Source organism: Euprymna scolopes, chromosome 37 (assembly GCF_053919585.1).
Source record: "Euprymna scolopes isolate OS-2025 chromosome 37, ASM5391958v1, whole genome shotgun sequence".
NCBI classification, from domain to species: domain Eukaryota; kingdom Metazoa; phylum Mollusca; class Cephalopoda; order Sepiida; family Sepiolidae; genus Euprymna; species Euprymna scolopes.
This window is the reverse complement of record NC_136518.1, coordinates 85,666,837-85,811,015: the sequence shown is the minus strand read 5'-3', so window position 1 is coordinate 85,811,015 and position 144,179 is coordinate 85,666,837. Positions and strand designations below refer to the sequence as shown.

At 32.9% G+C, this 144,179-nt stretch overlaps 2 protein-coding genes across 5 annotated transcripts in view; both read left to right on the top strand.

The window, feature by feature from the left end:
* Positions 1-11,090, top strand: part of LOC145261274 (phospholipase A-2-activating protein-like) — a 62,237-nt gene extending 51,147 nt beyond the window's left edge. For both annotated transcript variants that reach the window (XM_080119748.1, XM_080119750.1), the window contains exons 9-12: positions 2,188-2,274; positions 7,104-7,181; positions 8,893-9,036; positions 10,473-11,090. In XM_080119748.1, coding sequence (XP_079975874.1) covers positions 2,188-2,274; positions 7,104-7,181; positions 8,893-9,036; positions 10,473-11,059 — 896 coding nt within the window. In that variant the 3' untranslated portion in view covers positions 11,060-11,090. The remainder of the gene's footprint in view (positions 1-2,187; positions 2,275-7,103; positions 7,182-8,892; positions 9,037-10,472) is intronic.
* An 18,341-nt stretch (positions 11,091-29,431) lies between these two features.
* LOC145261273 (uncharacterized) lies at positions 29,432-129,872 on the top strand. Of its 3 annotated transcripts, XM_080119746.1 has the most exons (19): positions 29,463-29,539; positions 53,035-53,119; positions 58,115-58,263; positions 60,683-60,858; positions 62,874-63,232; positions 64,951-65,054; positions 66,074-66,211; positions 70,623-70,768; positions 74,030-77,873; positions 99,376-99,586; positions 103,710-103,873; positions 107,177-107,381; positions 110,319-110,395; positions 113,074-113,238; positions 114,192-114,383; positions 115,883-116,053; positions 117,779-117,898; positions 120,222-120,314; positions 128,847-129,872. In XM_080119746.1, the coding sequence occupies exons 3-19, from the start codon at positions 58,132-58,134 to the stop codon at positions 128,952-128,954; spliced, it is 6,405 nt and encodes a 2,134-aa protein (XP_079975872.1). In that variant the 5' UTR covers positions 29,463-29,539; positions 53,035-53,119; positions 58,115-58,131; the 3' UTR covers positions 128,955-129,872. The 3 variants fall into 3 exon arrangements, with proteins under 3 accessions (XP_079975871.1, XP_079975873.1, XP_079975872.1); XM_080119745.1 differs by lacking the exon at positions 53,035-53,119 and having other exon boundaries at positions 29,432-29,539; XM_080119747.1 differs by lacking the exons at positions 53,035-53,119; positions 128,847-129,872 and adding an exon at positions 122,806-122,983 and having other exon boundaries at positions 29,432-29,539.
* The last annotated feature ends 14,307 nt before the right edge of the window (positions 129,873-144,179 follow it).

Here is a 144,179-nt window from a genome sequence, read left to right as displayed (position 1 = left end):
GTTTCAAGTGAAGGCCACATCATGTCACCTCACATCTTCAAAGTTAGCTTGAAAATCAACACCAAAGTGTACCTGGATGTGCTGAAGAGTGTGGTGATCCCCTGGTGCAATCAGCTGGCCACTAGCAGACCCTGGGTGTGGCAGCAGGACTCGACGCTGTCCCACAAGTCCAAAGAGACCCAGACTTGGCTTCAGGAGTGCTACGATTTTGTACCCTTCTCTCATTACCCCGTTCCTTGTCTCCCAACCTGAACCCGCTGGACTACTTAGTTTGGTTATATGTTGAGAACATCACCAACATGACCTCCCACACCACTAAAACTAGACTGATCATGACCAGCTGCTGAGTATTCACTGAGCTCCCGCCGCGTTTGTGGATAAGGCATGTTCGCACTTCCGGACCCATATCAAGGCGATGATTGAGGCAGAGAGCTGTTACATTGAATAGATGTCAGCTCTACTACATAATCAAGTTATCTGAATTTATTTTTTCAATAAAAGTTTTGAAATAAAGTTGTAGTGTTGTTTTCGGTAGGGTGACAACTTTTTCATTCCACCCTGTAGATTCAGTATAATCTCACAGTAAAAAAAAAACAAAAAAAAACACCCAGACTTGATGGCAGGCCTTCTATTTGTGGTTCCATTCTTCATTAGGCAAGAAAGTGCCAAGATGCAAAACAAGAAATAGATTTTGTGCATGAAGTAAACCTTGTGCTTATGAACCAACCAGCGAGTACAAATTCCAGGGACAATGTTGCTGGGACAGATTATTGGAGCACTCATTTGTTGTTCCTGTAAAGTTTGTGGCCAGACTTGGTATTAGTATTATCTTGACACTTTACCTCAAGTAGTGCAGGACAGGATAGAAACAAAAAAGAGATACATCAAGTGGTGACCACCTTGTAAAAAAAAAAAAAAAAAATCACATTTAGGTTTGGTAATGGTGATGACTTACCGTCTCTGTATCATGTCATGTGACCACACATGCTTTGTGGAAAAAGAGTTGATATCAATGTTGATGTCCTCGATTAAGATTTTCCAATGTTTCTCGATAAAAAATGAAGACGAATACAATTTTGGATTTTGCAATGACTCACTTGAAATGTTTGGAATGAAGCAAAAATTCTCTGCAACCTCTCTTTCATAGATGTAATGTTGTCAGTCTCAGTCTTTTCTATAAAAACATCATGTTATGCCATGTGTTCTTCAGAATTGTCTGATCTATTTCCTGCTTCCTTTGTTCTAGCTTGTTTGATTCTTTGGTTTAGTCGTCTTCGTCAATTTGTTGTTTTAATATTTCATTGTAATACAGCTTCATATTCCAGTAGCTTCTTTGCAAAAACTACAGATTTGTGGAACTCTGTTCCTGCTGACTGTTTTCCCTCTACTTTAAACTTTGGTCTTTTCAAAACTAAGGTCAAGTGGCATCATCTCCCATCTTTGTGATAATCATCTTTCATTCCCGTTCGCTCCTTATATTAAGTGGCTTCACGCTTTGTCTGGGGGTGATTTCATTAAAAAAAACAATTGCGGTGAATTATTTCTGGATATTATTATGAACCTTTGACCACATGTGGAAGCGATAAAAATGTTAAGAATGAATTGAAAAAAATTGAAAAAAAAGAAGAAAAAATGAAAAAAAAAAAAATTGAAAAAAATGAAAAAAAAAAATTGAAAAAAAAAAAGAAAAAAAATGAAAAAAAAAATGAAAAAAAAAAAAATGAAAGCTGCAGAGAAATTACAATTTAGTCAGCCAAGTACAGAGAAGATGCTTAATTAATTAATGAAACAGATGATGAAGAAATCTTATTAAATACGTCATTAAAAAAGCAGTGTCTGTTTGGATTTTGCTTTTCTAGTGATACCATAACACCTGGAAGGAAAAAGACAAAACTATTTCTATGCCTGAAGAAAATGTATATTGTTGAAACTAAGTTCATTTTAGATTCTTAAATAAATGCTTAAAAAAAATTTTAACTTAAAATTCAATTTACACAATATTGACATTGAGAGAAGAAAAAATCTGATTTGCTTGAATTAAAGTCTGAATTATCTCCCTTGACCTTAATATTGCCAAAAATGGTGGCTAGAAAGCTTTTACTGATAAAACGAATGTGTTTTTTTTATTATTATTATTTCGTTTTTCTCGTGTTTTTTTCTTATATATGGTCTTTCTTTACCTTCTAGGAACTTCACGTTACATACCTGGTAACGTATCAGCCAACAATGTCGCTGCTCGGAATGATTTTCCTCCAAAAGCTGCAGAACCAATTGGTATGTTGTCCAGAATATATTTTACAATCATTTTTCTTTATAAATGATTCAAGGTCTTTCTCCTACTGATCACATATTGCAATTATCTTCAAATTCTGACTTGTCACATGACTAAACCAACCAATCTAACACTCCCCTTCATATAGAGGACAATGTTTGTTGATCCCCCGACAAAGGATGGGATTGGACCTAGTAATTCACTTCTGTTCATTTGTTCGCACTTTTTTCAATAACCATTCTTGAATATTTTTTTTAATTTTGCACTAACATTAGTCATGGTGGCAGTAAATTTTTCACTTGTGGAGAGGGGGAGATTGCACATGCTCGGCTTATTCTCTAATACATCCAATATACAGACAGGGCAAATCTAGCATAAGCATAGTTTTACATATGTACTGATTGTGTAAGTTAATGGGTTTTTTTTGTTTTGTTTTTTTATCAAGGCCAAGAGGCCACTCAAGGATAAGGGTTAAAGAGTGTACAATAGAAATTGGACAATATAGTAATCATTAGTAATGAAAATTTGGTAAATTTGATAACTTATATGGAACGACTCATCAAGAACTTATTTACGCGTTAGACTTGAAGACAACCATATTGTAGTCAGCAGGAAAACGGAAGACAATTTCACAGGCGTGCAGTTCTAAGAAAGAAGCTCTGTTCATGTAATCTACGTTTAGGTTTAGGCACAGATAAAGAGTGGGGGTAATTATTGATAGTGTTTACAGCTAGACAAGTGTTTCTTGTGAAAGTTTGGCGAGGGGGGACCATAGATTGAAGCTCAGTCGAACACTTTCCATGAAAATAATGATACATAAGAGACAGACTCGCAACATCTCTTCTGTGAGATAGAGGTTGCAAGGAAGAGAAAAGGACATCTCCTACGAGGCTACAAAGTCTATTTTGAACTCTATCAAGGTAGGACAAGTCCTTTCTAGCAGCTCCTGCCCAGATGTGGCAACAGTATTCCATCCTTGGACGTACCTGGCTCTTATATAGGTAGAGAATTGCATCAGCAGTGAGATATCTACCGGATCGATAAAAAGATCCCACCATTTTTCCAGCGGCTTTGGCAACAGATTTGATGTACGTGTTCCATTTAAGATCAGGAGTAATGGTCAAGCCAAGAAGCTTGTCAAAACTTGAGGCCTCCTGAAGACGAGAGCCATTCATTTCAATTGATGCCAGATGTGGATCAGAATGTTGATGATGTAAAGAGAGAAGCTTGGTTTTAGATGCATTAAAAGTAACCAGCCACTCCTTACCCCATTGTACTACGTGCTCAAGATCAGAGGAGAGAGAATTGGAGAGAACTTGGTCGTTTACTGTCTTAGATGTGCTACCATAAATGGTAGTGTCGTCAGCATAAATGTCTACAAATGATGTAAGGATGTGATTTGGAAGATCATTAATGTAGATCAGGAAAAGAGTTGGGCCCAGGATGGACCCCTGAGGGACACCGCATTAATACTGTGAGCCTCTGATTTTTGCCCCTCAACTACTACTCTTATGAACCTATCAGAAAGAAATGATTTAATAATTGAGAAGACATTTCCAGCTATACCATAGCTAGAGATCTTATGAAGTAAACCTTTATGCCATACCCTATCAAAGGCCTTAGATATGTCAAGAGCAATTGCCCTAGAAAGGTTGCCTCCATCGAGAGATCTGCTAATCCTATGAGATATAACTGTAAGCACATCTGCTGTAGATCTAGCAGAACGGAAACCATATTGAGTGTCACTAAGAAGGTTATTTTTGTTGAGATAGTTGATTACTTCTGTATTTAACACAGATTCCAGCAACTTACTCATGGTTACTAAGTCTTTTTCTTTTTGTTCGTTCTTCTGAGATAACATGGACAGATGTCCTCTTCCTTTCTCCCTCTCTAGATGTGAATATATTTTAAGCAAGCAGTCTTTGTCTGCTCTCTATCTTTTGATAATTTTATCCCTCTGCATTATTTGAAATCGTTGAAACCATCTCTGGATTATTTATTGATTTGTTTTCAGATTCTGTATGAAATGCCCTATAATGGGTTGATAAGCCATTAACCATTTTCTCGGTGTCGGGGACAGTTTCAGACGGTTTTCAAAAAAAAAGTTTGAGTATACTTGTTTCTTGCTGAAAATGACTCGGAAATGATAAAAATCAACAAATAAATTCATTTATGGTTGTTTTCGAAATTGTTTTCAACAAAGTTTGGTGCTTCTTCGTTATTAGAGTGAACATCGAAATATTAAATTTCAAGTAAAATCAATGGTATCTACTTTATTGGCATGTCACAGTAATGAACATGTTCAAAAATTACAAAAACAATAAGATAGAAAATTAATTATTAATGAATTCAGTTTTCAGAAAATAATTACCTCTCTTGTTACCATTCAAACTTTCCGGTTTCCTTTTTTTTTTCTTTTTTTAGCAAAACCAATTTTGCTAATTTTCTTTAAAAACTATTTTCATGAATAATTAATTTTTCTACCTTATTGTTTTTCATAATTTTTGGATATGTTCATTACTGTGACGTGACAATTAAGTACATACTATTAGTTTTAGTTGAAATTCGATATTTCAATTTTTGAATTTTTGCTCTAAACCAGCAACAAAATTAGTCGACCTGTTTGTCTACAGCTGAGCATTCCCGGGTTTGTGTTGTGAAAGGCACAATCACACTTTCAACATGGACGCACTACACAACGGCAATGCACAATCTATTTTGCATATTGGTTCTACTGCAATGACTTTCTTGAATCATTATATTCGGTTTAACATCTGTTTTATGTGCTGGCATGTGTTGGACAACATTAAGAAATTGATAGCCAAACTAACCTACGTCTTGTCAGAGTTGCATTTATCCCTCTTTCTCTCAAGTCTATTTTTATCATTTTCTCTAATCTTTTTCTTGGCTTTCCTCAGTTAACTGACCCTGCTACCTCAACTGTTCTACATCTACTAGCCCAAGAACTCGCATTCATTCTTTCAACGTGACTATATCAACAGAGTCCCATGTTCTGTATATTTCTCCCTATACTCATGTTATTTGAATTATTTGGACTACTGTTCTCATCTTGAGTGTCATTTTCACGATGTTTCAGTTGATCCTTTGTATCTTGTTTAACTCGAGAATCTTTTTATCAAACTCTGAAATGAAATTTCAAACGGACCTCGTTATTTAATTCACAAGAGTAGCATTCTTTCATTTCGTCAGCCATGACTGGATAGTAATTCGCAATTGTATTTTCAATCGCCCAAACTGAAGATTGAACCTTCAACCTTCAGAAGAATATCACTTTTACAACTGAATTTTTCCAAGTATTCTAACGACTGCACCACGGATCCTACACCACATAATCTCCTTACACATGATCCAGATTTAATCGTCTGGAGTCATCCAATCTAAGCCCATCTGTAAGACTCGCATTGCACATCCATCGTATCATTCTCATATCATTTCTCTCCATGCAATGCATGTCCTCAACCCTCACTGGCCAGATTTCACTTAAATACATCCTCACACCTTGTACATAAATCTTAATAATTATAAATCTCTGTGGACTGTCCAGACATTCTTGCTTGCTTGAAATTTTGTAATAAATAATTTTACCAAGAACTTTTCATAAGTTTTGGTTTTAATTACGATTCCAGCAGACGGCATCCAAGTCATATTTTTTTTTTTTTTAGCTTTTGAAATCACTATTATATATTGGGTACAATATAATAATCAAGAGAGAACTGACACTATATTAATGAAATGTATATGAAATCTGCATAAATTACAATATTATATTTAAGCGTATTTTATGACCAGGCAAGGCCGGATGCCTCTGCTAGTAACTGATGAATCCCTTCGTCAACATTGGTAATGCTTAGCTGGTTAGCAAAAACTTATTCCATCCTAATTCTTGCAATCACATAAGCACCTGCTCCACTCTGTACCCCATCAATGTGTAAAAAAAAAAAAAAATTAAAAGGAAAAAAAAATTATTAGAATTATTTCTTCCTGATGTAGCGGTCCTGGATATGACCTAAAACTATATCCGATGGTGAGGCCCCACCTTGCGCACCTTGGGGAGTGTGGAGCCACCCTTTAATTGCCATTGCTCCCAGGTCCACTCTGACCCGGAGTGGTAGTACCTGTTAGGGTTCCAACTATGGGTTAAATAGAATCCGACTTAAAAAACAAATATACTCCATTAAAAATCATTCATCAAAATAACTAGATTCGGCATTAAATAACCTGAAAAAGGTTGATATGCCGTAAAAAAAAAACATTCAACCAACCAAGCAATCCTGATGTAGCAATTCATATCAACTCTTCTTAACTAAAACTGTAATTCTCAACATCCGTTCTGTTTCTCTCTCTCTCTCTCTCTCTCTCTCTCTCTCTCTCTCTCTCTCTCTCTCTCTCTCTCTCTCTCTCTGCTGTCCAAAACTCTATGCTTGTCCTTTCAAATTCGTCCTTTTTATAGCCGCCATTCCCCCTCATATGCAAATTAATGTCATTTGTATATAAATGAGCCATCTACAAACAAAAGTTTTTCTTACAGTTCTGAATTTTTTTAGATGAGGGCTGATAGTTTTACTTGTTTTGACCAAACTATTGTTCTCATCTTGAGTGAGGAAGGTTGAAGGTTACACCGACCAAAACATTGCACAAATAAAACTCAAAATGGGAATAGTCCGATCAAAACAACTAATAAAAACAAAAAGTTTTTTTCTTTTTCCTTCCCTGATCCCATCACCTGTCAAGATAAATTGAGGCGCTGCTGCTTATGTAAGTCATGACTTTCATTACTTTTGCTTCTTTTTTTTGTTTTTTTGTTTTGCAGTTAAAACTAAGGCTCCTAGTTACTTCCCCATGTTGACCTTCCTCACTGTAGATGCGGCTAACGAAAAACAAATCATAGGCAAGTATATTTCATTAATTAATAATCGACTTTGAAAAGGTTTTTATTTTTTTTTTACTATTACCACTTATCAAGGCCAAAAGCAACTCAAGGTTAAGCATTAATTGTGATGAAGTGATTGTCAGTTGTGAGAAAAAGGTTAGGAAAAGATCAAAAATGATTGACAGTAAACACTTTATTTGACAATTGTGAAAAATTTCAAACAAATCAGATTAATTTTATTGTAAACATTTTTTTTTTTTTTTTAATGTTTTAGTTAAATGCCTTCTTTTTTCACAGTGTTGACAACCACGGCTCTCCAAATTGCTGAGCCATGGTAATCTCGGGAAGATAAGTAAAGACGGTAGTTTCCTGTTGCTTTCCGTCTTGATTCGAGAGGAGTATCTCCTTCCGTGAGTTAAATGCATCCCCAGATACCAACCTGGAAATTTCTACAACTCGGCCTGGTACATACAGCACCTACTCTTCCTAAATGGTCACCCATCTGGTACTGGCCAGGTTCATCGTTGTTTGACTTCAGTGATCTGGTGAAAACTGGTATGTCAATGTGATTGTGCTGTATACATTTGGTTAAAATGATCTTTAAAAATTATTGAATTTTTTAGCTTTTTTTTTTTTTTTTTGTAAAGGAAAGAAAATCTTTTTATTTTACTTCTAGATTGAATAAATAAACAAGAACGATTTTTAAAAGTTGAAGTTTAATGTTTCTAAATTTACTGGAACGACACTCCTCCCCCTCCATAACGTAAAATTATTAGTCACATCTGATAACATAATTTTAAAAATATATATTTTATAAAAATGTAAACAAATGAATAAAATTAACTTAAAAACAATATAATCTCTTTCGTTCACAGAAGCAAGTTCATTAGCTCAGTGTGTAGAGAATTGGATACCAATGGTCACAGATGGTAGTTAGTGTTTGTATTTGGGTTTCAAATCTTGGGGTTGATGCTATGTTTAGTTACACTGATGAGTTATGAAATGCCCAAATCATTTTCTGCGGATGACTTTATGATTGATATATATATACATACATATATATAAAATACCAGTACAATATCTGAAGATGTATTTGTTGTGTTGTGTCACAAACTATGGGCTCCAAAACAGCTGGGTCGACTTTTTTTTTTTTTTTTTTTAATTTCACACAAATATACTTTGTCAGGTAGGCAGGCTTGAACCCGTACAGCAAAGGAGGAAAAGAATGTGAAAAAAAAAAAAAAATGACGCCTTTGCCGTTGCACCCATCGCCAAACTGAAAGTGGCAAAGGTTTAAATTAAGGCTAGTCAATTGAAAAGAGAGGATGACTTTTGAAAATGTCGACGAAAAAAGCGATTCTCTCTTTATAGAAATTTGCCCAGTTAAGGGTGAAGGAATTAATGTTTTTAGCAAATTTTTCGATATTTGTCGTCCGAAGGGGCGAGCTTCAAAACGAGACCAATCTTGTGAAAATCCGTCGCCTCTGTCGAAAGTTTTAGGCAGACATACAAACGTATATACATACAAACATACAAATATTTAGACAGACAGGTGAGATTTATATTATAGATTATATTTATATATTTTATATAATATTATAGTTTTTAAAATTTCATTTTTATTTAATTTTTTTTACATTTTTAATGACTCTTGTTTGGGGGGGGGGGTAAAGTTTATTGATTTATTAAATCAAATAAATTTTTTATTTTTATTTATTTTTTTATTTAGATAAATTAAGCGATTTCAACCAGAAAGTTGCTCCTCCTTTTCAAGTACAGAAATCCGTCTTCTCTGGATTGTCAGAATTAATTGCTGGCAAAGAAACTGCATGCAGCTTGCTGACTTTGAAGCAATTGTTGAAATGGCCAAAAGGTATTGATTTGAAAATAAATGACAATATTTTTTAGTTTTTTTTTTTTTTTTTTCTGTTGCACAATTTTTAAGCTAAGGATAATTTGGATTATTTATATAATTAGCGAAAACGATTTAATGTTCGTATGTTGCCGAAGAAAAAAGTAATTTTTAAAAATTTCATCTGATGTTGCTGTTTTTTTATAAAATATGAAACTCTAGCTAAAATACACATTCTTGGTCTAGGATCAAATTGTAGTATCTGTTGTGTCCAAAGATAGCATAATAATATCGCAGGGTCTGGGTTTGTGCCGGATGTCCATAGAATGTAGATATGTCACAGACTTTTACAAGAATACAATTGTGAAATTTTTATTGTTCTCGATAGTTGATATCATTTGTACTCACTAGGAGTTCCTGCACAGAATATCATCAGAGATTACTTTCAAAAGATAAGAAGAATAAGTGAGCACACAAATATCTTACGTAAACACATTTGCAATAAAACATTATGATAAAGTAATTTGTTTTATCTGATGTCTCTCTTGTGTTGAACGTAAAACTCAAACCGAAATACTGTGGAACTGCCAGGATTTGAACCTGGCACTGCCAAAGTCGGCAGTTCATCTTGGTATCTACTTCACTCTAGCCAACTCCTGGGCATACAATGACCACAAAAAATGGTTTAGATTGTATTTTGTTTTTAAAAATTTAATGTAGTTTGATTGAAGCATTGTCTGGTGTGTATATAATTTCGAAAAATGCAATACAGTGCAGAAGTGTAGCGGATCAACACAACTGAAATCAAATTATGACATATAATCGTGAAACTTGCTATGCAGATTCACCTTTTATCAATACAATTATTTTTTTACAAAGGAGTCCCCACTTATCAAGGCCCGGAGGCTACTCGAGGATAACGGTTTATGAGTGCACAGTGGTCAATAGGACAATATTGTCATGATCGTTAGTTGTGGAAATTTGGTAAATTGAATTACTTAACGGGACGGCTCATTAAGCACAAGTTGAACTTGAAGACGACCAAATTGTAGTCAGTTAGAAAGCAGGCAAACAAGAGAGAGTTCCGCAGGCGTGCAGTTCTAAGAAAGAAGCTTTGTTCATGGAATCTATTTTTAGGTTTAGGCACAAATAAAGAGTGGGGGAAATTATTGATAGTGGTTTCAGCTAGACGAGTGTTTTTTTGTGAAAGTTTGACAAGGGATTGAAGCTCATATGTATTTATTTATTTTTTTTTAATACTTTAAACATTGAATTGTGTTCTTACCTGTGTCAGCATGGTCTGATAAAAGTTCCACGTTGTATATTTTGGGAAAAATTCCTTCCTCAGATATGTCTTCAATTTTATTTCAAACATGCATATGAGTCTATTAGTTATTGCAATATTCAGTGATTATATATATATATATGTATATATAATTTGTTTTTTTTAATTCCAGAATATATCTTTCCTGCTTTGGATATCCTAAGAATTTCAATCAAGTACCCACAGACGAATGAATACTTCTGTTCCAATGGAAGCAGTAAGGAACTCTTGGATTTTCTCATGCAATTCATCTGTGTGCCTACCTCGGCATCCACTGCCAACAAGTTGCTCTCCCTCCGCATCCTCTGCAACATGTTTGCCCAAAAATGTAGCGAGGAAGCTTGCTTCGATGAAAAGGATGTCATCCTGCCAGCACTGACAAACGTCAGCATTGGTGCGCCCAAGAGCATCCAGGTGGCTGTTGCAACACTTCTCTTGAACTATTCTGTGGCGTTCTGCAAGAATACCGATACTGAAGGCAAATCCCAGTGCATGACCATCGCAAAGCAACTTCTTGAGCAAGGGAATCTGGATCAAGAGGCCATCTTCCGCCTTCTGGTGATGCTGGGAAATTTAGTTCATGAGGATGAGGTTGCCGTAGCAATAGGACAATCTTTATGTTTGGAAAAATATATCAAGGATTTTATGGATGACGGACAAAATATTGAAAAGGTTAGCGCTTGTGCCAGCTCTTTAATGGATGTCTTGAAGACTTCTTGAAATGCAATATATCTCTCATCTCAAAGGTTAACTTTTTTTTCTTTTTTTTTACTTTTTTTTTTTTTTACTTTTTTTTTTTTAAAATCTGTTCCGGATACAAGCTCTAAAGAAAAGAAAAAAATACAAAACAGTTTCACTCTTCATATTCCTTGCTATCAGCATATATCGAAAAGTGAAAGAATAATATTGAAGGTCCAATTCAGTTGATCGTAGTCATTTTAAAACGTCGTCTCTGGAGATGTTATCAATTTACGGTAAGGCTATTAGTAGTAAATTTTTTTAACCCTGATCAATTTCACAGTTTGTTAGAATTGAAAATCTTGTTAAAGCTTAAAAATAACAAAGAAAACCATTGATTATTGTTATAGCCCTGTTAAAGGGTTATAAGAAAATCAAAACGCCAGAATAAGGTAACATGTTAAAGGGTTATAAGAAAATCAAAACGCCAGAATAAGGTAACATGTATTACAAACAAGTGGGTAGTTTGTCTAACCGACGACCGACCTAGGGTGGTTCACCGGATATCGACTTCCACCTTACGGCTTGGTTTTCTGGTATTCGTTGAGTGTGGAATAGTCTATAACTAGGTAACACAGTTTAGTTCTGCCACAACTTTATCTTTATCTTTAGATGATGGTATTCTCGGCCAATTCCATGACGTAGGAATCTTGAGGACTATTAACCAAATAGAACCGATGCAAAGAACGGCAAATTCCTGATTCTCCAAATTAACAAGGTTTTCATAAAAAATAACATTCAATCTGTTCTCATCTTTGATTGTATTCTTACGTATCGGCTGATGTAACCTCCAGCCTTTTTCTGATGCAACTTGTTGAACTCTGGAATCCGTATGGAATTTCATATGAAACCCTTTATTTAATACATGAAAGTAGTTTGCTCTCATTCCACAAGGACCCATGATGCAATGGATAAAAGTACTCGGTAATAATCAGTTCTAACCGACAACTAACTGGAGGTTTGTATGGTCGATACTAAGAATGCAATTTTTTTTTTGTACTCGTGTTCACCCATAACAAGGTATTTCGCCACTTGGACGTAAGGGGCTACTATTTGGGACCATGCCTAGAAAAGATTAACAAGATGTTGGTTTACGTTACATTTAAACTTCTGCATATCAGTGCAAGCAGGCAGCAGGAAAAGAATTCCAAAGTCTAGCTGTTTGAGGGAAGAAACTTCCAGAGTAAAAAGCTTTCCGGCATTTAAGAATCTCAAGAGTGAAGGATATATATATATAGGCAGTTGTCTGTGTATGTATGGCTTGCTAAAACTTAAAGGCGACAAAACAAATACAAAGTTGGTATTTTCTTGATTGATGTTGCTCCGGATGAATATTGTCTAATATTTAGGGAGGAGGAGTCGTTTTTCCAAGCAGCTTATGTACTAACTAAAGGGAAGTAATTCTGTTTTTTTAATCGGAAGTTAATTCTGTTATGCTGACTCATTTCTATAATAATTTATAAAAACAAATTCTGTGTGTGTGTGTGTGTCCAGATATAGGGATTGTCAGAGAAGAAAGAGGTGGTGGTAGAAGTTTTAAGAGAAAAGTCATACTTTTGTTCCGGGCAGTGCCAGGTAACCTACTAATACATATATATAAAGTAAATTAAAAGTATGACCTAAATAGCATTTAAACTGACAAATTAAACTTAAATTCTAACTCATCAATTTTCTTTTGTGAATTTATTACCAATAACATGGAACAACAATATTCCACTACAATTTATTGACTAAATTTGGTGCAACAGATTAATATGGGGACATTCTCAAGTAAGTGCCTAAAAAGAAAAGTCAATGAAGGGAAAGAACTCTTATTCTTTCAGTAAGAGTTTGTGTTCCTTATTTGGCTTTTAGCTTAAATATTAAACTTAACAAAAAAAAAAAGAAAAAATTTACTAAATAAATTTGAGTCATTTAATAGCAAAATACAATTATTTTTTCTTTTTTTCTCTTTTTTTTTTCTTTTACTGTAGTTTGTTTTCTGTTATGAAACTATCCTCCAGGCATTATCTTCTCTTTTTTTGGGGGGGGGGGTGGATAATGTAGATAGCACTTTTGTTATGTTATCATCTGAACTGATAATTTCACTAAAATTATTTCCAGATGTAAACTTTGATTTATCGGACGGAATTTCAGGATTTTGTTTTCGGTCATCAACGATTAATTTGCATTATCATTCGATCGGCTTAAACTTTATGTGAATTGAAGGAGAAGACATTTGCTATTAATAATAATAATTAAAGACATTTGCTATTAATAATAATAATTAAAGACATTTGCTATTAATAATAATAATTAAAGAAAGGCAGCAATGAAGACGCCATTCCAAAAATGATTGCTGTTGACCAAATTGTGCCATATTAAATGTTAATATTATAATATACGTATTATAATATTATAATTGAAAAAAATTTAAATATACATTAAAGAATGTAAAAATATAAAATTAAATATTTAATAATTAAATGTTTAATTGAATCCATGGTTCAATAGATGGCGCCACAGCTTTTGTACCAATTCTTTATTGGACTTGAGAAAAATTTTCTAAAATGTGATCTTTGTCCATTATCTTCAGTTTTTTTTTTTTTTCTTTTTTCTGTTTGTTTTTTTTATTTGTTCCGGATGCAGACTTTGAAAAATAAAAATAGTTAAATTATATTTATTGCTGTTGAAATATCTTAAAGAATCCAAACACAAATGCATCTGAGTAAAATAAGTAGACCATCAATTACTCGTTCGGTCAGTGTTTGTCATGTGTTATTATTAAATATTTCTTAAGCTTGACATTGCTTGATGATCCTGTTTTTATCCGAAAGATTTGCTTGAAAGCGGATAAGGATGAATGGTAGCATTTCTTTGGCAACTTCAAAAAATTTTAAAGAAATTAAATTAAGATCATTTTGTAAAAATTTTTTTTTTTTCTTGGTAATAATCTTTTCTTTTTTTTTTTTTTTTTGCTCTCAGTCTAGAAAGATTTATTCCCAGTTGAAAGATGAGATAAGAGTAAATATAATTTCAAAACCGAAAATGCAATGTAATACATTTTTGTTTGAATAGTAAAAATGAAATTATATTAAAAAAAAAAAACGCTCTCCCTCTTCTCTCTCCCTTCTTCCCCCTCTCTCACCCCCACTCTTTTCTCCCACCCTTCTCCCCCTCCCTAGTTATATAGATTATTATTATCTATATAAATAAAGCAGTAGATGTATGTGTGTGTGAAAATATTTAACTGATAAACTCTTAAACTACTGATTACGTAACACTGAAATTGACAAAAATAATAATCATACGCCAAAGATTTTTTATGATTAGTAAAATCTTTGTTTGGATGAATAACGTGTACAAAAAAATGTCGGCAAGTTGAAACGCAAAATGTTCATTTCAACTTGCCGACATTTTTTTACTTTTGTGCATGCACAAATTCATTCATAGTTTGAAGTGGTTTGATTTTAAATCTTTCTCATCTATGTGTCGATAGCTCAAATGGTAGGGAATGCGACTAGAGCACTGAATGTTTTGGTTTTAATTTAACTGATGGCACCCAAGTCTTTTTTTTTTTTACTTTTGAAATCAGTACTATCTATATACAGGGTGACCAAAAAAAAACGGGCTCAACTCTAATTAGGCCCCATTTCTTAGTGTTTTGTCCGAATGAAATGAAACTTTGGTCATAACTAGTTTATTATATTCAAAACATCGCATCAAAACACTAGGGTCTTTGGCTTTTTTTTTTTTTCTGTTTTACAGCATATGTTCTAGATGGCCTCCATTTAGCTTTTGTTTTTGGGTCACCCTATATATATATATATATATATATATGTGTATATTTCAATAGACAATTGGCTCTGTAATAATAAATACGAAATATGCATAAATTAAAATATATTTAAGTGTATTTTACAACTGGGCAAGGCTAGTTATCTCCCCCCCCCCTCACACATCCACTAGTTAACTAATAATAACTAGTTAACTAATATAGCTTCATAACTTTGATAGCTATGGTCGCTGCTGCTACTTTCAAACAAATATACACAGCCACTGCTTTTTCCAATTACCATTCATCCTTCATAATACGATGGCCTTTTCACGTAAAAATGTGTATTTCTTTTTCTTGGTGATAATCATATCGCGATGACAAGCAAATTAGCTCTAGGGTTTCATAAGCATAATAGATGACAGCATGTAAGAAAATCAACTGAAGTCAATAGAGATGTAAACTGCTCCAGCTATAATATGAATCCCACCTGTTTAAATGCATGAATGTTTGTATGTCTTGCAAAAACTTTTGACAGAGGCGACGGATTTTCACAAGATCAGTATCATTTTGAAGCTCGGCCCTTCAGACAACAAATATAGAAAAATTGGCTAAAAACATTAATTCCTTTACTCTCAACTGGGCAATTTTCTACAGAGAGGGGTCGCTTTTTTGCAATATTTTCGATTTGTCTAGCCTTAATTTAAACTTGCGTCACTTCCGATTTGGCGATGGACGCAACAGCAAAGACGTCATATTTATTTATTTATTTTATTTATTTATTTTTTTTTTTCACATTCTTTTCCTCCTTTGCTGTACGGGTTTGAGCCTGCCTGCCTGCTACAACTTTTTTTTTTTTTTTGCTCACCACACACCTACAAACACCTGGACAACGCTGGGCACCCATGCTAGTCTTTAATTAAAAAGCTGTTCTTTGCCGACTTGTACCTGTGACAGATATCACGCAAGACAGTTTGATCTGGATCGCATCTCAAATGAGTGGCTCACCTGCCACACAGGTTTCAATGTATTTCCTGGCAATCACCAGCCACTTTCAATTCTGCTGTCAAAGACCATAGATTTGAAAGCCAATAATTGCCTCCAAGTCAACTTTCACCGTTGTAGAGTGACATTTTGATCTACCAATTTTGCCAGTGTTGAATTGGATCCACCATCACGAATCGGATGAGAAACTCGTATACCAGGAACTGAAGTAGTGTTTTCTCTATAGACTATAGACTCATCAATTAGTTTTCCAAGATTGCGGCTTTTGATAGACCTGCGAAGAAATAATGGGCGAGGATCTTGAAGCTTTATTTCTAGAATGAACACTTTGGAAAGATGCTGCTAACGAACGCATTAAACAAAATGATGATTATTTCAAAGAATTTGTATTATTCGAACCACTCTTCTCATCTTGGATGCTATTTTAACAAAGTTTTGGCTGATGAAATCTCTGACTTTCAAGTGCATCTTTATTGAATTTTTAGAATTAGGGTTGGGATGATGAATTGCAAAAATCTTAACTTTTTGGGGTATCGGAATTGGTATTGAAATCGGAAAAATTTGGGCTTTTTGTTTCCAATGCCAAAAATGATTCCTTTAATTATTTTTTTTATTTGATTTTATTTAAAATAAAACCTTCCCTTGCTGGTAGCGATAATAAATAGTTGTTGATATTAATCTATGAGTTTATAGATCATCCCTCTTGGACGTTTATTATTCCTAATATTCATAAATGACCTCCCTGATAAAATTGTCTCTGAGATGGGTATATTTGCTGATGACACCATGCTCTATAACAGGCATGAGGGGAAAACAAATGAACACATATCTAAGGAAATGGCAAAAACACTAGAGGAAGACCTCTTATCTGTAGTGGAATGGGAACATAAATGGATGGTCACATTCAATGCTGCCAAGACTAAGCTTGTTTCCACCATTCACCCATGTATAGAGTACTGTTGTCACATTTGGGCTGGTACATCTGCTACTAGTCTCTCACTTCTGGACAGGGTTCAAAGAGTCAACAACCTGATAGGTCCTGAACTGTCATCTAAGCTTCAGCCTCTGCCCCATCGACAAAATGTTGCATCCCTCTGCCTGCTCTACAAGTACTTTAATGGTGAATGCTCTGACGAACTGCAAGCACTTGTACCCCCTCAATGTAAATACTCCTGACAAATCCGACAATCAGCAAAATCCCACCCCTTCACAGTAGAGATCCATAGATGTAAGAAAGCCTTCTACTCTATTAGTTTCTTCCCCAGAACTGCTAGACTTTGGAACTCCTTTCAGGGATTCTGCTTTCCCAACTGTACTGACATGGAGAAGTTCAAGTGTAATGTGAACAAACATCTTTCTGCTCATCTCCCTTCATAATATCCCTGCAACTTATGTCCCTGTTAGTAGCCCCCGACATCACAATCATCAAAATGTTAGAAACAGTAAAATCAAATAAAAGGTGAAGTTCTTATTTGTGGAAGATTTTGAAAAAAAAAAAAAAAAATTATTCACACAAAAATGCAGATAATTGATGAAAATAAAGAGAAAATTCGAGAGGAGATTGAACATAAATTAGATTCATATTTCACATCAAAACTTAAAGAATTATTTTACAAGCCATTTATAAAGTTGTTGACAGTTGGAATAAAGTTATAGATCAGTGGTTGGTGTCGTTTTGAATAAAGATTTTCAAAAACAGTTTTTCATTTTCAAGATTAAATTTTAAATCAGCAAAAACTTTTGCACCGACCTGAAATATGAACACAGCTGAAGGAGAGCGGATAAACGAGTTTTTTTTTTTTTTTTTTTTTTTTCAAAATTACATTTAAAAAACAGTCACGAGATTTTTTTGATAGTTTTAGTTCTTCAGAGATTTATCAGCAGCAGCTTTGAATTCATGTTTTCGCAGCAGTCGAACCAGAGTATTCTCCCTTTGACTGCTTAACGATAAACTAATTTTTATTTATTCATAATTTTTATTTTCTTCATTGGATTTTTATTGCTTTTTCACCCCCAAAGCACAGTTTCACTTGGATGTAAGGGATTACTGTTTGGAGCAACATTTGCAAGGATTCTATGTAGGGAGTTGAGCAGCAAGATGTCTATTTATATTACACTTGAACTCCTGCATGTCAGTACAGTCGGAAGCAGAGGCCCAAGAGAGAATTATATAATCTTCGAACTACTAGTTCGAAGGAAGAAACTTATTTGAGTAGGTTTTCCGGCATCTAGGGATCTCTAAAGTGTAGGGGGTGGGATTTTGCTGCTTCTCAGGTTTGTTGAGGGTATTTATGTCAAGGGGGTACAAAGGCTGGGAGTTCATCGGAGCACATTTCATTAAGCATATTTATACTATAGTACTTGCTTAATACATCTTCAACCCGACAGCAGCTGGTATTCTCAAATGGTCACTCATTTAGCACTGACCAGACTCAACATTGCTTAACTTCTATGATTTTTAACATATATTAGAATCCAAATTCTGCTGTAAGAGTCCAGCAGAATTAGAGAAGAAAACTCAAGCCTCAGAAATTGGATGCGTCAAAAGACCGCTTGGCATCTCTTACAAAGATAACATAACGAATAAGGAAGTCAAAAACAGAAGGCAAGCCATTGGTCCTTATGAAGATTTTCTCACCACAATCAGGAGGCGCAAACTAAAATGGTTTGGCCATGTAACAAGATGAGAGGATTGCCAAGACAGTGCTCCAGGGAACAATCAGAGGAAGAAAGAAGAAAATATGGGAAGACAACATCACAGAATGGACAGGATTGAAGCTGAGCAAGGTGGTCGAACATGTAGAGGACAAGGAAATGGATTTATTTGCTTCCCCACTGAGCAAATTAGGCACAAGGCCGTTTTTTAATGTGGAGAGGGGGGAGGCAGCTCCCGAGAGGTGGGGAATGGGAGCTGGATAGTGAAGTCCATTTGGTATATAGGGTTGCCCCTACATTGACCAAAAGATTGGCACAAGGGCAATGGTCTTTGATTGCAGCATCTGCCGGAACAGATACTACACTTTGATCTTGGCCCGAAGGCCACAAAGGTCCTCTCGTGGTGGGGGGGGGATTGTATTTATTTGCCTCCCCACTGAGCAAATTAGGCACAAGGCTGTTTTTTAATGTGGGGAGGGGGGAGGGAAAGGGGGACCAGCTCCCGATGGGTGGGAAATGGGAGCTGGATAGTGACAATTGGTATGAAGGGTTTCCCCTATATTGACCAAGATCTGATATGTGGGGTTAGCCCCACATATGGTCTTTGCTTGCAGTATCTGCCGGAACAGATACTACACTTTGATCTTGGCCCGAAGGCCACAAAGGTTCTCCCGCCTGGGGGGGGGGCACGGAACGATGCAGAGAACTGGTTTGACAGGTCATCTGTAGCACCCCAAGGGCAACCACCATTATAATTGTAAATATAATTTTTCAAAATCAATATGCAAATATCAGGATATTTCATGAGCTATCTTGTTAGCTTGACAGGCCAAGAGCAGGCTAGAGGCATTTCCACAAATTAATTTCACATTTAATTCGGAACACTATATATCTATCTTCGTAAAGATATGCTTATGTGTTTGCATGTACAGCATTCATTCTCAAACTAATTAGCCGATCATTATGAATTTTGAAACACAGCTTCTATGCATACAGGGTGCAAGTGTGGGCTATATTTAGTTTCATATGAATGGCAGAAAGCCTTCATAAAATTCAGATATTTCTGATTTTTGTGAAATTTAAGCAATAAGTAATAGATATTCATAAATATTCGTTAAATTTCAGTTTCTTTGGATGATTTAAAAATGTTTTAAAAATGTATAATATGGCTACAACCTCTCATTTGAAACTTCAAATATTTTAGATTTTCATTAAATTTGATCATCATCACTTGATGCCAATTAAACAAGATTTTTTGAATTTCAATTTCTCAAATTTTAAATATTTTCTACAATCAAAATCATGTAATGGATTTTGATCCAAATTAGAAGAAGGATTTTTGAACATAAGCTTTATCAAAATTTATTATTTTTTTCATCAGGGGACATAAAAGTTGTTAGAAATTTTTTTTTATTTCTAACGCACCTCCCTTTTCTTGGTTCCTTGTTATCCGAACAACTTGGTTAATTTTGAGAAAGAATAACACAATAAAATTCTTGTATTTAAAATAACGTATATTTACAAGTAAAGGTTAAAGTTTCCAAAACAGTTGTTCTGGAGGAGTTTCTGTTTGTTGCAGAAAAAGAGAGTAATTTCTGAGAAGTGTTCGCTGTTAATCTTTTTTTTCTTTTTTATTGTTGCAAGCAACTCCAAGTAATAGTGGGTAATTTGCATAAGTGACTTTATGCAAATTACCTTACAAAGTTTGAGTACAAATAATTCTAACAAAGTAACACAAAACTTTTGTTAATGGTACCCATCCTGGGATGGGTATTCTTCTAGTGTGTGTGTGTTAATATATATATATATATATATATATATATATATATATAAAAATAAGAATCACAGTTAAGTTTACCAAAATGATCCAAGCACGGATCTCTGCCTTTTGAATTATTCCACAAATCTCTGCCTTTTGGATTACTTTGGATCATGTTCCAATTATGCGGTTCCCTTGGATTTTACTTGTGAAATTTAACCAACTTTCTTGGATTCTGCATCTTTGGATTTTACCATCATTGGAAATTTTACCCTTCACCAGACTGTCCATTCACGTGAACTCACTTTTTTATTCACCCTATTCCCTCTGCTTCACTTTTTGTTATCAAATAAGATCTATGACTTACTTGTAGTTTCATTTAATACTTTTGCAAGCAAAATCCGATCCCGCATTTTGCTGAATCCTACCCTCTGATGAGAAGGAAAGTATTTCTTCAAAACTCTGTGGATTTTTTTTTTTTTACATGGGTGTCACCACTTATCAAGGCCCAGAGGCCACTCGAGGATAAGGGTTAATAGGTATACATTAGTCATTGTGATTTTAGCATAGTAAACAGTGGGAATTTTGTAACTTGGATTACTTAGCGGGACGATTCAATTAGAACTTGTTCACATTGGACTTTTTCTTTTTTTTTTTTTTTTTTTTTTTTTCATAGGTATCAACACATTATCAAGGCCAAGAGGCCACTCAAGGATAAGGGTTAAAGAGTGTACAGTAGAAATTGGGACAATATAATAATCATTAGTAATGAAAATTTGTTAAATTTGATAACTTATATGGAACGGCTCATCAAGAACTTATTTACGTTAGACTTGAAGACAACCATATTGTAGTCAGCTGGAAAGCAGGAAAACGGAAGACAATTCCACAGGCGTGCAGTTCTAATAAAAAAGCTTTGTTCATGGAATCTACGTTTAGGTTTAGGCACAGATAAAGAGTGGGAGGAATTATTGATAGTGTTTACAGCTAGACGAGTGTTTCTTGTGAAAGTTTTGTGAGGGGGGACCATAGATTGAAGCTCAGTCGAACACTTTCCATGAAAATAACGATACATCAGAGACAAACTCGCAACATCTCTTCTGTGAGATAGAGGTTGCAAGGAAGAGAAAAGGACATCTCCTATGAGGCTACGAAGTCTATTTTGAACTCTATCAAGGCAGGCCAAGTCCTTTCTAGCAGCTCCTGCCCAGATGTGGCAACAGTATTCCATCCTTGGACGTACCTGGATCTTATATAGATAGAGAATTGCATCAGCAGTAAGATATCTACTGGATCGATAGAAAGATCCCACCATTTTTCCAGCGGCCTTGGCAACAGATTTGATGTACGTGTTCCATTTAAGATCAGGAGTAATGGTCAAGCCCAGAAGCTTGTCAAAACTTGAGGTCTCCTGAAGACGAGAGCCATTCATTTCAATTGATGCCAGATGTGGATCAGAATGTTGATGATGTAAGAACTATCCATTTATTTAGTATTTCCTTTTTAAAATTAAATATGTTTTTAACTCTTTTTCAAAGTGTTTTTTTAACATCTTTTATTAACTACTTGTTCTTATATATATACTGGTTGTATCGATTGGTTTCCTAGATGTAAATCCAATGGAACTCGCATGCTGGTATATAGTCTGTTCATTATACAAACATTGTTGGTTACATATGTGCATATATGTTTCAGTAGAGTCTCAATTCAGGGACAACACTTAATGTTTATATAATGAACAGACTATATATGTTCCTATTCACTACAATATCGTAGCCTTCAAGTCTAATATAAACAAATTCTTGTTGAATCATCCCCTTAAATAATCAAATACCACCCAACTTACACCATTAACGATTACTACACTACCACCTTACATTCATTAACTCTTATCCTCGAATGGCCTCTGGGTCTTGAAGTGGTGACTCTCCTGTGAAAAAAGAAAAATGTATTGATGATAAAATAAAGAACAACATATTTTGCATACGAATGTCTTTGCGTTTAATGATCGATCAAGAACCAATGATCAGCCACGTGAGGACTCTCCATCTTATCATCTGTGAGGACTCATCATCTTAATAGTATGAGAACCAACAAGCGACTAACTCTTCATTTCTTCAGGTAAGTCTTCAGATCACCCAAGCGTAACAACTATATGACAATCTGCTGATCTATCCGTTAATAATTTTTAGTTTATTAGACCTACGACTTAAAATCTGGTCGGAACGCTAATCCATCTATGCAGATTGTCCAAAAATACCATGACCTTTTGACACGACCTTTTATACTAAAGGTCACATCATTTTGCAGCTGTAAGGCATGATGGGACACTAATTGACAAATGTTGGATTTTTCAGACAGTTTTTTGAAGGAAATTAAATCAACTATATTTTTAAAAACTAGTGCTGCAATATTTTTAGTCTATTATATGGCTATGTCCCCATAAATTTGGATGATTCTACTTATAGCCATAAAAACAAGCCGATCAGATGGCAGAACAGCCTTGTAAAACAACTGCTCCTTTTTAAATTCTTTGGCACTATTTTTTCTGTATCAGAACGAGAAGACCACTACATTTGTTGATGGTAACTAAATTAAATCTTTGCCTAAGTTTCTCTAAATGGATTTATGCACCATTAAGAAAATAGTTAAAAATGAACCAACTTTAGCGTATACAAACCTATATATTTACGCATGTGTACAAGAACAATTTAAGTCAACTTATGTCTGCTGTTCTAATTTTTTTCAATTTTAATCACTTAGCTATTTTTACCGGCTAAAACCCCATAAAAGAATGGTCTGCAAAAAATGCAATTATTTGATCGATCTTGTGCCGCTTCTGCAACTTTGCATCTCAGGAGAGATGCACTTTGAAAAAAATGGAGACAAATACACAGACATGGTTTTATAAATTAGATAATAAAAATTTTATTTATCTTTCAACACATCTTTTAATCCTCAGGATTTTATGCCTGAGATCAAGCTGAGCTAACATTTTTGATAGACAACCACTTGGAATGTAATATTGTAAGACTGTTGTTTTGGAATGTGCACTAAAAAAGCAATTTCAACGTAGTACTGTTTACTTGTTAGGTTGTTGCATAAGTTCCAGCCATTTTTTTTTTTTTCAAGAAAAAGAATTTTAAGTAAGTTTGTATGGGTCCCAAGTTCCAAGTTTTTGTGCGAATCCCATCAACTGAAGGTAGCGTGAAATTGTCATAAAATCACACTTCATCTTTTCACTCAGTTCTCTACATGTCTGACGGCCAGCTTCCTTCAAAAGAACCCTGAGTTGGTCTTCGTCTATCTTGATTGGTCTTCCGGGATGAGAAGCGTCACTGAAGTCATAATTGCTGTGTTTGAATCTGGTAAACCAATCTCAAACAGTTCTCCCAGCTATAGTGTTTTCTCCATATACATCACAAATATGCTTAGTCACTTCACTTGCTTTTTGACCTTGATTAAAGGCAAACAGAAGGGTGTGTCGAAAATGTGATTTTTTATCTACTTGACAATCCATTTGACGGTTCTGAAAAACGATAAGTTATATGAGCAAAAAACGATGACCATTTTCTTGTAGAAATGAATGCGTGCTTTCTAATGATATATAACACTTTGCCAAATATGAAAACACGTTTTAAAACAAAAAGTTTTTATGAAACAGCAGGAACTTGTGTAACAACCTGATATGTTTCTATACAGTGGTAATTCGGGTCACAAACATCCCAAACCACAAGCAAATTGATCCACAAACTTTGTAAACCACTGGTTCCCAACCACCGTGCCACAAAATGATTACTGGTGTGTCTTGAATCGGTTATAAGTGGAAAACAGCTTTCACATCGCTATTATCAGAATTGTTTGTATTAATAAATAATAACCCAGATTATTACTTAGGTGATATTGATAATCAAATACCAAAAAAAGAAATAATGCATTTCTTTAAATTGTTTGATATTTTGAACAGACATTGGTAAGAATTCTATATGATATTCTACTTGTCCCTTCCTTCCTTAGTCCGTCAATATGTTTCGAAACAGGCCAAATACCATTTTTGAAGGCCAACTGCTTTTAAAAAAAATAAAAAAAGCCCAATCTGGCAATCCTAGACGAAAGTAACCTCCTTTTAATGTACCCTCATTTTAATGGTGTGAGAAAGGAACTTGTAAGTTCAACGTGCCGTGGTTCTTCACTGAAGAAAGAAGTCAGCGAAACATTATGTAAAAAAAGAGAACATTCGAAAGAAATGGAGCCCCCCTCAAAAAAAAAAAACATTATCCGCCAAGAGATGCTGGACCGAAGGAGTAAATGTGGTGAGACGACAACAACTATGGAAAGGAAGTCAGGAGATTCAGAGTTCCTATCCCATCGTGGTTACTACCTGACGAAGGCCAGAGGAATAGTTGGTCGAAACGTGAAATAACAACAACTAAAAAGATGAGGGTAATAGTTTGCAATAAAATAAATTAAGGCGTAGAAATGTTTTGATGTAAACTATGTATAAATGAATAATATATATATAAATATATAGAGAATTAGAGAAAGTCATTCATTGTTATTTATGTAAATAGAAATCCCTTGGTAAATCATGAATCACCTCAGCATCCGTATTTTGTGATAAATAATTTTTACATCTCGCGATGGCGTTAGAACAACAGATCTCGCGATGGAGTTAAGACGACAGATGTTTCTCACTAAACCGGTTTGATTTTTCCTGCATATTATATTTATAATCGAAATTTTTTTTTTTTTTTACATGGGGGTCACCACTTATCAAGGCCTGAAGGCCACTCAGGGATAAGGGTTATTGCGTGTACAGTAATCAATGAGATTGTATTGTAGTAATCATTAGTATTGGGTTTTTTTTGTAAGAGTGTCTTACTTAAGGGGGGTGGTTTGTCAGGAATTTGTTTATGTTGGACTTGGAGACATCCAAATTGTAGTCAGGTGGGAAACAGGCAAGCGGAAGAGATTCCACTGGCGTGCAGTTCTAAGAAAGAAGCTTTGCTCATGGAATCTACGTTTGGATTTAGGCACAGATAAAGAGTGGGGAAAATTATTGACAGTAGTTTCAGCAAGACGGGTGTTTCTCGTGAAAGATTGGCGAGGGGGGGGGATGAGGGATTGGAGCTCAGGCGAGCGCCTGCCGTGGAAATAATGATAAAACAAAGACAGGCTCGCAACGTCTCTTCTGTGGGAGAGAGGTTGCAGGGAAGAGAAAAGGGCATCCCCCACTAAACCACGAAGTCTATTTTATACTCTGTCAAGGCAGGATAGGCTGTTTTTAACAGCTCCTGCCCAGATGTGGCAGCAATACTCCATCCTTGGACGTACTTGGCTTTTATACAGATAGAGAATTGCATTAGTAGTGAGATATCTTCTGGAGCGGTAGAAGGATCCCACCATTTTCCCAGCGTCCCTGGAAACAGATTGCAACGTTCCTGACCTGTTTACTGTACCCATACGCGAAAAGACAAAAACTAGTCCCCATAGAATTCGCATGACTTTAGGGCAAAGTATGCAGTGAACATTCTGTCATCTTTTTGCATGGGCAAAACTGTTTTTTTTTAGATCTAGCTTCTATTTTAAAACTTGAAATAATTTCAATTGAGTTATTTCCCTTTGAACGTAGACAGCGAATGTTTGTGAAATAACGACACGCTACTGGCGTAAAGTCTATAATAGTTGCATAAGAAGTGTAATGTATAGGAGTGAGTGTTCAGCCCTTACACAGGCCTCACTTACAGGACTGCAAAGAAACGACAGGGCAATGATTAGGTTTATATGCAATGTAAATCCACGACAAATCCAGAATATTAGATCGAACACTCAAGATTTTTTTTTTTTATTGCATTTACACCCCAAACAAGGCACAGTACCACTTTGATGTAGAGGGCTACTATCTGGGATATAATTTGCAGGCATACTATTTAGGGAGTTGAGCAGCAAGATGTCTGGTTACATTAAACTTGAACTTCTGCATGTCAGTTCAGTTAGGGAAGTAGGAATCCGGAAGGGAATTCCAAAGTCTAGCAGTCCGAGGGAAGAAATTATTACATTTTCCTTACATCTGAGGATTTTTACTGTGTAGGGGCGGGATTTTGCTGCTTGTCGGGTTTGTTCAGGATATTTACATCAAGGGGGCTTGTAGTTCGTCGAAGGACCTACCATTAAAATACTTGTAAAACAAGCAGAGGAATACATTTCATCGTTGGGTTAGAGGAATGCTTTATGACAAACTTCTAGAATAAATTGTTCATTCTGAAACTTGATGACCTAATAAGGACAAACTGTCCTGGCTGATTCGAGCATGTAGAAAGAAACAAAGGATATATCAGCATTGGTAAAAACCTAAGACTGGACAGCAAACGAAAGCATCGGCACAACCATAAGAAGTGGCACATAATCAAGTGACTAAAGTCAATCGTACAATTGTGATCAGTGGAGACTTAGCCTAAGGGCAGTCAGACAATGTCAAATTTCTTGTTGAAGAGAATAGAGATGATAAACATAATCAGTGAATGTTTATTCACATTACATTTAAATATGATTAACGAATGAGTGAGAAATATGCTTGAGTTGAATAAAATAGCAGCTTTGAGGTCATACCAACCAAAACCTAACTTGTCGATCTAAGCTGAATATATCATATCATATATAGCATATATAACAACAATCAACTTAGTATTAAACACTTTCGATCATAAACCTAAACTAATCCTCTCCCTCTCTCTCTCTCTCTCTATATATATATATATATATATATATATATATATATAGTCATCCACACACAACACTGTCTCACTGTATCACAGCTCATCAGTGTGGCTAGACAGCCAAATACCTCAAGCCAGAATCAAAACCCGACCACTCAAATGACAGTCAAGATTTCTTACCAATACACTATTTGGCTGCTGCTATGTGGGTAGTGAATTAACGATGTTTTGACATCATCCAAATGCCTAAGTTCAATTTGTTTACACAAAGAGCATCGCTTAATACGCTAATGGCAGTTTGTATATCACTTCCAAATATGCTCAACCCAAGATAGGGAGCATTGAAGTGCCTTCAATAAGTTTCCAGACTTTTTTGTATAGCCATTTAAAATTGTTGAAGATTCTTGAAAATTCAGCATGTTATTGCTATACATCTTATGAGATGACTACGATTCAGATTCAAATGAAGAACAGCTACAGCAGGAATTGTAATACACACTACTAAAGCCTGATTGTCACAGCTGATTAATTTCCAAAAATGCAATCTGGACGTAAGGACACTTTAGAAAAACGATATGCAATAAAATTTTGTTTTAAACCTGGAAGAAAATGTCACAGAAACGTATGGAATGCTTCAGATTGCTTTTGGGCCATCTTGCATGAATCGAGCATCAGTTTTTGAATGGCATAAGCGATTCAAGGAAGGCAGAGAGTCTGTGAGGTGTGATGAGAGGTGTGGGAGTATTAAGGAAGTCTAACATCAGATTTGATTGGCCAAATAAAGAATTTTCATGGATAAAGACCGTTGTGTGTCTATAGAGACAATAAGTGCACAGTTTGATGTCAGTGTGGGAACTGTTGTGCACACAATAACTCGCGAGGAACTGAAGATGTGGAAGATTTGCTCACAGTTTGTCCCAAGGGTAACTGCATTGTCACAGACTATTTGATCAAAATAGACATCAAGACAGTTCCTCACCCTCCCTATAATCCAGACCTTGCTCCCAGTGACTTTTAGTTATTTTTTTAAGCTCAAGGAAAATCTTAATCTCAGTCTGTCTGTCTGGCTATTCCATTTTTTTTTTTTTTTTTTATAACTATTTGTCGATCTATTTCAGTGGCAATGACCTGTTTGGGGTAATTAGAAAAAAAAAAAAAAATTAATGGTGAATATAATCAGCATCAGATCGTCGCAACCCCCGAGATTCCACTTTCCACTGTTGAGTGTCCAAGCAAAAATAATCAAAATTATTTTATTTAAGTCGATCAACAACAACAGCATCTGACATCAGTTTTCCTTATTGATGATATTAACGGCGTCTATTTCTTTTAATCATATATATATATATATATATATATATATATATATATATATATATATATATATATATATATATATATATATATATATTTCTTTTAATCTGTCCGTTTTATTTTTTCTCAGAAACTACTACGACACATATATATCATCTTATGCTTAATAATATTTCGAATAACAAAAAATAAAACACAAAACAATATTGACGATGTGTGTGTGTGGGGGGGGGTCGTATTTGCGTCGTTCGTTCACGTCCGCCAAATAAAGAATGTCTGTTATTATTGGTTTTAAATTACTTATTGCTTTTTAATGTTTTTTTTTCTTTCCATAAAAAACAAACACCGAATAAAACAAAACAAAAAAAATGTCAATATTTAAATTACTTCCATTCTAATCTAATTTCGAGTTTTTGACTGAAATAATAATTTTTTTTCAAATTGTTTTTATTATTTATATTTAAAGTTATGAGTTGATTATCGTATTTAGTTTAAAAATTACTTTTTTTATTTGTAGTAATATACTTTTTCATGCCGTAAATAATATTAAAAGCAAATATTGATTTTTATTTTAAATCTCAATATTTAATAAATATCTTCTGAAGGTAATTCGAATCGTTGTTAAAATTATCCTTTCAAAAAAGTGTCTATTATTAAACGTTGCCATTTGGGACGAAAACAAGGAAACCTAACGGCGGAAGGATTTAGCAGCCGAACAACACTTTATTTCCTCCACCCTTAGAAAAAAAATAAGTTTTTTAAGCGCAGTTCTTTGTTCTTAAAAATCTTTTTATATCATATAAAATTGCTTTAAAAAGTTTATTTCTTGCATCTATAAAATTGAGAAAATTTTTATCAACAACATTTGCTAATAAAATATTCGAATTATTTTTTCTCGCGTACGTGAACATTGAAATCACCTATTACAACTATAAGTTCATTTAAAATATGGAGTCCTATTGTTATTAAACTATTTTTAAAATAATTATTATAATTAGTCTTTTTTTACAAAAAATAAGCGGAAAAAATATATATGCATTAAATATCAGTATACTATACAATACAAATACATTAAGTAAAAACTAGAACTGCAATAATAGGATAACTATATACAAAAAATTATTTTGCGATTGGGCTTCCGTATTATTTTTAGTGTATAGTCTGTTTTTTTGTTTTTGTACTATTTCATCTCCTATGATATTATCTTTCTCAACGTGTTTATACCGGTAGTATTGGATACCTTATTATTTAGACTGTATGTAAGTAAACACTTTTAATTTCACTCATTTTATTTCGATGAAGATATGTTCTCTCCTGCTTTATTTATTTTATGGCTTGCCTTAAAATATTTATCGGGGTTTAATGTCGCAGAAGCAAACCACTGCTTCATTTTTTCTGCGATGTTTGACGAAACGCGACGAGGGGACAACTCTTTTGATAAATATAAACATATATCACGACGCGTCCATTTTATATGCTTAGTATTTTTGAAAAATATAATTATTTCTCCGTATTTTTATATAAAATCGAGTGCTTTTTGTTTTGTTTTTTTGTTTGCAAACTTTAGATTTAATCAACGAATGCAGTGAAAAACTAAGCTGGCTTTTAGAATGTCGGCCATCTTGGAAATCCGAATCGTCGTTGTTTGACGAAATTTTTTTTAATTTTCAATTTTTATTGTGAATTCAAATATTTTTGATAATAATATAATAAAAACAAATTATTTTTTTAGTTTTAATTATTTGTTGATTATTAAATGCATATTTTTTATTTTACTTTTATTTATAAATCTGATATTTTTGACCTTCGTTCCTTGTTATGGCCTTTATGTTGATGAGATGGACACAAAATCGGTGATCATTATTATTATTTATCAACATTAAAAAAAAAAATTCATGGTGCTTATGCACTTATGTTACCACGCTATTTTTTTTTTTTTTTTTTAATTTTTTAAAAATATTTTTTAATTAAAATTCTTTATTAAATTGTTAGGTGAAAGTACATAATTACAAAGCACTCTCCTCTCCCCATGCTAAGAATGGCTTTCTAAATGTTATTTCGGCAGGGTAACATAAGTGCCAAGAAATCTGTAAAATTTTCTCGAAGGATATTTGAACACATTCAAAACAATAACATTTTATTTTATGCACACAAAAAAATAATGCGATTTGTTTGTTTGTCTGTTTCCTGACTCTGTTTCTCTTATTTTTTTTCTGCATCACTCGTTTACTCTTTTTGTAAAGTTGCATTAACACCCCGAAAAACATGGAAAGAATCATAAAAATAATTTTAAAATTTAGAGCGAGGGATTAATTTCGTATATAAATTTAACATAAACTGATACACCATTTCCGGGCCATTCTAGCGTTTTAGGATAAAATTTGGGATGTAAATTTTGTGCGTTTTTTTCTGGGGAATGTACTTTTTTAGGCGATTACGTGTGGCTTTTACGACCTTGCCACTTGGATTTAGATTTAGTGATAAAAATAACGGGTTTGTTTTACTATTAACTATTTTCGGACCATTCTTTTTTTTATTATTTTATGACTTTTTCGTTGGGGATCAGTTTTCAATTATAACGTTCTACTAACTTGAAAACCCACTTTGTGGCCATCTCTTTCACATGACCGATGAATATCCCCGTTTTTAAAAAAAGGGGTTAGGGTAAATTTTTACTTTTTTTCCAACTATGTCGACTTTTATAGGTTTTCGAGTATGGTAAAAATGAATATCACAGCACTGTCATATTTTAGCGTTGGAAAAAATTTCCGAAAATACTCAATTCTGTACTTGTATTACAATATTACAGAAAATGGAGACGCCGTTTATTTATTTTTCGGGCACCTTTCATCAGAATCAGTATTTTAAACTATGACCGAAGCATGAAATAAATAACAAAGAATTCAAACTAAATAATTATTTCCGGAAAGAACTAATTACTATGTACCCCAAGGTAGTATAAACACCCCTAATCTCCCTATGTTAAGACCAGCTTTCGAGGTTGGGGGGAGGGTTATTCCGAATTTTTTCAGGGTGTTTACATGTTTACACGTTATAACCTATAAAAAATTCTCCTCTCCCCAATAGAATCTTATTGAGGGGGAGAGGATTTAGCTGAGGATGTTTTAAATTTGAACACTGACTGCACCATTTTTTTTTAAACATATTATTTAACAAGATTGAAAACAAGTACCATTAGTGTTTATTAGGTGTTTATATAGATCATCCCCCATGGCTGCCTATAATTAGTTTAAATGCCAGTAATTAGAACATTTGAAAAGCAATCGCAGAAAAAGAAAAAAACACTAATTTACTTTTTATTTTATTGATATTTGAATTATTCAAACAACTTTTTGGGGTTTGTTTTACAAGGTACGAAAAAGTGGTCAAAGCATTAAAATATATATATGTTGGTGTTTACGCTGGGGCACGTCGTAAAAATTTACCTATCTGGAAAAGTTTTTAGTGGTTTAACTCGCTTTAAAAAGTTTAATCAGTTCGAAAATCATACATTGTTTATCGATTTATATAAAAAACAAAGACAAATGGCGGCGAGCTGACCGTTAAATACGTGAAGTTTGGAAAAATGAGTTAAATCTAAAAAGTTATACAAAACTGTTAATTTGATTCGAAAAACGAGTAATGTTGGAAGCTGCCGGCGAACAAAAGATGGCCGGGATGTCTATGAAGACTCGATTATCACTTCAAAATAAGAAAAAAAATCTGTCGCTATAGACAAATATTACACGCCATGAACAAGTAAATGTCTTAAAAAAAAAAAAAAAATGCGGTGCTTTAAATGCACTTACTGATCCGCGCTATTTTTTAAATCGTATTTCCAAGTTTAAAGTTTTATGATGTTTTTTTTTTTATTATTCAATTGTAAGGTTAAAGTACAGAATAGACAAAAAAACACTCTCCCCATGTTAAGAATAGCTTTTTAAATAACGTTTTTATTTCGGCACGGATCAATAAGTGCGTGAGTACCAAAAATGCAATTTTACCCAATTTTCCGTAAAAATATTTTTAACTATAAATAACTTTCTATTCGATGAATTTTCGTAATTTTTAGCAATATTGCTATTTTCGACATGACAATTAAGTACCTAATATTGATTTTCTTAACACGACTGTCCGAGCTCTGGCACCGGACATTTTGCAATATAGTTTTTTGACCACTTTCGTTCCTGCAAAATGGCCATTCTCCAATTTCAATTTTAACTATTTCAAACTGTTGCAACAACATATTCCCTTCCTGCAATTATTTCCGATTTAATGCAATTGAGATATTTCTTTTTCTTTAGTATCATAATGAATTGAACCATAACCGGTTTTCAGCGTCCCAATTTAAAAAAAAAAAACAAAAAAAACTTAGGATCCTTCGAATTTAATTCCCGATTCCGCTTGAACATATTTCTACACCACATATTTCTACATCTTGAATCCACGCTTTTACCGAATGCTCGGAATAGAGACCACCGCGTTTTTACTCAGGTATAAACGGGGTAATTATTATTATTTTATTTTTTTTTTTTTTTAAATCAGTTTCGATAATGTGAACGAACGGATGATGGGGTCCGAAGATCCAGCCTTGTTCTGAGTAAAGGTGTGTTACGTCATACTCTATGACCGGTGTCGAGGCAAAAAATTAACCCTTTGAATATATTTATTACTGTAAACAACATTTAATTTGTATTGTATTAAAGAAAAAAGGGTAATATTATACAAACACCGTGACAGCGAATTAACCCTAACCCTAACGCTGTCACGGTGTTTGTATAATAATACCGAAAAAAGTGAGTATCAGTGATACTCACTTTTTTCTTTAATACAATACAAATTAAGATTTTAAAATCTAAATTTAATATTTATAACTTTTATGGCATAAAAACAAACTCACATTTTGTGGCCATGTCACGTGGTTTGACTAGAAATTTGTGATTTCAACTTTATGTACGTACGTGATATAGATCACTGCTCTTATGGATACTACTACAATAATAGACGGCTATTATTGACCTATTAATTAAAAAGAACGAATGCACATTTTTTCTTAACATGTAAATAGTAACATTTTGTTTTTTTTAAACTCGTGAATTTCTTTTATGTTGGAAGTTTAATTTTTATTTTCTTTGTTGACAACGAATTGTTTTTTATTTTTTTTACCCTACTCTTGACGGGGGGGGGGGGCTCTTTTCATTTAAAATATTTATGCAATCGTTATTTTAATTGTTTAAATTTAACTAACGATATTTCAAACGAAGATATACTTAGGAGTTATGGGTCGCAAAATGATCTAAAAATATATTGTTTTTGTTAAGCAATGTCTCCCCCCCCCCCCCCCGGATAAATTAGGTCACTATGTGCTGATTAGTTTCGAGCCCAAAAGATGGCTGTCAGCAGAAGCATCAAAAAGGGACACAATTCTAGCAATTTAATCGAATCTAATTTACAAGCAAATGGAATCCTTGTTAATACGAAGTGCCAGCGACAAGTTAATAAAAACTAGAATTTATTTGGTAATAAATGGGACGAAAACATTTTTATTAATTTCAACCATAACACGAACTCAAAGTTCACGGGCGAGAATGCTGGTACGTAGTAGTTGATTGCTCTTCCCTTTCACCTCATCGACTTCGGCATATCGAAACCATCTGTCGTTCGGCATTTTTTATTACATTTATTCGTACTAGTACACTTATTGATCCGTGCTGAAATAATAACGTTATTATTTAAAAAGCCGTTCTTAACCTGAGGAGGGCAGGGTGTTTTGTAACTATTCTATACTTTAACGTTACAATTAAATAAAAAACATATCATAAAACTTTAATTAAACTTGGAAATACGATTTTAAAAATAGCGCGGATCAGTAAGTGCACTGCACTAGCACCCATTTATTTTATTAAAACGTCAGGCTAAGAAGTTTTTTCTTCATTTATTATTATAATATAAATATTAAAAACCAACGATGCTTCAAATATTTTCTGGTTTGTATTACTGTACACATAGATTCGAAAAAGTTCTCAAAAAACAAATATATAACAAATAAATATTATAAGATAAGTTACTTTTCTACCAAACAGGATACATTTTTTTGTGTTTTTATTCAATGTAACATGTTTATTCAGCTCGAAAAACATGCAGTGTTTACCGATGTATTGGAAAATTCAAAATGGCGCCCGACACTCTCTTTAACATGGTAAGTTTGGGAAAAGGTGTTATAAATAATAAACTAGACAAAATACTATTAAGAAAACACCGAATATATGTCAAGTTATGTCACGGTAACATATATTGAGCGAATTTCTAACAGTATTTCGTCTAGTTTATTATTTATAACATCTTTTCCTGAACTTACCGTGTTAAAGAGAGAGTCGGGCGCCATCTTGAATTTTCCAATACATCGGTAAACACTGTATGCTTTTCGAGCTGAATAAACATGTTACATTGAATAAAAACACGAAAATTATATCCAGTTAGGTAGAAAAGTAACTTATCTTGCCTTTGATAACATTTATTTGTTATATATTTGTTTTTTGACAACTTTTTCGAATCTGTGTACAGTAATATAAACCCATATTTTCTCCGTAAAATCCAGTAACTAGTTTACGACAGCCAAAAAGGCGACCATAGAAACCCGGAAACCAGAAACGCAGGAGCTGATTTATTTATATGGTTGCTTTATTTTTCTTTGTTATTTCTTTATTTATTTATGGTCATTATAAGATGTTATGTTTACAATTGATTTTGACACACAAAAAAAAAAAAAAAAAAAAAAAATACACGCAAACACTATGCAAATAAATCTGTTTTTCTGGATCTGGTGTTTCATTTTGTGTGGTTTTCTTTCGGCTTGTTGCAAATCGGGTTAAATCGAGGTTTAGTGAACTTCATATAACCGGATTTAACAGAAGTATTGCTGGATCTTAAAGAAACCAAGTAAAGTTTTATAGTTTATAAAAAATAAAGTATTTCACTTTTCTTCTTTTTTTTTTTTAATTAAAAGACATTGAAAGTATTTCGTTTTTATTTGTTTTAAAATAAATGTTTAAAAAAAAGGTTACTCCTTTGGCGTTGAGTTCAACAGCAGAATTATTTAATGGTCGCTTCCTTAGCCCCCCCCCCCTTTTATTAAAGGCTAACGCATGCGCACGTAACATTTTTTTTTTTTACTTACGTTGCCTTTCGCACTTTTACAAACATTATTTATTTACGTTGGCTTAACTTCATGAATAAAAAAGTAACTAAACCATTTATTGATAATTTATCACTTTTACAAACATTTATTTATTTATTTTTTTCTTTACACGGTGGTCACCACTTATCAAGGCCCGGAAGCCACTCGGGGATAAGGGTTATTGCAAGTACAGTACAGTACGTTAGTGTGGAGATTTATTGAAGTGTTTACTTGAGGTGGCGGTTCATTTCAATGCGGTTCATTAGGAATTTGTTTACGTTGGACTTGAAGACATCCAGGTTGTAGTCAGGTGGGAAGCAGGCAGACGTAAGAGTTCCACAGGCGTGCACCGCACCGGCGCACCGCGTGCAGTTCTAAGAAAGAAGCTTTGTTCATGGAATCTACGTTTTGATTTAGGCACAGATAAAGAGTGGGGAAAATTATTGACAGTGGATTCAGCCAGACGGGTGTTTTTCGTGAAAGATTGGCCGGGGGGGGGGGGACCATAGATTGGAGCTCAGACGAGCACCTGCCATGGAAATAACGATAAAACAAAGACAGACTCGCAACGTCTCTTCTGTGGGAGAGAGGTTGCAGGGAAAAGAAAAGGACATCCCCCACTAAGCCACGAAGTCTATTTTGTACTCTGTCAAGGCAGGATAGGCTGTTTTTATTTATTTGCGCTGACTTTTTTTTCATAAATAATAATAATAAAAGAACTAAACCATTTATTGATAATTTCTCACTTTTACAAACATTTTTAATTTACATGAGCGGATAACTTTTTGGTCCACCTCACCTCCACAATTTTCTTATTAAATGACGACTTTTATTGATAACTAAATCTACTTCTCTGCAACGGACACTGACCCCCTCCCTTTTTTTTTTTTAAATAGTATTTGCGAGTGGGTATGCTGACAACAAATATCAGTTAAATTTTGCAATTTTGCAAACGACTCTCTCGTTAACACGGTAAGTTTGGGGAAAGGTGCTATAAATATAAAACTAGACAAAATACTGTTAGAAACTCGCTCAATATATGTTACCTGTTTATAAAAAAATCTGTTTAAACTTCATATGGCGTAATATATTTGAATTAATATCATTTAAAACTTTTTAAAAATAATTATTTTTTAGAATTCTGTTTGTAATTCAAATAATTATATTACCGAGAAAAAAAATAAAGAAAATTTGTTTATTTTATTTTTTTTAACATAATAATATTGATTTTATGTCCAATTTTATCTATAACTTTAAGGTCAGTGAAAAAAATAATAGGATTTTATATATTAGATACGGGCAAAATGAATGCCGCTCGCTGCTCAAAATATATAAACATTTTGGCCCCTCCCTTTACTTAAAAATTCACCAAAAATCAGAAAATTAACCAATTTTAATGAAATTTTCAGTATTTATCAAATAATGATCGTGGAATATAATGAACTAATTATTTTTATTTAAATCTTAGTGAAAATGTATTATTTTGTTTTAAACAAAAAATACTTTTACTAAAGTTATGGTTTTCAGTAGTAAATAAAAAGCGCAAGAATTTAATTTTGCTTTTTTATATATAAATAAAGCATTGTAATTTGTAACAATAAAAATAAAATAAAATAATTTTTACAGGAACATTACGAAAAATGACCTTGAAGTCTGCATTAATGAATTCGATATAACTCGAAGAAAAAAATTTCTCGAACTATTAATATTATCATTGAATTAAACATTGTTTATATAATATTTTCACAAAAAAAAATTATAATCACAAAAATTATTTCTACTTTTTTTTACGCTTACATTTTTAACGTAATCTTTACATGTAAGATTCTAACATTTCCATTGCACGCAAGAACGTATAATTATCAACGTAAAATAATGTTCATATAATCTTGGAAAATAAAGTAAAAAAACATTAAATTGAAAAACAGGAGCATAGAAAAATAATTTAATTAAAAAATGGCAAAAATTATACGAACGTTCCATGTCGATAAGTACGGATGTACAGAGTTGAAAACAAAACTAGTCTGTTTTGCCCACCCTCCTCTTCTCTTCAACTACCAACCTGTTTGTGTTTATCAACTTTAAATTTCACGTAAACATTATGATAAATTTTAACGTAAGTCTGTAGTTTTTCAGTGTGTAATTTTTTCAATGATTATAATTTGTTTTCTTAACCAATTGTCATTCTGTATTAATATTAATAAATAATGGTGCTAACCTTTTTTTTTTTTTTTTTTTTCAAAGAATAAATTGTCAGTAGTATAATTAATGAATTAGCTTTTATGCATTTTTAAATGAAGGAAGGAGGGTCTGCGATTCAAAAAAAAAAAAAAAAAAAAAAACGCTCTATATGCCGAAATAATGTTAAATAAAGGCATAAATTATGTCTAATTTGTCCTTCCATACATATTTCAATTTTGCCGCCAGAGGTTTTATGGATACGATAAACAATGCTCGTTCCTACCAGTGATACATTTCTGGATAATTATTACTTTTTTCAGCAAAATTTAAGTACATTTATTGTATTAATTCATTTTCTTAAGACTTTAACTTAATACTTAACTTGGAAATAATTCCAGAAAACTTATATTTTTCTTGCCAGAAAAATGTAAACACGATTTTTGTCATAATGAATTTTTACGTGAAATCTAGGGTTTTTCAGATTTGAGATAAAATTATTCCATGTATTTTTTATTTCACACACTTTTTTCTTTGAGAAATTACCTTTAAACTATAATTTTTCAAATACAATAAAAAAAAGTACTCGAAAATTAAAAAAATTATTATGATTAACCGGCGTTAAAAACCATGACCCCCCCCTGCCATTAATTGCCCGTACCCATTATATATGTATATAAAAATAATTATTTTTTTAATTATTTGATCTTTTCAACTTTAAAAAATGTTGAAATTTTTATCTACCTACATTTATTTATTTATTTATTTATTTTTTTTTAATTTTCGTAACATGAAATATGGGGGGGGGTAAAATATCTAAAGAAAAAGAAATTCTAATATATTTAACAAAGCCTACTTTTATTATATAAGTTTATTTAATAACGAATAAATATCGAAAATTTCAGGAATATATAACTATTATTTGGTTTTTGCTAGATTTTTAAAACATGGGGATGTCTACGGCTTAAAAAACGTCACTACATAGGAACGTTGTTTTAAAGTGTCGATAATGTAAACACGATTTTTGTCTCGCATTTTCATTATTTTTGTGTGCTGTAAAAAATGTTTTAAAATATTAAGTTTATTTGAAGCTTCTTGTTTTAAATGGTAAAAAAGTCAGTATGATAATATTAAATTACAATTACATCGTGTTACATACAGGGGAGGGGGTTAAAACTGTGGCGCGCGTTGGAGGTACCTATTATTATACCTTAAGTTTTGTATTTTTAAAGATTATAAAAAATATTAATTTTGGTAATTTTTTTTTTTTTAAGTAATAAGAATGAATGTTACTTGTACAGTTTAATCAAGACATTAAAAAATGAAAATATCGAAAAAAGTTTAAATTGTATGTATCCGTTATGGAATGAAGTTCTCCGAAAAAAATTTTTCACTTAATTTCATCATTTTTTTTTTTTTTTTTTACAGCGAAAAAAACATTTGTTATGATACCGAGCAAAAGGTTCGATTCTTAAGAATTAAAAGATGGGGACGGAGTGTCGGTGCTTTAATTGGAGTTATCTCCCTGTGGCGTTACTAAAATCCAAGATATCTGCCTTCAACGCGCTCTCATAAAAACGTGTTTTTCCACTGTAAAAAAAAAACTACTCGATCAAATTAAGTGAAATTTTTTTTCCGGAGATCTTCCGTTCAATATAACCTTTTTTTCAATATTTTCATTTTTTAATGTCTTGATTAAGCTGTACAAGTACCGAATGAATATTGAAAAAGAATTATTAAAAACAATTTTCAATGTATATAACTAAGACTTTATTTTTATAACGACTGATGTTTAATTTTATTTTTTAAATTCAGAGGCATATTTTTAACATTAGTATTTATTGATTAAAAATTCCCAAATTTGGTAATAGTCTGAAAATATTGATGAAATCTGTTTATTAATGCTTTTTCTTAGAATGTGAAATAAAATGTTTGTAAAATGCCTACAGCCCCGATTTTATTTTATTTATTTACGTGACTCGATTTATTCTTAAATGTGTCGTAATGATCAATTAATTTAATCCTTTTGAAATAAAAGTAAAATTGCATTATTTGTTAATAACTAGTGAATGGTACCCGGCGTTGCCTGGGTGTTTCGAGGTGTGTGTGCTCGGGCGGGGTGGGAGTGTTAATCAAAACATAAGAATAAGCGAAGTAAATATATTGAAAAAAACACAAAAAACCTAACGTAAGGCAAATGAATGATGTTAAATGGGAAAAACAAAAAAAGAAAACGCAAAACAGAAAAACGAACGTTAAAACTTCGTTAAAAAATCTTAAAAATAACCCCCCCCCCCAAAAAAAAAAGAAGAAAAAAAACACGTGAAAAATGGCTTAAATAACTCTGTTTCAATATTTAAATTTAAAAAATCGTAAAAAAATTAAAAAAAGACATCTCACACCACGATTCGAACCCAAAACCTTTAGATAATGAGGCCGCGCTCTAAGCAACTGAGCTAAGATGACGTCGACAAAATTGTGTCTGTTTTTTTTTAATATTTAAAGTAAATCATGTTCCGACGTCGTATGACGCATGCGTAGAAGCGAACTTGTCATGAGAGGACGGTTTTTGCTGACCTCTCCCTGTAGAAAACTGACGATTTTAGGGTGAAGAAATTAATGTTTTTGGCCAATTTGTCGGGCGAAGGTTGGAACTTTAAAATGATACCGATCTCGTGAAAATCCGTGACCCGTGTCAAAAGTTTTTGCGAGACATACAAACGTACATACATACACACATTTTCGCTTTTATATATATAGACTAGGGGGGGGTACCCGGCGTTGCCCGGGTGTTTGGAGGTGTGTGGTTTTGGGTAAATCAAAACTCTGAGGAGGGGGGGGGGTTAAAATTAAAAAAAAAGTTTTGGTAGGTGAGTATGAGGATCGAACCCGAACCCTTGAGGGAAATTAAAGTGTAAAAAAAAAAAAAGTGTGCGACTTTAACCACTAACGGAAACACGTTTGAATTTATTTAATTAGTTAAATTTGGCAGGTGCACGTTTTAATGACTTAATGAGGTCAACTTTGACTGCGGGATAGTATTTCATTTACTACGAAAGCTTTTTTTATTTTTGTTTCTCCAAGATGTTGGGGGGGGGGGGCAGCTCCCCTTGTCCAATTTGAATAATAATTGTTTAATATAAGGAAAATATTTCCACATTGATCAAATCTGATTGCTTTTGGACATTTCTGCTGATAGACGGAAAATACCGCCAGAATTAGTGTCGCTTTTATTATAGGAAAAAGCCTAATCCACATGCGGCGAGCGACAAATGTTGAATATTTATCTTCCCGAAGTCGAGCAAATTAAATAGACAGGTGAGCTCCGTTGTTAACTCGGAGATATTATAATTTCTATGTGATATAAAAAGTTTTAAGAAGTTGCGAGCCGACCAACCGCTTCTCTGAAAAAAAGCCTTTCTTGGACATACACAAAAAGCAAACATACATACACACATTTTCGCTTTTATATATAGATTAAATAAAATGTATTTTTTTTTATAATGTTGCTCACTCGCACTTCTCCAAATTAATCTTTAGTAGAAATTATCCTATTTTTTATTATTTTTTTCTTAGTGACCCTGGTATTCAATTTTTTCATTTTATTTTTCTCAAGATTATAAAAAACTTTCTTACGCTAATGTTTACAAGGAAAATATTACATTTGAAATTTTCGCAATAATTGTTATAATTAAAATCAGATAAAATATTTTTTCAATGACAGTGTAACCCTGATGACACCCGGATATAAGAGAGATTTTGTCTGGTCCCAAATTCGAGCTTGTGTTAATGTATGTAAATTAGACCCGGATATAAGATATTTTCTCTAGTCCTGTGCTCCCCAATATAAGAGTTCATTTTGAGTGACAGTGTGATGTCGTAAATGAGTCAAACAGAGGTGAGTTAGAGAGAGAAGTTCAATGACTTAATCTTGACCAGTCTACAGTCTGTGTTTGTAGGAGATGCTACTTTATGATTTGCTTTGTGTGCCTAACGGTAGCGCCGTCCGCTTTTTTGTCGACTTTGCTTGTCGTTGCATTTATCTGGACAGCACTTTCACTTTACCCATTCTTAAGTTAGAAATTTGTTCATTTTGCCATTGAAACCCGTTTGCTTGCGATCATTGCGATTAGTGATGTCGGTATCTCAACGAAAAACTGAACCTTTCTGAACAGTTGGAGCTCATCACCGATGTCAAACTCAAAGTGAAGAAATTCAAACTGGCCACTGCAGCCAAAAAATACAGAATCGGTTATTCAACAGCAGCAAAAAATTCTCAAGAAAGAAGACGATCTCAGATCTTGCATGCAAATGAACGGAAACGCTAATCATAAACAAAAGCGCCAATCCGTGCATAAGAACGTTAACGAAGCGCTTACGCAATGGTTTACGCAAGCATGTGCTCATGGAGCTACAGTCACCGATCACGTCATTAGGCAGAAAGCATCACAACTGGCCGTAAATCTTGAAGTTGATTTTGAACCGAGCAATGGCTAGCTCATGCGCAGGAAGCAGGCTAATAACATTTCATTCAAAAAATTTCATGGCAAATCACGGTTTTGCCAACGAGGAGGTGACAAACGTTTTGTCTGAAGTTTCTGAAAGTGACAAACCAGTGCCAAATTCTGCATTGAATGCGCTTTAAACTCTTGACAACCTACTTTGAAACAAAAAGCAGTAATCCTGATGGTGCATTGAAAATGATTTACGGACTATATGAAAGTGCTCATGATAAAGATTTTTGTACAATCAAAAATTACTTTTTTAAGAAAAAGTAATTTTTGTCTGAATTATTTGTGAAAACTGATTGAAAATGTATTTTTGTCTGAATTATTTGTGAAAACTGATTGAAAATGTATTTTTGTCTGAATTATTTGTGAAAACTGATTGAAAATGTATTTTTGTCTGAATTATTTGTGAAAACTGATTGAAAATGTATTTTTGTCTGAATTATTTGTGAAAACTGATTGAAAATGTATTTTTGTCTGAATTATTTGTGAAAACTGATTGAAAATGTATTTTTGTCTGTTTTTTTATGTCTATAAGTGTTCTGTATGTAAACAAAAAACAAAAAACAAAAAAAAACGTTATATGAAGTGTTCCTATACTTACCTAAACAGAATTGGTCAAACCCGGATATAAGAGACTTCTTGCGGTCTTTTTTTCGGGGGGGGGGGGCAACAACTACCTTATATCCGGGTTACACTGTATATATATATATTTTTTTAGATATTAAATGATCAATACTTAATTCAATTGTTAGTTCGAGAAATTACAATTTTTCAAGTTGTATTAATTTCATTAACACTGACTTTTTGTAATATTTATGAAATATTTTTTTAATTTGTTAACGTCTACGATGCGTTATTTTCACACAGAAAAATAAAAATTCATGCGTTTTTTTTTTGTTTTTTTTTTTTGTACTTAAAACTATAACTTTAGTAAATGTGTTTTTTGTTTACACAAAATATATTTTCATTAATATTTAAAAGATGTGTCCATTATATTCTGTGATCGTTAATACTGAAAATTTCATGAAAATTGTTTGGTTTCCTGAATTTTGGTGAATTTTTAAATGAAGGTAGGGTCAAAATGTTTATCTGTGGTGTGCATTAAAGGTCCCTAAAAAACACAAATATATAACAAATATTAACAAAGGCCAGATGTTACTCTTCTACCTACCTGGATAATTTTATTTGGAACCGTTTATTTACTTTAAAATGCAAGTATTGGCGAGTGTTTACGTTAGAACAAGAAAAAAATAACTGATATTAGAAATCGCTCAAAAATCGAAAATTAAAATACTGGCAGAACATTACATTTACATGATTGGTGACATTTATTGGGTGGGTTTCCCATAACAAAAATACAAGTAAAAACTAGTAAAATAAAATTAATTTATTGTAATTTTTACTTTATATTGAAGAGAAAGGATCGGGGCGTATACATTCTTTATTTTACAGTGAATAAAACGGGTGAAATTTGATTTGAACGTCACAAAATAATCAAAACACAAATAAGAAATTAACAAAATACAGGTCTTATAAAACATTAAAAATGTAGGGGAAAAAAACTTTGTACAAATATATATATTTGTAAAAAGTTTTTGTTCGATCATTATTTAAGTGAAATATAACAGTAAAAGTCTTACCTTTGATTTCAAATATTATATTAAAAAAAAAAGAAAAAAAAAAGCCATATATAGATATGAATATCCTGAAAATTTCATATTTTAAGCAGACAACACCTAAAACAATTAATTTCCGGTTTGATATGGAACCCGTTAACTGACAGAATTTTCTTTAATATTAATTTTCAATATCGTAATTTGTAACCCCAAAAAACTAATATTTAAATTATTATTAAATTCCTCTTTATTCTAGAAAATAAAACTAAGCTTTTTTAAAATCTTAACTAAATTCTTAAATTAACTTCATTGGAAACTTATTTCTAACAGATTACTGTTATTGACCTTCCGGAGGAAAAAAATTATTCACATTCGATTTCTAAATATATATTTGAATTATTCGGTATTAAAAAACGGCATCGATTAAAAAAAAAATTAACAGTAAGATTGTTTACTCAAGACCGAATCTTCCACTTTTTTTTTTTTCATGAATCCTGAAAAATTCAGTCATAATAATAATTTCAGAAATCATTGAAATCATTTGAAATTACACAGGTAACTTAAATGTAAATAATTTTTAACAATTTTGTAAAACTTAAATAATTTGAATATATTTTACAACTTTTTTTCTGAAAAAAGTCAATAAAAATTGTATAAATCGGCAACGTTTTTGACCCAAAATGAAATATATTTTATTTCATCATTCCAGTATATTTTAATATGTAAAAAAATACTAAGATGTGAATCCTCCTCCTCCTCCTCAAAAAAAAAAAAAAAAAAAATTCTAACATCGTGTTGAGGAAGGGATAAATTTTGATAATTTTTTTGTTCTTTCTGATTCTCTCTCTTCTGATCTTGATTACGTGGTGCAATGGGGAAAGAGGTGTTTGGTTAATTTTAATGCATCTAAAACCAAGCTTCTATCTTTCCATCATCAATGCTCTGATCCTCGTCTGGCATCAATCGAAATGAATGGGTCTCGTCTTGGGGAGGCTCCATGTTTTGACAAATCTCTAGGCCTGGACCTTTACTCCTGATCTGAAATGGCAAATCCATTGCTAAGGCTGCTGGAAAAATGGTGGGATTGTTCTACCGCTCCAGTAGATATCTCACTGCTGATGCAATTCTCTACCTGTATAAGAGCCAAGTACGTCCAAGGATGGAGTACTGTTGTCACATCTGGGCAAGAGCTGCTAGAAGCACATTATCCTGCCTTGACAGAGTTCAAAATAGACTTCGTAGCTTAGTGGGGGATGCCCTTTTCTCTTCCTTGCAATCTCTTTCCCACAGAAGAGACGTCTGCTTTATCCTTATTTTCATGGCAAGTGCTCGTCTGAGCTCCAATCTATGGTCCCCCCTTCACGAAAAACACTTATCTAGCTGAAACCACTATCAATAATTTCCCCCACGCTTTATCTGTGCTTAAACCTAAACGTGAATTCCATGAACAAAGCTTCTTTCTTAGAACTGCACACCTGTGGAACTCTCTTCCGATTTTCTGCTTTCCAACTGACTACAATATAGTCGTCTTCAAGTCCAACATAAACAAGTTTTTGATAAGTCATCCGCTTAAGTAATCCAATTTACCAAATTTCCACTACTAACGATTACTACGATATTGTCCCTTTGACCACTGTACACTCATTAACCCTTATCCCCGAGTGGCTTCCGGGCCTTGATAAGTGGTGACTTCTTTATATAAAAATGTTTTTTTATAAATAAGTCTGTAAAATATATATATATATATATATATATATATATATATATATTTTTTTTTTTTTTTAACGGAATTGATCAATTATTTGATTTTTTTGATTTTTTTTTTTTTTTGTTTTTTTGATTTTTTTTTTTTACAGACTTATTTATAAAAAAAAACTTATTTTTTAGAGAATTTTAAAAATCGCGTTTTCATTGTTCACGTCAAAATATACAGAAATAACATTTGGTTCCAATTTTCCCGTTTTTAGCTTTAGAGAGAATTATTTGAAAATTCACCGGGTTTTATGGAGAGTAAAAAAAAAAAAAAAAATGATTTTTTTTTGTTTTTTTTTTTCTAATCTTTTTTGAGAATATTGCAAAAATTAGAATAAATAAATTCTATTTTACAAGTTTTTACTGTTATTATTTGTCATGAGGGTCGAAAATTCTGCCTTCATTAGTGTCATCTGTCAGCTAACGCAAATCATGTCACTGATTCCCAACTTACAAATGTCATTTTTCTAGTTTACTTGTGTTTAGATTATGTTTATTGACATTCAAACTTTTTAAAATGATAAAAATCATGATTTCTGCATTTGTTATATTTGTTTTTATTTTAAATTAAAAATAATGCTTAGCTTCATTAACTGGTATTTTCCGTTTCCAATGTATTCGTTTTTTAATTTTTTGGATTATAGAGTAATCTTATTTGTATAAACAACACAAAATCAAACTTTTTTCAATTCAATTCACTTGAAAAAAGCCATTGTTTATAAACAGGAATAATAGACAACGTGTATTGTAGCGACAGACAAAATCGAGGAGTTTAGATTGTTATAAAGTTCATTAATTATTAAATAATTACGTATTGATTAAATAATTACGTGAGTTTTGGTAGATTTAAAAATCTACCAAAACTCACGTAATTATTTAATCAATATGAATTTTTCATTGATTAAGTGAACAATGAACTTTATAACACTCTATTTTTTTTATTTTATTTTCATAATTTAAATCCTTAAAAATAAATTTGACATTTTCTTTTAGAAAGCCAATCTACCATTAAATAGAGAATGATTTTAAGAATATATACCCCAAAAGTAAAATACTACTGTGGAATTTAAAAAATTACAATAATTGTTTCTACAATTTGTTGTTTATGTCACTTATCGTGATGTAAGGTAGTCGACAAGGACAACGAACAGCAAATATAAAGCGAAAAATAGCATAATATTGAAGGTATTTTACCATAAATAGCGTTTGGAAGTATAATTTAATTAAGTTATTCTTGAAATTAAATATCTCACAATCCGGCATGGCGCTGTTGTCCATTTGTTTACAATATCTTTTACTCGTAATAAAAATGGGATTATTTGAAATTCAAGTACTAATATTTTTGCACATTCTTATAGTAAATCTAATATATAAATCTCACTATGTCTGTGTGTCTGTCTCCGTTTTTCAAATTGTATCTCCTCCCAAACAGATGGTCGTTGGTCGGCTTGCAGTAGCTCAAAAGATTGCATTTTTGGTGCAGAATTTTATTAGAGGTATTTACTCCGTTAAAATAATTGCTAAGAGGTTCAAATGTAGCACAAGACGTCGTTCTGCAGTCTGCACATGCGTACATCCTGTAAGCAGACGTTTATTGAATTAATTTTTAATTAATTTAGTTTTTAAGGCGATTGTCCCTTTGGTGGAGTGGATAACGTGACCATCTACTAACACCAATGTTGCGATTTCGAACTTCACCATTTCCTTTTTTTTTTTTTTTTTTTTTTTTTTTTTTTTACATTCCGATATTCTTGACTTATATAATTTCTCACTTAAAAGATAAGGTGATATCATAAAGTGGGTGGGGATGCGAAAAAAACCCCTAATCAATCACATTGTGTGTGTGTTACGAATTAGCGTGGTTTATCACAATTATCTAAAATAGTTAATTTAAAAGAGAAATAGGTACACTTGTATAGCTTTGAATGTTTCCGGTTGTATCATGGGAGATACCTTAAGGATTATGACGATCGAAATTCTATGAAACTACAATAAAATAATTGTCATATCTACTGACAGATATTATGCTGTATCATGGCTCTTCAATGTGGCTAACACTGACGAGTGTTTCCAGCTGAGATTTGAAACCCGAACCAATAAATTTGTCTCATCTGTACTCATCTTTGATTTTATTCTCAAAACTTTACGGACGATGTAACATAATCTTTTTAATCCATGGGGGTAGCTTATTCTTCTTCTGTCGGATAGAAATCTTAAATTAATCGTAATTGTAACAAGAATTATTATTAGTATCGCCCGTACCGAGGATTGAAAAAGATGTTCACTTAGAACTGATTTAACTTAGTACTTATATCCGTTGCGTCACGGAATCTTGCGAACAAGCTACCTCAGTGTATTAAATAAATGGTTCCATTGGAAATTCCTTGCAGATTCCAACGAAAGACTGATGTTACATCGGCTGAAACGTTGTGAGACTAACATCTAGGATTTTGGAGAATCGAAATAATCCTCATCTCGAAAATTTCGAAACAAAATATAAACATTATTGTATTTACCTGTTATGTGGCTTTTGTGGCATATTTAAGACGATGATTACCGCCTTATGCTCGATACAATTGTAGATAAATAAAAAACAAAAAAGCTAGTCAAAAATTAAAGTAAAATTGTAAAAGTGTAATTTAAAAAAAAACAGTGAGGACGAGTGTCTTTAATTAAAAATGTTTTCGTTATTCAGAGTCGAAGTTTCTTCGCAGATTATTTGACGTACGGCAAAATCAGGTTTCGAGTTATGGATTCCAAACGTTTTTAAAACAAACAAAATTTGAAAAACTAAAAAGATTTAAGATAGTTTGAAGAATACTTTCAAGAAAATAGTAACTGTTTTCAAAATAAATCGATTTTCATGGGAATAAAGCGGCCACTGTTCAAAAAAAAAAAAAAAAAAAAGTCCTTCGATAAAAATCCAGTAGTTGCAGTGCTTTTGTTGCAGTGTGTGTGTGTGTGTGTATATATATATATATATATATATATATATATATATATATATATATATATATATATATATATATGAATAAAATAAAGCAAGATATAAACGATGCTTTAGACGTTATGTGAATAAAAAAGAAAAACCTAAAAGAGTAAAAACAAAAATAAAATCAACGTTTCGTCCCTGTTTCAGGGGACATCATCAGGATTTCTAGGCGAGGATGTACAGGAAGACGGTCATATATCACATGCGAAAGAGAAGTTCAGTAGTTCTCCAGAACAGAAAGAGAACTGAACTTCTCTTCTTTCGCATGTGATATATGACCGTCTTCTGTACATCCTCGCCTAGAAATCCTGATGATGTCCCCTGAAATAGGGACGAAACGTTGATTTTATTTTTGTTTTTACTCTTTTAGGTTTTTCCTTTTTATTCATACATATATTATTATTATTATTATTATTATTATTATTATTATAGCTAACAGGAAGACCCGATGTCTTTTTCATTATGTTCATAGCAAGCAACATAGCATCATATTACTTTTTTACGCCCGCCCCCTTAACATAGTGGGGAGGGGGGTCATTAAAATCGGATATACGTATTTAAAGTTTTAAAGGAGTTCTTAGGGGTGGATTACGTAGAACTTTAGAATTAATTAGATTGCGTTCCCCGGAAAAATGTGTGTGTGTGTGTGTGTATATATATATATATATATATATATATATATATATATATATATATATATATATATATATATATATATATGGTCAACATTCTTAATAGCATCAATACTTTTTTTAATCGCATATCCTCTTTTTTTTTTTTTTTTTTTTTACTGATGCTCAGTGATGCTGTCCATGTCCACTGCTTCAAGCGCTAGATGGGAAGGTTGCTGCGAGAAAGCCATACGTGATGCAACAGGGCTAAGCAACGATTGACATAAATATAGATTCTCTATTTACGTCGGTCATGGCTAAACTGTGTCACACCGCTGAGAAAATGAAATAGTGGCTGTCTGGAAACTTCCGTGATTTCACCAGACTCAACATCTGACCCTTGCCACCCCAGTCCGCCTGATTTACAACTTTGTAAACATTTATGGGGCGCAGTTGAAAAGGACACCTGCCGGACAAACACGCATTACTTAAATGACAGCGTGGCGGCGTGGCGCCTGGCGGAAGCTTAAGGCGGTTTATTTTGAATGACTTGTATCGGTAAACGATCTTAAGGTATCGATTTTTCCAATGAACGGTTTTTTTTTCTGCTTTCTTCAATATCAACACCCCTGTGTTGACAAATAGTTTCTGCAGTCCTGTCGGTTGGACGGGGGGGGGGGACGATTTATATATATATATATATATATATATATATATATATATAATTTTTTTTTTTTTTTTATGAAACTGGGTTATATTTTTTGACGGACGTGTCGTGTCCCTATTTTGTTTTTCTTTTCGTGTTTTTCAAAATTTTCGGCGGATTATTATCGCTTGGACACTAATCTACTAGATTATCAAAAACAAAAAGCAAAAAAAGTCAATATTTAGACATTTGAAATGGGTCTCCTCAGTTTTTAATTACAATGTTCTAGTAAATTGATCCCTCATATTGGAAACACTTGACAAGAACACGTCACGTGGGAGAGTTTTTATTTTTGCAGGAACAATGAAAATTATTTTTGGAAAGAGCTGATGTTTTTTTTTGGGGGGGAGGGGGCAGCATTGGAGAAGCTCTTCCGCATAAGGAATTTTTGTTATTTTTAGATGGGGGGGTGGTCATTTTTATTTATTGCATTTTTTTTAGAGGGGGGGGGTCATATTTACCGCCTGTCTCTCGTGCCCCCACACCCACCCAAAAAATCAAATTATAAACGAGAGCAAAAAAGTGGTAAATGCGGTAAAACTTGCGGAGAATGCTCTATTTTACGGTTGTTGTAAAAATGGAACGGAAATTTAAATTTCGTTCCATTTTAAATTCGATACATTTTTACATTACGTCCATCTCTTCGTTCACATTCGACATGTCAACTTTTATAGGTTTTCGGGTATACTGATAAGTAGGGTTTGCCAAACAATTTTGAAAAATTGGACCGCATGTTTCCGTGACGTCAGATTTGTGTTAACTATACGAACTATTGAAAACGTTTGTTTATCTTCTTCAAACTGCAATTAAATCTTTGTTGTAATTTTGTTAGGTTTTAAGATTTACACAGTTTAACCATTAATAATATTATAAACATTTGTATATCAAATATGAAATACGGTTTTACTGAATGTTCATTCGGTTACCTACGGGCTTCCACATTTTGTTCGGTAAAAAGAGACAAACAAAATATGAGGAGGGGGGGGGGCTACAAAATGCTTAATATTTGTGCAATATTTCAAATTGGTTTTAATCTGGTGATAAAATAGCTGACAAGAGTCATGTTTATATTAAAACTTAATATTTAAAAAAAATTTAAACACAATTAAAAATCTGTTGTAACGGAACATTTTGGAATAATGGAATTTTACTCGTTTTAATCTTTTAGGAAGTTTCTTTTTCTTGGCAGTGCAACTAATTTATCATTTTTTTTTTTAATTGCAACTTCAAGGTAAATTTTTTGTTCAATACGTGTATTTAAATTAAAAAAAATTTTTTTATTACTTATTTGAATTCTTATGTTTCATAATAGAAATGTCGATAGAAATATATTTTGTTCAAATTTCGAAAAACTAAGGGGGAGGCACGCACTAAAAAAATATTTTCCCTCGTATATTTTACGGAAACTGCATTTTATATGTAATTTCATTCTAAAATGGATAAAAATTCACGAAAATCTGAGCATTAGTTGATTTTTGCTAGATTTATTAAACACTGGTATGTTTTCACGTTCAAAATGCTACATGGGAACGTTATTTTAAAGCGCCAATTATGTAAACACGATTTTCGTCTCGCAATTTCATTATTTTCGTTCGATGAAAAAACATTTTTTTAAATTATTACTAGTTTATTTTGCTTTTCTTTTAAATGGTACAAAAGTTATATTGATAATATTAATTTATAATAAAGTTACATCGTTTTACATATGGGGGGGGGGTTAATTCTGTGGTGACTTTTGGAGATGCCTACTAATAAGGTTGTGGGTGTCTATTCCGAAAGCCGTTCTTAACATGGGGAGATTGTGTTTATTCGTTGTAAGCATACTCGAAAACCTATAAAAGTTGACATTTCTAATGTGAACGGCGAGCTGGACTTATTGTAAAAAAAAAAAAAAAAAAAATACCAAAAAGGGATACAAAATTGACTTTTTGTCTTTTTCGTTTAAAAAGTAAATTTCGTTTTTGTTGATAAAATGTTATTTTTATATTAAAAAATCTTTCGTTATATATATATATATATTATATATATATATATATTATATATATATATATTATATATATATATATATATGCGACGTTATTCTTTCGATTGCTTTCATTTGGGGGGAGGGGCAAATTAAAAAAAAAAAAAAAAAAAAGGAAAATTAAAACGGAACGAACTTTAAATTTCCGTTCCATTTTTTACAACAACTGCAAAACAAAGCATTTTCCGTAAGTTTTACCTTTTTTTTATTTATTTATTTATTTATTTTTTTTAATTCTTTACGAAATAAAAAATCCACCAGAATACATTTTTAGTTTTATAACATACTAGCGAGGGGTACCCGGCGTTGCCCGGGTGTTTGGGGGGAGGGGTTAAAAAAAAAGTAAGTATGAGGATCGAACCCGAACCGTTGAAGCAAAGTTGTGAAAAAAAAAAAAAAAAAAAACGTGCGCCACCGCGACATGCTTACGGAAACACGTTTGAATTAGTTAGATTTAGCAGGTGCTCGTTTTAATGAGTTAATGAGGTCAGTTTGACTGCGGGATTTCATTTACTGCTGAACGATTTTTTCCTCGCCCCAAGATTTTATAGGAAAAAGACTAACCCACATGCGGCGAGCGACATATTTATCTTCCCGAAATCGAGCAAATTAAATAGACAGGCGAGCTTCGTTGTTAACTGTGAGGTAGGTATTACCATTTATATGTGATATAAAAAGTTTTAAAAAGTTGTAAACCGACCGACCGCTTTTCTCTGAAAGAAGCCTTTTGTAGACACACAGAAAAAGCGAACACACACACACACAAAGCGGTGTCAGAAATTTCGTGAAAATAGTGAATAATTCCACCCCATCTTTCCAAGCTTATAACTCCTCGAAAAATGCAATTCAAGCCCTAATATTTTTTTTCAATTAAAGGAGCAAGAACCAAGGTTTCATTAAAAAAAAAAAAAAAAAAAAGTGTTTTTTTTTAAAAAGGTTTTAAACTTCGGACTTTACAGGTAAATTTCTAAAAAAAACAGTACATTTTTTTTGTTTTAAATTTGAATATATTATGTATTGACCTTTTCTCTTCAATTTGTGAGTAAATAATTATTTACTTTTCGGTGTCTAAATTAATTATTATTAGACCTTTCAAAATGGGAGGCGTGAATTATTCGACCCCCTGTCTTTCCAAGCTCGAAAAAAATGTAATTCAAGCCCTAATTTTTTTTTTTTTTTCAATTAAAGGAGCAAGGACCAAGGTTCCATTAAAAAAAAAAAAAAAGAAAAAAGAAATAACGTGGTTTAAAAAAAAAGGTTTCAAACTTTACAGGTAAAATTCTAAAAAAACACTGGTTTTTTTTTAAATTTGAATATATTATTTATTGATCTTTTCTCTTCAATTTGTGAGTAAATTAATTATTTACTTTTCGGTGACTAAATTAATTATTTACTTTTTAATAGACACTTTAAAATGGGGGGGGGCGTGAATTAAAAAAAAACGTTTGTCTAAAATATTATATTCGATTTATTGGAAAGAACATAAAATTTCACATTGACCCTGAAAATATCGTAAAAATAGAATCAATAGAAAAATTGATAGATTTTTAAAGTTTAAAAATTGAAAAATATTGAGTTCGGAAAATTCATTACTGTTTTTAAAAAAAAAAAATATTTCTATTACTTTTAAAACAACTGTAATAGTTTATTTTGGAAGTATAATCCATAAAGAAAATAAATAACCCACTTTTAACAGAGAAATTACGAGATTTTTATATTGTATTCGCAGTTTCGTGTTAGGGGTTTGCTTTTATATTTATACATTTTTTCGTAATCCTATTAACTACCCCCCCCCAAAAAAAAAAACTAATAAAAATTTAACTTCCATTCATGATGTTAGACACAAGGTCAGGTGAGGGTTTTGAAAAGCCAGCACAATAGAAGTGCACTCTGCCCTACAAAAATGCATGAGCAGCCCTGTTAGAATTCCTTGGTAGGGGGTGTCTCAGACGATTAGCGATGAACTAATCCCTTATTAAGGAGAGAAGCTAAAGTTTGTGAAGGTAGACCTCATCATCGATGAGGTCTCATCGAACAGCACAAAACTTATCCCAACAGTAACCAGGCCAATGTTGAACTGATTTTTGGAGACGTATCCTCGATTCCTCGACTTATATAAACATAAGCAAAGATATCTGATGGATTTTATTGCAAACCCAATTTTTCTTTTTTTATAACTTTATTATCTTCGAAAATATTTATATTTTCTTACAAAAAACGAGAAAGGGCAGAGGTAGGGAGGGCAATGAAATAAATTAAAATAAAATCCCCCCCCCCCCGCTTATCCGGCCAGGTACAGTTTAAAATGAATTCGATATTGTTTATTACGTTATCTTAATGTTTTATCGCGATGTTCTGAACAATTAGAAAAGAAAAAAAAAGGTACAACTCTCCCCATGTTTTTGTTATACTAAAATTTCGTTAGTTTCTTTTATTTGTATTATTTTGGTCATTGGTGGAGCCCCAATTTGGGAGCCATTTAGAAGCCTCCAGACCACTACGACCATGGTGGTAACCTTACAATTAGAATCGGCATTAAATAACCTGAAGAGGGTTGATATGCCGTAAAACAAAAACAACCAACTACAATTAGCAAATACAACTAACAATATTTGGCTGTTTGTTGTGATCTTAGCCGACTTAACAGATCGTAAATCTGTATCCTAAATTGTCTCTCTCCCAATAAAAATGGGAAATAAAGGATCCGCCCCCCCCCCTTCCTCACGTGGCGTACGCAGATTTATTTCTTGTTCTTATTTTGGTTTTCCATCATGGGTCATTTGGGGCAGATATTAAAACGCTATAACCACGGCCACCGAGATATAGCCGTGATTTAACACTTTTTCTTTTAAATTCTTTTAACTTCGCATGACTAACGTTATTATTATTACTACTACTACTACTACTACTACTACTACTACATTGTAAATCCAACAATACGCAAAGAAAAACATATTTCGCATGCGTCTCTGTCATATGAAAGAACTGAAATCGGGTTACTCTCGGTGGCCGTGGAATACCGAATTAGCTGATTTTTGCTGCTTAAACTAGTTTGTTGGTGATGGATGGGCCCCATCACTGATGGGGAAGGTCAGCTTTTTTTTCTTTTAGTAGCTTGTGCTGTTTTGGTCATTAATTTAAATTTAGTTTAAATAAGTGTATCCAATGTTTTTAATAATCATTCTACCATTTCAACATTTGGACTAAAACTGAAGATTCGGTTTTGGTGTGTGTGTGGGGGGGGGGTCATTACCGGTCGCCTACCAAGGAATGCTTTGTCCTCTCTTAATATAATCTTCTAGTGCCCTCTCGGGGGAGCTCTCTGCACCCTAACATTAAACTGACTTCATTTTAATCCTACCGCAGTGGGAAGCGAGTAAATTCTGAGGAAGGAGGGGGGGGGGTAACTATAATACTAGCGATGTCTACTTGCACAGGAGACATGTTATTTTAATTTTTTTCACTTTAATTAATCTTTAAATAGGATTTTATAATAAAATTATTTCTCTATTGTTATAAAACTAGGTGACAATCCGTGACCGAGAGAAGAGAGGGAAAGTACGAAAAAAAAATTTACTATAAATACATACAATTAGCACAGAGCCATTAAATGAGGGGAGGGGGGTTATAAAAAAAACGACCTATATTTAGTTTAAAATAGGTTACATCCGAAGCAGAAGCACTCTGCTTACGTGACAAATAGACTTTTAGTTGCAGCAAAAGTTCCATTTATGTATGAAACGAAACTTTAAAAATTTCAGTTAATGCTTGCTGAAAATCTAAATATTAACGAAGGAAAATTGGGAAATAGTGTCCATCTTTCTTTACACCCATCCTGCCCCCCCCCTCAAAAACGCGTCGCGCATCTGCTCCTCTTCTTGATTGGCGCATATTTTCACGGTCTTGATATTTTTCATGGGATGAAAACGTTTCTTTTTATTGTGACGTTCTTTTGTTTCCTACAAACATGTAACAAAAATGTTAATTTTTTTATTACGTTAATTTTGCTTAGTTTTCAATTCAATAACGCACCGATTTGAACTTTTTTATATGAATACTAAAAAAGAAAAAAAAAGCGAATTTATTCATAATGTGCTTGAATTTTTTTATTATTAATAAAAACAAACCAAAAACTAGTCTCTGCTTGGTAATTTTGTTCAAGTCGTGTTGGGGTAATTCTCTGGTGAATTTTGAAAGCAGTCCCTATAGCAGCACTGGAAACATTTGTGATTTTTTTTTTTTTTTTTTTTTTTTTGACTGGAATAGTTTCGGATAATCTCAGTTTTGTATTGTCTCCTCATGCCGATGTTAAGTCAATTTTCTACCTAGGCTAAAAAAGTTCCGTCTGTGTTTGTTTACATTTTACGTCAGCTGGTATTTGTGCTTGTTGACAATGAACGCCCTGGAAAAATCACTTCTGATTAATGTTTATCGGTTTTAAAATACGCAACGTGTCTTTTTTATTTTATTTTTAAAACTGATAAACATTAATCAGAAGCGATTTTTCCAAGGCATTCATCGCCAAGCACAAATATTAGCTGATGTAAATGTAAACACAGACTTGATTTTAACCTCGGCCGATATTAACGTGTTCAAGGCATTCATTTGTATTAGATGTCTTTAATGACCGATACTTTTTTTTTTTAATTCCTTTTTTTTATTTTAACAATGTTCACGTTAAATGACCATGTGATAGACAAAGAAAAATCCAATTCTTGCAAGAAAAGGGTATTTTTCACAAAGCTCAATTTTGTGATGTTGAAAAGTTCAAAACATTCGTTGTCTTCAACCCTACTCGGACTTAGGGTTAGTGGTAATTTTTTTAGGTACGTTTTATTTAAGAAAAGAACAAAACAAAACTTATCACGGTAGTAATAAGCAATACAAAACCTCAAATTAGCCAAAACGAAATTGCACCAGTCAATAAAGTTCAAAAGTATTGGTTTTAGTAAGTTACTGATATTTTTTTAATGTGAGAGAAATTAATTTCAAATAGTTTTGCACTGATTTTTGTTCTAATTTTATCCCAACTCAGCATGGCTGACCAACATACAAAATTTTACAGAAAATAAACTATTTGGAATGATTTGATTTTAAGAAAATAAACATAAAAAAGCACCTTGAAGTGTGCGTAGAATTTTGCTAAATCAAAAAAGAAAAAATCGCTTTCGGATGGAGTTTATTTTATATAAATCAAGCCAGTTTTTTTTTTTGCTATTGATTTTTACCACATGATATAAGACAAAATAAATAACCATTACATTTTTTTTTGTTTCTAAAATGCTTAACATTTTATTTTATTTTTTTAAAATTCAGAACTTATGTATTTTTTTTTAATTAACAAAACATTAAAAGTATTTATTTGCTAAAAAAAAAAAAACAACAACAAAAGTTCATTTTGGGAGATTTAACTTTGTAATTAATAAATTTCTTTGTAGTACTTTACCATTGTACATTTTTTTAAATTTCAATAAAATTCAAATAAAAAAAATGTCATGCAGACGTAAGAAATGCAAATGCACAAAAAGTGGTTACAATTCTCTTAAATTCTTCATAAAAAAAATCAATTTTTAAAATTAGTTCATAATTTTTTAGATATGTCATGTTTGTTAGTTTTAACTAGTTGGTCTGTAAAGATTTTTTTTTTAATGTTAATTTTAAAAACTATACAATCAAATTTCATGAAAATTTGTACAACAGTTGGTACAATTTTGGTTGAATCGATGCAGAATATTTTTGAACTGCAACACTTAAGTTTGAAATAGCATTTTCAACGATAAACATCATACAGTGAATGATTGACAATTAAGTAAACCATTCCAACTTGATCAATTTTAAAATTGTTTCAAAATCAAATTATGTTGTCCTATTCACTTTTAAATAAATACACATCAAAAAGTGACATTTGAATGTTTACCTTTTTTTTAGGCTAAGAATATTGTTTTAAAAAGAATTGCTACAATTTTAAGTAAAGATAATATTCATTTTATTTATTTTGAAGAATATTTAGGTGATAATTATTTTTACAGAAGAGTTTTTCTTTTTTCCTTAAAAATATTGACTCTGACAGTCATTTATTATTTTAGGAGATATTATTAACAGTAAATTATGCAGAGTGATGTAGAAATCGCCATGGAATTTCTGAAGGGTTCTGCTAGTACATTTATTATTTCACCAGTATTGATTTGTGGTTTAGTTATTTAAAAACTATTTACTACCAAAAGTGAGTATACAATAAAATGTCTAATTAAAAATATTTTCTTTACAGATTGTGATGTTGCAGTCATGGAATCCAACAGTGGTGGTAGTTTTCCTAAAATCATGGTCTTTCGACCAACAATGGAAGAATTCAAAGACTTCAACAAGTACATTGACTATATTGAATCACAAGGCGCTCATAAAGCTGGATTAGCGAAAGTAAGTTATATCTACATTTGTAAATAATTAAAAAAAATATTTACATTATTCAAACCACTATTCTCAACTTCAATAACATTCTCACAGTTATTCAGCCAGTGTAATCTCCGATCTTCCTGTTAAACTCGGGGAATCTTTACGGAATTTAAAATAAACCCTTTACTTCTATCAGTAGATTGGTCTCATCAGCCATGAGCAAATAGAATTTTTTCATTATATTAGTATTGCCTGTACTGAAGATTGAACACTTTATCTGTGGCACCACAGGTCCATGCGAGAATAACGTTCAAGATGCGACCGGTAGTTTGGATAATACAAATTATCAATCCACATCTTTTAAAATGTTCATAATTTTCAGATACATAAAATGTTTTGTCCTAATAAAATTGGAATTGCTTTGTCATCTGCAAACACACATGGAATAGATAAAAATCTCATTTTCGTTGAATTTAAATATCTCAAACCCAAATAATATTATGATTTTATCTAAAAACTTTTAATGTGGTCACCTTTCCAAAACAAACAATGATACCAAATTTATTTTGGTGACCCAATTAGCCATTGAATTATGATCATTGAAAGCTTATTGAAAATTAGAAAATTTGTTGTTTTGTGTTCGCACAGAAGCAAATTTTTATTGTGTATAAATAAAATATGCAGACTTTAAACAAGTGGAAAATACAAATTGTAATCTTGTGGTAAATGAAAATTTATCATAAACCAATTTATTAGATCAAATCAGCTTACATATTGGACAAAATCACAAATTACCCTTTAAAAAAAAATAATGCAAAAATTACATAGAATGTAACATTAACTGTTTATATAATAGATACCAACAGTTAGTATATTAAAACTTAATAATTTATAATGCAGTAGAGATCAAGCTAGACTTTTTTTTAACAGTAAATTGCACCCTAAAGTTTTAAACATCTTTCAACGTGACCATACCATCAAAGTCTCCTATTCTGCTCACATCCCTATACTGTTCAGATTTAATTTTACTTTGAGGTTATGAGATCTAAAATGTTGCCTTAACTAAGGAAATGACTTTCAAAGAAAATCTCCTTTATAATATAACTAGCAGAATATTCTGCCAGTTAATAAAATTAACAGCTTTGCACCATATCTTTTTACAAAGATTAAAATCAAGATATATATATTATATATGCTACTAGAATTCTTATTTCATTTCTGATTAAATGATTTTCATTTTAGAAAATAAAGTTCAAGGGGTTTTAGAAAGAAATTGAAATTCAGGGAATCTTGTTTAATGGTTGTCCAATAATTTATGGCTAAAATTTCATGTAAATTGAAATATTTGAGTTTTCATAAAGGAGGTTGTGCATATATATATATATATATATATATATATATTATGCCATTTAAAAACACTTTTGGAGAATACGGTTACAATTTCATCAAAATCAAAAGTAATTGAAAGAACTCCCAGTACAAAACTAAGTTATATATAGCCTACATTATCAACTTTTATGCTAGAAGCTTTGTTTTTTTTTTTTGTTTTTTGTTTTTTACATAGGAATTGTCACTTATCAAGGCTCAGAGGCCACTCGAGGATAAGGGTTAAAGAGTGTACAGTAGTCAATGGAATAATATAATAATTATTAATAGTGCAAATTTGGTAAATTGGATTACTTAAGGGAAACGGATCATCCAAAACTTGTTTATGTTGGACTTGAAGACGACCATATTGTAGTCAGCTGAAAAGCAGGCAAACGGAAGAGAGTTCCACAGGTGTGCAGTCCTAAGAAAGAAGCTTTGTTCATGGAATCTATGTTTAGGTTTAGGCACAGATAAAGAGTGGGGGAAATTATTGATTGTGTTTTCAGCTAGATGATTGTTTCTCATGGAAGTTCAGCGAGTGGGGGGGGGGGCATAGATTAGAGCTCAGACGAGCACTTGCCATGAAAGTAACGATAAGGGAGAGACAGGCTTGCAATGTCTCTTCTGTGAGAAAGAGGTTGTAAGGAAGAGAAAAGGGCATCACCTACGAGGCTACAAAGTCTATTTTGAATTCTGTCAAGGCAGGATAAGGTCTTTCTAACAGCTCCTGTCTAGATGTGGCAACAATACTCCACCCTTGGACATACCTGGCTCTTATATAGGTAGAGAATTGCATCAGCAGTGATCGATCTACTGGATCGATAGAAGGATCCCACCATTTCAAAATTTATGATTGGTTAGTTTCAGATTTTACCACACACAAATGTATATGAGCATGTATGTATGTATAAGAATTGTCTGTGTGTGTGTGTGTGTGTATATATATATATATATATATATATATATATATATATATATATATATATATATATATAGCCCCCCCCCTTCATTGAGATCTGAATTTTCCATAAAATAATCTTTCTCATTCCTTAATGATCTTTACCTTTCTTTTAAGGTAATTCCTCCTCCTGAATGGACCCCAAGACGTGTAGGCTATGAAAATGTTGATCTCACGGTTCCAGCACCAATCACTCAAGTGGTAAGTGGTTGCCAAGGCTTGTACACTCAATATAACATACAGAGGAAAGGTATTCATGTGAAGGACTTTGAGAAACTTGCTAACAGTGATCGGTAAGTACTCACCAGATTTATTACCATCATTTTATCCAAATTTTTTTTTTTTTTTTTTTTTTTTTTTTCAGTGTATCATTGAAAGAAAGAAGAAAAAATGACCCATTTAGTCATCCATTGAACATGCGTTAGGTTGTTTGAATGAGGGGTTGCAAAAGATATCACATAGAATTAGATTCATCAGGTTAAAAGTCAAGTTAGTTAATTACAAATTGCAAATAATTGAAATAATTAAAATGTATCTTTTTTTTTCTTTTTTTTTTTTTTTTTTTTTTACAAAGCTCAATCCTATAACTGAGAAACATTTTAGCATATATTTTGCGATTTTAAAATATAAGGAAGGTGAAACAAACCTGGATTAACTTGGCTTTATAATAACAAGAATAAGAATAAAAACGTTTGCCGATAACCAGGCTAACCAGATTTGCTTAATTGAAGGGATCTAATAAAATTTGTGTTCCAAACATCTAATGTAGATGCCAAAAAAACTGGATAATAATGATAGACTTGTTTTGTTTCTACATCCATTGTTGGCTTACACAATCGTCTAAACTGTATAGGTCTTTTATAAATTTAAAGAAATTAACATTTCATTAAAATTTTTATTAAGTGATTATATATATATATATATATATATATATATTGGTGGGACGATTCCAATACTTTTACTGATTCCATACTAAATTACAGATTCTGATTTTTTATAAATCTCTGAATATTTAATTACAGGAGTGCTATTTTTCCCTGATTAACCTCAAAGCACATGTTAAATGTGCAAATATTTTAAGTGTAAAAATATACTTGTGGGGGATGATCTATACATTTAAGTTTTACTGCTTTTGAATTAGATGTAACATATATGATGATTTCCAACCACTTGAGAGATTGGAAAAACAAAAACGCTTGATGAGTGCCTCACAAATTGAACGACAACAAAAATAAACACCCGTTAGAAATGTCATTTTCCCTTCTTTTACACAACAAGAACGACCCGTTTCTCGAGCGGGTTGTGAGGTGTGATGAAAAGTGGGTGCTTTACAACAACTGGTGACGCTCAGACGTTAGATGCCGACGAAGCTCCACAGCATTTCCCAAAGCCAGGATTGCATCAAAAGAAGGTCATGTTACTGTTTGATGGTCTGTGGCCAGTCTCGTCCATTAGTTTTTTGAATGCCGGCGGAACCATTACGGGAGAAAAGTACCATCAACAAATAAATGAAATGCATTAAAAACTTTAACAACACCCAACATTAGTCAACAGAAAAGGCCTAATTCTCCTCCACGAGCCCAACTTCACATTGCTTAACCAATCCTACAGAAGCTGAACAAATTGGGCTACAAAACTCTGCCTCATTCGCTATACTCTTTTACCTATCGACGACCACTTTTTCAAGCATCTTAACAATTTTCTGCTTGAGAAATGCTTTAAAAACCTAAGTAATATCAAAAACGCCTTCAGCAACTTCATCGCCACCAGAATGCAAGATTTTTACGTCCTTAGCATAAAATACACTTGTTTTGTGTTAGCAAAAGTGTGTTGATTTTGATGATGCTTATTTCAATCAATAATTTTTTGTTTGAGCCGAGATATGTTCATCTGAATTTAAGTTAAAAACCACAAGAACTTTGTTGTCAACCTGATAATATCATCAGGTACAAATTAAATATAATAACTCGTAATAAAACAATGACGAAAGAAATCTAAGTATGAAACATATTTACATATTCACTCTCTTATTGATGCGTGCTAAATTTCTGTAGAGTTAATGTATAACGAAATTAGGAGTTTACTCTCTTGTCTTTAAAAAAAAAAAGAAAATCAGAGTTGGATGAAGTATTTTATTAAAAGAAGTAAAGCGAAGTACAACATGCTGCATTGATCAGCATTATAAACTGATGAATAAGAATAAAATCTACAAATTTTTTTAGAATGCAATTTCATTTTATATATTTGATTAAATGCTTTTATTTTGTGATATTTTTATTTTTTTTTTTGTTTTATTCTGTTTTTGTAGACATCATACACCACGGCATGCTGACTATGAAGAACTTGAAAGAAAATATTGGAAGAATATCACCTTTGTCTCTCCCGTGTATGGAGCTGATATTTCAGGAAGTCTTTATGATGATGATCAAGATTATTGGAATATTAATCGCCTCGGTTCAATATTGGATCATGTCAATGAGGATTATGGAATTAAGATTGAAGGTGTTAATACCGCCTATCTTTATTTTGGTATGTGGAAGACAACATTTGCATGGCATACAGAAGATATGGATTTGTACAGCATAAATTACCTCCATTATGGAGCTCCAAAATCTTGGTATGCTATCCCACCTGAACATGGAAGAAGACTGGAGCGGCTTGCTCAAGGTATGACTTGGCTTATTCAAGGTTTTTTTTTTTTTTTTTTTTTTTTTTTTTTCTGTTGTGTTGTAATTGTCTAAAAAAAACAAAAAAAGCTTTAAAAAAACAAAAACTTTAAAAAACAAAAATCTTTAAAAAAAACAAAGCTGTCGATTTTGAAAGATCAAGTGAGATTGATTGTAAATTAAAAAAATTATTTACGGATCAGTTTGTTAAAATTTAGATGAGATGCTCCACTGCTAAGCTATCTTCTTTTTAATAGGTTCATGGCAAATTTTACATATTTTAAGTTTCATTGCTTCATCCTCAGTATTTTCTTTAACGGAATTTAATCAATGAAAACACGAAAATGTTGATTCAGTATTTTCAGGGTTTTATTTTTCAGTTTTAAATGCTTTTATTTAAAAAAAAATTGAATTACAATAATTTAAAAACTAAAAATCTTCAACTAATGTATTTTCTATAAATATCTTATTTTGTATTGGAAAATATACAATTTAAATTTTTTTTACCATTGCTAGTTCAATGTGTAAACTCCTTGGTCTGATATTCCTAAGGCAATATGAGATAAAATAAAGACAATGAGAATGCTGGCAAGTCTACTGCAAAGTAGGTGCTCCCCCTCTGTATACTGGCTTAGAAAACTTCTTGTAACTGCCAGTATCCTATGTCTATAAAGCCACCATTCAGCCATGCATAGAATATTATTGCCACATCTGGATGTGCACTAGCCTCTTCCTCTTGGACAGGATGCAAAAAAAAAAATTCCCAAGTTAATAGGTACTGCAATGTTTACAAAGCCCCAACCCCTGTCACATCACCAATGTTACATCCCTGTGCTTGTTTTACAAGTACTTCTACAGAAAACACTCAACATAAATTCCTCCAACCCACCCAACTATTAGTAAAATCCTTCTAGAATTCCTTAGATGTCAGATTTTCTACTCTAATAGCTTCTCTCTGCTGATTTGATATCACTTTTCTGCTCCCTGTTTCCACGATTGTACCAGCATGCAAAAATTAAATGTACTGTGAACATATATATTGCACAATTCTCCACGTAAGATGTGCTTTATAAATCCACCTTCTAATCACAGTAACTCCTTTCCTTCTAAGTTGCAATATGCCTGTCTTGAGTTAAATTTAAGGAAACAAAGAAAAACTAGGATGCATTTAGATTTCTTTGAAAACAAGTGCATTTTTTCATGTATTTCAACAGCATTAACTTGTTTCATGTATTATTTCAGCAACATTAACTTGTTTCATGTATTATTTCAACAGCATTAACTTGTTTCATGTCTTATTTCAACAACATTAACTTGTTTCATGTCTTATTTCAACAACATTAACTTGTTTCATGTCTTATTTCAACAACATTAACTTGTTTCATGTCTTATTTCAACAACATTAACTTGTTTCATGTCTTATTTCAACAACATTAACTTGTTTCATGTCTTATTTCAACAACATTAACTTGTTTCATGTCTTATTTCAACAACATTAACTTGTTTCATGTCTTATTTCAACAACATTAACTTGTTTCATGTCTTATTTCAACAACATTAACTTGTTTCATGTCTTATTTCAACAACATTAACTTGTTTCATGTATTATTTCAACAACATTAACTTGTTTCATGTCTTATTTCAACTTGTTGGTTAAGCTGGGTAGAGAAAGCAAATTGCTTATTTCTTCAACTAAATTCACTTTTTTTTCCCCCCCAGGTTTCTTCCCTTCAAGTTTTCAAGCTTGCCCTGCATTTCTCCGTCATAAAATGACATTAATATCTCCACATATCTTGAAAAAATATTCTATTCCTGTTAATAAGGTATGATCATGATTCTGATATATATTTAAAATATTTTGTGAGGGATGTGAGCTCTTCTCTAATTGGAAGAATTTCACTTTTTTCTTTTTACTGCAAAAGATTTAAATTCACTTTAAAATTTAAAAATGAATTATTTTTAGCTTACAGTCTGCAATTTTAAATGAATGTTTTAATAAATAAACATTAATTTTTTTTTTTTTTTTTCATAAATTTTATTTTTTCTAAGGCATGAATAAGATTACAACATTTTTATATAAAAAAAAATGTAGAGAAAGATTTTGACTTAATTTTGAGAGATTAAAAAAACATCTTTAAAAAAAGTCTATGCTTAAAGATTTTTTCTAAAGTGACTATGAGACGATAGAAAGATAGTATTTCTAAAGAAATTTGAAACAAAGCTCGAAACAATATAAGTGTAACCACTAATAAAACAAGGCTATAAAATGTTTAAAGTCTGTTGAAAATTTTATAAAAGTTAATTGAAGAAGAAATGATTAACTAAAATAAATTTTGTTTTAAAAATTTTTTTTTTTTTTTTTTTTTTTTAGTAAAATGTGTGTGTGTGTGTGTGTAATCGTGTTTGGTGTCAAAATTCCACATATTGACAACCACTCACCCAGTCTGTTGGAACATTTTAATACAATATCCATACTTGCTGCTGATTCTTTTCTTTTAATCCTCTGGAATATTAGAAAAATGCTAACATGTGCTACACTTTGCTCATGGGTAACTTGGAGTTCTGTAAAGCTGGGGCATTCAACTCCCTGAGGTATTTTATATACTTTAATGCACAAATATTATGATTATTTTATTGAAAAATTATCTTCAGTCCTTCAGGTAACTCATGTGTACAAGCCAATCTGTCTTTTGTTTCTTTTTATTAAACTTCTCTCTCAAAAGTTTGATGTAAGACATTGACCGCTCACATCCTTGTTTTAATGAATTTAACTGTAAATTTAATTTTGCAGAAATCTTCTGTATTTGTCATATTAAATCCTGCAATCTTCTGTTTGATGCAGATCACACAAGAGGCAGGTGAATTCATGATAACTTTCCCATACGGTTATCACTCTGGTTACAATCATGGTTTTAATTGTGCCGAATCTACAAATTTTGCTACAGTTCGATGGATTGAATATGGAAAACGATGTTTACAGGTAGGTTGGAGATTTTTGTACCTTGTTCCATTGTTTGTGTTTGTTGGAAAGAAGAGTTTTCTATTGTAATTTTTTTTCATTTCTTTTTATAATCTGTATTTCAGATAACTTGCCAGGCAGTGTATTTACTTGCAATCTGTTTTACTTTGCTTTTTCTTTAAACTATGTATTTTTTTTTTCTCCATATTTTTTCTTGTTCCAATCAACAGGAAGTAACTCTATATGTATAAGCAAATATGGAATTATGTACATTTTGTTTTAAAGATGGCAGCCAATTTTAAACTAATTCGAACAGTCAAAGTATTTTCTAGAAAGTATAAAAGTGAATTTCTGACGTTACCAGATCAGCGTTCCTGACCTAAAATTTACCGAACATTGGTGTTAATGTTTTTTTCCTTTCCTTTTATAAAAACTAAATTATGTTCTGCAAACATTTTTCAAATAGTGAAGCCACCGCCATCATCATCAGTTTAATTGGCAATACACATGGACGATAAAACGCTTTGGATAATTACAGATTTCAAGTGGGTTCTGCTAAAATTGTCATATTTTAAAAACCAAAGTGCTTCAAGTTCTCAAAATACCACGGTTTTGTTCGGAAATGAATATGCTTTCAAATGAATTAATAAATAATAATGTACATTATATATTTTAAGAGTTTGAAGCAAATAAAGTGATAAAAATGTTAACATTAATATAAATGACGTTTTTGGTAAGATTTTGTAAAAATTGTTCTATTTTAAAAAAGTATCTTAAAAACTATCTGTAGCAGTAACAATACTATCAACGATTTTTGTTAACTTTTTATTCCAGAACGAATTAAAAATTTAAAAAATGAAAATATGAATATAAAAAAAATGTTCTTACATATTTAGTTGGAGCTATTTTGTTATCAGAACATAATTAGGTTTATTGGAGCTATTCATTTATCAGAATGTATAATTAAAGCAATCCTAACCAGTCCGGCATTATTTCTGGTCAAATTTTTAAATTATTTATATGGTTGAAAAGACAAGAAAATAAGCTTGCGTGCACTTTTATCCATTGCATTAGTGTTTAACAGTGAATTAAACAGTGTTTAAAAAAAAAAAAATGAAAATGTGAAATATGATTTTTTTTTTTTTTTTTTTTTTTTTTTGCTTCACGTGTGCAAAGCGGTCCTTCTCCCAACCCCAATTTTTTTTTTTTTTAAATCTTTTTTCAGCAGATTATAATCGAATGAACACTAATTTACCCCCATTATAAATAAAATACAAAATCAATATTTAAATATTTGTAGGGGGTGCTCAGTTTCTAGTTAAGTTTCTATTTACTTGCCTCCCTACGAGAACAGAGTTAGACACATGGTCGGTTTTTAATGTGGAGAAAATCCAGCTCCCCAAAAAAGGGTAATCTGGATAGGAAGAAACCTAAAAGTTGTCTCGGTCATGAAGGGTTTCTCCTCCACTGACAGGACAGAAAAGGCGAAGTGTAACATCAGAATACTACACTGTGATCTTGGCCCGAAGTCCACGTAGAGAAATAAAATTCGTTTTCAACTAGAAAGTTTAATGAAATAATGTGTCACTCGGACAAGAAATGTAATCGAAAATAAAAACCAGATTTATCCCAAACTTGCAAACGATTTGTCAACTTTACCAAAAAGTGTTTTTTGATATTTAAATAGGTGGCTAAAAAATACTTAATAGTTTTCCAAACCTCACATTTTCTGTTAGTGACGTCATTTGTTTTAATTGAAATTTATTTTTGCCTGTTTGTCGTAATTCTTGTAAAATTTCACAACCCCTCATTTACGAAAGTTTACATATTTAAAAGTAATTTGATGTTCAAAATCTAAGGCATAACATTTTCAAAAGCCAATAATTATGACCCACTAACCGTAAATATGGGTGTCAAATGCCCTCTTAAAATAAACTCCCTTAATCCTACCCTAGGTACGAGTAACAAGCCTCCTCCTCCTCCTCCTCCTCCTCCTCCTCCTCCTCCTCCTAAAACCTTCTTTAGCCTTAACAATAATGCTATGTCTGAGTGGCAAGCTCCTCACCAAACAAAATTCCTTGGTAAGCTACATATAAGTGTCTAAAAAAAAACAACAAAAAAAACAGATCCTTCCTTCAAGAAAAGTGCACAATTTATCTCCTATAAAAAAAATAAATGGGTCAACTGTCCTAAAACGCTAGAATGGTCTCGAAATGGCGAATTATTTTACATTAAATTTATGTAAAACCAACTCCCACTCTAAATTCTAAGATTGTTTTTATTTTGTTTCTATCAAGTCTTCAGGATACGTTCCCTTAACTCCATCATTAAGTCAAAGTGGCAACCTCCCCACTCTCTCAAAGACCCTCTTAAAGCCACACATAATCGTCTTTAGAAAAAAAAAGCACACAGGATTTGTCTCCTATAGAAAAAAAATTTAACTCTCCTAAAACGCTAGAATGACTCAAAATGAAGAATCATTTTACATTAAATTTTAAAATAATACTTGTTTATCTTTCATTAAAGTTTTTGAAGGTGTTCACACATAATTGCCTACAAAGGTAAAATCACATATTTTGGAGAGGTGGTCAGATGGGGAGGAGAGGTAACAGAAGGTATTAATCTACAATAATACCAAAAAAATATTGCAATATATGCATTTTTAAACAGTCCTAGATTTCAATTTTAGTTATTTGGACACAAAATGCATTCGTTGAGTCCTAACTTTTCTTTTAATGACTACATGGCATGTTTAAGGAATTGCGAATATTTATGTGCATTTATTGCAGATTACTCTCCAACTTTAATCTTCCTCTCAGCTCATCACATCTAAGCCTGGTTCTTAACATTTGCATTACACATCCATTGTATCATTCTCATATTTCTCTCCATGCAATGCATGTCCTCAAGCCTCACTAAGTTTTACTTCCATATATCATCACACTGTGCACTCCTTCTTTGGTCGACTCATTAGTTTTTATTGAAAATTTGCTGAAAGTTGCAATGAATGATTGTTTATTTGATTCTATAATTGTTCACTAATGGCAACTGAAAATACATTAGTCTTTTGCTCCAAATAATTTTTAAAAGTAGAGGTTTTGGGTAGACTTCCTGGTCAGCAATGTTTCTGAAGTAGTTGTGGTGGTGGTAGTGGTGGTAAGTCTGCTCTGCACATTTTCTCTTCCTTTTCAGTTTTTTCTCTATTTTGATTTTATCTCTTTTCATTGTTTTATATTACGAATAATATATTGATTTTGCAGGTTCTTTTTGGGACAAGGTTTCAATAGTAAAGTTAAACATTTATAAAAATTTAATTAAAAAACAAAACATTCAAAGTTGATATGAAAAATACTTAATGAGAAAAAAAAACTTTTTATTATATATCTTGTATGTATGCCATGGTTTCAACCTAACAGTCTCTTCCTAGCTAAATAACTTTAACGCCTCAAAATAAACCTATTCATTTAAAAACAAATTTGTTGTGTTAAGTCATTTGCCTGTGAAGAGATTACTCGATTATTCGATACATGTATCGTTTATATGTATTTACTCACATTCACCCCTAACAAGGCATATTGCCACTTGGACGTAAGGGGCTACTAATTGGGACCATGCCTGAGAAAGATTAAGATGTTGGTTTATGTTGCATTTGAACTTCTGCATATCAGTACAATCAGGGAGGCAGGCAGCAGGAAGGGAATTCCAAAGTCTAGCCCTTCTAGGGAAGAAGCTATTAAAGTAGAAAACTTTCTAACATTTAGGAATCTCAACAGTGAAGAGGTGTGATTTTGTTGCTAAGCAGGTTTGTCGGAAATATGTACGTCGAGGGGACACAAGAGAGCACATTCCATTAAAATATTTGTAAAACAAGCACAGAGATGCAACATTGTGATGATGGGACAGGGGTTGGGGCCTAGTTTACAAAGTGGGATATATTAGATTGGAGACCCTTTTTATGGACCCCATCCAAGAGGGAGAGACTAGTGGTAGATGCACCAGCCCAGATGTGGTAACAATACTCCATGTGTGGGTGAATGGTGGTCTTGTAGAGGTACAGGATACTCTCAGGTGTGAGTAGTTTTCTAGCACGATAGAGAGAGCCCACTATCCTTGCAGCAGCCTTCACAATGTCCTCAATGTATTTGTTCCAGTTCATATTTCCTATGAATGTTAAGCCGAGGAGTTTGAATATATATCTATATATATGTTAGGTAACCGCTTATGAATTTAATATTCCCTTGAAACTTTCTTCAGAGGAAGCTGGTTCAACCTACCTAGGGTGAATGCCATACAACTAACAAACGAATCAATCATCAATGTTTATATGAATAAAGTAATTGTAATGACAATGGCGAGCACACATACTTTGCTTGTTTATGTCTTTGCTAGAACCAATCAAGTAAATTTTTTTATACAATTTTTCTACCTTCAGTGCACTTGCCGTAAAGATGGTGTAAAAATCAGCATGGATACATTTGTGCGACGATTTCAACCAGAACGTTACGACGACTGGAAAAAGGGCAAAGATATTGGACCTCATCCTGAGGATCATGCAAGAGTGACACATTCACGACCAAGGTTAGTCATGTTAATTTTTTAATTTAAAAAAATTTTATACTCCTTTTTCTGTGATCTTACTTCACAAATTGATTTAAAACCATTCATATTCAAGTGTGCGTGTATGTATGTAATATAGAGAGAGAGAGAGAGTGAGCATAAAAATACTCTTTGATTTGAAACAAATCTAGAATGAAACCTTATTGTGCTGATAATATGACCCTCCTTTCTTTATCCCATGACAAATGATATTTATGGAAATAAATTTAAGTTACTCTATAGTCTTTAACCATCATGGGGCACACTCAGCATCTATTGGAAATCAGGATGTCTGTTCGCTCCTGCACCTAGCCCTTAACCCCTTAACATTTTTAATGTTTGAATATCTGTCATTTTTAATTTATAAATAAAATGTTTTAAGAATATCGAATAAGAACCGACTACACAATAATGTACTTCATTTAATCAAAATTAAATGTACATATACAAATTGTATAGTCAATATTTAAATAATATAGTTTCAGTGGTGTGTGTGTTTGTGTAAAAGTAGCAGGGAAATATATTTCTGATGATTAGCCTGATGATCCTTCCCAAGAATGAAACATTAACATTTTTGTGTTGCTTACTTGCTATAAATATATTTTTTAATTTTCTGCTTAGATATTGAAAATTGTTGAAGTAAATACTGAAAATATGTAATCTATTACTTAATAATATTATGTGTAAGTACTAAATTAATATGTATTGTAAACCATAACAATAAACAAGATCTGCAACTTATGTTTCTGATTTGATTCATATTAATTTCTGGCATCACATCTACTTGATGCTGCTTTTGTTGTACAGCAAACATGTATGCAATCATTTTATTCTATCTAAATCTGCGTTTCGTTAGGGGTGTTCAATGTTTTGGATTTCACTGCCCTCTGGTCTTTCTCGGAGAATGGGTTTGTTACTTGCGAATAAACAACTATTTTAATTTAATGAATTTGTGAAAATCCTAAACTCATTTCGAAAAGTTTCGATATTAGAATGATTTCAAATCATCATCTGTTTTACATGCTGGCATGTTTCGGATGATTTTTACAAGTTAATTTTCAAACTAACTTAATATGTTCAAGTTTATCCCTCTCAGTCCGTTTTTATCTTATAATCTCCTCAATTGTCTTATAACGACAGTCTCTAAGGTTTTCCTGAGCTTGAGGAATAACTAAAAGTCACAGTGAGCATTCTGAGGTTATGATCTTTAAAGAATTTACTCCAAAAATTGTCTTATTCAAAAAAAATAAAGACACTTGTTACATGGCAATGTGATTGGAAAGAATTACTTTTATTTTTTTATGATTATTCTAAATGCTATGAAAAATATAGCAGTAAAAACAAGAAATATTTTAGATTTTTTTATGATTATTCTAAATGCTATGAAAATTATAGCAGTAAAAACAAGAAATATTTTAGATTTTCGAGTAGATGATTAGTTTAACATACAAATTTAATGTGAAATGATCATCCACTTTCTGACCATATAGCATTTGAACAATAACCTCTATTGTTCCTGATATTCATAAATAACCTCTCTGACAAAGTTGCCTCTGAGATGGGAATATATGCTGATGACACTACACTCTATGACAGGCACGACAGGAAGACGAATGAACACATTTCTAAAGAAATGGCAGAAACACTAGAGGAAGACCTCCAATCTGTAGTAGAATGGGGACAAAAATGGTTGGTCACGTTCAATGCCGCCAAGACTAAACTAGTTTCATTCAATAATTACAAGAAACCCTCTCTACCACCTATAGCAATGGCCAACGACTCTTTATCTGAGAGTACATCTTTCAAACTCCTTGGCCTAACGTTCACAGGAAACATGAGCTGGAACAATTACATTGAAGGCATTGCCAGGGCCGCTGCAAGAAAGGTGGGCTCTCTCTACCGTGCTAGACAACTACTAACACCCGAAAGTATCCTGTACCTCTATAAGGCCACCATTTATTGCTGTCACATTTGGGCTGGTGCATCTGCTACTAGTCTCTCGCTCCTTGACAAGGTTCAAAAGAGAGTCGCAAACCTGATAGGCCCTGAACTGTCATCTAAGCTTCAGCCTCTGTCCCATGGACGAAATGTTGCATCTCTCTGCCTGTTCTACAAGTATTTTAGTGATGAATGCTCTGACGAACTGCAGACACTTGTGCCCCCACGATGTGAGCACCCTCAACAAACCCGACAGGCTGCTAAATCCCACCCCCACACTGTAGAGATCCCTAGATGTAAAAGATCTTTCTACTCCAATAGTTTCTTCCCCAGAACCGTTAGACTTTGGAATTCCATTCCAGGTCCCTGCTTCCCCAACAGTACTGACGTGCAGAAGTTCAAGTGTAACGTGAACGGACATCTTGCTGCCCAAATCCCTACATAGTACCCCAGTAGTTGTTGCCCCTGATAGTAGCCCCCTACACCAAAGTGGCATTTGCCTTGTTTGGGGTGAAAATGTAATAAAAAAAAAAATAAATAAAAAAAATAAACATTTTTTTGGTTTTAGCTAAGTCTTTTTTTTTTTTTTTTTTTTTTTTTATGGAAGAAGGTTGTTAACCCTGAAATAGGTGATAATTTTATGTTAAACGTATATGCAAAATTACCCCCTCCTCCCTACCATACACACTAAATTCTAAAATTTAATTTTTATTGCCAAATTTTTCAGGGTGTAAAAAAAAAAAGTAAAAACATAGGAATAAAATAAAATTTCTTGGGATATTAGCATATGATGCATACATAAAAATTTGTTTTTGATTTCAATTTATTGCCAGAAAAAAGTTTAAACCAAAGCTTTATTTTTCTTAAAGACAGATTTTTGACACATTATTGTTATAATGTTCTTATAATAAATGTCTATTTTTAGAATGTAAATTTAAAAAAAAAATAAATGTACCATTATATTTATGATTCAATGATTATGATAGTTTCCCTCCACTTGATTGCTGACATTTTTACAATCTATCAATCCTTTCCCGATCTACTTCAGGTGTTTCTTATCATAGTCAAAAACCTGCAAATTTTCAGCTGCAATGTTTTGAAACTGTTGTAGATTATGCTAATTCTGTGTGCCATGAGTTTTTCCATATTTCGCATCGGTTCTTAGAATGGCTGAGCCATTGTGAAAATAGTTGATGCAATCATGATGAGGAAAACTCTATTAGAATTTAATAATAATGTCACAAATGTGAAAAATTTTGTTAAGTAGTTCTTTGCTCACATTTTATTTGTTCATCTCAATTCCAGTGGTGACAAGCGGACAGCCTTTGAAGCTAATAGTTCTGGAACAGTATCAACAAAAAGACATCCAGTCACTAAACTTGAGAATATGAAAAAGAAGAGTCGTCCTTCCGGCAAAAAGGAGAAAGACATGGTTTGGAAGGACATAACCGAAGAGGAAATTCGACAAGCCATGTCTGAAACTGCCGAGGAACCTGTTGGTTTGAAACTAGAAGAAGAGCCTGATAATTGCGATACTTCGATAAAAATGAAGGATGAATCTTTTGATGATGAAGAGGAAGACGAATACGAATCGGATGAAGACTACATCTTGGATGAAGAATCGGAAGAAGAATCAGATTTTGATGAACAACTCCCTAAGGTACGCAAGAAAAAGAAAGAAGATGACCCCGACTACATACCAGATATGATGCCCGAAATGCGGCCAATTTATAATAAGATTTATAAATGTGCCGGAATACAGTCGGTTGAAGCAGCAAAAAACACCTTCAAGCAGAGCCCACATCTTAACCATCATTCGTGTAATTATTCTGGTTCTAAACTAAATAACTATTCTAGTATAAACCAAGGAGGATATATTGGAAATATGAAGCAAGGCCAACAACATAATGCGAAGATAAAACAAACTTATTCCAACATGAAACCAGTTTCGAATACAAATTCAAAACTAAATCCACAATATTGCACTCAAACTGGCACAAAACAGGAACATAAACACCAGAACCACATTGGTCTACAATCGTGCTCACATTCGGCTTACAAACAAAATGTGCAGATAGGTTTGTCATCATGTACAGAGTGCAATTTATCAACGAACACACAGTGCAATTTAACATCCACTTCTCAGTGTTGTATATCGTCAAGTCCGCAATGTTGTTTACAATCAAATGCACAATGTCAACCACAATCGAGTTCACAGTGCAGCCTATCAAACGAACAGTGTAACTTGATGAGCGCGAAAGACAAAATGAACGAAAACAACGCCGACAAATTGGGCCGTAAAACTATGCAAACTGAGTTTTGTGACGGTCTCTCAAAATTCATGCCTCTTAACGTGGCTGTAGATGGTGACAAAAAGAAGAAAGTTAAAAGGGTTCGAAAGAAGAATGTGGCAGTCGATGGTGTTGATGGTAAGGAATCACTTCCCATGAAACACACTCCACTGATATCGAATGGTAACTTGCCGGAAAATAGTGAAGAACCTTTGCAAAAGAAAATAAAACAGGAAGACCAGCAGGCACATTTCACATTGCCAAGTGGCACTGCATCACAGCTAAAGACATGCACTTTTTATGATGGCGCATCAACAACTGTAACCGTAGCAACAAACTCTGAAGCTACTCAGACGGGTATTAATTTTATACCTTTGAACACTGCTAATCCTCATCAGATTGTCCGGAAAAAGAAACGTGTGGCATCAACAAAATGCGGCCATCAGCCATTCGCCCAGGTTGGCACTCAGCCAAGTTTTAGCTCTCTTTGTTTAAAAGCAGAAGGAGAAAAACAACACCCTGATGGAAACGCGGCATTAAATGTATCTCCACTTTATTCGTCTCCAAATCAAAATAATCAGGAATCCCATTCTGCCCCAAATCTTGAAATTTCTACTGATGCAAATTCCGATTTCAATTATACAGATACAACTAGCACCAATATGCATCCACAGCAGCACTGTACAGAACGCGTTCAACAAACACCTAATGAATCAAATGTGGCTACAACTGTTCCACACAGTAAACTCTATTCAAATCCTAGTTTTACTGAATCCGGACAAGAACTGATTAAGCTAGCTCATGATATTCTTCACAATTCACCAGAATCCCAAAAACAAACGTTTGCTAATGGTGTCCAACAAGTACAGACCGACTCTGGGCAAAAAACTTGCACTGTTATCCGGGTCCCTTCTGTTTCAACGGATGGCAAGCCAGGTATGAAGTCTCCGCTTGTTGTCATTACTCCTAATGTCAGTGGACAGATGGTGACAAACAAAATCATGGTTGACACAGATGCCTCGATCGTTAATCACGTAAATGGAGATGTTGGTAAAATGCCTCACTTATCATCTCAGCTTTCTCCAGAATCAGTGACTACTATCAATGTTGTTAACCAAGGATCGTCTGTTTTACCAATGCCTAAACTAACGGCCGAAATTCCACATGCCATATATAAATCCGGGACAAAGCAAATAGTGATGACTCCAAGTCAACTCAAAGCAATGAACGAAAAATACCAGTTGAAAAAATACGCTCAAATCTGTTCACAGAATTCTGGTTCTACTGTTAGCAATACGAAAAAGAATAAACTTACTTATGTCCATCTAACACCTGCAAACAATGCTTCCATAGCGCGGCAGACGGTGGTTCTTAAAACTGGGAGCAGTGAATCAGTGAATTTTTCAAACCTGCCTCCCGGAACTATTCAAAGAAATGCGACAAATCAACAATCCTTGTTGACAACAGAAAAGACACAGAGTTCACTTCCTGCATCGACTGCCATCACTATTAATGCTGGCACCAATACCAACATCGACGGTGCTTTCCCAACCTCAAATATTTCTCCACAAATGAGCGAAACAAACCTGATGGCTAATCCAGTTCAAACCACCAACAACGTCTCCTATCCAAATGCGGAAATGGCAAAGGCACAAAATATCATCTCTACTGTTTCACAGCTTGACTACCAATCTTTAATTGTTTCGCAACCATCCATCGAGGCAGCATCTGCATTAACAGCGCTTCAGACAGCTGGAAATACATGTGAGGTGCAGCAAATGTATAACAAAGTATCGTTGCTCACTCCGAAACCTGGTCGAGCCCAAACGGCTGTTGTCAGTTCCCCGATGTCTGCGTATGGCTCGATTCCCTCTGTTGGAATTAAGCCGTGCCAGCCAAACCGAACGCTACAGTCGATGGATCCTAGCAGTGTAACAGCCACTATGGAATCTTTGCCCTCTTCTCCCCTAACTCATGTGATCAACCAGGATGATCAAGTTGGGCAAACCCAGTTTGTCCTACAAGGTGTGCGCCAAATTCAACCTGTGGTTCCACAAATTCAGTCTGGAGCCCGCTTAAAGGTTCAGAATTATTCCTCTGTTACAATAGCCAATGGTCAGATGTCTAGCTGCGCTGTGGCAACTGTGACAAATTCTACCAATAACCAGCATCTTGTCAGTTCAACGATTAATCCTGCCATGGCTGCATCTCAAAAAAAAATTTCAAACCCACAAATAGCATCTCAGCATTTGCCTTCTACTCAACAATCTAACCCTAACCCTAACATGCAACCATTATCCTCACCTAATAATAATACATCCACCTCTAAGTTTAATGTTACTGGTTGCACAACCAGCATACCTAGTCCTAAAAATTGCAATAACCTGCATTCTAACCCTTCTGAACAAAAACTGGAGACAGCAGGCACTGATATATGCTCTATTAATACAACAAATATGGCTGCTACTTCTGCTAGTACATTCCCAGTTGCCAGTAGTTTGAGCAGTGGCATACAGTCGTGTTCAAACTTTCAGACCAACATAAAGAAATCGACATCAGCTGTAGTGGCTGAGGCTTTGCCAATTCCCTCGCTCAGTGCAGACACGTTGACCGCTTGTATGGGACTGACAGGCACCAACAACTTCAGCATTCTTGGTAAGGGTATGTGGCAGAGTACGTATGTCCAGAGTAATGAAAGCTCTGAGGGCTCGGACAGTGACCAGCGCTCAAAGCTGACTATCACTCCAAAACCCCTACCATTCTCACCCAAAGTTTCACAGCCGGCCCCTAAAAGAGAAAAGAAGACGTGCAAACAGAAAACAGAGTCCTCTGGAACAATTCCGGAGATTCCATCACAGGTAAGCTTTTGGGAAAACTTTGGAAAATGGATGTGAGAATTCAAAGAAAAAAAAAAAAAACTTTTTCAGTTTATCTGAAAATTTAGTGTTGTGTAAAGAATGGGTCTTTTTATTTCTGTTATTTGTTTTATGTTTTTCAATTTTTTTTATGAATGAGTATTAATTATTAATAATTAATTATTTGGATGTTTTCATATTGTTTGTCATAGTCATGTTTTGCCTGATGTAACTTCTCTTCTCTAGATGCATCTTTTCGAACTTGGGAATCTGAATGGCAGTTTTTAACTGAACCCTTTATTTAATCCACAAGACTACATTGTTCTGATTCTGCCAGCCATGACCAAGTAGAAGTGTTAAATTTTATGCTATTCTTAATTATTGTCAGCTGTAGTAAAAATTGAAACTTCAACCGCAGAAAAAGGCTTTCGTTTAGACTTGATTGTTAACCAATGATGTTAGCTCCATGTAGATTAAAGACTTCAGTTCAAAATTGCCGTCATGATTCACAAGTTTGAAAATATATATCTGGAGAAGGTCTGAGGCTACATTGGCCAAAACACGAATTTAATAATCCAGATGAGAATAGTTGTCTGAATAACATACCATTTTTTTTTTTTTGTTTTATATGCAGTTTTCATAATTTATCCACACAGAATCCGAGAATTGGAACAGATAATTAAAAGCAATTGAATAATTAATTTGAAATCAATTTTTAGGATATTACAAGTGTCGTCGTTGACTTTACTAGACTGAGTTACTTATATACAGGAAATATCTTAAATATTGATACTGTTGTCACTACCTATGTACGTTATGCTGTTAATTAATGCAAATGAAAATGGTTAACCAATAAAACCTATATATACATACTAGCAAAGATACCAGCGCTTTGCGTATGACTTTGCTGTACACTCAGGTACCCACTTTGCAGACACCCTTGTAGTAAGTGGATGTTGTAAGAGCAGCTGTTGCTCAAGATGTTTAAGGTGGTGAACCTCGACTTGGTATACACCATCCTTAGGTGGGGGAGTTTATGAAGAGCCGCACTAAATATAACCTTAACCTTTGACCTTGAAAAATAATGTGCACCATCCCTGGATTGGAGACCATCATGTTAGGTTTAGTCATGATCGTTCCAGTGGTGTGAGTTGTAGGAGAGTATATATACATAGCCTTTGATCTTTACCTTGGAAAATGGTGGGGACCATCCTTAGGTGGGGGACCATCATCATGCCATGCTATGTCATGATCAGTCCATTGGTGTGGGTTGTAGAAGAGTTGTACACACAGACACCCACATAAACGCTACTACTTAGTTATAAAATATATATGGCGATTAAGCTTAATCGCCATATATATTTTATATATTACTACCTAGCTCTACCTACGTATTGAGCACTGTTGAAGTAAATACTTAAAGTTTACACATAAATCTATAGTTTCGTATATTAATTTATGTGATTAAATGAAGTAGTCATATATATATATATATATATATATATATATATATACTAGCAAAAGTACCCGTCGTTGACTGGGTTCAAAAACAGCCTACAGAAAATGGACTCTGATTTATGAAAGTATGATAGGTTATGAAAAGGAAGGGTTGTAATGAGATAGCTTCGAATTTGGGGGTATCAAAATCAAAGCAAAATATGATGAAAGTAAAAATAAAATAGATAAACCCCATAATTTATTATACCATACCTGTTCACACTGAAACACTTATCACAATATTCTGTGGATTTATATTAAAAAACCTTGTTAAACTTTGTGACATATTTCCATTCTATGGAGGTCAGGCGTGAACGAACACCCCATAATTTTATTATATCATATTTCTTCAAACTGAAACATAATTATCAAAGTATACTTACACAGATAGATATGAAAAGTCTTTATTAAAGTTTGTGCCTATTTCCATTCTATGGAGGTCAGGCGCGAACGCAGACCCCACAATTTTATTATACCATCCCTATTTAAGTTAAAACATACTTATCAAAGTATTATGTACATCTATATCAAAAGCACTTGTAAACGTTTTTTAAATTTTTTATTTCCATACTTTGTGGACCAGGCACAAACGCAGACCCCACAATTTTAATGAACCACTTTTCTGCCAGATCAAACATATCCATTCCTGTATCTCGATACATCTATCATTATATGTAATCAGTTTTTTTTAAATAGTTGACCATAAAGGAGCCTATTCGTGACCAGACACACACACATACACACAGACATTCAGCTTTATATTATAGATATATATATATATAACAAAACAGCTATATTTCAAATTCCAAGATTTTATTTTAATTTTTATATATATATATATATATATATATATACTCACAGGGTGCCCCAGAAGTCACGCACCATGTATATTTTTATAAAAATCCATATGAATATCAATTTTATTCATCATAATCATAATAGATGCTCAAATTGTTCACCCTCTGCCTTGATCCATCCATCAATTCTCTTTATAAAACTGTCTTTTACTCTGTTGAGGATTTCAGTGATGATCTTTTGACATTCAGTTATTATCGCATCTTTCAAATCATCAAGAGTGCATGGATGATTCTGGTAAACAACATGTCCCCAAAGGAAATAATCAAGAGGTGATAGCTCTGGTGATCAAGGTGGCCACTCCATGGGACCTCTTTGCCCAATCTATCTTCCGGGAAAAGTTTGATTCAGGATGTTACACACAGAAATAGCAAAGTGTGGTGAAGCTCCATCTAGTTGAAAAAAGAAGTTTTATCGTCGAAGTGCAGAAACATTTTCAAGGTAGTCAAACAAGGTCTGAAAAACTCTAAATAAGTTTCTTTGGTGACATTGCTAGTATTGAAAAATAAGAGCCAACGATTTCCTTCTCCAATATTCTAGCTCAAACCATCATCTAAGGGTTGGTCTGATGATGTCCCTCCTCATTCCAGTTAGGATTTACTTCTGATCAGTAGCGCATATTGTGTCAGTTTACTTGCCCATTTAAATGAAAAATCGCTTCATCACTGAATAATATTGAAGAATACGTACGATTACATACCCATTCACAGAACTCTAATCACCTATCAGTGTCATCGTCATGTAGAGCTTGCATAAGATGCACTTTGTACGGGTGAAATTTATGTGTCTTAAGAATACGATGTACTGATGGTTTGCTAATCGTAAGCTCCTGACTTATTTTTCTTACTGATTTAACGGGGCTTCTAGTAACATTTGCCAAAATAATAGTTGATGTTTCTTCATCAGTTGCACTCTTTCGTTGAACTCATCTCTCATGGTCAGCAACTGAGCCAGTTTTTGGAAATGTTTGATCAAATGGCAGACAGTAGTATGGCTCAATGTTTTTTTTCACTTGGGATGAGTGACATTGAATTCTTCAGTGACATCGCTTCCAAACATAAAAACCAATTTAACTCTTTCTTGTATTGTTAATTTCTCACTCATATCCAATAAAATCTGAAACACAAACACACGCACACATATAATAAAAACATATAAATATATATGGTGTGCGACTTCTGGAACCCCCTGTATAAATACTTAAATTCTAAGTTAATTAACACTAAGGTGTATCATAAGATACTTGCCAAATACGAGTAACTCAACAACTGGTTAGTTTGTGTTTGTAAATGCTGACGATTCAAGAGTGATATTTAAAAGATGAATATTTTAATGAAGTCATAACCTGAATAATGATGCGTTAGAAATTTGAATGAAAAGAAACTGATAAAAAATATATTGTTTAATAGTTCTAGAGAATATGGAAAGCAAATGAATAGTGCGCAATTATTACAGTCAAAATGTAATATTTATTAAAAAAAGAAAGAAATGTATAGAATTTAGAACATTTTAGATAACCGAGTTTTGTAAGAAAGGCACTTGCGAGTAAAAAAAATTTTAAAAAAAAAGAAAGAAAAAAAGAAAGATGGAGATCACCTACTCTGTCCAAAACTTTCCAATTCAAAATTAGCTGACACATTTTCTTGTTTGCACAAGTTACTTTGCAATCTGATTATTTCTCTGATTGCATTAGATATATATATATATATATATATATATACACAGTGTAATATGTGTGTATGTAATGAAAATATAAAGTTCAGCCCACTTAGAACTGCATGCCTGTGGAACTCTGTTCCGTCTGCCTGCTTCCCACCGGACTACAACTTGGATGTCTTCAAGTCCAATGTTAACAAATTCCTAATGAACCGCCCCCTTAAGTAAACACTTCATCAAATCTCCACACTAACGTAATGTACTTGCAATACCCCTTATCCCTGAGTGGCTTCCGGGCTTTGATATGTTAAAAAAAAAAAAAAAAACCTACTTGTATTTGAATCATGAAACTAACAAAATAAATAGTTCATCCTAATCATTATAATAATTTTAACAAAAACGCTTTGTGTAAAAAATGAAGAAAATGTTCTTATGCCGAATGAAATCTATTTCTTTTGTCGTTATTATTTATTTAGATTTATGAGGTTGATGCAAATAGACATCTCTTTCCCCAAATTAAATTATTTAAATGAGAAAGACCAAATTTAAATAATTAAATTATCTAAATTTGGTCTTTCTCATTTGTACCTTAAGAGAAAAAAAAAAAAAGTAGTCACAACAAATTAACCGATCTTGATCTTTAAGGGCAAAGTAAAGATCAATGCTAAGTTGAACTGATCAGTGGTCATGACCTATTATAAGAGATACAATATTAAAAGAAAAAAAGTCCTATAAAATTGCTAGCACAACTCAAAAACAAATTTTTTTTTTTTTTTTGTACTCTGAAATGTATCTTGTATTATTTATTCATTTTGTATATTTATAACTCGCATCTCAATTTTTGTAAAGGCTTAAAAAGCTGTCAACAGAAAAATTGTTTTTGAATTAGCAATTTCTCTTGTCAAAATTGTCAATTCTTTTGATATTGAAAATAGGTTTTTAAATCAACCACTTATAACATTTTCTGTTTGCTTTTTCACTATTATATAAATATACACATTTCCTAGCCGCAATCATTATTATAAAAAATTATTTTCTCAAAAAACCTCCCTTTTCTAATTATTGCCAACTAAACCACTTGGGCAATCAATTTCCCTGATTAACCAATATGAGACCTATAACATACCAACATACCTGGCACCTGTGAAATTACAGTTCACAATTAGGGGTACAGTGATTTAAATTACTAATAAATCAAAATTACTACAAACATTCTTACTAATATAGAGTGAATAACCCCCCTCTCTTCTTTTAAAAAAACAAAAAGGGGCCATTATATGAAATCATTAAAACTTAGTGCTTTCTAAAATACAACCACATTTAGTATAAATAAACTGCAATCCATGTCCGATTTGTCTAGCAACTTTCGATCATGAATATCCTAGTCTTTGTTTTATCACTGTTCAATCATCTACTAGGGACACTTTGATAATCTTCTCATCAGGAGATAGCGTGATCTTGAATGAGCTTCATACTCGGCAGACTATAATCACCCAGATTTTTTATCTATGGTTATCTATCATATCTATGAAAATGGCCATCACAATATAAATGCAAGTGTCGATTGTTATTCACGATTTTACATGCATTCAGGTGTATTCATTGTTGAAAAATCATGACTCTCAAACACATCATTTGTACGTGTATTTGCTAATCAAGTAAATACTAGATATTAATTTGCAAAATATTGAATTTTACACGTCAAGAACAAAAAAAAACAAAAAACTGAAGCACTAATCCCAACAACAAAATAAAAACTTTTTTTTTTTTTTTTTTTTTTTTCAATGCACACGAATTAAATTATTTCATTAATAACCGTCTTGCTAAAAAATGTAAAAAACCAATAATTTAAGTTGACAGTCCTGAATTTTTGTTATCACCTTGTGACTAATCAATTTTTCAGAATTCCAAGAATATGTTTTCAAGATTATATTTTTGGAGTTTTCATCCTGAATTTCAAGGTTCAAACACTGAAAGAAATTAGTCATTTAATCGTGTTCATACTGATTATTGTCAGAAATTAAATGAATCCAATTTTATGGGTTTTTTTTTTATGAGGTTTCTGAACTTGAATTATTCAGAGTACAATTATCGTCTTAGTTATGTTCACATTTATGCTGATGTAACCACCGACCTTCAGATGCATCTTTTTTTTTTTACTCTGAAACCTTTTTAGTCAAACTTGGAGATCTTTGTTGATGCATATGAATTAAATAAACAGTTCAGTTTGAAATTCAATACAGCCTTTTGAGTTCAACATTATTCTAAAGTTCGACTAGAAACTATTTGTCTGATCATTAAGGACTCCAGTTACATGTGGACTATTCTGATTGACTGAGGCTACAAAACTCAAATCAATATAGGAGATGCAGTTTTTTTAAGGTGTAGCACTTAACATTCAAGGAGACAACTTGAATTTGCTAGTGTCAGGTATGTTACAATGTAAAATTATCTAAAATCAGAGATTAGGGTATGCATTTCTGATAATCTCTCTTGATGCATTTAGAAAATATATTTGGACAATTATATATGTATGCATGGGTGTAATGAGTTACTGGAAAATCATAAGCACAGAATTGGATGAAAAAAAAAATGTATAATTTACTATTTCATTTTGAGTGGTTTGGACGATTTTAGATGCAAGGGTTAATCCCCATTTTTCTTACGATATTCAATAAGATATTTCCATTGAATAACATTTTTTTATATGTTTATTACAACTTTTGATGGTCATCCTTAATTTTGATATCTTTTTACAGATGTTGTACATTCCAAATTTTATAAAAGATCCAGTTTTATCCTGTATTTTTTCTTTTTACTTTAAAAGTACTCTAGTTTAAGAGAAAAAATATATATTAGTGGCCATCAAATAAATACAGTTTTAGTCATGAAAATTTTAAATATATAAAATAACATTTTTCATTTCTCTAACTGAATGATGAAATGTTTTCTAACCAGTTTTTTTGGATGCACAAAACCATTTATTTACCACCATTTAATATTTAAAAAAAATTAAGTTATTTTGATAGTATGTGTACCATCTGAAGTTTATAAGTGATTTTGCTTGGTGACTTTTTTTTTTTTTTTCATTTAAATATTTGATTAAATAACTGTTCTTTTGGTTTGTAATCCGTTTTAAGTTTTTATTTATTCATTTATTTATTTTTAGACAATTTTTCTTATTCTTCTTGATGAAATAACATGATCAGTATAAATGTTTCCTCGTCTGCATGTGATACTAAAATCGGTTTATTTGGTAAATGCGTTTAAGAATATTTTAATATTAAATTATATATATATATATATATATAAAATCTACAATGTAAAAAGTTTAAAATTAGATTTTTCTTTTAAGTTTTCTTCGGGTAAATCCATATTATTTTTATATGTAATACGCTCATTTTAACTACATATACAATTAATGATTGCTTTATTAGAATTTTAAATATTTTTCTTTTGTTGAAGAGTATTTCATTTCACTGAGATTGTAGATGAGTAGAGCTTAGTAGTATAAAAATATATTTATTGCAAATAAGTTACAAATATTTGTGCTTTATTCCTGAGAGAAATCATCAGGCAATTAACTTGGGATTGTTAGCATACACCCAATCTTTTATGTATCCCCACAGAAAATAATCCAAAAGGGATATGTCTGTAGAATGTGTGGTTCATATGTTGAGATGAGCCAGGGAAATAGCAAAGGAAGTATTCAAGGGAAGTATTGGAGCAATACAGTGTTGCTCTATCTTGCTAATAATAAATCACATGGTTTATTTGCATAGAAATAAGTGATAATAAAATGGATGCATCTTTTTGGTTCAGCTTGTATTTATGAGTGTGTGTGTGTGTGTGTGCGTTGTTTTTTTTTTTTGTTTTTTGTTTTTTTTTAGTCACCGCTTATCAAGGCCCGAAGGCCACTCAAGGATAAGGGTTAATGAATATAAGGTGGTAGGGTAGTAATCATTAATGGTGCAAATTGGGTAGAATTTGATTATTTATGGGGACAGCTCAATAAGAACTTGTTTACATTGGATTTGAAGGCTACCATGTTGTATTCAACTGGGAAGCAGGCAGCGGAACAGTGTTCCACAGGTGAGCAGTTCTAGAAAAGAAGCTTTGTTCATGGAATTTGCGTTTAGTGTGAGCTCATTGGCTATAAACAGGTGTGTGATTAACTAAGAAACCGATTGACTGACTAGCAAACCCAGTTCCACAAAGATATATAAAAACACAAAGCAAGATCAATTTCATGCAATAACCTGACAAATCCTCATGAGGATGAAACACGAAAAATCCGTGAAGCTTAATTGCCATATATATTTTCAAATCTTACTATATATATTAAAAATACAATCTGTATTTGTTGATTACTTTCAATTTCAATGATACAAAAATAAAAGACTTTTCATTTTATCAACAAAACTTATCAAATGACCTCACTATTAATTAACATTCAAACTTGTAAACGTTACGTACCATGATCATTCATGTGCGAACATATAAAAAGTAACTTTGTGGAAATTTAGTGTTTGTAGCGTTTGTATCAATACTAAAAGCATCCTAAAGACTTTAACAAAAATTTCATCTGTCGTTAACCTATCTTGATTTGTTGATTACTCTGAATTGAAATATTTATCCTTTTAGTTTTTCCTCTCACAATCGACGTAGTTGTTGTATATAAGGTTGTTGAAAAATAATGAAATTGTCATTTTAATTGTAAAGCTTTTTGTTGATTTATGTTAAAACTTTCTTTTGTGTAACATTTCAAAATTGTTCCTTTGATGTCTGCTTTTATGTTGTTATAAAAATAATTATTGTTCTTTGCTGGTAAAAGGTTTCACAGGGCTGTCGAGTTGGATGACCCTAAGAGTCCAGCTTCAACTGAAGATATATATTTTTATTTTAGTGTCTTGATTCTTGATGGATGGTTATGTTTTTTTCAAGGGTCTGAGAATTTAAAAAAAAAAAAAAAAAAAAAAAAAATTTTTTAATTTTTTTTATAAAATGTGAAGAAATTAATTTAAAAAAAAATAGACCTGATACAAACAAAAATGGCTAAAAAAAAATTTTTTTTTTTTTTTTTTTTTTTTTTTAATTTTTTAAAAAACCACCACAGCTTGATGGCAAAGATTCTGTTTGGGTTTTTTTTTTTTAATTCTAAGTATGAGTTGGAGAATTTTTACAGACTCTGACATGACTCTACAGCCCCCACCCCCAGTATCAATATCCTCTTTTTGCTATAATTGTTACCTAGCTGTTTTGCGGTTTTCATGTCGATGGTAAATGAATGCCATGTAGGTTGTTGGTCTTACCATGGAAAGAGATGTTGAAGCAGTTAAGTCTGTACATCCAAAGTGGCCTTGTTATAAAGTTGGAATTTGCCTTTTTTTTTATTTTGTTTTGGAGATGCAAGGTTCTCTTCATTTTCTATTCTCTCTCTCTCTGCAAATATACTGATGCCATTTACATTTATCTTTTCAATATATTTATAAAAACACTGTCCATCATCAATTGTCTATCCAATCATGTTTACTCTGTTCAAATTTAAAATATTTCATAACATTTTTGTCCCATTTTTTGATGATAAAATGGTTTTTGAATGTTATTTATATTTTTGGTGCTTGTTAAGATATAGTCGATAAATCGATTTTTTAAAAGATGTCGTTTTAAGCAAAAATCAATATTACATATTTAATTGTCATGTTGAAAATAGTAATATATCCAAAAATTACAAAAATCCATTCAGTAGAATAACTGCTATTGTGTTTTTTAGTAAAAAAAAAAAGTCTATTGCTATAGACAACAAATGTTGCACACCATAAACAAATAATCGAAAATATTCATTCTGAGTTATGTCCCCTGTGTGAACTCTTCATGGTCTGCTTTATAATGTCAAAGAAAAATGCATTTTACCCAATCTTCCATAAAAATTACTTTTAACTATCACCTTCTACTCTAACTATTTTTGAATAAATTACTATTTGCGGCATGACAATTAAATATATGACATTATTTTTGCTTTAAATTGACATATTTTTAAGGAATCGATCTGTCGACCGCATCTTAATAAGCACCATTTTTTATTTATTTATTTTTTTTTTTAATCTACCAAATGCTTTTTATTACAAGGTATGATACAGCCAGTAAGTGTCCTACAAGGATTTGTATCTTTATTATTCAAACAACATAAAAATAATTACAATCATGTATGACTATTATTAAATTTTACAAAGTAGACATTTTCTTTATGAGGTTAATAAATATTGTTTTTTTTTTTGTTTCATTCATCTTCTTGGTCTACCTGAACTAAGAACATTTGGTCTGTGTATTCTGTGAGATTGTAGGTGTATGTAAGTATAACAAAAAATAAAATGAGATTATTTTGTAAAATAATAGATGCCCAAAGAAATATAATAAATATCCCCTATCCTAAAATTGACTGAATATTTATATAAAAAACAAACTTTTCTAAAATAAACATAACTTGATCAATTTTTTTTTTTTAATAATTTAGTAGGATATATTATTACAAGAAGCTAAACCATAAAATTATCTTTAAAAAAAAAAAAAAATGACACATTTTTTTTTTTTTTTTTTAAGATAATTTTAGTTTTTGTTTACATTCACTCCAAATTCCAATAAATTATTTCTGAAAAATTATTTATTAGTGAAGACAGCACAGTTTTATTTTTTATTATTATTTTGTAAATCACTAGTGGAACCTTTGTTTAATCATCCTTAATGAGGTAGTCCCCCCTTTTTTGTTTATCTTCTGTGATGACATTGTCATTTTTTTTTTTTTTATCTCACAGTTGAATTTTTGTATTAAGCAAAAAAAAACAAAAAAACCCTGAAATGCTTAGGAATAATGTGAAGGTGTTAATGTTTGAGAAATGTTGTTGTTGTTGTAATGGTCTGACTCTTGAAGTTTTCTTTTGCCTAAACATTTCTTGCCAACAATTATCAAGTTGAAGGAAAATTGTTAATGAGATGCACGGAGAAATACTAATCCTGATTCGTCTCAATCCAATATTGGTACATTGCACAGTCTTGTATCAACAATGTATGTTCCTGATTTTTATTTTTTACTTTTTTTTTTTTTTTTACATCTTTTTGAGATAAACCTCTTGTGACCCATTGGGCCAGTATTTGTTATTTTTATATACTACTAAAACTACAAAAAATATATGTAAATACATAGATAGGGAATCTATTATGACATAATATATTGTGAAAATTAAAACATTTTTTTCGTTGCCATGTCATAGTAATTTCTCTCTTCTCCATCTCTCTTTCTTACATCATCTGTTACTCTCTTTTCCTCCTTCTCTCCTGTCTCCATCCTTTATTCTTTCTCTTTTAATTATTTACATCATTCCACATCTCTCAATATACATTATTTTACATTATTCACTCAACATTTAAAGCATTTAAGTACATGTGAAGCAAACAAAATAACAAACAACATCCTTAGTTTTAGTAGTGTGTGTGTGTATATATATATATATATATATATATATATAATATTTGATAATTGGTTTTGTATGAAAATCTACAACTTGACTTTCCTAGTTTCAGCATTGAAACCTTCACACTGTCAGATTTGCTGTCTTGAAAAACTAAAAGGTTGGACTTTGACAGTTTTGACCCTCAGCACACACACAACATGCACAAAAAAAAAACAAAAAAAAAAAAAACTCTGCTTTCAAGAAGCAGACATTTTTCTACAAACAAAAGTTGTGAACTTTGCTTTTAAACCTCCTCTCCCCACAAAAAAGGAGAAAAAAGGACTTCAAACAACAAAGGCAAAAACTGTTTAAACTTTTTTTTTTCTTGCCATTGTGTGTGTGACCTCAGTAGGATGATTAAACGGATCAGCTAACCACCTGTATATTAGGTGTAGAGTTCATAAATGTATTGTGCACACTTTTCTAATAATAAAAAATTTTCATCCTAAAGTAAAAGTGTTTTCTTCCAACTTTTTCTGCTAGTTTACTGTATACGTCGGTTCTATTTGTTTTTGTGTTTGCTTCCACCACATTTATGTCTTCCTATAAAAATTAAAATTAAGATACGCTATTAAAATTTATATCTAGAATCCTTATCCCAATTTTGATCAAAACCTATGAAATGTTTTTGATTTTGAAAGAAATATCATAAATTTGGGATTAAGTTCTTCTTTAAGAAGAAATTGAAATTCAGAGAATATTGTTTAATTGATGCCGAATAACTATGTATGAAATTTCATGAAAATCAAAACTATTTCCATTTTCAAATCAACAAAGGTTGTGCCCATATTATGGCCCCCGTAACAACTCTATAAAATATTCCATATAAAATGGAAATTTGAGAATATTTATGAATTTGTGTTTAATATGTATTGTTAAAATTGTAACCAAAGTATCTGAAAACTGATGTTTCTCTTCATATAAAACTAAATTAAACATAGCCCACATTACCCCCCTCTCCCCCCAGTAGACTTAGCAGTTTAAAAAAAAAGAAGATTTTTTTTAGTTCAAATCCACTAGGGTCTATAATTTTCTGCATTATGGGAAAAAGGATAACTTAAACCTCCTTTTAGGGCATCTCTTATTTTACTCAAGAAGCATTGTGTTCACCTGTAAGAATGATTTTATTATTTTAAGTTTTTATAGGATGACAAATTTTATGAACTTTTTTTTTTTTTTTTTTTAGAATGTTGTTGAATAATTTATTTTTCATCATTTGACTTTTTTTTTTATTTATGATATGTAGAATTTCTTTGTTTCTTAGGTCATTTTTTTACTTTTATTTAAAAAAGAATTTTGTAAAATGTCAAAAAATATTTATATTTACTTACAATCTCACAAAATAAGTATATGGATCAGATTCTTGGAGAATAATATACGGATCAGATTCTTGCAGAATAAGTATACGGATCAGATTCTCGCAGAATAAGTATACGGATCAGATTCTCGCAGAATAAATATACAGATCAGATTCTCGCAGAATAAATATACAGATCAGATTCTTGCAGAATAAATATACAGATCAGATTCTCGCAGAATAAGTATACAGATCAGATTCTCGCAGAATAAGTATACAGATCAGATTCTCGCAGAATAAGTATACGGATCAGATTCTCGCAGAATAAGTATACAGATCAGATTCTCGCAGAATAAGTATACGGATCAGATTCTCGCAGGATAAGTATACGGATCAGATTCTCGCAGGATAAGTATACGGATCAGATTCTCGCAGAATAAGTATACAGATCAGATTCTCGCAGAATAACTATACAGATATATCTATATATATCTATATATATATCTATATCTATATATATATATATATATATATATATATATATATATATATATATATATATATATATAGATTCTCACAGAATAAATATGCAGATCAAGATTCCTCCATAATATTTCATCAGATTCCAAAAGCGTTTTTGTGAGTGCATTATTTTAAAAATGTTCTACACAAAAAATTTTTTATTCATGATTAAGTAATTTATTCTAAAAATATATTACTCTACTAGCAGAACTCATAGAATTAGAAATATATTTAATCAACAAATATGTTCTGATAAAACATAATTTATTTTAGATAGTGCAAAAAATTTGTTTCGGAGACAGAAAAACCAAATGAACTGTATGAAAAAAGTGAAAATTGTGTTATGGTATGCATACAAGTGCACTAAACAAAAACTATAAAATAGTTTTGTTTAAAATGTAAAATACTACTGCAATACTTTCCCATTGATTACTGTACACGTAATAACCCTTATCTCCGAGTGGCTTCTGGGCCTTGATAAGTGGTGACCGCCATGTAAAAAAAAAAAAATAGTTATTTATCTCAATCAAAGCAATAAGTCCTGGCAGAGATGGTTCTTGATTTTAAAGTTTTCTATTCATCTCATTTATGGAATTCTTGGAACCTGCAATAATCTGTCTGGTTTTCATGCTTTTTTTTTCCTCAACCAATAGTGATTTCAAATTTCGACTAATGAAAAAAAAACCCTGTACTTTGTGGATTATTCATAGCAATAATAACAACAAAAAACAATTGAGACTAACATGTTTTCTGGCATGAGACGAGTCACTTATTTTGCAAGCAAACATTTGAATACTGACATTGTGATGGAGCAAGAGTAAAACAAACTACTGAAGAAATTTCAACAAAAAAATATTTAATTTAATTTTTTTTTTTTTTATTAAATTTGTAAATTTAATCTACACTTTACTGAAAAAAAATAGATGCCACTTCTGTTGCTGATAGAGAAAATGTATTTAGAGCAATTTTCTAAATCTGTCCCTAATAACTTGCCAATTTTCGTAATCGAGCTGTCAAATTATGGAACATGAAAAGCCCAGCATAAATGGCTACAACACGGTCATCTTCATACATTTGTCATAAACTGTCCTTGTAAATTATCAAATTTTGTTCATTCCAATCATTTTCAATCCTTTCATAATATTCTTCATCATTCAACTCATATTCTATCCATCTTATTAACCTCGTATCCTTAAGTGGCTTTTAGCCCTGATAAATGACGACTTAATAGTAAATAATATTTTTTTTAATGCCAGGATATAGAAAAATGAATCAAAACGGCTTCTGATGTACATCTTTAAAGCGTATCTTTTCTCCTCATCTTCAGATGAGAACTCTAACATCTTTAACTTTGCAGATCAAGTCACATGATTTCTGTGTTTCTACTTCTGTGTCTCATGTAAAACTTATCAAACTTTTGACACCTTCTTCCTCTCGTTATGTCCTTGCATGAACTTAAGGTCACCCAGTACACAAAACACGCAATGTTTTGCACTTCATTTTCTTAACGTTTCATTCAGCTCTAGTGGATTTTAAGCCACATAATCTTCCATTGTTACTTTTTGAACAAGCAACTGTTTCTTAAGTTGTCACCTCATCGCTGCCCCCGATTATCATCTATACTATTTCCAGACATAAATTTATAAAACATTCTATGTACAATGAATATCGCTATATTATTTTCAGAACATTGAAGATCATGACAAAAGGCAGAGAGTTGACTGAAAAAAAAAAAAATTTGAACTACATAATTGTTATATTATTTTTATTGGAATCTTTTGAGATAATTTGTATATATAGGCTGTCCCAAAAGTCATTAAAGGGTTTTGAACTTAAAATAGATTTTTTTATTTTTGATGATACCTTTCTGTAATCTGAACACGATTTGACTAAGACATTGGGAAATGTTTTTAAAACAAAATGCAAAATTTAAACAATCTTTATTTATGAAAAATCATGTCTTTTAATGTTGCCTGTTTTCAGCTTCGCATATTTGTGCTCTTTCCAAAACATTATTCATGACAAATTGCAGAATCTCTGAGTTGCGATTCAACTCCTTTATTTTGTTCTGCGAGCTGGTAAACCTCGAAACGTCAAACCCCAAACCCTGCAAGAATTGAAGAAAATCATCAGGAACGAAATAAAGGAGTTAAATTTCAATTCAGAGATTCTGCAATCTGTCATGAATAATGTTTTGGAAAGAGCACGAATATGCAAAGCTGAAAATGGGCAATATTTAAGACATTATTTTCATAAATAAATTGTTTAAAATTTTTTTTTTTTTTTAATTTCTCAATGTCTTTTGTGTTAAAATTACAGAAAGATGTCATAAAAAATAAAGAATCTGTTTAAGTTCAAAATACTTCAGTGACTTTTTGGGACATCCTATATTTATTTATTTATTTGTTTGTTTATGGACTGTTATCCTCATCTTCATAGTTGTTGTTTCAGCATGTTTCGGCCAACTATTTTTCCGGCCGTCTTCAGGTAATTAACTGCAACAGGATAGGTATCCTCAGTAATTACGGCCTTCCATAGTTGTTGTCTCAACATATTTTGGCTAACTTATACTCTCGCTGGCTTTAGGTAGGATTGAAACCGCTATCTCTATGGTTCCTGGTGAGCATTGTCTAAAGATAGCCGTTTCAATCTTGGCCAAAACATGGTGAGGCAACCAATAACTATGGAAAGCAAATATTTCTCTGTGACTCGTGAATTACTGTTTTTTGAGAGACCATAGGTGGGTAATTTTGTCATTTTTAGTCTCTTTTTCTTGGATTTAAATATTTGGTTGACCATCAAAGTTAGAGTCCAGTCTGCTCTACTAGTTACTATCAGGTTGATGGTGGTAGTAGAGGTTAATTCATAGCTTTGTAAGCTGCATTCGCCTAAATTAAAGATTTTCTTTTTATACACTATGAGTTTCTGTTCTCATTTTGAACGTTATGTTTCAGTCAATGTAACCTCTCATTCCGTTGGTCATTATCGGATAGAAATCTTTAAGTAATTCTTAATTGTATTCTTAGTATTGCCCGCACTGAGGATTGAACCTTCAACCTCCAGAAGACAATCTCTAAGAACTGATTATTACTTAGCACTTTTATTTGTTATGCCATGAGTCCTTGCTGACAGAATGAGAACAATCTACCTAAGAGTTTCGTGAGGAATTCTGTACAGATTCCTGAATTCAACAGAAAGATTCCCAAGTTCAGCAAGATGCACCTCAAGATTGGCGGTTACATTGACCAAACCATTAGGAGAATGGCATTTGCGATGAGAACAGTAGTTTAAAAAAATCCATCTTAATACAAATGATCCTCATTTGAAAAAATTCCAAAACACAGCCTATAACTTTTTGGACGTTAGACTTATTTTCCACGCTTATTAAAATTAAATAGATTTTTTTTTTTTTTTTTTTTTTTTTTTTTTTTTTTTTACAAAATTCGATAATGTATTAAAGCTACAGCCTTCACCACTCAGAAAAAAATATATGCATATAAAATATATAGGAAATCCATTGTTTAATATATATCGCTATCTTAATCCATCTTCGGTCACAGGCCGCGACATGTAATCTTATTTTTACCTTTTAGCTGGTGCTTGAAGAAAGGGACCAGATCTTGATCAGCAAAAGATTCAACCCAAGCTTCTCTTGCACTCTAGAAGTCCATATCATCATTCTGGTCACGGCCAGGATCGCAAGAAACACCATTCATCTCTTCCTGCCCCATGACAGTTCAGCGCTGTGGATGACATAGGACACGTCCAGCGGGCAAGGCTGCTCAGGATCAATGCGAGCTGTTACCTCGTTGACATACGCCCAGTACTGTCAGAGTCCTCTGCATTTGAAGAACACATGTTCTGGCGTTTCCTCGGCTGGGGTCCTGCAACAGGGACACCCGGATGACCTCACAAGTTCAACGCGTTTCAGGTCAAGGAAAACTAGAGTTGTTGAGATGACTCGAACCTGGCGCCCAGCTCCACCAGGAGCAGATCTCCCCTCGACAACCCCAAACACTCAATGAGCGGGTTGTCCCCACCCCCCTCCCTCCCTCAATAATTCCTTATAAAGTTCCTTTCTAATGAGCTGTGAAAGGTTGCTGGATCTTGGGAGGTTCCTTAACCCTAACCCTAACACTCTCTCAAGAACTGCGTGTCACTCCATGGCTTTTGCTGCACCTCGACCTTGTGGTTGAGGATGAAGTCGGGGAAAGTGGCCTCAACTGTGAGGTTCTATGCAAACTCTTCTGTCAAGGTTTGGCTCAGGAAAACCAGCCTCTCGGCGCCTCAAGTCGGATTTCTCGGGCCTCCCTCACACGGACATTGAACTCAGACCTGTTTTCGAACCCAGTGTTTCCCTTTGTTCCAAAGAAGCAAGGATTGCATGCTCTGCAGGGATTTTAGATAGTTCTCAGGCAGGAGAAGTACAGCCAGTTGGATGAACAGAAAGACATAGGTGGCGCATGCCTCTGCTCTGCCCTTCAAGGCTAGTTTCCTTCGAACTCACCACAAACAAGTTGACCGTGGCTTCAACCTTTGACTTTACCTCCAACCAATTTTTTTCCAGCTGTAGACTCGGTCTAAACCACATGCCAAGGATCCGAACTGAGCTGTCCATGCAGCTGAAGGAAGCTAGAAGGGAGTCGGCGCTACTTCAGGCTCCCAAATGTAGACCGGTCAACTTGCTGTGGTTGATTTTGGCCCCCATGGTCTTTTTGTACTGTGTCAGCGCCTCTGACACTGCCTCAATGTCTTGGAAGCTCGACACAGACGGTGATGTCCTCAGCAAACGCGGAAACTTTGGTTCTCTATCCACCAGGCAGAGCAATCCCATGCAAGACCGGACTTGCCTTCCGGTGCCTCAGCTTGCAAAATAACAGCTGCAATGCAAGGGCATAAAGTAGGGGAGACAATGGACAGCCCTGATGCACAGACAGAGAGATAACGAAGGATTTCAACCACCTTCCGTCTACCTGTACCACTACTGTCAACACGTGGTACAATACGGAGATCCATTTTTGGAAGCCCAGTTGGAATCTGGCAGCCTTCAGAACAAAAAATAATAAACATTTAATTTACGAGTTTTATGTGAATTTGAAAATTTTTTTTCATTGATTCGTATAGATAAACATTAACGTTTCAGTTAATTTTTATACAAATTGTTTTTTATGTGATTGTAAAGAAAAAGACAAATTCTTTTTTTTTTTCCAATAGAGATTGCAACATGTTGAAAATCAAATTGGGTCCCTCTAATGAAAGAAACGTTTAAACACAAATGCTAAATATTTGTCCAGGAAATAAAGCAATATTGGGGAAAAAACTATGTGCTATTAAAACAATAACTAATAATGAATTAATAAAATGTCCTTTTTCAAAACCAATATGCAAATTAGTTAGCGACTGATGTTGCATATACATAAGCAGTATAAAAAAGATGATGCGTGTATTTTTGTAGAGTTGGATTAACTTGAAATAGGGTGTTTTGACTTTAGCGTTAGTTAGAAAAATGGGCTCAACTTTGCCATTTATTCGTTGGGACATCTTAAATAAAATTGCCATTTTTATTCTACATTGACTCCATACGATCAAAATAGATTTTTCACATGCTTCTCTCTCTCTCCCCTCTTAAAACTTTATTTTTAATGATGAAAAATAAATTTGAAAAAAAGGTAAGTATTTGCTTATAAGAACTTCAAAATATCTTAAAAATTCCAAAACCTATTGTGCATGGATATATATATATATATATATATTAGCAAAAGTACCCGTCGTTGACTGGGTTCAAAAACAGTCTACAGAAAATGGACTCTGATTTATGAAAGTATGATAGGTTATGAAAAGGAAGGGTTGTAAAGAGATAGCTTCGAATTTGGGGGTATCAAAACCAAAGCAAAAAATGATGAAAGTAAAAATAAAATAGATAAACCCCATAATTTTTATACCATACTTGTTCAGACTGAAACACTTATCACAATATTCTGTGGATCTATATTAAAAAACCTTGTTAAACTTTGTGACATATTTCCATTCTATGGAGGTCATGTGCGAACGAACACCCCATAATTTTATTATACCATATTTCTTCAAACTGAAACATAATTATCAAAGTATACTTGCGCAGATATGAAAAGTCTTTATTAAAGTTTGTGCCTATTTCCATTCTATGGAGGCCAGGCGCGAACGCAGACCTTACAATTTTATTATATCATCCCTATTTAAGTTAAAACATACTTATCAAAGAATTATGTACATCTATATCAAAAACACTTGTAAACGTTTTTTTTTAATTTTTAAATTTTTTATTTCCATACTTTGTGGACCAGGCGCGAACCTAAACCCCACAATTTTAATGAACCGCCGTTCTGCTAGATCAAACATATCCATTCCTGTGCCTCGATGCATCTTCTATCATTATATGTAATCAGTTTTTTAAAATAGTCAACCATATAGGAGCCTATTCGTGACTAGACACACACACACAGCTTTATATTATAGATATATAATGTGTGTTTATTTCATAGAAAAAAGAATCAGTATTCATGAGAGCACATGGAAGTCTCTCTATGAAATGAAACATGTATTTCGTGTTCATGTAAATTAAAGAGTTACATAAATGTTCCCAATCACCTAAGCTGTTATCAATGTCATTGACCAGGTGGGTAATTATCCTATTCCTATTTAAGTTAAAACATACTTATCAAAGTGTTATGTACATCTATATCAAAAACACTTGTAAACGTTTTTTTTTTTTTTTTTTAATTTTAAAATTTTTTATTTCTATACTTTGTGGACCAGGCGTGTATGTAGACCCCACAATTTTCATTTTTGCCAGATCAAACATACCCATTCCTGTGTCTCTATACATCTATCATTATATGTAATCAGTTTTCTATAATAGTAAACCATATAAACTATTCGTGACCAGACACACACAGACGTTCAGCCTTATATTATATAATATAGTATAATAACTCGTTGGCTTATTGCAGTAGCCTGACAAATCCTCCTGGAGATGAAATGCATAAAGTTTTGTGTAGTTTAATTATCATATATATTTTCAAAACTTACTACCTAGCTCTATTTACATATAGAGCACTGTTGAAGTAAATACTGGAAAAAAAAAAATATATATATCTACTCATGTTATCAAAGAATAAATCTATAACAAAGCAAACATGTCACAATAAGAAAAGCTCAAAACGACAATATTAAGAGGAGCAAACAAATATATAAAATAAAAGATGAGGAATAAAACTTATCTCATCAGAATAAGAAGGAAAATTAAAGGGAAAGATTAAGGAAAAAAAACTATTTAGGCCATGACATCATCGTAAGAGGAAAAGGGGCCATAATTATACAAAATTCTGGCCCCTTTTCCTCTTCTGATGAGAAGCATTTAGTTTCGAAATGCCATGGCCTAAATAGGTTTTTTTCCTTAATCTTTCCCTTTACTTGTCCTTCTTGTTCTGATGATATAAGTTTTATATAACTTTTATTCCTCATCTTTCATTTAATGTATATATATATATATATATACACACACACACACACACACACACACACACACTCAACTAGCTACAACCATTATCAATTTCCCCCACTCTCTGTGCCTAAAAATCTAAACGCAGATTCCACTGCCCACCTGTGGAAAACTGTTCTGTTAACCTGCTTCAAGTCTAATGAAAACAAGTTTTTGTTGAGCAGTCCCCTTAAATAATCAAATTCTACCCAACTTACACCATTAATGATTACTACACTACGGCCTTGCATTCATATACCCTTATAATCAAGTGACCTTGTAAAAATAAAAGGTGTCTTGTTGAACTTAAGAATCAGTATAGAATTTTTAATATAACCACGGAGGTCTTGCTCTCCTTCTGTCAGCCATAACTGGGTAGAAGTTTGAAGTAATTCATAATTAAATACATAGGTATAATTTTAAATAATCAATTAAACAATACCAGAATAATTAAATTTTTAACTTTTCAAAATCTTATTAAAAAAAAAAAATGGATAATTTGGTATAAAAGAGCCAAAACAAAAATGGAAGTCAAAACTTTTGAACTTAAAATAATAGCATTTTTGTTCATGTTATTGCATTATGATTTTAACAATTTTTGTTTATTTACTGTTTGCTTATCTTTTGTTATCTTTTCATTTTTCTTTTAAGAAACCAGTGTCTGTTAAAGCTGTCTCCAAGGAAAATGACGCAGGTGCTAAAAAGAAAAGCTATTACAAAAAGAAGAAATCTGAGAAATACAAAGCGGAGAAAGAAAATCCATCTTTGTGTAGCAACACAAACAGCAATACATCTCATAGTCGATCTTCCACCCCAAAACCGAGGAAATTTGTAACAGATTCAGATTCTCAATCCAGTTCAGGTGATTAAACATTTATATGTTCGTCTATTATTAAAGAAATTAACAAAAACAGGAAACGTGGTTGGTTTAGTCACATTGAAAGAATCGATGAGAGTACTTAGGTTAGTAGATGTAGAACAGTTGAAGTAGCAAGGTCAGTTGGCAAAGAAGGCCAAGGAAAATATTAGAAAGAGATGGATGCTTAATATGCATCTTAAAGACTGGCTTAGATCTAAAGACATCTTATGAAGATTAAATCTGAATAGTATAGGAGACATTTGTAAAACAGGAGACTCAATTAGTTTGGTCACAGTAAAAAAAAAAAAAAAAAAGGGATAGAGCAGTTGAGGTAGCAGATTTAATTCTCATGGGAAGGTGAAAGGAAGCATGGGAAGAAGTGATAAGAATCTACGTGAAAGATGAATAAAGACCTGGCCAGAGATAGGTTAGTTTGGAAGTTAATTTCTAAAAACAGTTCACACACCAGCATATGTAAAATGGATGTTAATAAACAAAATATAAAATTTATGATTTTAGTAACTCTAGCAGAAATTTAATCTCATAAGAGGGATTTCTTGGCCTTTTTTTTTTTTTTTTTATTATTATTTATTTATTTATTTTACACAGGCATCACCACATTATCAAGGCCAAGAGGCCACTCACGGATAAGGGTTAAAGAGTGTACAGTAGAAATTGGACAATATAGTAATCATTAGTAATGGAAATTCAGTAAATTTGTTAACTTATATGGAACGGCTCCTCAAGAACCTATTTACGTTAGACTTGAAGACAACCATATTTCTGCCCAAGACTGGTACTACACTTCAATTTTTTGTTCCCAGTTAGTGGGGGAGAAATCCGTCATCACCGAGACAATTTTTAATTTTTGTTCTTTTCTTCGCATTAAAAAACGACCTTGGTGTCTAACTCTGCCCTTGTGGACAGGCAAAGTAAATAGGAACACTAGCAGAAATTTTCCTTTCTTTTTTCTCCTCTCTCTCAAGCACATTTTAAAAACATGATTCTCGTTCCTAATATTTCATTGTGTTCCAAAAATAACTTTAAGTGCCACAAATCTTAAAATTGAAATGATCATTTTTATTGTCTAACTAGCAGGTCGCCTGATTGTAAAATATGCATAAATATTATATTTAATTTATGCAGATTTCATATTTAATAGAGCCAATTCTCTATCAGTTGTTACATAATATATAGTAACGATTTCGAAAAGTAAAAAAAAAAAAATTTTTTTTAAATGACTTCAGTGTCATTGGCTAGAATTGAAACCAAAATGTACAACTCTCTAGCCTCATTCCTTAGCTCCTGAGCCATGCCCATACACATAAATAGTGAAAAAATAATGTTTAACCTTTTGAATGTAGATTTGTGCATGCAAACAAGTTTAGTTGACTATTTCTGCCAAGGTCAATTAGTTTGTTTTCAATTTTAAACCCTTAGAAACAGGCACGAGGGGAAAACAAATGAACACATATCTAAGGAAATGGCAGAAACATTAGAGGATGACCTCTAATCTGCAGTGGAATGGGGACAAAAATGGATGGTCAAATTCAATGCTGCCAAGACTAAGCTTGTTTCCTTCAATAACTACAAGAAACCTTCTCTACCACCAATAGACAATGGTCAAGAACACATTACCTGAAAGTACTTCCTTTAAACTCCTCGGCCTAACGTTTACAGGGAACATGAACTGGAATAGATACATTGAGTGCATTGCCAAGGCTGCTGCAAAGAAGGTGAGCTCTCTCTACCGTGCTAGAAAATTACTTACGCCTGAAAGTATCCTGTACCTCTATAAAGCCACTATTTGCCCATGTATGGAGTATTGTTGTCACATTTGGGCTGATGCATCTGCTGCTTGTCTCTCACTCCTGGACAGGGTTCAAAAGAGAGTCGCCAACCTGATAGGCCCTGAACTGTCATCTAGGCTTCAGCCCTCTGTCCCATCGCTGAAATGTTGCATCCCTCTGTCTGTTCTACAAATACTTGAATGGTGAATCCTCTGACGAACTACAAGCACTTGTACCTCTTCGACGTAAATACCCCCAACAAACCCGACAAGCAACTAAGTCCCACCCCTTTACAGTAGAGATCCCTAGGTGTAAGAAAACCTTTTACTCCAATAGTTTCTTCTCCAGAACTGCAAGTCTTTGGAACTCCCTTCTGGGATTCTGCTTTTCCAACTGTACTGATATGCAGAAGTTCAAGTGTAATGTGAACAAACATCTTGCTACTCATCTCCCTTCATAATGCCCTCGCAACTTATGTCCTCGATAATACCCCCCCTACTTCAAAGTGGCACTGTGCCTTGTTTGGGGTGAAAATTGATTTAAAAAAAACAAAACAATTTTGCTGGTTAAAAACAAGACTGAAAGTGTGCTACAGGGTCAAATAATCCTATCAAATTTCAACTCTTTAGACCAAATAATCAGAGAAATTTGATAGACTTTTTGCACACACACACCAACAGGGTCAATTTTATATATAAGTATATATAGATATAAATTTTTCCATGTGTGAGAACATGTTCATCTTCAATTCTACATAATTATGCAGAATATAGAAACTATGCATAAATAGAATTCATCCTAATTGTAAAATGAAACCAATCATCTAATAAGAGACCATAAAAAAGAAAAGTAATTAACACTCGTTTTTCAAAGTAATATGCAAATCAGTTTCAGTCACATATCCATAACTGACAATATTAAAAAGTTTGTTTTAATAATTTTTAAATAGAAAAAGTAGGCTTTTAAAATCAATGTCAGAGTGAGAAAAAAATACTCAACTTAATAGATATATAGATCGTGCTTGATTTCCTTATGTATTTGTTCTATTTTGAAACTAATAAAAAAACATTTAAAACAAAAAATTAATCATGGTGTTTTATACTACAAGTGACTACATGATACAGTTGAGAAGCTCGATTAAGTCTATTGCTTAGTCATTGCTTTTTAGATTTTTTAAGGAAATTAACTTATGCATCAAGTGACCGTTTCAACCATAACTGCGAATAAGATGTCCTGTAAGACAAATGAAACTGCAAATTTTGTTGTAAAAATTGATAAGTATTAAACACAATAAACACGGAATTAAGATCTCTGGTAAAAAATATTTTCATTTAACTTTCAATGCAAAATCTCTGAAAATCAAACATTTGTTAATAGGCATCATGTAGTCATGCTTCTCAGCTGCACCATGACATGATCTGTAGTCTAGAACAGCAAGCATTGAATAAATGAAGTATTATGACAATTATTGAAATGTGTTGCCAACAATAACCACCACCTCAAAAATACTCTTTTGTTTTCAGTGTTGTTAAACTTTAACTAAACAAACGTAGATAAGCTTTGAACAAAAAAAAACAAAAAAAACTCCCAAATACAATACATTTTTACACATGACGCATTGACATTAACTTGAAATAATAATCATCCTTTCCCTATTTTTGATCTAATATGCAAATTAGCATCTGTTACAATGAAATGCTAGTGATTGTTTTAAAGTATCTCTAAAGAGAGCTGATTGGGAGATTCTTCTCAAGTTTTTCTTCCTATTCGATGCCTATATCCCTGCTACTTACCACATGGTTTAACGTCTTTCTTTCCCAGTTGTTGAGGTTGGATGCTTTTTGTCATGTGACCAAAAAGATTTGAAACAAGTTTCTTAGAAGCAAAGTCTTAAAGCTGGATGGATGTCCTTTCTAACCTGAACAATTTTATTTGTGATCAATACGAAGTGGGTCATCAACCACAGCCAACAGCCCTGACTCTAATGAGTCGGTCCGTTTTTATGGCGTCCAACACTCAGCAAGCCCAAACTTTATAAACAGCATCTGTTATGCATTTCATGTCGATGCATGTGACCAGGACACATCCATGCTCTCGGAGTTGGCTGCTATTTGGTCCAAGACTGCTTATTGAGTGTTCACAGCTAACTTCCATATCTAAAAGTTGTTCCCCCTTCTGCCACCTGGGGAGCCGATGAATGGAAAATGGCCACTTCACACCATAAAATAGTCAAATAAAAATGTATTAAAAAAAAAAACATCCAAAAAATCTAGACCAAAAATATCTTTTATTTGTTTTAAATTGTTTTCATTTTTTTTTTTTTTTTTTTTTTGCAGCCACTTCTATTGAAAGTCATGAGATTAATGAATCTTGGGCTAAACCCCTGACGGGCATGTGGCAAGATTGCCCTTCCGATTTTGATCTGGAGATCAGGTATAACAGAATAATGGCAAGGCAGGAACCTCACTGTGCAGTGTGTTCTCTCTTCAAACCACAGGAGGTAAGTTACATCTGATTCATTTAACACTTTTATAATCATATTTCAATAACATAAATTGTTTTAAAGGAAATAACATTAAAAAATTTGTCAAAAACAATTTTTTTTCTTTTGTTTTGTCTACTCATTTGTGGCGTATTTGCCTTAAAAAGAATTTAATAGAGCATATTAGCTTTCTAAGTTTGTCTAAATACCAATGCTGATTGAAGCATCATTTTTGTATATGTTACTGACTAAAGATGGCTAATTTGCTCAGAATTGGTATTTATGCAAATTTTAATAGCTTATGATTAAAATTAGATGTTAATTTTAAAAAATGTTGTTGGTTGTTTCGATTAATATGCAAGTAAAATATGGCAGTTGAATAAATGAAAAACTATTTGATAGACTTGCGTATCATACAAAAGTTTGAAGTTGAAATCAATGGTTCTGATGTTGTTCTGACCTTCTATAATGTATATGTGCGCATGTATAATTTATCATTAACCAAAGCCAAAAGATGTATTTAATTTATTTTTTTTATGTAGTATGACTTCCATGTGTTTCATGGAATAGCAGAAGACCACAAAACAACTTTTCAGAGAAAAATGTGTTCCTCAAAACACTGCCAGAAAGTTTTGTTTTTTTATGAGATAAAAGGAGATGGAAATGTGTAAAGTCTGCAAAAACATAAATTTAAAAAAGACACAATGTTGTAAGTTTATAAGGATCTCCCTCACCCCAATATAATTAAAAACATGTGGAAAAACATCTCATGCCACCATTTGTATTTCTAAAAGCTTATATAATTTTATATATATATATATATATATATATATATATATCTATTTCCCCCAAACCTCTGGCGTTCATGGAGGAGAGGCTAAAACTTGCTGCTATGGGTTCAAATGATCTGAAATAACAGTAAGGGCAGACTCATATCCAAATATTTCTCATATGTTATATCTTCCTTCTTTTGGAAATAGGGTACGATTATGAATATCCTCAGTATCAAATAATCATGGCGCACTGAAATTTACTTTATGTATAAAAACCAAAGAGGGGGGAAATAACATGAGAAATATTTGGAATCGAGTCTCCCCTTGCTGTTATTTCAGATTATTTGAAACCATAGCAGCAAGTTTTAGTCTCCTCTCCATCAAGGCCAGAGGTTTTAAGAAAATATCAGATATTTTGTAATTCATATGCAAAACTAGAAAACAAATGACTATGATTGAAACATGTTATGGCTGTAAAATAAAGTGCTAAAATAGGATCTGGATGATAGATGATCCCCTTAATGTGCAACCTTAAGGGCAAATGTCACATATCCTACTGATCAATAGTCGCTGATATTTGGAACTGATAAAATTGCCAAAAAAGGTGTTATGTCTATATATCTATTATTGGCCTAGCAAGACCACAGAGACAACCCAACAAAAAAAAAAAAACAGCCTAAGCAAAATTCATCCCAAAGCAGTAAAACTAAAGCTGGCTTGTCAGGACACTATAAAATATAAATGTAGGCAAATTTGGGCAGATTTTATTGGTTTGAAAATATAGGGCTTTTTTTTTTTAGCAATTATCATAAGATTTTAGTCATAGAATAGTATTATAATCTTCAAAAAGCCTGCAAATTTTCATGTAATTTCGTCTCCTAGAACCAGATATATGAGCATTTCAATATTCAGTTTGCCTAAGAGTGTATATATATATATATATATATATATATATATATATATTACCTTTCATTTTGGTATTGACGAAACATTGCATCCCTCTGCCTGTTCTACAAGTATTTTAATGGTGAATGCTCTGACGAACTGCAGACACTTGTGCCCCCACGACGTAGACACCCTCGATAAACCCAACAGGCAGCTAAATCCCACTCCCACACAGTAGAGATCCCTAGATGTAAAAGATCTTTCTACTCCAGTAGTTTCTTCCCCAGAACCGCTAGACTCTGGAATTCCATTCCAAGTTCCTGCTTCCCCAACTGTACTGACATGCAGAAGTTCAAGTGCAACGTGAACCGACATCTTGCTGCCCAAATCCCAACATAGTGCCCCAGTAGTTGCTGCCCCTGATAATAGCCCCCTACACCAAAGTGGCAATGCGCCTTGTTTGGGGTGAAAATGTAATAAAAAAAAAAAAATAAAAATAAAAAAAAATCTCAGCGACTATTGATCAGAATTTAACTTTGTTGGAAAGGTAATGACCTAAATTACGTAGTGGGCTACGTGACATTTGTCTTTAAGGTCGCACATTAAGGGGATCATCTGTCATCCAGAGCCTATTTTTGGCACTTTTTTTTTTTTTTTTTTTTTTTTTACAGCCATAAAATATTTCAATAGTCATTTGTTTTTCTAGTTTTGCATATGAAGTTTTAATCTCCCCTTCATCAAGGCTAGATATTTTGGGGAAATATATATATATATATTGATAGCCAAATTGATTATTTAAATGTTCATATCTTTGTTTCTATGGGACGAAACTACATGAAAATTTGCAGGCTTTTTGGAGATTATAATACTATTCTATGACTAAAATTTTATGACAATTGCTAAAAAAGAACTTATATTTTCAAACCAATAAAATCTGCCCAAATTTGCCTACATTTGTATATATAGTGTCCTGCAAGCCAGCTTCAGTTTTACTGCTTCGGTTGTCTCCTCTGGGGCCTTGCTAGTCCACTAATATATATATATATATATATGAGAGAGAGGAATAAAAAAAAACTATATGTAATGTGAACAATGCTCAATTAATGAAATATGTTATACGTTGGTTTTTCATTTGATGATGAGGGGGTACATGTTTCAGGTGGGGCTAAGGTTTATAAATTGTTGCACTCTAAAAAATTTTAGTCATGAAAACTCAATAATTCAAAATTGTATAATTTCTCAAACAGCAACAATAACACGAAAATAACCTAAAAATCAGAGCAACCAATTCCAGATGGCAGGTCATACACACTCACACACATAAGCACAAACATCTTAATATCTTTTCAGGTATTAAGTGTTGTTTGATCATCAAAATAACTCAAACAGGAACGTTATGCCATAAAAAACAAATGAAAACAACTATAATAAAAGTCTGAATTGTGTAAACATTTCATCACAGAAATATTTGCATCAAATTTTGACTTTTTTTTTTTTCAAATTTTGACATTTTTATTTTGTTTTTATAACAAATGTTGATTTTTTTTTTTTTTTTGCAAATTTTGAATTTTTTTTTTTTTTTTTTTTTTTTTTTGCCGGGTTCATTTTACATTCTTTTAATAACGTTTGTAAACTAAAATACAATTATGTCTTTTGTTTATAGGTTACTGAAGACGATAATTCAAAAGAAAATCCCAAGAAAACTGGAAAGAAGCGGAAAAAGATCCCAGACGAAAGTCTGCCTGTGATACCTGAAATCTGTTTTGCTATAAGTTCTGAAAATCCAAACCCAAATGAATCCCCGTTTGAAGAAGATGAGCAAAGTCGTTTGTTAGAATGCCAACTGTGTAGAGTTTGTGTTCATGCGAGTAAGTAATAAGGCCACATTTTGTTGTGTATTTGTGACGATAAGGTTTATTTGTAGAAAATGTAGTCAGGATTGATTTCAATAAACAAATGTGTTTTGATGAAAAGATTTGATCATTTTCACAATCTAAAAATAAACAAAATTCAAATTGATTTTACTGATGTCTTTATTTAGTAATGATGGGGTGATTTCAATATTTTCCCCGATTCCGATACAATTACTGATTCCTTACTAAATTACTTATTCCGATTTATAAATCTCTAAATATTTAACTATAAACTTATTTTTTCCTATTACCGTAAAAACACATGTTAAGTGTGCGCGAAAGTACACTTGTGATCTAGAGATTTTAGCTTAACTGCCAGTTTAAAATCAATATTTATTTTATTATCATTACTTTTTAAATTTCCTTTGAAGATGATAATGCTGGGTATGGGGCAGCCAAACCACCTGCCAACATTGCCCTGCTTTTTATTGAAACCAGCCGAGAGTTCTTTTTAGTATCCTCGTTGTTCCCTTAAGTGCAATTGTCCGGATCTCTTTTGCACTTGGTTCACCAGGAATATTAGTTAGGTAGGACTTCAGTTCTTCTTCATAAGTCCTGTGGCACCTATAATAACTGGTATGATTGATATCTCTCTAAGATTCCAGTTTCTTTTCATATCATACATGAGACCTTGATATTTGGTCTGTTTCTCTCTTTCCGCTCTGCTCAGACCTTCATCATTAGGGACACTCACTTCAATCAAAGTTGAAGTTTTTGTTTTAGACAAAATCAAATAAAGAGATGATTAAAGGAATCATTTTTGGCATCGAAGATAGGTACAAAGTTTTCTGATTCCAATACTTGAAAAAGTTCCGATTTTTATGATTAATCATCTCAGCACTAGTATTTAGTCTATTGGATTCAAAAAATGTTAATATGTGCATTATTTATTTTTAATAAATATAAATGACTAGTGGACTTGTGGATTTCATATTCCCATGAAACTTCTTTTGAAAGAAGCCAGTTAAATCTGCCTTGGATGAGTCCCGCCTTGGTACAGTTCGGTAATAAATACAAGTAACAACAAAAATCACTTGGATTTTTTGCAAATCTGTTTAAAGGATGTGGTCGTAGGAGTATGGGAGTCAAACGGCATCATTTGCCTCATTGGCAACTTATGAAAGTTGTTGTGAAGTCAGAAAGTAACCAAATCCGTCCTGACAGTTTTTAAATACAAGTGTGATTGCTGAAACAATTTTTATTGGCTGATGTTGAGAATTCATGAATATATGTATATATGTATGTCTGCACAATGTGTGCCAAGGAATGCTAGAGTTTGGCAGGGCTTAAAAGCCACCTTCGTGTGGCACATCACTGAATGTTTTCGTGTTTCTGTACACCTTTTTTCTTTTTTTTTTTTTTTTCTTTTTTTGTGCTATATCCAGTAATTGCAATGTTTGAAAACGAATTTGCTGCCATTATGTATGAATGTATAATTAGTTATGATTCCAAAACCAAACGATATAGTTTAATCACACTCATAAGTTTTTATTTAATTATTGGAATTCTTTGAGATGAATCATTTGTATATTTTATTTATTTGCAGACTGTTATCCTCATCTTTATAGTTGTTGTTTCATGATATTTCGGCCAACTATTCCGCTGGCCTTTGTCAGATGGTTAACCACGATTTGGCCAACTAATCTTCTGGCTGGTTTTGGGTAGGATTGAAACCATTATCTTTAGACAATGCTCACCTGAAACTGTATAGATTCAACATCTCCATCCACTGCGCTATGGACTCCGAAGAGCGATCAAGGTTGGATTTTTTAGTCTTAGACATGGTTGTGGTGCAGTTGCAGTGGATGGAAACATTGAATCTCTCACAGTTTCAGGTGAGCATTGTCTGAAGATAGCAGTTTCAATCCTATGCAATGCCGGTCAGAGGATTGGTTGGCCAAAACGTGGTGAGACAACAACAACTATGGAAGGCGGTAATTGCTGAGGATACAGTTAAGAGACTCAGCATTCCTATCCCGTCACGGTTAACCACCTGACGAAGGCCAGAGAAATAGTTGGCCGAAACGTTGTGAAACAACAACTATAAAGATGAGGATAACAGTCTGCAAATAAATAAAATGTTTTTTTTTTTTTTAGTTTTTTTTTATCTGGTATGACTTTTACATGTAAGCAGACTAATCTTTTGTATAAACAATATCGCCTGAAGAGGTGTCTATATATTAATACTTATGTAAAACAAAGAGTATATCTTGCTCTACTTCGGTAATGAGCACTCTTGTATTAACCTCGTACAAATTTCATTGATTATTTTTCCTCTGGAAAATATTAACCTGGAATTATATATATATATATATATATATATATATATATATATATATATATATATACACATACACACTGGACGAATACCTGTCCCAGGATGGGTAAAACTAATATATGTTATCATTCCAAAGCCAAAAGATTTATTTAATTCACAATCATAAGTTTTTATTTATATATTTACATTTTTCTTCTTTTTTGTGTAGTACATCTTACACACATTTCATTGAATAGCAGAAGATGACTAAACAACTTTTTAGAGACAAATGTATGTTCCTCAAAAAACTGTTGGGAAAGTTTTTTTTTATGGAATAAAAAATAATTTGGAGAAAAGATAAAAGGAAAGAAAGATGTGTAAGGTCTGCAAAACAAATTTTCAAACATCATGAATTAAAAAAAAATGTAGCTGTAAGTGTTTATAAGGACACCACCACAATATAATTGAATTCAAAACATGCATGGAAAAATGTATGTTTTTTTTTCATCAAGCCATTTAGTTTGCAATGTTTGTGTAGCATGATGTATTTGACAGTTTTCATCAAATCATCTGCAAAATGTATTTTCTGATTTTCCATTTCATATTCCAACTTTTTTTTTTGTTTTATTTCACAGGTTGTTATGGAGTAGATGAGGCAGTTCAAGCTTCCAGGTGGAAATGTTTACGTTGTGAAGTGGAGGAAACTTCTGCAGTAAGTAACAAGAATAAAAATTAAATGGGTCTGGGGGAATTAGATGTTAACATTTTTAATCAGCTTATACTATTCATCCACCATGTTTGTTTTTATGGTCTTTTTAAAATGTATTCTAATAAATTTTAATATTGAAAAATATAACACATCACTCAATAAATTCTGGTGTCACTCATTAAAATTCAAATGATTATCATAAAGTACTAATCTTGAAATTCCATGTGTTAAAATTTATCACAATCAGATTATTAGTTTCAATTTACGTAAATATTTGAACGAAACTACTGATACGCAAAAAAAATACTGTTCATGCAAAGCAATAGTTCCGTATTATTTTGACTCGCGTTCATCAAAAACGATTAAAAGCATTAAATTGTTAGAAGCGTTGGAATTAATGAAAACAATTGTTGATAAAGCTGCATTTTTCTTATTCTGAGTAGACATTTTTTACTAATGTCATCTTTTGCAATAAAAATATGCTTTGCTTCAATGTACCTCTACAAGGCCACTATTCGACCATGTATGAAGTATTGCTGTTACAGTTGGGCTGGTGCATTTGCTACTAGTCTCTCACTCCTGAACAGGTTTCAAAAGAGAGGTGCTGACCTAATTGGTCCTGAACTGCCAGCTGGCCTTCAGCCTCAGTCCCATTGACGAAATGTTGCATTCTTCTGCCTGTTTTACAAGTATTTTAACGGTAGATGTTAATACGAACTACAAACCTTTGTACCCCCCTTGACGTAAATACCCCCAACGAACCCGACATTCAGCAGCAAAATCCCACCCCTACACAGTAGAAAACCCCAAATGCCAGAAAGCCTTCTATTCTAATAGTTTCTTCCCCAGAACTGCTAGACTTTGGAATTTGCTTTTGGGTACCTGTTTCCCAGACTGTACTGACATGCAGAAGTTCAAGTGTTATGTGAACAGACATCTTGCTGCTAAACTCCCTAAGTAGTGCCCCTGCAATTATGTCCCAGATAGTAAACTCCTACATCAAAGTGGCACTATGCCTTGTTTGGGGTGAAAATGCAATAAAATATTTTTTTTTAAATGTACAAAATTTTGTTATTGAGTGAAGCTCAGATCTGAGTCAGGTTTTATCTTGTAAAGCTGAGGACTTATTTGTTGATAAAATTGGAATGTGTTTTTAATGTTCCGTTTGTATTGGCTATGGAGAAAACTGACATTTTTTTTTTTTTTGTTTAACCAATTTTGCTTCTGTCTGAAAATATCTCAAAATATGTACATAATAGTAGTATGAAAGTATACTTATGGCATGTAAGCTACACATTTCATTCTCAAGAGAAATCGTTAGGTGAAATAAGTCCTTCATTATTGTAGCGAAAATTGAAATATTGAATTTCAAGTGAAACCAATGATATCTACTGTGACAAAATACTTCCTTTTCGATGTCTCAGACAAAGCCCGAATGAAGAGGGAGGAGAATCTCGCGAAACCAATATCAGACGTTCATTCTTTAGATTTGACCATCACCCGATCCAGGCTGATTGTCCTTGGAATCTATAGCCGATAAGGTTTATAGCGATTAATTCATTTTGTTATTATTATTCTTTAATTCTGGTGATTAAAATTATCTTCCTTCGGATTTAAGTACGTCTCCATTCAGGTCCAGCAGGGTGAAGTTTAAATTCGAATCCAACAGCGAAAATTTAGTATATACATAAATATATAATCTCCCCTTTTTTTGGATATATGAAACACGTACAACTTCGAAAGAGATATTGCAACAGTTCCAAATTCAAATAATAAAGAAAATGATAATACAGAAAAAGTCCGAATATAACTGTTTGTGCATCTTGCGCGGATTTATATTTTTTTTTTATCGCCGCACTTGAAATAAATACGTTGACGAAAATTATCGATATTCTTAGGAACAAAATGGGTGTGACGCGTATTCAAGTTTTACTAACCGTAACTGGTGGAGTCACTTGTCATCCTCTTATATATTTCCTTTTTTTTTTTTTTTTTTTTTTTTTTTTTTTTATATCCAATGGTTTACAACCTGAAGTTTGGAGTGCGGCCAGCCGTCAATATACACTATTATCTCCCTCCCCCAAATTCTGCAACTAATTTTATTTTATCGTCGATTCTCGACCATGGCTAAGAAGTGAAACCTGATCTGATTGGCCGGATCTCGACCAATTATGTTACTGTTTACTATCCTCGTCAACGTCATCATCATCACTATTAATACAGTGTTCACTGATATTATATTGGTTTGCGACACTACTGAAATGTTATGTCACAGTAATGAAAATATCCAAAAATTATGAAAAAAAATTACCTTGGAAATTAATTATTAATTAAAACAGTTTTTGAAGACAATTAGCAAAAATGGAGTTTTGCTCAATTGGCCAAAGATTTTCAGTTTTCAAAAAATATTTATCTCCCTTTTGTTACAATTAGAACTCTCCGGTTTCTTTTTTTTTTTCAGCAAAACTCAATTTTTGAAAACTATTTTATTAATAATTAATTTTCTACCTTAGTTTTTCATAATTTTTTAATATGTTCATTACTGCGACACGACGGTTAAGTCGCTACAGTAACAAAGAAGAACTGAAATATGACATCAAGGAAGGTAATTCAATATATGTTTAAACAAATGCTAACAGCAGCTGAATATTTAAAATATAAACGCAACTTTTTTTTTACAGGAATGTACATTATGTTTCTTGCGTGGTGGTGCCCTGAAAACAACTACTGATGGCAAATGGTGCCATATCGTATGTGCGTTGTCCTTACCCGATGTCTCCTTTCAAAACATCAGTACTCGAGGACCAATTGATATCACGAAGATCTCAGCACAAAGAGCCAGACTTGTAAGAACCTTTTTTTTTTTTTTAAGTTGATTCTTATTTTTCTCCAACATCCACTCTAACATTCTGCCCATTTTTCCTCAACCTCTCTGCAAATAATGGATTATTATTTTCTTCCAACCAACCATAATAATAATAATACACATTGAATATGTTTCAGGAGTTTATAACAACAATCAGGTAAATTCGGTTATAAATTTCTCTTTGTTTGTTCCACTTTTCTCACTTGGGTTGTACTATAGGTATGCATCATTATATTTATCTTTTTGTCTTCAGGTATGTTATTATTATTTAATTTCTGAATATAGTTGACTTAATTTCTTTTGAAGGTTACATTTGTCAGTAGTTTCTACTTGTGCTTCTCAACTGTGCCATGAAGTTGTCTGTAGTATAGACTACCATGCCCTGTCCTCACAGATATTATCTTAATGAGGAGTAAAGAGATAAGTTTAATTTCATTAAATGTTAGCTCTATTATTAACCAGCTGCTGTAGCGCTGTTATGACATGTAGGTGTACAAAACTTGAAAGATATTTAACTGCGTATAAATTCATGAAAAGATTTTTAGCACCAGGACGGAAAAGAGCTAACGGAGCGACAGGAAGTAACAAAACAAAGAACCAATTATGACAAATCGAGAAGATTGTAGAAAAGTGAAACAAATTGGATTAGAAGAGATAGCGATCCAAAAATCAGTTTCATGGCAGTATTTAAAATCCAATAAGTTGCATTTTATACAATTTTTGTGTTCTTCTTTATTTTGTTATTTCACGAATGATCACATAGGGAAGGCTATACTGATCGTAGATATTTTTCTTTTTTTTTTTGTGTATGTGTATGCATAGAATGTTCTAGTTAAATGCTATATTTTGAATCTATTCTTTCAATTAATCCAAAAGAAATAAAATTTCTAAAATGTGTGACTAATTTTTATAATTACTCTTTTTTTTTTATAGAAATGTAATTTTTGTTCGCCTAAAATCAAACAAAATGGAAAATCTGGAAGTTGTGCTCAGTGTTCATCTGGTCGTTGTACGCTCTCCTTTCACATTACCTGCGCTCATGCTGCGGGTGTTGTTTTTGAAACGAGTGATTGGCCATTCCCAATTTACATTACTTGTCAAAAACATGTCAGCAACAAAGAAAAGGTAAGATTCTTTGAATTTTTCTTGATTTCTTTTTTTTTTTTTTTTTTTTTTTTTTAAGTGTCCATGCCTGATGGTGCCCGGGATTTTTATTTTCATCCTTGCTTCATTCACTCATGCTAAGGCTTTTTTTTTTTTTTTTTTTTTTTGTATTTATTAATTTCTTGTAAGAAAATAGTAAAAATTTTAAAAAGATAATTCAATCGAATGTTTTTTAAAAATAAAAATGAGATCAATTCAACATTTTATAAAATGTTGAATTTTAAATCCTTTTATACTTTAGATTTTTTTTCTTCACTCTTAAATTTATCTCTATAATAATAATGATAATATAATAATAATGATAATATAATAATATAACAATAATTATAATAATAATATAAAATAATAACAATATAATAACAACAATGATAATGATGATAATAATAATAGTAATAATAATATGCTAATGAAATTTTGTGTTCATATGTTATCACCTTCCTCCTCTTTTTTTTTAAAAAATGAAATTGCTCAATTGGCAAAAATAAATTACAAAAAAGTATTTTAAAAGAATTTCCTCTGATATCAGTATTTTGTTGAACATAAAACTAAAATACGTTTTCTTGATCGTTTTGATTTTGGTATAATAATATCATGGGGTTTACATTCATATCAGGTGTCCATAGAATGGGAAAATTCCACAAACTACTATGAGGCTTTTGTAGATAGACGCCCCCCCCACCTCTTCCATAATCAGATATGTTCTAAAAATACTTTAGCCGAAGTACTTAAATATGTTTCACTTTGAATAAATTTAAATCCATGTGGGGTCTGTGTTTGCATAGAAATGTAAATGTTTTTAAACATGGCATTAACATGATAAAAACGTGAAATAATAAGGTACACGTCACGAGATAAAAAAGGGGGGGTGCTGATTATGTGATGAATGCAGAAGAAAATTGTCTGGAGTGCGAGAAGTGGAGAAGAGAGTGAATATTAATTTACCTCTTCATTTCGCTGCTATTTTTTTTTTTTTTTTTTTGTAAGAAAACTATTTAAAAGTTTGTTTTTGTACTTTGTTCTTGCATGATATATTGAAATAAGGTCATTAATAGTAAATAAGGTGTAAGTTACCCAGTTGCAAGAAATGCACAAATCATAACGTAATCTTATTAATAATGCCAATATTTAACAAGACTGTAATTTTGGTAGATTTAACGCTTGACTCCTCAAACTTATGAAATTTTAAACAAATCAAATAGTTTCTTCCTTCAAACTGTTAGACTTTGGAATTCCCTCTCGGGTCCTTGCTTCCCTGACTGTACTGGCATGCAGAAATTCAAGTGTAATGTAAACAGACATCTTGCCGCTCAAGATGTAGCCCCTTACATCCAAATAACACTGTGCCTTGTTTGGGATAAAAAAGCAGCAAGATAAAAAAAAAAATTTAATATTTCAAATTTATTTAATATCGCATTTGGAATAATCCTAATTTGTTTTCATTTTTATGATTTTCTTTTTAGGGAAACCATCGAAACTTGCCTGCTCTGAAATTCTCTGAGAAAGTAATTGCTAAACATAAAAATGGCAGGTATTACAAGGCAGACGTTTCTAATATACGAAATCAAACTTTCTATGCTGTTGACTTTGATGATGGTACATTCTGTGATAATCTCTTTCCAGAGGATATCCAGGTGAGTTAATCTTTTAATTTAAAAAATCTCATTACTTAACCCTATCTTGCCCTAATACCAAGTGACAAGGTCGCTCCATCTCCAAAAAGAAACCTACTTAATCCTACTTCTCACCTTAGCTCCGAATGACTAGCACTGTCCCAACAAAAACCCTCATAAAACCACACATAATTGTCTAAAATAAAAAGCGGACTCTTTCCACCTTCCGCCAAAGAAAAGCATTTGTGTACATAATAAACTGATAATTTATGGAATCAGTTTGTTAAAACATAAAATATAGATGAGATGCTCAAATGCTAAGATATTTTCTTTTTAATGGCTTCATGACATTCACTAGCAAATTTTATATATTTTTACATTTCATTGCTTTTTCTTCAGTATTATTTCTTTCGGTACGGAATTTAATCAATGAAAACAAAATGTTGACTCAATATTTTCAGGAAACTAAGGGTTTTATTTTTTCAACTTGAAATGATTATATTTCAGAATATTATGGATGAATTCTGATAATTTAAAAATTAAGTTTTCAATCAATTTATATTTTATAAGAATTCTGTTTTTTTTTTTTTGTTTTTTTTTTAACATCTGAAATTTACTTTTTATGAACATTGCTAATAGATAATATTTTGACCTATGCTTAATAAAAAAAGATGTGTTGAAATGGTTTTCATATCTTTTACTAAATATCTTAATTACCTCCCTTTGTTTTGTTTATTACTTAGTTTCCACAACAAAAACATGTATTCTCATTTATTTTGCAATACATCTTATCAAGTATGTTTCATAAGGTTATTCTATACATTTTAAAATATAGTCAACATAATTTTCTTAAATTTTTGAAAATCAAACATTTGTCTACAAGCCTCCAGTTGTACTTCTTAGTTACATTAGGAACTTAACTATAATAAAGAACATGATGGTATTAACACAATTATATTTATATATTTAAAACAGCATATTCTGACAATTTGATCTTTACTTTTATAATCTATAATTTTTCAAGTAATTTAAAAATGTTTCTAATTTCCTTATTTTAGAAGTGTAAAATTTTTATTTCTTTGCATATATTTTTGTCCTTTTATCCATAAACTAATTTCCATATCAGGACTGTCGAGTCTTTGTATACTTGTCTCTTCATGAGGACAGAGTTAGACATATGGTTTTTATTGTGAGCAAAATCCAGCTTCTCAGAAAGAGGCAATTTAGATTAGGACACAAATTAAAATTGCCCCATTCTAGGATTTTTCCTTCATTGATTGAGGAGAGAAATGATGAAGTATAGTATAAAAACAGATACTACACTTTGAATTATTTATTTGCAAGATAATATATACAACCTACATTTTGAACAAGCACAAGGTTATCAAAAGTTTGGGGGGAACATGAAGATTTCTTTTTTGTTTTCTATAATATATTTGTTTATCCTATTCTTAGCTAAAATCATTGCGGTCATCACAATATCACATTTACTTAAAGAGGCAATCGTACTTAAAATCAAAGTGTCGAAAAATTAAAATTTTATTCAAATATCTATGTTTGTACAAATTTGCTTTGATCCTAGACAAAAAGCCAGCTCAATTGTTCGACTCTGACCTTTGAAATGTTAAAAGTTTTGACTCTGCCTCAGTAAATAAATACAGAATATTTCCTTTTGTTTTTTTAGTGATTAAATCTATTCACCGCTTGTAAACTATTGCTGAAAAACGTTTGATTTTTCCTTTTTAGGACAGAAATTGTATTGCTAAAGGCCCTCCAGCTGTTGGGACCAGCGTGAAAGTAAAATGGCCAGATGGCGTTGTCTACGGTGCTGTGTTCCGCGGTCAAAGTTCGTGTGCAATGTACACAGTAAGTGGATGACTCATCAGTAACATTTTTTTTTTTATAAAGAAAACATAAAACTGAAAATTGTTTTAATCACGTGAAATTTTATTTTTATTCCTTATTCCTTTTTACTTATTATGACTCTTTAGAAATCTCTTACTTTGATCAATAAACACCCTCAGTATTGTGTGTGTGTGTATATATAATATGCTCCTATAAATTTGGGGGTTTTGTGCATTGATATTCATATTAAAAACCGTTTTTTCTATTTATTTAAAAAGAAAATACAATTTTTTTACATATGGGTCGTGGAATTGTATTCACTAGCAAAAGATCTAGCTAATTTGCATATTCTTTTAAACATTCATTTTAATTAATTCCCTATTAGTTTTATCGGTTTTCTTCTGGGATGATCATCTTTAGTTAACTATTACGTGTAATTATATTCATGCAGACGTTCTACATGATTTATACTTGCATAATATTTGCGTAAAAAGGTTATAGTAAACACACACCTCTTTCTATATATATTTATGTGTGCGTATATATATTTATTTGTTCTCTATTGATTATTATATTGTACTTAGTATATGGTAGCGATTTCAAGTTTTTTAAAAAAATGACTAGAATCAAAACCAAAAACTTTAGCACTCCAACCTTAGTGGTTACCATTTGAGCTATCATCAAATGGATAAGAAATAGGTAAAAATGAACCGACTTTAACATATATTTGCGTAGGCATACAAGAGCACTTTAAGTCAACTTATGTCTGCCATATTCCAATTTTTTTTTTTTTCAATTTTGACCCCTTAGGAACTATTTTTACTGTTTATATATATAAAACAACAATCCACAAAAAATGCATTCATTTGATCCACCTCGTGCTGTTCTGACCTTGCATCTTGGAGGAGATGCAGTTTAAAAAAATGAAGAGAGACATGGTTTTATAAATTAGATTTATATTTTTTTATATATCACATAAAATAGATGTTGAAATATTTTTTTGGTTTGAGATTGTGTTTTGTATTTAAAGAAATTAATTTTAATCATTTTAATTAAGTGTGAATTTTAATTTATTCAGAAAATCACTCCTCTCTTACAAAGTGCATGTCTATTACTTTCATCCTACATTATTTCGCCCCCATCCTATTTTATACAGTGTCTATCCACTCTTAACTTCTTTCACTCCTTGCTTAGTAACAGTCGAAAGTAATGAAACTAATTATAAAATAGAAGATTGGAATAGTTCATAATAAACTAAAGGGAATATCACCACAAGTAATAGCATTACTTAACTCGTAATTGGAGAGAAAGAGGAGAGCTGTAACTAACAGACTAATTTTAGATTTTGTCTTTTTGAGGACTTTCTGTGGAAAGTAAGTCGCCCGATGGGAGTTTCTAGTTTTAACCGATCATTTGTCCGAAACATTAGTATGTCCAGTGTCATAACCATGTAAATTTGTTTATATTAAATAAAATGCCTTGCTCTTTTATTGAGCAGTGTTAACCTCGTTAACTATTTATAACCTGAATTATGATGTAGATGATTAAAAAAAATATTAATTTTTGATGGTAGGTATTTGGCATCTACCCAGATACTGAACTAATGAGTACAAGGCATGTTTGAATCAATTTCCACTTTATTTATACCATTATATTCATTTATTTACGACTGAACAAATTCAACCAGGTCATAAAACATTCATTAGTTATCACTAGGGCTATGACAAGAGAATATTCTTTTCATTATTTTGACTCTCGAGTATATATCAATTAATATCTTATGTTTTTACATAGTGATATGATTCTCGATTGATTAACTGTGTCTGATATATACCCGAGAGTCCACACAATAAGAATATTCTCTTGTCATAGCCCTAGTTATCACTATTGAAAATCTTTTATTTATATATATATATATATATATATATATATATATAGTCTTTGAAATTTTTAACCTTTAAAACTATACAAAAAAATATTTTTTATCATTCGTTAGAAAACCATCTAGTCAGTAAGTCATTTAATCACCTGCAAGCACTGCATCAACTCGCTCTCGAATTTACTATAATACCAATAATTTATTTTTCAAGGGATCATCAGTTGTTTACCATGAAACACTGTTTATATATATAGCTTTACAAACTGACTTTTTTAAAATATAGGGAAAAAAAACTTTCTATCAAAACAAACGTTGATTAACTCGGCTTTCATATGATGATAGATTTTCAGCACAATATTTGAATATATTAGAAACTTAAAGTGTAAAACCTTTTCATTTTGTGAATTAAGTTTGTATACCTTTTTATTTTAATATTGAATGTTTTTTTTTGTGTTCTTTGTAAAGGTGGAGTTTGAAGATGGATCTGAATTGACATTCAAAAGAGAAGAATTATGGAAAGAAAATGAAGAGCTTCCTAAATCAGTCAAATCAAGACTGGTAAGTGTCAATTTATTTATTTTATTTTTTTTTGCCCTTGGAGACAAAGAAGACGTTGAAAAAAATATTTATGATATTACTATTGTTATCAACTGAGTATCAGCATTAACTAAGAAAATAAGGAATAAAGCTGAAACGACTGTTAAGGATAAAAAATAATGTTTATTAATTCAGCAATCGTTAGGTTGAGCTTTCAAGTCACACAAGATTTTATTCTTGTTTTTTATAGGAAAAACAGACGATTCATATTCTCCTTAGATATTATATGACAGTTATAAACTGTGTGGTTTCAAAAACGGAAATTTGCATATTTTTTGTTTGGGTAGAGGGAGCTACTGTGGTGTGCAAACTGCTGTTTCATACACAATGAAACGTTTTATAAAATGTACTGATTTTTTTTCCCCTTTGCAAAAAAAATACTTTGAAAGAATTGTTGATGGTATCGGGGTAAAATTTATAATCTCTTTTTTTTTTTTTTTTTTTTTTTTTTTTTTTTTTAAGACATTATACTAAAAAAATTGGTTACTTGTACAGTTTAATGAAGACATTAAAAAATGAAAATATTGAAAAAAAGAAAAGAAAAAAAGTTTAAATTGTACGTATCTGTTATGGAATGAAGTTCTCCGGAAAAAAATTTCACTTAATTTCATCAAGTAGTTTTTGTTTTACAGCGAAAAAACAATTTATGATACCAAGTAAAAGGTTCAGTTTTTAGGAAGAAAAGTTAGTTATTAAAGATGGGGAGGGAGTGTCGGCACTTTAACTGGAGTTGTCTCTCCGTGACGTTTATAAACTCCAAACAAAAATTAAAAAAAAAAAAAACAAGATAGCTGACTTCAACACGCTCTCATAAAAACGTGTTTTTCCGCTGGAAAAAAAAACTACTCAATCAAATTAAGTGAAATATTTTTTCAAAGATCTTCAGTCCAAAACGGATGCGTACAATATAACCTTTTTTTTTTTTCGATATTTCCCAAGTACCAGAAATTGTAAAATCTATAAACACAATAAACCAAACTAAACCAATAACTATGAATTAAATTTAATTTATCGATTGTAGACTGTTTATTGATAAAATATACGTATGAAACAAATTACTGTAGAAATTATTTCAAAATAAAATTTATTAAATATTTAAAACCATTAAGAACATCAAACATGTAAACTTTTTACCAAAATAAAGTTGGCATTAAATAATAAAAAAAATCAATCAAAACAAATAAATTTTGCCAGTGAGAGAAAAATAGATTGAAAAAAAAAAAAAAAAAAAAACAATTTTTACTGTAATGAAGATTGCACTAAAGCAAGTGAAATTTCTTATAAAGTCTAAAGACGCTTTGGGTTGGTGTGTTTTTAGTTTTATGTCGTTCAGTGGAAAAGCTGGCCTGAATCACTCGTGTGACAGGATGTTAGTTTGTCGCCCTTTGTACTGCCAATGAGGCCGAAACCGATTTATTCACTTGAATTGTATATTTGTTTACGACACTCCATATTCCTAAATGGTTAGCCATCTAAATACTCAGTTCAATGTTGCTTACTTTTGGTGATCCGATACAGTTTAAAGATTGCTATCCATGTTTGAAGATTAACAAGAACAATCTACAATTTTCTCTAATGGCGTTAATAATTGTTAATGAGTTTCACAATTAACCAATAAGATATGAAAATATTTGAATGTGTTATCTTTGCTATTTTTGTTAAAAATTTTTGTAAAATAAGATTCTTTTTTTTTTTCTTCTTCTTTTTAAACAAAGTGAGTTTTATAAATACTGTTCGCTCAACACATGTAGATCAAGCATTAAACCAAATATCCTGAGGACGATCGATATCAAACTATGTATTTAACAAAATATTTAAATTTAGTGTATGTGGTAATATGAGTTTTGGTGTAATTGTATGCATTCGAAATACAAAATAATATTTTAGATAGAAATGGATGGAATAAGAATTAATGGTCTGTGATTATGATTGTATTTGTTTAATTATTTATCGATTTGCTAAGGCATTAATCACAAGGTTTTAAAACGTCAGTGCACTCTGGCTTACAAAAAAAACGTCTGAGCAGTCCTGTTGGCATTTCCTAGTAGGTGTGCCTCAGGCAATTTATAACAAACTAAATTTTTTGAGAGAGAAAATAAAGCATAGGAGAATGGACCTCTTAGAATTAAGCAGAATCATTGCATAACAGCAATAAACGTAGACGTCATACAGATTTTGGCAAAACGTGATTCTTTCGTACGACATACGAGATGTAACCGAGACTCATTGGGTCCCAAATACTACTCCCTGTTTCTTTTACTTTGATTTTAATTTGTAATTTCATAAACTGTAACATATTTGTTAAAAGAGAACTTGAATGCCTATTAGACACTGTCTTTGAACGTTTAACGTCTCCCTGTACCTGCGTTCGTCAGAAGAATCTGGCATGATGATACTTTTCCCTACAAGTAAACTTTGACTAAATATTCAAAATCACATTTCGTATTTACAGCTCAAATAAGATCTTCTCAGTATGGCTAACACAAACTGGTTTTTATGCGGAATCGTGCACCTTCTCCAAATGATGTTACCTCAAGTAACAGATTAGATGAATTCTTCTGGAATCAGATAAAATCAAGAAACCACAAGAAAGATATAACATATTTAAATGATCAATTGGAGAAAGGAAAGTCATGTTTTCAACTTCTTTACTAACTCTGTGTTTAACAAGTAAAGGACTTTAATGAAATATTCAAATATTTATGTAATCCGCGGATTAAGGACTATCCACTTATCTAGTGTTTCCTTTTCAGATTAAATATGTTTTTAACTCATTTCAAAGTGTTTTTTAACATGTTTTATTAACTGTTTGCTCGTATATATATATGTATATATAGAGAGAGAGAGAGAGAGGTGAATTTTCTATATATTAGTGAAATACAGCCTTTTTTATTTTTGGATCTAGAAAAATTGAACTTCTGCTTAAATCACCTGTCATTGATAATAAATAAAAAAAACTTTTTTAATCGATTCTGACAAATAACTTAAGCTTTACCTTATTTTTTTTATTGCTATTTGACTAGTTTATTTTATTTTTTTTCTTTATTTCTCTCTCTCTCTCTCTCTCTCTCTCTATATATATATATATATATATATATATATATATATATATATATATATACAGTGATGATCATATTTATTGGCACGGTAAAATAAAAGTTAAATTTTGTCTAATAAATTCTAAAAAAGGGATTAAATTAAAGAAAATAACAAAGTATATTATGTATTTTTAACTGGCCTTTCCGATGCAGCAATCGGATTTTAGAAAAAATAAATAACAAAGGAACAACAAACATAATTGCAAAAAACCCTTGTTCAAAATTATTGGCACGATTTATTTAATAATCAATTGTATAGCCTTTGGCCTTGATTACCTTCCTCAGTCGCTTTTCATAGTTTACAACCAAGTTGTTGCACTCTTCAGTAGTAATTTTAGCCCACTCTTCCTGACAATAATCCTCCAATTGAATAAGATTCTTAGGCTTCCTTTGCATTACCCTCAATTTTAATGTTCTCCATAAATTTTCAATTGGATTAAGGTCTGGGCTTTGTGATGGCCACTCCAAAACATTAATATGATTGTCCTCAAGCCATTTCTTAGTCAGTTTAGCCGAATGCTTTGGGTCATTATCTTGCATGAACCACCAACGACGACCAAGTGAGAGCTCTTTAGCAGAGTCTTTCAGGTTTTCATCCAATATTTTAACATAATCTTCCTTTTTTATGCTACCTGTGACCTTAACAAGTCGCCCTGGTCCAGAGGCAGCAAAGGATCCCCAAAACATCAAACTGCCTCCACCGTGCTTCACTGTGGGTATGGTGTTCTTAGGCAGGAAAGCTTCGCCAGATTTTCTGTAAATATAAGACACTTTATTATGGCCAAATAACTCTATTTTCGTTTCGTCAGTCCATAGAACACGTTTCCAGAATGCAACATCTTTATCAATATGACGTTTTGCAAAGGCTAGCCTTGCTTTCAGGTGCATAGGCTTCAATAAGGGAGTCTTTCTCGGACGACATGCTTTTAAACCAGCTCTCTTCAAAACTCTACCAACTGTATGTCGAGATACATTCACTCCAGAGGTGCTCTGTTCATCAACAATCTCCCCAACAGAGATCCTTGGGTTTTGTTTTACTTGTCGAACAATTTTCCGTTCATCTCTTGGGGAAAGAATCCTTTTTCTCCCTCTACCCTCTAAACTCATAACGTGGCCTTGCGATTTGAACTTGTTTATTATGGCTCTAACAGTGGATTTGGGAAGGTTTAGCTTCTTTGAAATCTTATCATAGCCCTCCCCATTGGTATGGCATGCTACAACAAGCTTCCTGACGTCTTCGCTGTGTTCCTTAGTTTTAACCATGGTGATTGAAAATTATAATTTAGTCACTTATAATAGTTTAAATAAATCGCTATCTAAAAATTATCTGAAAAAAATTATTCACTGAATTAGCGTTAAACAAGCATAATATGGCTATAAAAAAGTTCAGAAAGCACGTAAACCGAAAATTGATTGATATTATACTGATACTAAAAGAAAAACAAAGCCGTGCCAATAATTTTGAACAAGGGTTTTTTGCAATTATGTTTGCTGTTCCTTTGTTATTTATTTTTTCTAAAATCCGATTGCTGCATCAGAAAGGCCAGTTAAAAATAGATAATATACTTTGTTATTTTCTTTAATTTAATCCCTTTTTTAGAATTTATTAGACAAAATTTAACTTTTATTTTACCGTGCCAATAAATATGATCATCACTGTATATATATATATACATACATACACACAGATGTTTTCTCCATGATAAAAACATTGTTTAAGTGCATTGTTTAAGTACTAAGTTTAGTAAGCCAAATCGATGCAGATTTTTAAAAAATAAACAAACATTTATTTGTGTGTGTGTGTGTGTGTATATATATCAAAGTACTTTTCGACATAATAATGTCTTTATCATATATACATACATATTCAAAACCTCTGGCCTTGATGGAGGGGAGACTGAGTTGGAGCAGATACATTGAGAGAATTGCCAGGGCCACTGCGAGGAAGGTGGGCTCTCTCTACCATGCTAGAAAGTTACTTACACTCAAAGTATCCTGTATCTCTACAAGGCCAGCATTCGCCCATGTATGGAGTATTGTTGTCACATTTGGATTGATGCATCTGCTACTAGTCTCTCACTCCTGGACAGGATTCAAAAGAGAGTCGCCAACCTGATAGGTCCTGAACTGTCATCCAAGCTTCAACTTCTGTCGCATCGATGAAATGTTGCATCTCTCTGCCTGTTCTACAAGTATTTTAATGGTAGATGCTCTGACGAACTACAAGCACTTGTACCCCCTCGACGTAAATACCCCCGACAATCAGCAAAATCCCACCCATACACAAGAGATCCCTAGATGTAAGAGAGCTTACTCTAATAGTTTCTTCCCCAGAACTTTTAGACTTTGGAATTCCCTTCCGGGTTCCTGTTTTCCCAACTGTACTGACATGTAGAAGTTCAAGTATAATGGGAACAGACATCTTGCTGCTCAACTCCCTACATAGTATCCCTGTAACTTATGTCCCTGATAGTAGCCCTCTACATCAAAGTGACAATGTGCCTTGTTTGGGGTGAAAGTAGAATAAAAAAAAAAAATTTTAAATCAAAACTTGCTGCTATGGTTTCAAATGATCTGAAATAACAGCAAGGGGAGACTGGATTCCAAATATTTCTCATATGTTATATCTCCCCTTTTTTGAAAATAGGGTACAATTATTAATATCTCCAGTATCAAATAATCTTTATACACGGCAAAATTTACTTTATGTATGAAAAACAAAGAGTGGAGATATGACATGAGAAATATTTGGAATCAAGTCACCTCTTATTGTTATTTCAGATAATTTGAAACCATAGCAGTAGGTTTTAGTCTCCCCTTCATCAAGGCCAGAGGTTTTGAGGAAATATCACATATTTTGTAATTCACATGCAAAACTAAGAAAACAAATGATTATGATTGAAATATTGGTAAAAGTGCAGCATCTTTCCATCCACAAAAAATGCTTTAAAATTACAACTAATTTAGGTTTTCAGGGAACGAGTAATTTCAATGATATGAATAAATTGTAGTTTTAAAAAGTAGGGATCACTTTTCAATATTAATTTATCGTAAAATAAACCTCCACTTTATAGTCAACATGGCCATAAAGTGGGTGCTTATTTTACATTAAATTAATATTGAAAAGTGATTCGCCACTTGTTTAAACGGTAATGTGCAACGTTAAGGGCAAATGTCACATAACCCACTACACAATTCAGGTCATTAGCTTTCCAACAAACCTTCATTTGTTAAATTCTGATCAATAGTCACCAAGATTTTGAACTTATAATATTGTCCAAAAAAGTGGTGTATATGGATATATCTATACTCGTAGCCAAATAGAATTTTGAAATGCTCATGTCTTTGGTTCTATGGGCTGAAACTACATGAGAATTTGCAGGCTTTTTGAAGATTATAATACTATTATATGGTTAAAATTTATGACAATTGGTTAAAAAAAAAAAAGCCCTATGTTTTCAAACCAATAAAATATGCCCAAATTTGCCTACTTTTGTATATATAGTGTCCTAGCAGGCCAGCTTTAATTTTGCTGCTTCAGTTGTCTCCCTTGTGGCCTTGCCAGGCCACCAATATACACTTTTCTTTGTTTTCTACTTTCTTTTCTCTTTTAACAGTTATCTTTGTTAAGACTAAGACCATGAAGGGAGGAAAGGAGTTAGATGTCTTTTGTCTTATCAAAGAATGACTTCCTGTCTCCTTATCCAAATACGCATTCTGTGTTTTTCTCTTAATTTTCACTTAAAACAGATTGGAGTTGATTAGAAAAAAGTCATATTTTGTTCTCCTCTCTCTCTCTCTCTCTCACACACACACACACACACAAGGGCTTATGACCCACTAAGCTGAGAAATTCATCTCTTGGGTATTTTTGCTGATGAACCAATGCTCTGTAAGACATGAGGGGAAAAACGAATGTACACATATCCAATGCAATGACCGAAAATTTAGAAAACGATCTTCAGTCTGTCGTGTAATGAGACCATAAATGGTTGGTAACATTTAATGCTGCTAAGACTAAGCTGCTTTCCTTTAACAATTAAAAAAACTTTTTCAACCACCGATTACCACTTGAGAGTTCATTGTTTAAACTCCTCAGCTTAATATTCACAGACAATATGAACCAAAACAAATACATTGAAGACATTGCCAAGGCTGCTGCAAAGAAGGTGGGCTCCCTCTACCATGCTGGAAAACTACTCACACCTGAGAGTATTCTATATCTCTACAAAGTCATCATTTGCCCATGGATGGAGTATCGTTGCCTCATCTGGGCTGGTGCATCTACCATTAGTCTCTAACTCTCTCTTGGAAAGGGTCCAAAAAAGAGTCTCCAATCTAATAGGTCTTGCACTTACACCTCATCATAATGTTGCATGTTTATTTGAGTAGTTTAATCGAATGTACTCTGATGAACCCATAACACTTATGCCCCTTCAACATACATAATTCTGACTAACCGAAGCAAAATCTCATCCTTCACTGTTAAGTTTCCAAAATGCCAGAAAGTCTTTTACTCTAATAATTTCTTCTCTCAGACTGCTGAACTGTACTATCATGCAGAAGTTTAAATGTAATGCTTAACTTTTCACATAGTCCCTTGTCGACATTTTAATTACATTTTCACCCCAAACAAGGCGCATTGCCACTTTGGTGTAGGGGGCTACTATCAGGGGCAGCAACTACTGGTGCACTATGTTGGGATTTGGGCAGCAAGATGTCGGTTCACGTTGCACTTGAACTTCTGCATGTCAGTACAGTTGGGGAAGCAGGAACTTGGAATGGAATTCCAGAGTCTAGCAGTTCTGGGGAAGAAACTACTGGGGTAAAAAGATCTTTTACATCTAGGGATCTCTACTGTGTGGGGGTAGGATTTAGCTGCCTGTTGGGTTTGTCGAGGGTGTCTACGTCGTGGGGGCACAAGTGTCTGCAGTTCGTCAGAGCATTCACCATTAAAATACTTGTAGAACAGGCAGAGAGATGCAACGTTTCGTCGATGGGACAGAGGCTGAAGCTTAGATGCCAGTTCAGGGCCTATCAGATTGGCGACTCTTTTTTGAACCTTGTCTAGAAGTGAGAGACTAGTAGCAGATGCACCGGCCCAAATGTGACAACAATACTCCATACATGGGTGAATGGTGGCCTTATAGAGGTACAGGATACTTTCAGGTGTCAGCAGTTTTCTAGCACGGTAGAGAGAGCCTACCTTTTTTGCAGCGGCCCTGGCAATGTTTTCAATATAATTGTTCCAACTCATGTTTCCTGTGAACATAATCCCAAATAGTAGTCCCTTTTATGTCCAGGTGGTAAAACTGGATCATTTGGAGTTGTATTTTCTTTTTCTTTTTTCAAAGATTAACAATTTTTTCTTTTTTTTTTTTTTCTTTTTTTTCAGTCGATTGCCACTGAGCGCAAATACGATATTTTCTACAATAATGACCTCATCACTAAGAACCGTCGTCCAAGACCAAAGAATCGGTCATTCTCCATTTATGCGTTATAAATGGAAACTACTCCCCTTCAACCATTGAATTTCACTTTGTCCTTCCCTGTAGAATTTTCATCAATTCTTATTTAATTTTCAACCCCGATCAGAAATTAAATATCAATTCTAACTCTTGTTTCAAGCACTGATTTGCTCATTTGTTGGACAATATAATTTCTACAAAAAAAAAAAAAAAAATTTTTTTATATATACAGGAATTACTTTGGGAAAGAAGTAGAACAAGCTCTACCTTAAACGGGCAAAGGAAAGGTTTCTATCCCCATTCTCATCTTTCCTCCTTTTTCTCTCCCAAATGTAAAAGGCAGCAACATCATTTCCAAATCTCATTGACTTGTACATGACCTCATGACCTCCTACACCACCCCCATCCCCACCAACACCTCTGCTGCTTCTTTGCATAGTATTTTCTTTTTGCGTGTATGTGGTTAGGGTGCTTGCATTCTCTCCAACAAGTTAATCACGGGTTCTATCCCACCACGCGCCACCTTTTTTTGGCAAGTGCCTGAAAAATCATACTCCACAGGTCAACCCAATCCTTATGAGTGATATTTTGGTACAGTAAAATCTATTCTGAAGTTGTCAGACAAAAGGTACGTTATATGATCGCTTTTTACCATACAGCACCCTAACGATCTAAGAAGGGTTGTAGAACTATTTACCATCTTTTTTTTTTTTTTTTTTTTTAGTGTATGCGTGCTCATATGATAATGTGTGTATGAGTGTTCTTATATACGAATGTGTGCAACTGTATGTATGTGTATAGGTTGACCAATTTTCCACTTTTAAGAAATTATATTTTTTGTTTCATGATGATATTAAGATTCTTAAAAGTGAAAACAAAATTCCAAATTTTTTTACAGTAAAAAAAAAAAAAAAAAATTCAACAGTTCTGAAGTAGAAAAAAAATGAAATAATTCTCAAGATATTAAAAGATTAATTAACACGAGTGAAAAATTAAAAAAAGAAAAATTTCTTTACAAAAGTGAAGATTAGTTTCTGTGCGAGGATATTTACAGAGTCTTAGCTTTGTTGCAGATGAAAAACATTTTGATCTTGTTTGATGAATTTATTTGAGAAGGCCAAGTGGCAGATGTTCAGTTTTCAGAGATTTTTAAAAGAAATTGCTGCAATTATATTGAATACCATTTTAAACCATGCCTTGGCATAATGTGTTGAAAAATAAGTGAAAATATTTATGTGTACCATATCTTTTACCAAACCTTTTTGTTTTGTTTGGAAACTGATAAGTTTCCACAACAAAAATGTATTTATCTTTCGACACATTCATCAAGTGGCCTGAAAGTTGGAACGCCATGCTACCTTTCTAACTTTTACAACAACGAGGTGTAGTCATGACTCGAGGATCATTAATAGTTTCCTATAGATAAAAATATTAAAAAATAAACTAGGCAACATTTTTTTTTTTTTTTTTTTTTTTTAAACATCTTAGGAAATATTTTGTAAACAAACCAAAAAGATTTCTGTTCAGTTTTGCAAAAGTTAAGATTTGGAGAAAAAATATCAAAAAGTTATATAAAAATGGTTAAATTCCGTTTCAAAATAACATTTATTGAAAATTGGTCACCTGACATGTGTTCATGATGATGTGTGTGTGTGTGCGCGCTCATATATGCACATTTGTGTATGTAAATATTTGTATAATTCCTCTGAACTCTTCCTCTTCTTCCTTCAAAAATGTTATTGATTTTTAGAAACTTGTTCATTTTCTTTTTTCGTTCCCCCCCCCCCAACATTTCTATGTTTCACGGTCATGTTCTATTGTTCTTCTCTACTGACACTTTAAAACAAATCATTTTCTGAAACAAACTTACAAATCAACTCTGAATACAGTTGCAAACAAGACATGGCTAAAAAAAATGACGAGAGGAATAAAATTTAAATATTTAAAAAAAAAAATAAAAACTTTATTTAAAAAAAGAATGTTTGTCGACTTTCTTTTGCACAACTATTTTTACTTTTTGTTTTCTTCTTTTAATTTTTTCCTTTTTATTAAAGAAAATTTCTTTCTCTTTCTGTCAATGTTTACTTGGAAAAAATATTTTCTAAAATTTTTTTGACTTTTGTTCGTAATAAAATATTGTTAGTCTGAAAAAAAAAGTCTTTTTTCTGCAGTTTCAATTCCAGTGTGTGTGTATGCGTACTTGTACATTCATACAAATATTTTGGCTCGTGTCCAAGAAGACGCCACGCAGAGCACCGTTTCCTACCTTGACGTTATCGTAAAGTGCACATGTGAAACTTTAATCAACTTTTAAGTCAAATAATGAACCAATTCTGTGAAAATCAAAAGACTTAACAGATAAAACCTCAACGTTTTTTGCTAGGGAAAAAGTATAGTATCTATTTTCAAAACTCCTTCATTTCTGTCCTTAGTCAGTGAACGAGAAATCCTTCCAACCTGAGGCAATTTTAATTGAGCGACCCTTTTTGAGGAGTTTCGCATATCAAGAACCAACTATCCAACTCTGCTCTGATCATAAATAAGGAAAAGTTCCTCCTGGTGATTTCATTAGATAAGCACAACCAACACTGATAGGTTGGTAATGCCCATACAAGAGTTTTGGTCCCCTGATTTATCAGAGAGGGACCTATGTTTTCAGTGGCTTCCATGCTTCCGTTAGTCCGGACGATTGTCAGATAACTGTCCATTAGTTTTTCCTGAAATTTTGCCACAAATTGCATTTCATTAAATAGATGTACACAGTAAAAAAGTTTGTTTTTTTTTTGCTAAAATTCCCATTGCGTCCCCAAGGGCTCAAAAGAGGTAAAAAATGGCCAAAAATGACATGTTTTGCCCAATTAGATTTTTTTAAAACTTGGTCAAAATCTGGAGCCCATGGTTCTTAATATAAATCCAGTATGAGTGACCCTGGCAAAATTCTGGTTCACGTCCCCGGGGACTTTTAGTGCTAAAAACGCCCCTTTTTGTGGCCCTTTTTTCATATTTCTCAACAAAAACTTGATATGTCTGACTATATAGTGGTTTTTCCGGTGGTCAACTCAAATATACATGTGTTAAGGCCTGAAACTACACTGTTATCCATTTATACTGGGATTCGGCATTCGCAGGGTCTCAAAAGAGGTAAAAAATGCCCGAAAATAATACTTTTTGCCCCATAGTGTTTGATCCATCCATTAGATTTTCATGAAACTTGGCCAAAATGTAGAGGCCATTGTTCTTAATATAAATTCAGTATGGGTGACCCTAGAAAAATTTTGGTTAGTATCTCTCCGGGACTTTTAGGACTAAAAAAACATGCCTTTTTGGAGCTCTTTTTTCATATTACTCAAAAACTTGATATGTATGTCTATATAGTGGTTTTTCATGATACTGAATTCAAATATACATATCTTAAGGCATGAAACTGCATCGTTTGTCGATTTTCACTGGGGTTCGGTGTTCCAAGAGATCAAAAGGGGTCACAAATGCCTCAAAATTACAAAAAAATGACACCTTTTACACCATCCATTAGATTTTTCTGAAACTTGGCGAAAATTTGAAGGCAACGTTTGCCCTTCACACTTCTCACATTCATCATTTCTTCACTAATTTTTGTGGCGTCATCTCACATGCAACACAAGAGGGGGACCGCGCGACTTGTTAAAGTTGTGTAGTGTGGTTTGCATTGTTTAATGGATTAAAATGCAATACAAATTTGTCACATCTACCTTAAAAGTGAAACGATTGGTATGTTGCGTGTGAAAGGTTTTACCTTGAAAAAAGAACCGATATTTTGGTGCTTATTTAGAATTTCACTTAATTAAAAAAATAAAAATCTTCATGAAATGAAGATGTCATATTCTAAAAATCATGTAAACTGATAAAAGTATTTTTTATATAGAAAATCATTTTCTTGCAATTTTTACCGATTATAAGATTAAATTGTAGCCATTAGAACGCCCAGTAGTTCAAATTGAGTTGTCTCCCTGGTAGATAAAAAAAAAATGGCCGATTTAAAAATAGTGTCTCACTTTTTACTAAAATTTGATTTATTTAGTTAAAAACAATTGATGTTGTCAGATGTATTCTGTACTTCCAACCTGCATTCCGTGTAGAAAAGAGTTTGGGGAAAGCAGTGGTATACATAACAAAAGGAAATAGGTTTATCGGGTAACAAACAAAATAGGTTTTATCAGTAAACAATGGATTGGAATTTGTTCATTAACACAGACAAATTGGGGCTAAGGTGCAGTTGCAATTAAGTTGACGGGAACAAAAGAACCAGGAGACTGTTAAATAGGTTTATCGGGGTAGACAAAAAATACTTGACATGGGATTTTTGGTCAGAGAGTAACAAAAGGACCAGAACAATGAACCTGAGATATATTTAGATTTAGTTTGCAGGTACTTTAGGATTGACAATTAGTTTTATGATGCTGGGGAATGGCTACAATAGGAACGGTTTATGGGCTTTTACAACCATCATCAGTTGGATGCTTGACAAGAGTTGTGAAGATTGTGGCTTGGGCAACAGGTCGGGGAGAGCTTTTGGAGACCGAGATGAATTCATCAACTAATTGACAAACCCAGCCTCAACAGGATGTATAGATGTTAGATGGTATGGCACATAAACTCAAAGCCTAACTATATTTCATGTGTTTTTTGGTTTCCGTGTGTTTTATTTTATTTTTATATTTGTGCGCTCCCCTTGATGGCCACCAGTATGAGAAACTATGACAATACAGCCATAAGAACAGAAGATGAAAAAGAAATTCTTGACACAACGTTAAAGCAGTCACAATTGTTACGATACGACCGACAAAAGGGAGTGAGAGAAAAAAAGCAATTGAGAAAGAACAAAAAAATATGGAGACAGAAAAACAAAAAAACAAAACAAATGACAAAAAAAAACAAGATATAACGCGAAATCATAACATGGAAGAGAAATAAAATAAAATTGGACGACACAAGGAGAAACACGTCAAGAAAAAACAGCGCGAAGGTAAGTGAGGCACACAACATTGGGGCAACGAGCTGTCGCCGGGGGACACATGGTATCTGTTTACATTACATTTAAACTTTTGCATGTTAGTACAGTCAGGGAAATAGGTAACAGGGAGGGAATTCCCAAATCTAGTAATTCGAGGGAAGAAGCTATTAGTGGAATGCTTTCTGACCTGTAGGCATCTCTACAGTGAAGGGGTGGGATTTTGTCAGGGGGTATATATGTCGAGCGAGTACACATGTGATTATTTGTATAGTAAGATGAAAATAAGTGATAAAAATACAACCATGTATAAACACGGATGCATAAATGTCACACTTTCTGTAAATGTCTTTCAAAAGGGACGAAAGATTGTAAAGCAATTTACAAAACATCTTAACTCGTGTAATTAATTGAATAGAAATTTTAGTTTTGTTAGGAACTTTGTTAGAAGAAGTTGGAATGTGTGTAGAACATTCGAACTCGAACTTATATTTTCTATATAAATAAAAGAGTAGTACCTTTAACGTATGTACGTGTGTAACGCTTTCCAGATCATAAATAATTTGATTGGGAGATTCTATTTATTAAAAGTGGGGATAGAAGGTGATGAGATACTACGAACATTATAGTATATAGATGTACTAATTTAATGTTCGTGGTATGTTATCACCTTTTATCTCCCTTTTTAATAAATAGGATCTCCCAATCACTGATGGTCCTGGATATGACCTTAAACCATATCCAGTGGTGAAGCCCCGGCTTGCGGGCTTTGGGGAGTGTGGAGCCACCCTTTAATTGCCATTGCTCCCAGGTCCACTCTGACCCAGAGTGGTAGTACCTGTTAGGGTCCCAACTATGGGTTGAATAGAAACTGACTTGAAAACAACAAATATATTCTATTAAAAAGTTTTTCTTCAAAATCTTTGGATTCGGCATTAAATAACCCGAAAAGGATTGATATGCCGTAAAACAAAAGCAACCAACCCAGTCACTGAAGAGTCCATGGAAAAAAAATGCAGGGCCATATGTTAAACTAAAATAAACCTTCTTCGTTTTCTGGCTAGGATCCAAGGGTAGTATCTGTTCTGTCTAAAGATGGTATAATTATATTGTGGGGGTTTGTTTGCACTGGCCATCCATACAATGGAAATATGTCACAGACTCCGATAAAAGATATTGGAGATGAACCGTAATAACCAGATTATATTCTGGCACTACATTAACCAGATTACTTAAATACTTTTACTTTATCGCAGGGTTTCCATTCACACTGAACGTCCACAGATTGGCCAACAGTAATATAAGAAGATGCTGCTGTGGAATTTCCACAGGTCTCGCTAGTCTATATAAATAAAACGGTAGATGCATGTATGTATGTGTGTGTCGGTGTGAAAATATTTAACCAATAAACTCTTAAACTATTGGTCACATAACACTGAAATTAACAGGAAATAATAATCATACACGAAGGATGGTTTATGACAAGTAAAAATCTTTGTTTGGATGAATAACGTGTACAAAAATATATCAGCAAGTTGAAACGCAAAATGTTCATTTCAACTTGTCGACATATTTCTGTTACTTTAGCGCATGCGCAAATTCATTCATAGCTTGAAGTGGTTTAATTTTAAATCTTTCCTATCTATCTGTTGATAGCTCAAGCGGTAGGGAATGCATCTGGAGCGCTAAATGTTTTGGTTTCAATTCTAGCTGATGGCATCGAAATTATTTTCATTTTAGTCTTTTAAAACGAGTAGTATATATTAGGTACAATATAATATTCAATAGAAAATTGTCTCAGTAATAATAAATATGAAATCTGCATAAATTTATATTTAAGCATATTTTATGAACGGGCAAATCTGCTCCCCTCTCCTGTTTATTAATAAACTTAGCAAATATGGCATGCTGAATTTCTTATATACTGTGATAGTGGTTAGATTTATAAGGGGGCAACCTGGGTGGGGAGTTCAGCAGCAAGATTTTTGTTTACATTACATCTAAATTTCTGCATATAGAGGGAGCAGGAAGGGATTTCTAAAGGCGAGCAGTTCAAGGAAAGAAGCTGTCAGAGTAGGAAACCTTTCGGCATCAACGGACCTCTACAGAGAAGGGGTGGGATTTTGCTATTAGTCGGGCATATTTATGACGGCATACAAATGCAGTAACTTCGTTGGAGTACATTCTGTGTAAATACTTGTAAAACAAGCACATGGTGCTGTTGTGACAGGAGATGGAGCTTGACAGACAGTGCGGGACTTACTAGGTTATATCTTCTTTTTGAACCCTATCCGATACTAATCAATTGATAATATAGGGCGTCTCGGTATGAATGCATTATGTTGGACTTGAAAACATCCAGGTTGTAGTCAGACAGACGGAACAGAGTTCCACAGGTGTACACTTCTAAGAAAGAAGCTTTGTTCATGGAATCTCCGTTTTAGTTTTGGCACAGATAAAGAGTGGGGAAAATTTTTGACAGTGATTTCACCTAGACGGGTGCTCCTCGTGAAAGATTGGCGAGGGGGGACCAGAGATTGGAGTTCAGACGAGCACTTGCCATGGAAGTAACAATAAAATAAAGACAGGCTCGCAATGTCTCTCCTGTGGGAGAGAGATTGCAGGGAAGAGAAAAGGGCATCCCCCACTAAGCCAAGAAGTCTATTTTGTACTCTGTCAATGCAGGATAGGCTGTTTTTAGCAGCTTCTGCCCAGATATGGCAGCAGTATTCCATCCTTGGACATACTTGGCTTTTATATAGATAGAGAATTGCATCAGCAGTGAGATATCTTCTGGAGCGATAGAAGGATTCTACCATCTTTCCAGCGACCTTGGCAATAGACTTGATGTATGTGTTCCATTTCAGGTCAGGAGTAAAGGTCAAGCCCAGAAGCTTGTCAAAACATGGAGCTTCCCCTAGTTGAGAGCCATCAATTTCAATTGATGCCAGATGAGGATCAGAACGTTGATGATATAAAGATAGGAGTTTGGTTTTAGATGCATTAAAAGTAACCAGCCACCTCTACCCCCACTGTACCACGCGCTCGGGATCAGAGGAGAGAGAATCAGAGAAAACTTTGTCATTTACAGCCTTTGATGTGTTGCTGTAGATGGTCGTGTCATCAGCATAGATATCAACGAATGATTTAATATGTGTTTAGGGAGATCATTGATGTAGATCAGGAAGAGAATTGGGCTGAGGGACTCCCACATTAATACTGAGGGTCTCTGATTACTGACCATCAACCACTACTCTTATGAGCCTATCAGAGAGAAATGAGTTAATGATCGAGAAAACATTTCCAGTTATACCGTAGCTGGAAATCTTATGCCATACCTTATCGAAGGCCTTTGATATGTCAAAAGCAATTGCCCCAGAAAGGAAGCCTTTGTTGAGAGATTCACTAATCCTATGAGATATAACCGCTAGCACGTCCACTGTAGATCTAGCAGAACGAAAACCATATTGCATGTCACTAAGAAGGTTATTTCTGCTGAGATGGTTGACTATTTCTTTATTTAATATGGATTCCAGCAACTTACTCATGACACATAGGAGACTTATTGGTCTGTACAGCACTATAATTGGAATGCTGTCAGGGCCAGTTGCTTTACTGGAATCAAGGTTCTTGATTAGCTTAGCAACCTCATGCACAGATATTTGTATGTTGCATAGCGTGTTGTCTGTTATAGGAGAAAATACGGGGAGTTGATGGCTTTCGTCGCATAGGGTGGAATTAGCTGCAAAGTTCTTGGCAAATAGTTTGGCCTTGTCTGATGCTGACGAGATGACCTCAGGTCCATTGATGATGGTTGGGATAGAATGCACGCTTCTGTTCAGGATCTTGTTTGCTATTTGCCAAAACTGGTGGGAACCAAGCCGCTGCTCAGCTACCTTGGATTGGATTGGATTATCGGTTGTGTTTTGCCGAACAGCATAATTACTTGCTTTTTGAAGGCTAATTGAGTGGTATTTTGTATAAACAAGATTTTTTTTTATTTAATTAAATATCTTAGGACTTTACTAATTATCTCTAAAATAGACCCAGAAAACTAATATCTATCTTTTAAAGGATTTTTACAATGAATTTATTTAACTTCAAAATTTAGCGTAATTCATTAGCTCGCCGTGAAAACATTTTCATAACTTTTTTTTTTCACGTGTACAAATATTTTTTCCCTTTAGGAAATTAACTTTAGTCTTTAATCTTTCAAATGCAATCAAATAGTAGTCGGAAACCTACACAAAAATAATGATAAATCGGCTTTCAAAATTAAGTCCCCCTATTTTTGCCCACCCATTTTTGCTCGTACCTATAGAAAAGTAAAAGTTCTTGGTTAGAAATAACCGGTTCTTTTTAGGAAGAAATAACAACATAAAAGTCCATCTCCACGTCGAGAAACAAATGATGGTGCACACGAGTTTAACATCCTGTGGACGGAATCGATGTTGATGTTTACAGCATGTTAGCAAATTAGGCACAAGGCCGTTTTTTAACGTGGAGAGTGAAGAGGAGGAGGACCAGTTCCCCCGAGAAGGAACTTGATAGTGACAATTGGTATGAAGGGTTTCCCCTACATTGACCAATAACTGATTGCTCGAGAGCAATAGTCTTATATCTGGGGTTGCCCCCACATATGGTCTTTGATTGTAGTATCTGCCGGAATAGATACTACACTTTGAGATTTATGCCCAGCCCCGCAGGGGCCCTTGGGGTTGACTGATTAGTTTTGGCACAAAATGCCCTTTTTATAGATTTCCATCCAGCTCCACGAACGCTGTCTGAAAAAAATATTTTTGAAATTTGTTTTATTCATAATCCGATTGGATGAAAAAAAACATCTTTATGACATAAGATGCTTTGAGAGATGTCCGCATGGAAAGACAGAGTTTAGTTTTTATGCCAATAGAATTTGCGTGGGTGTAGAAAGGAAATGTGCGCATAGCTGAAACAACCTTTACACTGCCGCGCACACAATTGGGTTTCACAGTTAGGGCTGCGCGCCATTATTCTGTTTGAGTAGATTTCGCTGTAGATAAATGATAAGTCTTTAATGTTACTTAAATATCTTTTAAGTTACCTAAATATTATTTAAGTTATAAATGAGCAAAACAGACATCCTTTTTAGCCACTGGTTGGATTTTACTTCTTCTAGATAAAGGTGACTACTTTGCTTAGAATCAATATTTACAATAAATTTATATTATAACTTATATTAATTTTCTTTTTAAATACAGGCTAAGACCCATCCCTCCTGCTTCAATATTTTAAAATTAATATCTTAAAATAATTATTTACTCTATTGTTTTGGAAGCAAATAAAATTGACTTCTTGAGCTTTTTTTTTGGGGGGGGGGTCTCACCTCTAATTTTAAATTGGACTAAGCTACCCCTTATTGTAAAAATAAAGTAATTAATAATTAAACAAAAATTAAGTGTGTAGCAAGTTAGCAAACTATTTACTGTAAGCGGATCAATGCCCAGTGCCAAAGTGATTTGGCCGCACTGACCAATTGGTTGGCAGGGCGCATTGATTTGAGTTGTCTCCTTAAAAACTATTTTTAGCCCTTTGGGATCTCAGCTGCTATCGCCAGAGAGACGCCAGCATGCGACCTGTTACGGACCCCTCTCACTCACTCCTCCCACTGCTACTTGTTGACGACTGCAGTCTGATGGCAGACGACACTTTAAAACAGACATTTGTACTTTCTTCCTTTCTCTCCAGTCTGAGATACAATCTCGCCTTTTCTAAATAAACCCTTTATTATTGTTTTGTTAAAAGAAATGTCGTTTGGCCTTGTGTTTATTTAAGCAATTATTTTCCTAAAAAAAAATGGTGACCCGAAACGAACACAGACCTTTTGATTACAAAGCGGCATTTCTTTTTGGAGCAAAATATAAAAAAAAAAGACAAGGGACCAAATCAAAGGCAGAATGACTGGAAGAAATATCTTTAGTTGGAATTTTTTTTGTACCAATAATAGTGCATCCTCCCTGCTTACATTTGTTATTTATATTCTGGTTCTTGTATTTGATTTTTTGTATTTCGTATCTCTTATGATTCTTAGTTTCGTATATTTTGGGTTTGTACGAAACTCCCTTTAATTTGAAGAAAAGGGAAATGCTAGCTCCTTGATGACGGCACGAGCCCAGCGCGAATTTTTTTTTTTTTTTTTTTTTACACAGTGATCACCACTTATCAAGGCCCCGAAGCCACTTAGGGATAAGGGTTATTGCAAGTTCATTACGTTAGTGTGGATATTTGATGAAATGTTTACTTAAGGGGGCGGTTCATTAGAAATTTGTTAACGTTGGACTTAAAGACATCCAAGTTGTAGTCCGGTGGGAAGCAGGCAGACGGAACAGAGTTCCACAGGCGTGCAGTTCTAAGAAAGAAGCTTTGTTTATGGAATCCGCGTTTTGATTTAGGCACAGATATAGAGTGGGGGAAATTTTTCACAGTGGATTCAGCTAGACGGGTGTTTTTTGTGAAAGATTGGCGAGGGGGGACCAGAGATTGGAGTTCAGACGAGCACCTGCCATGGAAATAACGATAAAACAAGGATAGGCTCGCAACGTCTCTTCTGTGGGAGAGAGGTTGCAGCATAGAGAAAAGGGCATCCCCCACCAAGCCACGAAGTCTATTTTGTACTCTGTCAAGGCAGGATAGGCTGTTTTTAGCAGCTCCTGCCCAGATATGGCAACAGTATTCCATCCTTGGACATACTTGGTTTTTATATAGATAGAGAATTGCATTAGTAGTGAGATATCTTCTGGAGCGGTAGAAGGATCCCACCATCTTTCCAGCGACCTTGGCAACAGACTTGATGTACGTGTTCCATTTCAGATCAGGAGTAAAGGTCAAACCCAGAAGCTTGTCAAAACATGGGGCCTCAACCAGATGAGAGCCATCCATCACAATTGATGCCAGTTGGGGATCAGAGCGTTGATGATGTAAGGATAGGAGTTTGGTTTTGGATGCATTAAAGGTAACCAGCCACATCTTCCCCCACTGAACCACGCGCTCGAGATCAGAGGCGAGAGAATCAGAGAGAACTTTGTCATTTACAGCCTTTGATGTGTTGCTGTAGATGGTCGTGTCATCAGCATAGATGTCAACGAATGATTTAAGTATGTGTTTAGGGAGGTCATTGATGTAGATCAGGAAGAGAGTTGGGCCCAGGATTGACCCCTGAGGGACTCCAGCATTTATATTGCAGGCCTCCGATTTTTGTCCATCTACCACTACTCTTATGAGCCTATCGGAGAGAAATGATTTAATGATTGAGAAAACATTTCTAGTTATACCGTAGCTGGAAATCTTGTGAAGTAGACCCTTATGCCATACCTTGTCGAAGGCCTTTGATATGTCAAGAGCAATTGCCCTAGAAAGGAAGCCTTTGTCAAGAGATTCACTAATCCTGTGGGATATAACCGTCAGCACATCTGCGGTAGATCTTGCAGAGCGGAAACCATATTGTGTGTCACTAAGAAGGTTATTCCTGCTGAGGTGGTTGACTATTTCTCTATTTAATATGGATTCCAGCAACTTACTCATAACACACAGGAGACTTATTGGTCTGTACTGAGAGGGAGATGACTTATCACCTGAATTCTTAAATACAGGGCAAACTGATGAGGTCTTCCAGGGAGTCGGAAAGCACTTCTCCTTAAGGCAGCGCTTAAATAGTTTTGTAAGTATGGGAGCAAGTTCTGGTTGAAGCTTTTTTAACACTATAATTGGGATGCCATCAGGGCCAGTTGCTTTACTGGAATCTAGGTTCTTGATTAGCTTGGCGACCTCATGCACGGATATTTGTATGTTACCTAGCTTGTTCTGTGTTATAGGAAGAAATATGGGGAGTTGATGGCCTTCGTCGCATAGGGTAGAATTAGCTGCAAAGTTCTTGGCAAATAGTTTGGCCTTGTCTGACGCTGACGAGATGACCTCTGGTCCATTGATAATGGTTGGGATAGAATGCACACTTCTGTTCAGGATCCTATTTGTTATTTGCCAAAACTGGTGGGAACCAAGCCGCTGATCAGCTACCTTGGATTTAACAGACTGGGCATATAGCTCTCTTGCATTTTTTATTACTCTTTTACAGTGGTTGCTGGCAGTCCTGAAAGCAGCTTTAGTCTCAGTGCATCTATTACGTTGGTAGCTATGGAAAAAGTGATTTCTGTGCGCGATAGCAGCAGCACATTCTGGGGAGAACCATGGCTGGCTGTTAGGTTTTTGTTGGAATTTTTTAGATGGTATGAATTGGTCTATGCCTACAATTTCGGCCTCTTTTGAAATTCTGGCGATGAGGATATTGGACGTTCGTTTCATTGCCCGGCGCTGAAAATGGAATTTTGAGAGCCTCCTTCAAAGAAGAGAACCTGGCAAGAATACCCCGGACACGCGACACGGCATACTTCTAAAGACTATTTACGTGGCTATGGTCTGCACGTAATTGGAAGGAGTATAATTTTTTAAAAGGACTTTCTTATTTTTCGTGGCTACGGTTTGTGCATAATAGGAAGGAGAGAAATCTTCCAAGGACTTTAAAACGAGAAAAAAAGAAAAAGGTACGTGCCTGACTGGCTTTCAATTTGTGTCGCTCCTAAAATTTATTTCATATGCGAGTGTGATTAGGAGATACTATTTTGTATCTTATTATTGTATTTGTTAATGGATACAACATCTTCATTATAAGAACCAGTGTTATTTTTTTCATTGTATGTTACCTTGGCGTTTCATAAATTTAATGCTCACAAAGGGAAAAATTTGCAACTTATTATTGTGAATAAAATCTCTTCTTCGTTTCAAAGCAAGACCTTTACATTTTATTCTTTACCCCCCCCCCCTTTTTATCCCATGCTGTCATTTTTTTTTTTTTTTTTTCAGGCAAGCAAGATAAAATTCCGACAATAGCAGCTGAGATCCCAAAGGGCTAAAAATAGTTCTTAAAGGGACAGCTCAAATCAATGTGTCCTGCCAACCGATTGGTCAGTGCGGGCATTTATCCGCGTACAGTAAATAGTTTGTTAACTTGCTACAAATTCTTTACCAATAATTAAATTTTTTTTTTTTTAATTCTGATACAAAAATTACGTCAATTTCAATAGCCAATCAAATTGTATCTTACAGGCGGTGTAGCCTATGCTGCAGTATTTTGGTTTATTCAAACTGCAACCCTTAAAGGGCTATTTTGCCTTTCTACCTACAAACCACAAAATAATAAAAGAAGTTATGAGCATTTTTAAGCTTGGGAATTATTGGTTGTGAATAAAGTAATAAGGGCCAGTACCTTACCCCCCCCCCAAGCGCTATCTAACCCCTTATTTACTCTCAATCAATAATTATAAAATGCTTATAAATTTTAATGGTAAAGTTTTATGACGTGCCCCAGCGACCCAGCGTATTATAAACGGTAAATTTTCAGATTTAGGTCCACCTCCACAATTTTCTTCACATCACTTAGAATTTTTTTCACAACTTTTAAGGTTTTCGACTATGCTGAATACGAAAATCGCATTGAAATTTTTACAGAAATAAGTAGTTATCGAGATATGAAAAGTTATATTATACATTGTATTCTTTGGCGGCCATATTTGTTACGCGCGTGCAGTATCAGTCATAGATGAGTAGATTTGTTTGTGGCGCGCGTGCACGCGCGTAAAAAAGATGGCCGCCAAAGAATACAATGCATAATACAACTTTTTATATCTCGATAACTACTTATTTCTGCAAAATTTCAATGCGATTTTCGTATTCAGCATAGTCGAAAACCTTTAAAGTTGTCATTCAAACGAAAATTGCGGAGGTGAGGTGGATCAGAATTTTTGTAGGAATTTTTGACACCCCTAACACGAAACTGCAAATAAAATATAAAAAAAACTCGTAATTTCTCTTTTAAAGGTAGGTTGTTTATTTTCTTTATGGATTATACTTCCAAAATAAACTATTAAAGTTGTATAAAAAGTAATAGAAATATTTTTTTAAAAATAGTAATGAAATTAATTGAATGTTACGAGTTAGTTCAGTATTTTTCAATTTTTAAACTTTAAAAATCTATCAAAATTTTTCTATTGATTCTATTTTTACGATATTTTTAGAGTCAATGTGAAATGTTATGCTCTTTCCAATAAACCGAATATAATATTTTAGACAAACTTTTTTTTTTTAACTTCACGCCTCCCCCCCATTTTCAAATGTCTATTAAAAAGTAAATAATTAATTTATGTACCAAAGTTTTATATATCACAAATTGAAGATAAAAGAT

Excerpts from the sequence above, each read along its gene's own strand:
- LOC145261273 (XM_080119745.1), top strand. The coding sequence starts at position 58,132 with ATGGAATCCAACAGTGGTGGTAGTTTTCCTAAAATCATGGTCTTTCGA. Across the intron at positions 107,382-110,318 it reads TAGAGTTTGTGTTCATGCGA|GTTGTTATGGAGTAGATGAG; the intron begins GTAAGTAATAAG and ends TTTATTTCACAG. Across the intron at positions 120,315-128,846 it reads AATCAGTCAAATCAAGACTG|TCGATTGCCACTGAGCGCAA; the intron begins GTAAGTGTCAAT and ends CTTTTTTTTCAG.